The 144179-nt window shown below is 47.8% G+C and overlaps 2 protein-coding genes across 2 annotated transcripts; one reads left to right on the forward strand and one right to left on the reverse strand.

Moving 5' to 3' along the window:
* Positions 1 to 10045: 10045 nt before the first annotated feature.
* Kel (kelch protein) lies at positions 10046 to 40769 on the reverse strand. The gene is made up of 10 exons (XM_077677282.1): positions 40535 to 40769; positions 40309 to 40437; positions 38527 to 38752; positions 35051 to 35226; positions 31459 to 31555; positions 29264 to 29530; positions 27156 to 27371; positions 21878 to 22079; positions 14483 to 14752; positions 10046 to 11676 (listed from the first exon to the last, which is right to left on the reverse strand). Exons 1-10 carry the CDS (start codon positions 40585 to 40587, stop codon positions 11504 to 11506), a joined length of 1809 nt encoding a protein of 602 aa, XP_077533408.1. The 5' UTR covers positions 40588 to 40769; the 3' UTR covers positions 10046 to 11503.
* A 235-nt stretch (positions 40770 to 41004) lies between these two features.
* On the forward strand, positions 41005 to 58080 carry LOC144145615 (glyoxylate reductase/hydroxypyruvate reductase-like). The gene is made up of 9 exons (XM_077677294.1): positions 41005 to 41302; positions 41384 to 41514; positions 41584 to 41656; positions 41727 to 41843; positions 49302 to 49396; positions 52811 to 52888; positions 53145 to 53304; positions 54237 to 54367; positions 57880 to 58080. Exons 1-9 carry the CDS (start codon positions 41118 to 41120, stop codon positions 57996 to 57998), a joined length of 1089 nt encoding a protein of 362 aa, XP_077533420.1. The 5' UTR covers positions 41005 to 41117; the 3' UTR covers positions 57999 to 58080.
* Positions 58081 to 144179: the final 86099 nt, after the last annotated feature.

The raw sequence follows: 144179 nt of genomic DNA on the forward strand, positions 1-144179 counted from the left end.
CCCCCCCATCTTCACACTTCGCCAGATTATTGCCAAATATTATTAGAAATTCGCTGAATTTTTTCTCTTTGCATTCAAAGCCCCCCTCCTCCTCCCACCTGATTTGCCGTCCAGCCCTCCGCTGTGTATATCTACGCGTACACTTCTCTATATGAATTGTCCGTGGTCGTGTTATTTCACCTTTTTGACAACACCTTTATTTTCACTTTTATTTACAATACTTTATAAAAACCGCAGCGCGTCCTTGCGCTTGTTGTCGACAGTGGTGCACTGCTGCGTTCCGTTACTTATATGCCAGGCCCCTGCCTGAACGCGGGAAGGGGCGGAAGCGAAATGTAATGAGCAAAACTAGTTGAGCGAACGTGCTGTAAATATCCCAGCTGCACATTGCTATCGGTATGCGTGTGCTAAGACTTGAATATGCTAGCTATTCACGTACAACGCGCAGCAGTACGGTGGTGTGAATGAGAGGCACCGTGCCCGTATGCCCGTAATCGTTGCGGCCGTTCAACGAGACGGTCAAAGAATGAGAAAGATGCACTGATCACCTAAAACGCCTAAGCGATCAACATGATACGAATTACTGAGGAGGCTGAAGCGTGCGTGGACGCCACAAAAACCTGGGTTCGCCGGCGCCCTAGCCCTCTAGGGAAGAGCTTTAGGGCGAGTCAAGAGCAACGCGTTGCCAGTCATTTTATGTTCGCTATATATCAAAATTTTAATAAAAGTTGGTAATCTTAAAAGCGGGAACTATATGTGATAGTTTGTCCGCCCTTATGCAGGTCCTTAAACTAGCTGGTCTATTATTACTAATATATCTTCGAGCGAATGAATGCAAATCAAGTGAGAAAGACAGCGGAACTGTTTTAACTGTTTTAACGGTGTAACAAGCCGTAAGTGCGCCATCAGGAAAACATACCAAGAAAATGCCGAGCGCTCGTGAGCACGCACCTCGCGGACCACCGAGGCCCCGCGGCGGCTCGCGCAGTGGCTTTATATATATATATATATAAAAAAAAAAAAACAAAAAAAAAAAAAAACCCTGCAGCGCTCTTGTGAAGCTAGATCTACGGCGCATGTAAAAAAAAATACTCCGTCGCTAATGCTAAAGTTGAAAAGACACCCTGCGCGGGAGAGGACTAGTCACCACGGCCGCCGCATTGTCGAAAAGTTATTATGGACAAATTATAATTGGATACGTGGCTACGAGTGTGGCAAAATTCCTTCCCGAGACGACTTGCCACCACTGCCTCCAGTCGATGATGAAGAGCTGCATGGTAGAAGTCTACAAGGTGAGGATGACTTTGCATCCACAACTCGCCGGGAAGAAGACGACGACCTCTTCTATGCATGCGACGACGATTACTAGAACCGCAACTATGCAAATAAACTATGATACTGAAACACCTATGTGACCGAATGCTCACCCACAACAGCTTCGCCATTCAAGTCTTGCGCGTGAGTGCAAGCTTCCCTGAATTATTCTTTTCGAACAAAGGCATGCTGGTCTCAGCTCATAAGGCTGAAGCACAATACAACATCTTCATTTACAAGTACAACCTACAGGAGCCAAGCTTATGGCTTGGCTCCTGCTTTCTGCGAGTGGTTTGCAACCTACCTCAAACAGAGAACAAACTTTGTTCAGTACGCTGGTGCTAAGTCTCGCAGCTTCACTGTACCGTCCGGGGTTCCCCAGGGCTCTATTCTCGGTCCTTTATTGTTTAACTTATTTGTGAATGATGTGCAGTTAATTATAAAGCAGTCATCTCTATTGCAGTTTGCAGACGACATGAAACTCTATCGCGCAGTGGGATCACAGGCGGACTGCGCCCAGCTTCAACGCGACGTACAAGCAATCTCCCTCTGGTGCAAAACTAACTACTTAGATTTGAATCCATTGAAGACCGTTACAATTACATACACTCGAAAAACCTCTCCTTTAACCTTCCCATACCACCTCGACTCTCTGACGATAAGAAGAGTAAGCGAAACACGTAACTTGGGCGTTCTGATGGATTCGAAACTACGATTCACACCGCATGTTAACTACCTCGCACGCTCATCTCTTCGGACTTTGGGCGCTATCTCTCGTGCAATAAGGGACCTCTCAGGAGGTTCGTGTTTCCTTGCTCTGTACAAAGCCCTTGTACTCCTAAAGCTGGAGTTTGCATCGGCAGTCTGGAACTGCATGAGTGCGTCGTCGTCTTTGCGCTTGGAAAGGGTTCAGAAAAGGTTCACGCGCATCTTCTCTCGCCGCTACACCCTACACGAGAAATACGCTTACAAGGATGTCATCAAGCGGCTGAAGCTCGAAGAACTGCAATCTAGACGCACTAACCGCGATTTAGTGTTTTTGTTCAAGTGTATCCACTCTAGATTCGACAGCCCGAAATTAGTGAGCTCTGTTCGGCTTAGGGCACCAATTCGAGCTCTCCGCCCCCACCTTTGCTTTGATGTGACCACCTCAGAGATGCTGTCTCCAGTGTGCCGTGTGCAACGTGTGTACAATGATGACTTTCGTGCATCTTTGGACGTCTTTTCCGGCAATGTTAACTCTTTTAAACGCGCCCTGAAAAATGCATGCATTTGAAGCCGCTGTTGCCCATTCAGTATGGTATAGAAGTTATCTCGTGTTCGTGGTTTCCGTTCCCTTCCCATTTTCTACACTTGCACCGTTTGCCGTACACATACTCCCGTGTACCTATGTATGTGTGTCCGCACGTGTGTGTGCATGCATGCACGTGCGCATTTGCCTGCACTTGTTCACCTCCACATGCACCCGCGTGGGCATGCGTGTATGTATGTTTTGTTTGCACTCGCGAGCGTATGTGCCGTGCATACATATAAATTTTGCTTTATATGTACTTATTTCCAGTATCCATGTTCCCCAGTAAGTTACGACGGTGGAATGTACTGAACTTGCGTGTACGCCAATGTACTTTGTAGTATACCTTGTCACAAGCCCTGTCTCAGCGCGTGCTAATGTACCTGACTGTAATCTTAATTCCTTAAATGTATAAATTGAGTGTGTGTGTGTGTGTGTGTGTGCGTGTGTGTGTGTGTGCGTGCGTGCATGCGTGCGTGCCAACGTGTGTGTGAGTGCGTGTGCGTGCCTGCGAGCACGCGCGTGTGCGGTGGTACTATGTACTTTGTGACCCCTGCACTTCATAACCAGTCTCCATGTTTTACCGTTTGTTTATCTGTGTGTCGCCCTGTCCTTTTTGTGTGCACCACCCAAGAAGGCCCAGTGCTGTTGGTGGGCACCACCCAATACACAATAAACAATAAACACAGTGGCTGGACACGATGCAGGAGCAACTAGGAGCACCGGCTTATTTTGCCATGAGGATCTTTTTTTCTGCGTTCTTCTTGCGACTCATTGATGCGTAGATATGCGCAGCCTATAGCTAAAACACAAAACTTCAGAATGTCGCGCTGCAAGCTCATCAGCTAGTGCTGGCTCTACCCAATTCCGAAAGAAAACTGCGATTTAGCTAGCAGCACAACGTCGGCTATGCTGTTACTGCACAGCTTTTATTTGCTGAAAAGAGTGGAAACAAAGCTGGTGCCATATCCGGCAACAAAGGGTGAAAATGTAACTAGCATAATGAACGAATTTCTGTGCAATTTCTTTCCCCGCTGCTACAGCATTTTTTCGCACCACTAACAACGGCGGCTGCCCGTCTTTCGTCCACTAATATCCCTTCTTGCACCCGGGAGCAAAACAATGACGCTGACGTCGACGACCCGGCAGTGCATGTCTCTTGAAAAATACACTTTTCAGCTCCAAACCACGATGTCGAGCCGACGCACCGCATGCAGTCAAAGCAGTCGAGGAGGTCGGCAGTACAGCCCACGCTACCGCAGCACCGCCGCATACATCCGAAACCGGTCTACACTAGCCGCTTCACGCCTGTGCATGGTGCGCGCCGGCTGCTGAAGCCCCTTCCCCTATTCTAGTACACTGCATCAATTACAGTGGGGATCAATTACAGTGCCACCTGACGGGGGCGCCCCGCGCCAGAGCGGGCCCACGTGATATTTCTGGGGACACGCGCTGCCGTTGGAGGCGGCGGCGTGCGCAGGATGGGTAACGCAAGTGACGCCCATTGATTAACGCTGTTCGCGAGCGAGGTATGTACCTCTGGAAGCCGAGTTGAGCAGACGACATCGCGTTGGGCAATGGATGATCACCGCAGTCACGCGATATCTCGCTTGTTCGCAAAATAGGCTCGAAAAGGAGCTACACTCAGTAACTTGGTGGTGCTTCTTCCCAAGCGTACATAGATCCCGCAGCCTAGTTTTTTTTGATGGGCGCTTTCCTAAGCGGCGCGTATGACGTTTTACAGTGCACTGTTCACCCACATTATCAGGTTTTTTTCGCCGCATAAGCAACTTGTTGCGTTTCAGCGAGCGGTTAGAAACGCTCGCTGGAGCTACCCGCATCATGTGGGTGGTCTCTGCAGCTGCGACAGCGCGCCTGTGGCTCGCAAGGAGCTTTTTGCGTGCAGAAAACGCCCCATGCGGTTCACACTGATGCCCGCATAGACGATTGAGCTCTACAAACAGAAACAGTGCGCCAACCCTGTATGCGCGCCACGTTTTCGTTTGCAGGAACTGCTTTTAACCGCGAATTTCAATGTAACAAAGTAAATTACGAGTTTTAGCGACTTCGTTACATTGAGGTTTAACGTACTAGTAAAAGAATTTCATTGCTATTTGCCACACTATGTGAATAATCAGTGTAACCCCAAAAAGACGGAACATCTATGTGTAGCTTAAGATGTGGCGGCAGGGTGCGAGCTTATGTGAGAATGCGAAGAGTTTGCGACAAAATGGCCATTTGCGACAAAAATGGCCATTTCGTGAGCATTGTGGCAGCTTCGGTGCTTGGCCAAATGATGCCATTCGTCGCATGGCAAATACAGCTGGCGGTGGTGACCGTGCCATGGGAGATTTGAAAATGAGTTTGCCAATTTGCATAAGTAGAAGCTGTTTCCTGGGTATCGTTTTTAATAAGGGCGCATTTCAGTTTAGTTTGTTTCTGCTAATAACCCAGGCCTTCCATTGGTTTTTGAGAGTCTGGTGTAAAGTTTGGCACCTTTTCGTAGTTGGGAGACGCAATGTTGGTGGGAGAGGCACTTCGGTGTGATGGTGTCGGTTCAGGGCACAGCTGCAACTGTGCCTGCCATGCACCGTGCAACTACAGGCGGGGTGGGGGAGAAGGGGAACTTCACAGTGCAGGCACGCTTACTTGCTGAAATGATGTATTTTTTCTTGTGTCTCTGTCATTGTTGTCGGCTGGCCTACCAGCATGCCTCATACTTCCCACACTCCAGTTGATACTGCGGCCGACCCCTGCTTCAGGCGTGCTTGCTTCTGGCGGGCGACATTGTTTCCAGATAGGTACAAGCCCAGCACTTCCTGTACGCTCCCAGTGCTATCTACTGGTTTGCTAGAAACATTCATTGCATTATATTGAACAACTGCTAAAGGAATTCCACTTTTGGCCTCCATAGCCTAGGGGTAGAATAGCAGCTGTTTAATGGAGCCACACGGACAAAACACCAGTTTGGCTCACTTGAAAGATTGCCTCGTTAGAATCATGCTGACACCACTTTTAACGTAAACTTTGCTCAAATAAGCTATATAATTAGGAAAAAATAGAATGGCCATGTGACCCACTAGCTCATTTCCTGCAACAGAAACTATGTCACGTGCCCAGCTGTGCGATTGGCTGAGGCCGGCAAAAGCAAACTCAAATTAGGCAGGGCTTATAAGTTTGCCGAACGCGCTATTTGCACTTAAATTTAGGGCAAATTCTTTTTATAGCAGTAAGAATTGTCGGGTGAACAAGCAAAGTTACGAACAAACACAAACAGAAGCGGTTGGTGCGGCACTTTGCTCGCTGACACCGCCTAATGCAGCCGTCAGACGCATTGGACTTGTCTTACACAACACTGACCAAATGACATAAGCGGCATGGTCACTTACATGACCATGTTTGTCGAGTCATAGCTTATGTTTTAGGAAATTATTAGTATGAATCCTAATAAATATGGCAGGTATAGAAGTCCGGCCAGAAGCAAAGTGCTAACACTGGCACTTCAGCGGTATTGCAGCGCCATCTGTGAACGTAGGCAATAAGCAAGATAACCAAACCACGGCCTCCGCGATCGGCTGCCGGCGGCGCGCCGTTGCTCCGGCCGTCCCAATCGCCCGGAGAAAGCGTAATTCCGAAGATGCCGTTTCGCCGTTTTCCGACGCACCGCGGCGCGCGGAGCCGATGGTTGAAACGAAAGCCGGGTATGCTGCAACGCTTCTCGAAATGGCGTTTCGTCAACTTTCGCGCTTCGTATGGCAATAAAAAGAAAGCATAGCTGATGTTATGGATGCAAAGCGACTCATAGAACCTGATGATAATGAATTTATTTTACCAACGATTGCACCTATGCGACTTCTTTAACTTGTGCTGCATGACGCCTTCAACACACGGACAATATTCCCTACTACCAATGGAACATTTCTGCGTTCGGTTCGCTAAAAGGTGATTATTTTTCAGGTATTTCTTATCCAGGCTTACGTACTTTATATAATCTGCATGGTCAATGCAGTTCAGTAGAGCGCGGGGCGCGATAGCATCATACGCACGACGGATGTCTGCGCTGTTATCCGGCCTTCGAATTATACCCCTGTCACACGGGCACTTTCAATCGCGATTGAAGTGAATCGCGATCGAGTTTTCGAGCGCGCTCGACGTACTGCCGCTGCTACACGGCACGTTTCAATCGCGATTGAGAAGTTGCACGGGTTGCGCTCGTGTTCGCCAGATGGCGCTAACCCTGTACTTGCGGTTGGCGTCTGGTACCTTCGCGTGGTCGTAGGTATACGTAACTATGTAAATATTACCTCACGCTTATTTGGGTCTAGTTATTTGACACAATTTGTGGCGTTAGTTGAAGTTGTCACATTCTGTGCCATTACTGAGCGGGGACGAGAGTATCGCCGCTTTCGTTCGATCGCGCTTGGAAGCCTCGATCGCGCTTGAGAAACCAGGGGCGGTATTCTCGTAACTGTCCCTTTTGAAAACGTCCCTTTTGCGTCCCTTTCATCGTGACCTACTTCCGGTTAAGAAGTGGACGTTGGCAGCATGGAGGAAGGTTGGCAGTAGGTTTGCCGCGCTTGCGTTACGTCACTTCCGGTTGTTTGCTTTTAGCCAATCAGGGCTAGCCAAAAGGGACACTTTTGAAAGGGACGCAAAAGGGACAAAACTCGAGAATACCGCCCCAGGATTGAGTTCGAGCGGGATCGAGCTCGATCGCGATTGAAACTGCCGTGTAGCAGGTGCCCGATCCGGATTGAGCTCGATCCGGATCGACTCAATCGCGATTGAAAGTGCCCGTGTGACAGGGGTATTAATGCCTGTTGGGTGGAAGCACCCGCCGTATTTTTAGGATTAACACGTTTAAGGAGTATTACGTTGAGCGATAGCCTCAAAGATATGGCAATATGTTCTACACATGTGCATTAAGCAAGTTACAGTTTCAATTTCAGTCGCAACAAATAAAACAACTCTAAGTCAGATGCACCCCGATTTCGGTGTATTTTAAACGTATTTCGGTGACCACAGGCAAGCCTAATTTTCCCTGTTTTGGACCCAAGAATAAAGACATTTAAATTTTCAATTACTTATATCGAAGCCCATCCATGTGTAAAGCAATGATGACAGGTTTCATGTTTGCTTTGGACATGTACACAGTGCAGCTGTTTTCAGAGGCCCGTTCTTCCACACGAAAATATGCGAGACTTGTCCGTATGAAAAAAAAAAGGTGGCGACAACAGTGTTTGCAAAATCATTTTGGTGTGACAGCGCACAACCTGCATAAAACTCCTCGTAAGATTTTCTGCGTTGAGGCGGGGGGGTGGGGGTGGGGGTGGGGGGGGGGGGGCAACCGATTGTTTGTAATTCTGCTTTCTTTAGATAGTGACAATGTGTCTTTCGTTTAGAGAAAACTGCATAAAGAAGGAATAACACCATCGTAAACGGCGGCTAATTGTTAGCTGAGTTGCACGCCGCAAAAAGCGAAGATAAATTCTTGTAAATTAAAAAAGGCATGTGTGTAAGATTATACTCAACTGGCTGCATAACAGGTGTTCCTTGGACGACGTATCAAGCAAAAATATACAAATGTTCAACTTCTAAAAATAACTGGCAAAATCAAACACGGCGCCAATATAAAAATGCAACCACTGCGCTCGATAGAAGTCGATAACCCACCCTATGCGGAAATAAAAATATAACTGCTGTTCCAACTAGCAAGCACCCAAATTTTCTGTAGCCAAGAAGTTTTCGCACCCAAATATCCGCGCACCTGAATGTCCGCACGGAAATTTCCTGCACCGATCAAGCGCAGCAATCACAGCGCGATTAACTTTTCAGTGCTGTTCCTCGAAGCTTCTGAGACAAGGGAACTTTATGACCCGGTAGTTCGGCTTGTCAGCTCAACAAAAATAAAGCTGCAACACAGTTACACGAATTCCGGCCGTGAAAACACGCAGCAACTCAGGCCCCACAAAGCCGGCCAGGGGAGTCGGTGCAAGCTGCCGAACCATCGGCTAACACCGCCACCTCGCGGCGCGTTGCGGAGTTAGCCAAATTACATGTTTTTGCTGGGGGACGCGCCGAATGGGACGGCCGGAGCAACGGCGCGCCGCCGGCAGGCGATCGCGGAGGCCGTGACCAAACGGCCGTCTGCGAGATGGTAGCAGCCCTGGTCAGCATGCTATCTTTAGTTTTAAGGCCCTGCTCTGGATACGTCACTGTCGACGTCACGAAAACACAATTTAGCCGGAGAATTGACATTTTGGCTTAAAATGTTTAATTTCTCAGTGAATAAAGCATCGTTTGCTGCCAGACAAGCGCTGAGGGCACTATAAAACACTAAATCTTTCAAATAAAACAAACTCGTATTTTGTCTGCATGGCCCCTTTAAGAGAATGTCCTGGCTTCAAGCCCCAGCTATGCACAATTTTTTTCTAGGGCCCGTGAATTTTTTGTACTACAAAATGTTTTTTTTAGTTCAATTCTACGCATGCTTTTTGTAAATAAGGGTGACTGCGGACAGCAGTGACAGTGACAACTCTGACGACATGGTTGAGCAGCCTACTCAGGAAGGGCCTTTGCAGGAGGCCCAATGCATGATACAGTCTCTCAGGGACTTCGTTTCCGCCGCCCAATGCATGATAGTCTCTCAGGGACTTTGTTTCCGCCAAGGGCCTTTCACTCGAAAAAGATGTGTGCCAGCTTTGCGTGAAGCAAACAAAGCTTGCCGACTATGGCATCTTTTCTGCCAATAAGTAGTAGAACGACCTTGCTTGTATGTGAATAAAAGGTTTTGCTCTCTGTTTCATTTTTTTTTGCAACCCCTGCTTATAAAAATTACCGGTGATAACGATGCGGAGTTTCCTTGGCACTTGAATGACTTGGTATCTTCTAGGTTGGATTAATGATTGATTGATTGATTGTAGGGTTTAACGCGCCGACGCAACGCAGGCGATGAGGCGCGCCGTAGTGGAGGGCTCCGGATTAATTTTGGCCACCTGGGGATCTTTAACGTGCGCCGAAATCTCGTACACACGGGCGTTTTTGCTTTTCGCCTCCATCAGAAAAGCGGCCGCCGCGGCCGGGAATCGAACCCGCGAGGTTGGATTAATGGCGGGGCACTATAAATCAACACATTCAATTAACGTTTTGGACTGCACCGGAAGTCCCGTGCTTGCACCTACCTCAGAATCGAACATCGCTTCTGGAGGCTGCGCCACTGTTTCCAGTTGGCAGTGATGACGACCTTCTGCAGACACTTGGGGAGCACTGGTAACAGTGGATGGCTAGCGCCCACGGAAAATTGCTGAATGAGCCTAGTAACGCTCTCACATTAATGATTACAGCACAATGTAAACTGTCAGTAGCACCGTGCTCTGTATTTCAGATATTTTCTTATATCTCAACAGTGCAGCTGAGTTCCAGAAATGTCACATGCAGATCTGACCAGCAACCAACTTTATATCAAACCATATACATATATAGATATGTATGTATATATAAATTTATATATATACATGTAACTTGCTATACACGAAAGCACAGGGCAAACGTTCAAAAATCCATTGACAGAGACAGACAAGGTCCTCCAGGAAAAAGCGATGCCAACTGCAAATAAACTCTGCTGCCTCCATGCATACTCTGGCGACACCATCCTGTATGACTGTTTCATACGTCATAATTACAAACAGCTGTTTGCCATATATCTGGCTATTACAGCTCTTGAAAAGAAAAATGCAGGAAAACAAATGGAAAAGTTCTGTGACATGAACTGCTGATGGGGCAAAAGCAACCCAACCTTGCTGTGCTTTATTTTTCTGAGGCCTGTATGCACAGTGGAAGCCAAGGGGGGAAAATAAAAATTTTGCAACACATTTATACCAACGCGCATGGCGATATGCACTAAAAATGCATGTCCAGCTGCTTTCAAAGCTTCAGCCCCCTCCACCTTTGCTTTTCTAAAGATACGTCAATTTTAGAGTGCCTTGACACCTGCATTATCACACTTGCCTGAGGAATGCCTGATCTGCCTCCAGAATTGGCCTGCCTCCAAAACCTGAAATTTAGCACGATAAATCACAACAGGTTTGGATTCAGTGATTACATGCAAAGAGCCACACAGAGAAGAAGGCGCACACAGGACACTCGCTAGCAAGTCCTCATCTGTTTGTTTGCCACTAGTCGTGGGTCGTAGTAAACACCAACTTTGAGCCTTAAAGTGCAGCAAGTTCAGTATAGAAACCACCCCATTTTCACATCACCACTGGTATCCAGATTCAGGCTATGCCCAAGACTTAAATGACAGTATAATAGAAAGCTCATCCCTTCAATTTGTTCTCTAAAGTATTCACTGGGAAAGAACAAAACAAAAACAAATGCTGCTGCCCGACCCAGCAGGTTCAGTTGTCCCACCATTTCACGTGGTACAAACCACCTTGTGGAAAATACGTGCAGCCATAGGCCGCCACAATCTGCAAGCACTGCTGCCTGGGAATGTACGAACACACACTGCACGATTTTAAAAGGGAGCACCTGACTTGAGTTCACCCTTTTCAAAAAAGGGGACACACACACACACACACACACACACACACACACACACACACAAAATAAAAAGCATACTGAAAGACAGTCCACAGTTGGCAGGTAACAGCACTGGCTAGTTTGCAGACAGGTGTACTGATGTTCTGTGCTAGGATCGTGCCCCCATGGGAGGCTCTGTACGGGAGGCTTCGTCACTGGCTGCAAGCCAAGCAGCAAGCCAAGCAGCATGCTCCCCGTCTTTTTCAAGCAGGCATACCTTTTTTTACGCCCCGCATAACATCGCACTACCACAAAGCTGCACACCCTTTTGGTTAGAGCTGTAAGCTTTGGAAGGGGGAGACATCATTTGGGGCTGCCCTAAAGGGGCCTGTCAATGATTGTGACCCCCGCGTAGCTCCGGCCAATGGTCATGAAGGTGCTGAGGATGTTCCACGCTTTGGTCTTGGGGTTGTAGACTTCAACGGAGGAAAGGTTAGATGATCCGTCATCGCCACCGACAACGTACAGCAGGCCATCCATTGCCACCACACCTTGAGAGGGTAAAAGGCACAAATGGTAACGGATTCGATATTTGTAACACAGCCCTTGTGGCTTTTTTTCTTGCACATGCCCTTTTGCGATAGATGCGACTTAGCTTTCACTTAGCCATATGTTCAGTAATACAAAATTGCCTGTCATCTGCGCTTGTGCGCACTACATGTCAACAAGTTTCGCTAACTAAAACGAGAGATTAATATGTAGACTGACCAAGCAGCATTTTATTTGGGTCCATGGTACCGTGTTGCAGCACATCAAATTGCAGACGAATGAATTTTTGCTATAACTGCGTAATCCAAAACTTCAAAGAAACATGCTCTGTGTTTCCTCTTTCCCCAACTCCGTGTGGACCCACCCAGTTGGTAGCACGACACTACCCCCTTATCGGGGGCGTCACAGTAGTGGCAGCAGTGGGATCCCCTTAATTGAAATCACGGAGTTCAACGCGTGAGACTTCACCCTCACGCCAGAGGAGAAACGAGGCATCATGGCTACAGACGCCCAAGCGAGCGTGTTAGGGGCAAGTGTCATGGCACTGGGGGGAATGGTCCTCTCTTTCACAGGAGATGGCAGGGGTAGCGCGCAGAAGGATTTCCTGCATGTGTTGGAATAGTAGGTCGCTTAGGCGGATGGACGGATGCACAACTTGTGGCGATTGCGCGCTGCAAGACGGTTGGAGCCGCTTACGACTTTGCGTGGCTTGAAGAAGCCGTCGCTCCCGCAACAAAATTCTGGCTTCAAAGCACTGGTGACCAAGCGGTTCGACACGAAGCCAGAGTACATGAAGTTACAAAAATTTTTTGTCTTCCGGGCAAAACGCGAAGGAGGACGTGCAGTCCTTTGCAAACCGGCAAACTGGCTCCGCACGCTGGGCACCGCCACTGTGGCTAAGTATGAGTCTTCGGAGTCCACCTCTAAAAGGGAAGCTCGCAAAGAGCTATTGATCGAGCAGCTGCGCACCCAGTTTTTGAATGGGATACGTGACCCCATGCGAAGGATTACTCTATTGCGCGACCCAGCGACCTTTGACAAAGCCGTCGAAGCGGCCGTGAGGGAGGAAAGAAACGAGTGCGCTGTAAACAGCAGTCAGACACCAATTCGGAGTGTTCAGGAGACCGATTAGGAAACGGTGGGACTACGCTCGTGGTTAGAAAAGATAGAACACCTTTCGGAAGCTACAATTGAGCTACAGAACAAGCAAACGCAGCTAAACGCTGACCGTTGAGACAGCGGGTGGTGGTGCGCGGAATGCTATACTTGCAGCGAGTACAGCCACATAGCTAGAGATTGCGGGCAGCGTGCACCGCCCCAGAACCGGCTGCACCGCGTGTCTTTCCACTTCCATGCTTTGAAATCCTCGCAAAAAAAAAGAAGCGAAAAAATAACAATAAAACTGATTTTATCACACGCAACCAAAAAAAATTTCAATGTTACGACGGGAAACAAAAGAGCGTCGTCCAGAGTACAAAAATTTATTTTTTTGTGCTGCGATGGGCAGCACACCGAGAAAACAGAATATTGCCACGTAGCCAAGAACGGCAACAAAGGACAAGCAGGGGAAGCCGCACTACTGACACCAAAGCGGGAATGGCGCAGAACCAGAGAAACTAAGTGCGCCCCCTCCTTCCCTCCAAGGGGCCAATGAAGGAAGCGAAGGGGGCATTGCAAGGTTAACGATAAATGTCTGCGGCGAAACGAGCCCAATTATACTGAGCCGCGTCGCTGGCGCCCGTCTTGAGTGCCTTGTGGACACGGGGTTGAAAGCTTGAAAGTGCACTGGATCAGACCATCCCCGGGTGGCAAGACAAATTCGGAGCAGGAAGCTAAATGGTGCGCCTCGTCGGCACCACCGGCGACGCCCTTGAGACGGTACCATGTTGCGAGATACCTGTAACTTCACCGCAACCTTCTTTGTCTGCACTGAAAAGGCTATGCTAGCACTGGCAGGTTTGATAGGACAAGACATTCTCGCTGAGGAGAAGGTAGATTTGTTGTTCAGTGAAGGTGCTTTGAAAACAGACGGTGTCAAAGTGCCCATCACCAACTGGAAACGAGGGGAGCTTGGGCGGCCGAATCAGCGAATAGATGATTACAATGCAGTGCCTGCCCACCTTGTCAGAGAGACAGTGCTGCCGGCACGAAGCAAATGAGTCCTGGAGGGCAAGGTGGCCAGCGAACTTGCCAAGGGGCAAATTGGGAGTTGTTCAGAGCAGTGTTTTCGAGTTGACTGGAGCCACAAGCGCGCATAGCTTAGTCACCGTGGCGACAAATGGCCAAGTGCCTGTTCACATCACTACGCTACAGGAGATCAGAATTCCCCAAAACAAACTGATCGGCGCCTTAATATTGGCTGTGATGGTGGAAGAGCCTTCTGATGAGGCTGTATGTAGGCATATACAGTGAGCCGATGCGCACGACTTGTTTAACATCTCACACATTCCCCAACCCCAGAATTCCGAAATCCGAGAGCTGATACATGAGTTTGGTGCGGCTTTCTCTACCTCTAGCACTGACATCGGCCGCTGCGAGGCCGTAAAGCACAAGATTTCCACCGGCGACGCCAGCACTGTCTACCGTAGGGCATACCGAATACCGCATTCAAAAAGAAAAGAGATGGATCGCCAGGTAAACGAGATGAAATATCCTAATGCCTTCGGACAAAAAAGAAACATTGGGGACCAAACAACTGAGAACAAACTTCATTGCAAACAGCAGAATGGTGCCAGGAGCCCATCCAGTTTGCCACAACTGGTCCCTGGCACCCGTTTTCAGCATATGTGCAGCAAGGGTCGCACTCACCTGCATTGCGCCTGGCCAGGGCCATGTCCGGCACATGGGACCACGAGTTTGACTCGGGGTGGTAGCACTCCACGCTCTTGCGCACCAGAGGCCCGTCGTGGCCCCCGACTGCGTACAGCACTCCGTCCAGGACCCCGACCCCGGCACCGCTGCGGCGTGCCGACATGTCCGCCACCAGGGACCACTCCTCGTCCTTGGGGTCGTAGCGCTCCACCGAGCTCAGGCACTGGCGCGACGCCCCGTCGTAGCCACCCACAGCGTACAGGAGGCCTGCGCCACACACACGGAGCAAGAGTGCATATAGAAGGCGAAAGAGCCTGTTGCGGCGGGCGCGGGCGAGCAACCAGATAATGTAACAATGAAAGCGAACAAGGACTACAAAGCTTTGTAGCTGTGATGGAGAAGGAGAGGGTAGTGGCACCCGATGGACGAAATGATAGCAGCTGCCCACAATTCATTCCGGGGCTGTGCAGTGAAATGGCAATCGTGGCCGACGCGCAGTTTGTTCTCCCACGACAGATGCCACTAGCTTAACCTAGACCAAGTGCTTGTGACGTCAGCTGGCCATCTTAAGGAGTGATGTTTCCCCTCTTGTCTTGTTCTTACTTCGTGGCCACATAGAAGAAGAGGCAGGGGAGAGAGAGAGAGAGGGGATGCCTTGCAAGCCCACAGAGTTGCAGCCTGTCTCGCTTGAGCTGTGTGTACATCAACTTTCTATTCCTGCAGTATCCTCTGTTTGTGGTGACACCCTCATTTGTCCTCATTAGTAAGTCTAGAGTTGTTACAGTGGCTCTGCAGACAACCAACACCACATTACAGCTATTTATTTAGGTTGCTACTTTTGCTTGATCAGTTTGATTGACTCTGAAATGTCTTGATGTCATTTCTAAAATGCCAAATAAATTCAGCTATGGCCCTACAGCATCTATAACAAGGGAAGTCAAATGAATTTTAGCACTACCTGGCCACTTTCATAACCAATAAGCCAAGTGTGTCTGGTACACATACTGTACAAATGTGATGACGGCAGGACAAAGCAGACCACTGACTACAGCAGAATATAGTAGAAGATATCCTACAGTGCAGTACCAATGGACCTTCGCAGCAGTGAGTCAATGTTTAGTTCAGTTTCACTTTTGTCAGCAAAGACCGTACCTTGCAGTTGTGTGAACCGTAGTTAGAAGGAAAACCAAAGTCAGACAAGTCAATATTCAAACAGGAAACTTTGCTTACGGCTTGTGAGACAAGCAGTAGTGAAAGAGTGAGAACCAACTTCAAGACTGACACTTGAGGTTTGAGAGCAAAGGTATTGTGGAGTGTAGAAGTATCCACCATATTGCCAAGTATGCAGGTAGACTTTGAACAAAAAGCTGCTATCATTGCAACAAAATATATTAGCAAGTTTTTAGCATCAAAAGCAAAAAAGAAAGCAAATTGCACGCAATAAACCATAAAACAAATTTGAACCATTTATTGAAAAACGTGAAGTAATTCGTAGCAATAGCAATGCCTACAGATATATACTGAATGCAACTTTAACAATCATAAGCCTGCTGTGGTTACTTTAGGATAGTGCACTAATATACTCACATCATTGCATGTAATCAGCTCAGTTTTAATGATTCAAACTACTCATTTTATCATTTGTAGTCTTTAGTCCAACACAGTGGCACATCAAGTGTACAGCACCAGTTAAGGGGATGTACAGCACAGCATAAGACGAAGGACAGTAAGGACGCACAAGGACGGGGCGCTAACTTGTAACTACTAGTTCATTGAAGGTGGTGATTGGAAGCATTGGAAGCCAGGCATGCTTCCAATGTTCAATGTAAACCATGCACATCGCCAAAAGAGATTGTGTATTTGGAAGCCCATGGCTAGAGAAGGGGATGACAACGTGTAGTGGTGTATCAAATTTGCTTTTCCTTGCTTTTATTTGTGTCCCTTGGTTTGCTTGCTTTTATATACCTCGATGTTATAAATAAGTGCTTTCTTCAATAAACTAGTAGCTGAAAGTTAGCGCCTTGTCCTTGCGCATCCTTACTATCCTTCGGCTTATGTTGCGCTGTACATCCCCTTAGCTATACTCGACCAACTAGCCCAACATCAAACCTTATTGTACAGCACCAGCTAGGTGCCCCATAGATGGAATTTTGTGTCTACACATTAGATTTCAACCTGCAATACAGTGCACCTTCAATGTACATCATAGTCCAGCACGTCTGTGAAAAACACAGCAAGCCTTGCTCGGAAGGCACTGAGCGGGAAGGAAAAAAAAAAGAAAGGTTTGCTCTTTGCTGATTTCTCTACACTTTGCATTACACATTTACATGACAGTATGCCTTCAATCTAAAGCTGAGGTGGAACACGTGCTCACGGAAATTGGGAGAGGGAAAGCCTCAGGCAATGGCAGAATAGCCAGGGATCTACAAAAGGCTGGTGTTGGTGACGTACTAGGAAAGCTAGTGAAATTATTGTCAAAGTGCCACAGCACATTAATTCTTTCGTTACCACACCTATTCAAACCAATCACGGGTGATGGGTGCCTTATATTACCGATTTTGACATGTTGTAGTCGTTTCTCGTACACCTAATGCTAGGCACTGCACTTTTCGCATCAATTTAAATTTTCCCGCTACGGTGACATTGAGATTTCTAAAGGCTGTTTTTGCGAGATGAGATGTGTGTTTTTGGGAAAGGGGGCGTGGCTGCTGCATTTGCCAAAAAAGCATGCCGCTTGTCGTTATGCTGCATTACCATAATTTGTTTTTATCAAAAGGCTCCTAGCAAGTCAAATACCAAATTATGTTGTCACCTTTGTAATCCGACAGCGTGGAGAGGCGATAATTACCTGAAAATGACTCCAGCTATTCACTAGTGATATTTGGTTTGGAGAAATCGTAGCTTTATTCTGCAAAGCTTATTTATGAAGGTCCCCCACGGGTCTAACAAGTGGATATGGCATTTTCTGCCAGTTTCCAGTAGTTTCGGTTTCGTTCTTGCATTGCGAAATTCATATTTGGCGCTACTATGCAGTTAACCAACTTCAAGCCGATTTGCCATGGCAGCTCCGTCACCCGCTACTGTTCCTCGAAAAATGCATGCCGCTCGTGATTCCACATCACCCAACCTTTACTTCTATGATAACAGCTTCAGCTGAAAGTTGAAAGATAACACCAAGTCGTTTGATATCAGTTCAGACAAGAAGTGTGCTTCTAATCGGCCTTGAACATCGCCAGCTGTTCAGCGGCCAGTTTCGTTTCCATACGAGGGTATTTCCGGAGGTCTAGTGTCGCTTCTTAGTCGAACTGCCAACAGGCTTGATATTGTTTCTTTTCGAAAATTTTAGGTGGCACTGCAATGTAGGAGGCTCACTGTGCTGAACTCTCTTCATAGCACAACAGCTGCTTGGTGAAAGCTAGCTGGGCATGATTCTAGCGCATCACACCTTATTCCTGCAAGCAGGGCTACCATAGTGAGTCAGAAGACGATGATAAACCGCAAATTAAAATTCTGACAGATAAGTGGAGATCAGAATGTCAACAGGCATCCACCACCGAGTTTGGTTTTCAACTCCAAGCGGATTTCTTCACATGCCTAGAATGTTGTGCTAGCTGTAATCATGACAAGGTGTTTTTACATCACGTGGGGACTGACTGGTGCCTTTAATAATGTCAAACCAGCAGATTTCTTCCAGAGAACCATTCAAAATTGCAGACAAATTGTACATTCTAAATTTATTCTACTACTGGTGGTCTTTTATACACAACTTCCGTTTTTTAATTTTCCTCTACGCCTGGACAAAAATTTTTAATTTGATAATTTTTTTTGCAATCATTATTCACGAAAACATTATTAACACTGGTGGCATTGGAAAGGGTGTTGAATCATCTGCATTTTATGTCCCTGCAATATGTGCCTAACCAATATGTTGAGCACAGAAAAAAATGTTTCCTTAGACCCCTAAAAATCAGTCAATTGCCTGCGGTAACGAAAAAGTTAAAGGTACCACTAGCCTGAAAAAATGCCAACCTAATTCTAATTCACAAGAATAGTAATCTCAAGGAGCTTACTTCTTAAAAATTAGAGATGCATCAGTCAATCTCTGTTGGAAGGTATTAGTTAGCCACATTAATAACACCCTAGATTTCGAATAACTTAGAAACAGTCGGCATTCAGTAAAGGTTACTCAACAATGGATGACAATCATGCCATCTAACCGGGCAATGGAGAAATCTATGGGTGTAATAAACCCCTTCACATGTTAATTAGACACTGCACAAAAGCATTTCATTCAATAGACACTGCCACAGTGATGGGAACATAGAGAGAGCAGGGAGTGGAGGAGGTGTACATAGGTCTCTTAGAGGATATGTAGTACAGCTAATGTACGGGAATGACAGCTATACATAGAAAGAGTGGCGAGTTCCCAATAGTATTAGGAAGGATATCAGAGAATAGGACACCATATCACCGAAATCATTTACAGTGGTGTACAGTGTTTACAGGATTGCAAACTCAAGAGGAAGACATCAAAGTTCAAATTAATAGAAAGAAGTGGAATTGGGCTGGTCATGTAATGCAAAAAACTGACAACCAGTGGACTGCCAGGGTAACAGAATCGAGGGAAGACGGGTAACACGATGAAGGGATGAGATTAGAAAATTTGGAGGTGAGGACTGATTTGAACAGGGCAGGAAAGGTGCAGTTGGCTGTCTATGGGAAAGGCCTTCATCCTGCGGTAGACATAAATGGACTGATGATGGTGATGATAATTAATGACATCTAGTGAGTTTTGTGTAATGCATTTTTCCCTCTAATTGGAACCACATTACTACTTGATACAAGAAAGTTCATTTTACGAGCGAACATGAACACTCAGTACGTACAACACCTGAGAAAGATGCACACAGCACTCCAAACTACCCACTAATTTCTTGCACTTTGCGTCTATGGAGGAAACCAGTCATGTCAAAACGATTTGGCAAAATGACATTCTGTTGCTTAAAGGGCCCCTGAGATGGGGTTTTTGGGGGGGGTCGATGGTATCGGAGCGCAACGGCTATTTCTTGAACTAATCGTGACGTGTTAGTGCGCTCTTGATTTAATCAATTTTTTACGAGCGTAAAAACATCAGAAAGCTACAAAAAACATCTTTTGAGTGTGTGTGCGTTTACACAGTCGCACATATTTGTTTTATACCGGAGTGTAAAGCACTAACACACCGGGCCAAACCGGGCTTGACGCTCCTCCGTTCTCGGCGGAAGGATACAGTGAGCGCAGGAGCAACGACGCTTGCAGTGCAGCGTGATCGCTCAGTGCTCCGTGTCTGGTGTAAGAGTATATCATCAGTTTTCTTTGCATTTGCTTTCTTGGACGCTGTACCCGAAAGGACTCTTTGCACCATCTGTGTTTCGAGCGTAGCCTCAACGTTGTTTCAGTTATGAGGTGGTAACGAACGGCGCACCAAGGGAGCACCGCGCCGCCGACGAAGGCGGAGCTCCGCACGCAGCGCTTGGACGACGCCGGGCACTGCTCGTGATCACGCGGCGCACGCTCAAGTGCGCTCACGCAGACTGAATAAATCAGTTCAAGCCCAAACGCTGTCGCAGCTGATTCTCTGCGCCGGTCGCGACAAGGGGAAGAGCATGCGCATCCCGTAACGACAACTCCTGCCAAAGAGTTTCATTTCATTGCTTCCCATCAAGTCATGATCGCAGGAAAGTGTGGTTTGCTGCACCGGCCTTCTGAATGAGCCTGTTGCCTAGTGTCCTTAGTGCGCTTTACCGTTTACCGTGTTAAATGAAGCAAGAGTAGCCGTTTGCCGCTGAAAACGAAAGGATTGCACTCTGCGGTTTCTGCATTCCGGCTTACCGGCTCTGCCAAGTAGCGACATCTGGCGAATTTGTCTCAAAGCAAATGACACAAAAGTTTGTTGCCCAGAACTGTTCGCTTACGCTTGAAATAGCTTGAATCTTGGACGTTGTAGATTGAACTCTCACAATACAATAATTTTCTTTCTTTTAAAAGAGCCGTATACTTCTGCTGTAGAGCTTAAAAAATAGAAAACATGACGTTGATGCCGCCATCTAGTGGGAACAATTAGGACCAAGTATTGTATTAACCAGAATTCACGCCTCTGCGAAATATTTCGATATAAAATGAGTAAGATATATTGTAATGATTCCGCAGTTACTTATATTACCTTGCCCAACACGATTTTAAAAGCATAAAAGAGCTATGCTAGTTCATAAAGGCATCTGAACCATTGGAAGCGTGGGAGGCTGGAGTAGGGGCGGAGATTTTGCTCGCTCATTCTGAAAAAAATTGTCATTTATCGTGCTCCTGGTCATCATTTAGCAAGAATGTAGTAAACAACAGCAACTAAGATTGCTTGCATGAAGTGCCGAGCGCAGCGCATTTGCTGTGCCGTAAAGTTCCGGAAGAACGCCCACCCAAATTTAAGTACAGTGATATCAAGTGAAAGATACGAGATGGGCGAACTTTCGGGTCAGGTGCGAAAAACTACGAAAAGGTGGCCGCACCGCCAACCAAAACTGCGGAGATGTCAAGGAAAAATTCGAGACGGGCGAACTTCCGGGTCAAGCGCGGGAAGGACGAATAAGTGACCGCATCTACACATGAAGAGATGATTCGGGTTTGTTTTGTTCACTCATCGGTGCTAAAGCCATCGATTTTACGGGGTGGGCGCGTCTTTCAGTAAATTGAATATTTCACCCGTAAAAGGAGGTGGGCGATGTTTCGGGGGAGGGCGTTCTCTGGAAACTTTTTGGTAATCTAATCGAGACGCGAGCGTACATTTCGCAGGCGCAGGGAGCTCGCTGTTACAGTCGCTAGAAATTCTAACCGCTGTATCGTTCTGTAGCGACGGTAAAAATAAGTTACCGTTCACGGAAACTCTCGCGCATGCAAGGTTGACTTCCGCAATCACCAGTACCTCCTGCTCAAAGTCCGTAAGGACTGAAAAGGTAGCTTTAAAAAAAAGGGCGTCGTCGTCTCATGTGCGACCCACTCTCTGAAGTAACCATGGTAACGACGACGCTGTAAACCAACGACCGCCCCCGTCAAAAATCGCGGACATTTCAACGGCCAACCATGAAATGAGTGCTTCGCCTCGGACGAGGTCGGACTATGTCGTCATCGCAAGCCGCCGAGCCAACAAATAGTTCTGTCTCGTCGGGGTAATAACTTTTGTTAGCGTGAGCGAATATGCTTACTATTTTTGGACTTGTTTCTACAAGAACTATAGAGTAGTTTTCTGACACAAACAAAAACACTTTGAAATCTATCTCAGGGCCCCTTTAAGTAAGTTTAAATCTGTACCTCAATCAAGCCCTGGTAGTGAGGCATAAAAGCTCGAAAATATAGACAAACCGTTGAGAACGCCTACTCCAACGCTGCTCCGACGGGTGCTCATGGACGCGATGGCGGTCCATTCTTCGGTACGTGGGTCGTATCGCTCAGCGCTGTTCAGCCCCGTGGAGCCGTCAAAGCCACCAACAGCGTAGATCTGGTTATTGAGCACTGCTACACCCAGTGTACTTCTCCGCGCTTCCATACTGGCTGCCTGGCTCCACTGCAAGCGTACAACCACAGAGTCAACAATGACACCTAAGCAGGCAACTTCAGAGAAGATCATTTCAGGTAGGCCGGGTGTCTAGTCACTGCTGGGAATGATCATATACAAGCTACAACCGTTAGTATAGTTCTGTTATCCACACTGTACAACAGCTCATGCTCTTTATACACAGCCAGCTATTGCATACAGGTGAAACACGCTACTGCGCAGATGTTGAATAACTTCAAGCAAACACACCGGCAGAAGTCACGGTAGCATTCTACTTCCCAAGCTGGCCATTTCTTGCTCTCTTTGACACAGACACAGAAAATTCTGCATGCTCAAGGGTTACACAGTTGTCGCCAGGCTCCCTGTAAAACAGCTGTTGTGTTTGTAAAGGACACCCTGCCAACCAGAGTTACTTGATATAGGAGTTGCGAAACTCCCCGTAGGCCCCATGCATCAAAAAGTGGCCCTATGATTGGTCCACTGTTTTGGATTTTTTCCGTACAGTGGCGCCATCTGTTGGTGACAAAATAAACTATACAACGGCGTTCGCCGCTCGACGACCTGGGCGAAGAAAGGTATTTGGGTGCTTATGTAAATTTGTTGTGCCGAAGAAGCCCAACATGCTCAACCACACAAGTGTTTTATACGCATTCAAACGAAGAGTATAGTAAAAAAATTCGGCCGTGCGGTCAGCGAGATGTGTTCCGCCTGCGCATTGTCGTCTGCTGTGCGTTATCTGCAGTCTTTAGGAGGCAAAAAAAAAAAAAAAAAAGAGTAAAAGTTCACTGCGATGGCTTTACGCAAGCTTAAAAGGATTATTTAGAGCCACTTGATCAGCTTCTGGATTAGTTTTGGTATATAGTGTGATGAGGCCGAGCGACAACTGCAAATTTAGTACTTCAGATCGGACCTGTGTTGTGCCGGAGTGCCCGCACAAGTGCCAATCGATCAAGGCAGTTGCACAGACGCAGAAACAATCGCAACAAAAAACCGCAGTTAAGGAAGCAATGAATAACTTAGGAAAGTACAAAAATAAAAAATTATGCACCTTTAAAACAAAATTTAACAAAAAAATTGTCAGTTTAAATAATTCGTTTGTTTTTTTAATAGTGCATGCGGTGGCCGCTGCGCCACCGTACACACGATCCAAAGCAGGGGAGGGAGATCCAGGTGCAGGCCGTTTTTTGAGGCGGAGTTTCGCAGATGTGTAGTAGAAGCATAGGGTGTGTACACTGGCCCCTCGGCCGCACAGCAGCGTTACCTGTACAGTGGCGCCGGCTCCATGTGTACGGTTGGACGTGCAGCTCTGCTCCCCTAGGGGAGCGACCGTATTTACTCATTTACTCGTGTAATGCTCGCACCCCTAACGTGAGCTGCCAAAACTTGGATTTTTTTTTTTTGCTCGCATTATCGTAGCACCACCAAAATTGCAACGGTGCAAGTCATCTGCTCGTGAAACCCGCATGATGCACGCGCTCGCACCACTCCGTTTGGCAAAGCGCACGGTGTATCCAGGTGCGCCAGGCGTATGGAAGCCTAGCGCCATCTCTCAAGCGCCACTCACACTGTCGTTGGGCCGGTTTCGCGTGCGCCCTACTACGCGGCGTTTGCACAGCGTCCGGCCGCCCCTTCAATGGAGGAGCAGCAGTCAAGAGCTCGCTTTCTGCAATTTTGAGGTTTTTCATCGCTCTGTTTTGTGTTGGTTTGGTTTTGGTGCCGCTTTGTCATGGGGTGGTACGTCAGTTAATTTATACAGCCGCCTTCAAGCTGAAAGCTATCGAATACACTATAGAGTGTGGAAACTGCACCGCAAGAATGCCCTTCGTCGTCTACGAGTTCAGCATGCGCTACTGGAGACGGCCACACGAGAAACTGAAGGCGACCAACAAGAAGCGCAAAGTTAAAGGAGCTGCACACTGAGCTGGCTGTCATTATTAGTGGCTTAACTTCCGTGCTCCAGCCTTGGGACGCGTCTTTGAACAAGTCGTTCAAAGATAACGTTCGAAGGCTGTATGCAGAGTGAATTGCAAGCACGCTCCGACGCTGCCTGGCAAGATAAGGAGACTGTCGGTGGAAATGCTGTGCAGCTGGATATCGGAATCGTGGGGAACGATCGCCGCAGACGTCATCGTCAAGAGCTTCAAGAAGACGGGCACATCGAATGCCCTGGATGCGATTGAAGACCACTCGGTGTGGGACGGAGACGAGGCCTGCGAAGGCGACGTGAAATCTGGAGGTGACGACGAGGCAACGGCCAGTGATGTTAGCAGCACTGACTCGGACTAGGACTAGCTAGCTGCGCACTCCAATGGTCCCTGGTCTTCTCCTCAAATAACGCACAACGATCATTTTCTTAAATTTGCAACCCTAATTCTTTTTTCTCCACAAGACATAAGAAAACCCAGACTTTCCTAGCTTCATACAATATGTCACCCAGATGAAGGTTTATGGCCAAGAAGGCATTAATACCATAGCATGGGCAAAGTCGTTTGCTGACCATGCATGTTCATTATCACAAACCTACCGCATAAAACGGAACATAGGTAGAGATTTTTTACCGCAAAATTTGACGAAAAGTCACCCTTCGACCTATACAGCAGTGACTGGCATTTATTCTAGTCGTCATTTGGCAACCAGGCAGCGCAACCAGGCAGCGCAACCAGGCAGCTTATTGAGCCCATCCAAACTGCAAAAGCATCATCACACCACCACCATCAATCGTTTCATGAGCGCTGCTCTGTGCACCTGTGCTGCTGTACAAAGTGGCGCCTTTTGTACGGGAGTGTCGCGTGACGTCTGTAGGAATGGATACCCCAAGATGCTTGCTGGCCACCTGCACAGACTGGCTCTCAGTATGATTTGCACATGAGTGTCGCATGCTTTGCGCTTGCTTTACGATGACATGGCCTCGTCAGTGTTCAAGAAGTGCTGCATAAGTAATTCCCTGAACTGCACCGAGGATGACTTGCTGAGTGAGCGACAGCCAGTGAGAAGCAGTCGTTCGGCGACATTTCAGACAACCATTACGAGTAATCTGAGACGAAACAAGTTATAGCCCCAATAAAACAATGTTGTGTACCGATTTTTTTTTTTGTTGCATTTTTCAGCTACAAGGTAAGGGAGTTGAACTATATTCCGGCTCGACCTAAATCCCTGCCACGACGACATGCCTGCGAGACCTTATAAACTAGGCCAATTTTTCGCACATTGCATGGCCTCACATGATGAGTTATGAACATTTGTGAAACTGCCACTACTCAATTATCTTAGTGTTTACTTAATTTTCTTTGGTACTTATTAATGATGCCATGACAACAATCATAGTTCGTCCCATTAGCTATACCCTGAATACCCTAACCCTCGTGGTTGATGTTACCACACGGAAGTTGCCTGTTTAAACATGTCAGTGAAGCAGGTTAGCTTCACTGGTTGTTATATATGAGGGTGCTTGCTTGGGCGAGTTGGTATAACACAGTGCTTCTGAAAGGCGTGAACTACAGATTAGCAGTCCAGTGCGTTAGTGCCCAGTCCACGTCCCTCTCGTCAAAAGAACTCGACTATCTGACCGCTTGTGACCAAGATGAGAAGTGTATGTCTGGGCATGTCACATCACTTCTTCTTTCAGGTTTTCTTACTTTGTTCCTCTTGATAACAACGACAATGCCAGTGTTTACAGGTTGTGAATCTCAAAATAAAAATTTAGTTGTAATGCTGCGTCAGCCACTAGCATGTCATAATCGTCACCTGTTGCTACTCCTGAAATACTGGCTTGCTGAAATATTTGCGTCCCACTGAGGGTAAAAGTGAGGCAACATTTGGTAAATCGGTACTCGCTTGTTGAGCTTTCGGGCTTCGAAGGGGTTAGTGGGACTGTTCCTCAGTTCCAATCCTCCTCCCCAATATTAACGCAACAGGGGTCGGCAAGGACTTGATGGAGGGATGAGCAACAAAAATTTGGTGGGAAAGGGTGGACTCAGTCAGCACTCGATAGACATGGCTGGAGATCTCTGGTAGAGGCCATCCTGCAGTGGACACAACCAGGCTGATGATGATGATGATGATGACTACAATGACGGTGACTCAATGACACGAGAAGTTGCCCCTGCTTCACCAGAGCAGCCGGATGCTCCTCCGTGCTGCACAAAGAGTGCGCTACTGCGAGTATTTTGAACGTGACACGAGTCGTTTCTGTGATTTTGCAGATTGAATCTGCTTATAAATTACTGCATCAACGACAAACAATGTAAGAAAAAACAGACGATGTCACGCATTAAGAGCAAGCTCCTTTCAAAACATTTGACGTCCGGGTGCGTTGCTTTGGCGGAGCGCTGCACTATATGAGCTATTTCTGTTGTTAACTTGTACCCGAGTATAGTAGCTCTTAGTGTTGTTGTTTTCTTTCTCCTGTCCGTCAGTAGTTTGCGCTTTCTAGCAGCAGTAGGTTGTTATACGTCATAGAAAATATCGACAAAGGCTAGTAAATGAACCTTTTTTGTTCCTTTTACGAGCTAGTTATTGAAGCATAATAGGGAAATTGTAAATGCAAGTTTTCATATTGCAAATCGCAAAATATTAATTTAAATGGCAACGAAGAAGTTGCCCATTATTTAGCGTAGAGTTTGTTACTGCTCTCAGCCACTGGAGGCACAATCTTGTCAGTTTTAGCTTCAACGAATCCACCACTTCTGTACAAGACCAATGCCTCACCTTTGCAGGAGTGGATAAGGTGAAAGACACCGAAACTCGGACTGCTTACATTTCAGTTTTCATCCCTATACCACCACAAAATATGCACAAGAGCCTTAATTGAATGCATTTCGGGCGACCGTGGAAAAAATGTGCACAAGTGAAACTTGGCCAAGTTAGTAACACACGAGAACAATTCAGGCTGAGAATGCCGGAAAAATGCAACTGAAATGTTTGCCGAATGCTTGTTTAACATAGTTATTTGTTTTGCTGGTTGCTTGACAGAATGTGCTGAACAGCACCAAGAATTTCGATCCCAATACCCACGAGCGGAAACTCCTTCGACACCGCTGCTGGTGCAAGTAGAGCAGTACAGCCGTAGTGTATTGAAAAACTCACCTGGTCCCTTGCAGGGTCGTAGATGTCGACGGTGCGCACCCGCAGGGAACCGTTGAAGCCGCCCACGGTGAAGACGCGCCCATCCAGGAGGGCCAGGCCAGCACGGCACCGGCGGCTGGGCAGCTCGGCCAGCTGCAGCCAGCGCTCGCGCTGCAGGTCCAGGCACTCCACGCTGCGGATCGCCTTTGGGGCCTGCCCCCCAACCACCAGCAGCATCTGCACACCACCACACACACACACGTGCTCAACTCACAGGCCCACGCTCCGCTGCCGGCAAATGGCAGGACCGTTCTGCACCAGGCATCTCAGCAGAGCAGGGCTCCTGGCCTTAGAATACGATCTATGCAGGGCTCCTGGCAAGAGTGTCTCTGTCCATGCACAACAGCAATCCCACCGTCTTCACCGCCATCCCAACCTGCTACTGACGAGAGGAACGCACGAGCACGAGAGGAACGCAAGAGAGGGACACATAATCCCGCATCTCCCCACAGACAGTGGTGAAAACCGCAGAGAGGAACAGTACTTCGATCTCTCTTCTAAATAGCACCGAGTCAAATGGTCATTTCACGTTAGTCTCTATTTCCACATTTGCGGTTGATTCGTTAATTTATTCTTCCACATTTGGAAATTATTGAGTTACTCTGAGCAGATGAGAAAATCCTGCATTTCGGCAGTGACAGCAGGCTTTCATGCCTTGCCTGTTTTCCACTTTTCTGTTAATACGATAGTTTCCTGTCATTCCCTGCAGACCCCAAGATTATTAGACAGAAACTACCTGTTGATGCCGGTGATAGAGACAGCGGGCTGCAGGCAGGGTACCACTGCCAACGATGAAAGAGGGAAGGAGCATCTGATAATCACGCTCATTCGGTCCCGAATTTTTTTGCATCCCCGACATGCAGTGCAATAAACCAAATACATGAAGAAATCTGTATTCATGCCTGCACATAAAAAATATTGTCCCCACAGAGGATTTCGTCCAGTTGAAATCTCAATTAGCATTTTTTATTCAAGTTAGGTTTTTTGCGGGAATTTTTTGTGGACATCAGCCGGGTGCGCATTTTCATGGTAAAAATAGCGAAGCTCCAAGTGGCTATAGCTATGTTAGTATGCCACACCTCTTTGTAAAAATTCAGGGTAAGAGCAAGCTTTTCAAATTTTTTTTTTCTGGCAGAAACCATAACGTGTTTCCTTTTTTTAATATCAGGTGGAAATCTGGCTTGAAAATATGTCAAAGGAATTACAGCAACCTGATGCCTCATCTACGAAATAATACTAATGCTTGAGTTCAATGATGTAAACGTGCACAAAATGCAGTATCAGGTGCAGTAACGCAGGCTAAAATGCTGTTAGCCTGTTTCCCGGAAAGACAGCTTTTCCCAGAAAAGAGCTAGAATGGGGCAGCAGACACAAACTGATACTCCAGCAGGCAGACAGAAAATGTTTACTGGTTAGAAAAAGAAGGGAGTGCCCGAGCCTTTACAGGGGCCGGGGAACCAGTTCTCAGAGCATTATTGTGGGTATGGAAAGAGGGAAAACCACGGTTGCATAAGTAAGCCACCCCTTGCAGAGCACAGAAGGGATAAATGTGAACTTGGTTCACTCTGCCTTACAAGTACAAGTTTTGTTGCGTGACTAAACACACTGAAAATTAAATGCCTATGGTAGTCATACCAGTAACAAAAAAAGTTGGCTTCTCAACGCATCTTTTTGTGTTTAATTGTTACGCGGTGTCCAAAATGTCAATCATCTGCACGAATTCAGTATGGAATAAAGGCAAGAACCCGTAAAAAAGTATGCGCAGAAAAACCAGAAGAAAAACGAAAAATATTTCGTGGGGAATTTCACCAGTTCCCAATCCCTCATTATCCCATATTAGTGCCCATAGTAGCAAGTTTTTTTTACTGCCCGCATTAGTACAATGGGAACCTCTATGATGAACACTGCACGCTGCTAAAACGGGCCACCTACAAAAGGCACTACTGCAGCAGCCTGATCGAGCAGGCTGAGCGCACCACAAAACGATGCTGAGGCGGCCTACAGGGGCCAGCCTTGCCCAATGTGCAATCTCGTTTCACGGCCGGGCCGACCCCGGACAGACCCCATACCTTGGGGCGCCCCACAGGGGTGCGGGGCTTGGTGCGTGGCGTGGCGTAGAGGGCCTTCTGGTCGGCGCGCAGCAGGTGGTACTTCATGGCCTCGATGAGGAAGTCCTTGCAGGGCAGGTTTCCCTTGAGCAGGGGCTCCTCCTCCACGCGCTGCACCAGGTACTCCTGGGAGAGCAGGGGCAGCCGCACGTGCTCCATCAGCGAGCCCAGCTGCGACTCCCGGTTGCCCAGGTCCTGGTTCACCCAGTTCATCACCGCCTCGAACACCTGCGACGGATACGGGGGGAAAGGGCGTCTGGTGAACTGAGGAGCCGTCCTGGCCCCTCTGTCCTTTCCTTCGAGAGACCACAGAGACAGCAGCACGCAACTTCACTTCATTCGAGATAAGCAGAAAAAGCAAAACGAGGCATGGCAACATGTACCCCGGCCACTTTCCTGCCGCCTCCCCAGTGACGCCACATATATTAAATCGGAAGGGTGCGCACACGCTCAAACCATTTGATTACTGAAGCCAATAATCAAATATTTGATTTGGCATCAAATTGACAAACATTAGTACGAAACATTGAATATTTTTGAAGTATTTTGAAGTTCGAAAGCGCAATTATGTCGATTGTTATTTTATTGAACTTGGATGCACGAAATTAACCCCTTGTTGGTGTTGGAAATGAGAAATTCCCCCAAGAAAAAACATCCAAAATATAGCCCCAGATATATCGAACCTTGAGCGCTTCCAAGCGACAGGCGCAAACATGCACCGGTTTTCTCCACAAGCAGCTAAACAGCTTGAGGTAGGTGCTCTTGGAGTGCACCTTATAACTTTAGCACTCGACCAACTTCACCAAGGTGCTTCTGTCAACACTTCCTAAATAACAAAGCCTGTCTGCATACCAAGATAAAAGGTGTTCAACAGGATCAGTTTTTTAGTGAAAACAAGGCATCCGATGGCAGTGACGCATGCATTGCTGGCTCGTCAACCCAAATAAAGAAGCTTTCCATATTTGTCATCATTTTCTAATGAAGATGGTTCAGACACTGAAGTTTATCTTGTGTCTAGAAGAGAAGACGACTGCGATGACGCTGAATTGAGCTGTTTTTCTGGTGATGGTAAGGGCATCTCTGAAGCGAACATTGCGAGTGCTTGACAGCCGCCCGGCGCCATTCTCTGCATCGGAATTTACAACACAATCCGGAAGCTTCTGAAGTTAAATAGCCAAAGTTTCGTGAGCCCACACAAGTAAAAAATAATGAGCGGGAAGGCAACTGTTTTCTTGATGTCGTTTGTATTCTTATTGCAGGGGCAGTTGATTTCCAATGTATTGTACAGATACAAACTGTATTGTGCTGATTTGACCTAGTATGTAGTGTAAGTATTTTTTGAAGATTGAGAAGTTGGCTTTTAGTACAATATATGAATTGAGACCAGAAATAAAAAAACACACACATTTGGTGAGGAACTTCTCAAAAATAAAACACTTTAGGGGTTAAAAAATTTGTCCTCAAAAATTTGTCTAAACAAAGCATAGTGCACGCTGTACCAACAGCAGTACGCATCGGTACTTCTATGTTTACGTGTTCTTTCGTAACTTGCACTCTTTGTCCCACCATTCTTACTGATATAAAAAGAATGTGCCCTAAATTTAAGCGCAAATAGCTCGTTCGGCAAGCTTCTACGTTCTGCCTAATTTGCGTTTGCTTTTTCCGGCCTCCGCCAATCGCAGAGCTGGCTGGTATGACATCATAGGTTCTGTTGCGGGAAATGAGCTAGTGGGTTGCATGGCCATTCCCTTTTTTCCTAATTATACAGCTTATTTGAGCGAAGTTTACGTTAAAAGTGGTGTCAGCATGATTCTAACGAGGCAATCTTTTGAATGAACCAAACTTGCATTTTGTCTTCATGGCTCCTTTAACTTCTCTCTCTCTCTTCTCTGCTATTTACATATGCTTTCTTAATGTGATGCTGGGCTTTAGCAGTTCATTCAGCAGCTATCAGCCACTTCACTGTGCTTTATTGGCACTTCAATACATTGAAGCACTTAGCATTGGACATAAGGTTGAGGGAGCCCAGTAATAGGGGCTCATATACATGCGTAATGGCAATGATGCAAGGCGCTTGTGAAAGCAAGGAAGTCCAGGTGCCATAGCTTCAAACATTAGTACTGACAGTAGCAAAGCCTGTGCATGGCAACACATACCTGTTCCTCTGATGGAACCGACAACCGGTCACTGGAAATAAGATGTGCCACCTGATTTGCAGGGAGTGCGAGAAATTCTTCATTTTCAGTCACCTCTCTGGAAGACATAAAACAAAACAAGGCATGATGATGAGCACGGAAGGTCTGCTCATTCAGAGAGTTTGCATGTGGAAAGTCTGCTCTTACAGCTTCAGATGCTCTGAAGGCCTTTTTTCCTCCTTTCAATTTCAATTCCATGCTTACCACTAAAAACTACTGCGCCAAAACAGTAAAATAACAAACAAGACTCTCATTCTTGTAATCACACAGATAAGAGTCTAGCTAGAACACTTACATTGTTACTTTTGTGCCAGCTACATGTGCAAGGTCTCTGCTTTTCACTAAAGCAAGTTTACAATGATAGCCTCTGTATCTCAGAGTCTACAGACGGTATTCACATATAAAAGTTTAGTGGGTGATTTCTTCTCTTGGCAACACTAAAAACCGCCATGACAGTGCCCGCCATGTCTGCACATGCGTCCGCATCTCGCAGGAAAAGAGGGGGAGGGGGGGTATTTGTCGTCTGCGCAGTTACCACCCGATTCTCGGCCGTGTCGTCAAAAGATATGAATAATTGCACTGACATTGTGTGGTGACGCTCTACTTGCCCCAGAGAGCTCCGCATCACCACTGGAGATTGGAGCTGCGGTTGCGAAAGGAAGCGGCACGACACCAAATGCCTACGCTGCAGCGCAGTTGCCTGTGAACACGATATCAATACGTGTGCCGAACCTTGCCCACGGCAGAGTTGTTCAGAACAAAAGCCAAATAATGCTTCCGAAGAAATTGTGAATTTTCACCCGCATGCTGACTGAGATACGCGGCAGCGTTGCAGTGTGCGAATCATTAGCTGGGAGACCAGCGACATCTATCGGCAAGCGGCCGAAAGGAAAGGCGCCCCTGACAGATGAGCAATGTGTGGTCTATACCAAAACATGGCAGCTGGCAATCAGTTGACCTGTTCCGACAATTTCACTCGTGTCTTGCGACAGGTAGGCTGTAGGACGCTGCGCAAAAGGTTAGTTAACATCGAGGTAAGGCTTTTGAACTCGTTGGGACGGCCTCATGTGTGTGCCGCTATGCCGGAGTCTGCGCGTCTCCGTTGCTAAGGCAACACATGGTTGGCGACATGAGCGCCACACCAGTGAATACAACCTATTACGAGAATTTTCCACTATGAAGATCTCTATATCATGACAGAAGGGCATAGTTACCACTCTCAGTTGCAGAAATTTTTTTGAAAAAGGAATTCAGAAAGTAAAGAAAAGAAGTCATAGTATTAAGAAAAAACAAATTCCTTAATATGGATTAAACTTTTCCCACAAAGGTAAGAAGAAAAAGTTGACTGCCGAGCTAGATACACTACAGTGGCATCCTGGTATAATGAAGCTGTGGAAACTCCACTGATACATGAATTTGATTAAATTACTTCTGCTTAAGAGAAATTAAGACGAACATAAAAGAATGCGTTAAACTGAGAGTCATTAAATCAAGGTCTGGCTACACCAACAGTTCCTTTGGTTGCGTGAGGCGATCAGTAATGTCATCTATCAACGCACGTGCAATTGGTAAAGACACGTTCTTGATTTATGTAATGTGAAGTGATGCGAAACTTTTTCCAAATTCTGCCACAAAACACGACCATAACACACGTCTTTTACGCAAAATGTTTTTAATAATTTGGGCATGCAACTTTTTGTGCAGTTTAAAATAGGCATATGCAGGAGAAATACAAACAAAGCCGTAACTGAAGTTCATTTGACCTATTTGGTTCCACTGAAAAATCAGCCCGCTAACATCCACTGCAAGATGAGCCTCCCCCCTCCCCTCTCCCACTAAACACTTCCTATTGCTCCTATCCTGCATCACCTAAATGTGTTCAAAGCCTCGTACACAAATTTCATCACTTCATCCCTTCTCTAAGGCAAAAGGTGATACATGTGAAACTTACGACGAGTGAGGAGAAACAGAGAATATAACCAGCCAAGCTCTGTGCAGAAATCTATGCATGGTGAACGCAGTACACAAGCAGTGGGGTGGCAGAGCAATGACTTGACTGGCTGTATACCAAGGCAGACGAAAAATTTGCGCAGCACACTACTGAAGGCAAAAGCAGGTTGTGAAGCCAAGTTGAAGGGCAAAGCGAGGAAAGAAGTGGCAGTCGCATTAATGAGGCCCCGCATGCTCTCATGCTATCAGGCTCATGCCGCGCGCTATCACTAGACATCCCCTGTGCTGTCTGGAGCACGCCACTTGAGTGTTGTAGACAAGCGTTGCCCACTGTACAACCATTTCATGTGGCAAAAGCTTCCCTGACCAAGAAAACAAGGAGCAGTGACACGAAATTTCAGAGCTGGGATAACTATATAAAAGGCTTCCTTTGTATATGGAGGTATCTCCCAGCAAGTTTCCATGGCAACCGTCTTGTATAACATATTAATGCATAGCATTCTTTGCAGAGTACCCCACAGACAGGACCGTGTAACGCCCTGCATTTCCACAAAAATGTGGATATCACGGAAGTTCCACCTGTAATCATTATGGTAGCGCAGCTGGAGATAACTGGTCGCACGAAATTTTGAAAAACTGAAAAAATAACAAAAATATAAGAAAATTATGGAAAAGGGTGAAACATGTAACGCCCTGCATCTACACAATATTGCTTGTTTCGCAAAAGTACCAAACGTAATCGTTATAATAGCACAGACGGAGATAATTGGTCGGACAGGATTTAGAAAAACCCCAAAATTTGGCTGTACTGACTCACACTCAAGACAAGCAGCATAAGAATGCTATGCATTACTAGACAATTCTCTGAATCCCTGCAGAATTTTTTAAAAATCCATTTTAATCTTTGCGTGCACGGGAAAGCTCAGAACAGATATACCCTTTCCCAGACGGCATCAGCATGATGGCATCTGCTCCTTCTGGCCCTAAACTACCAACGTGAGAGCTCCCATGATGGGGCCAATGCGCTGGGTGTGGTTGGTGTGCGCTGTTCCACCATGTGTATTACGTCATGGTTTTGGGACTGATGTCATGCTGCCCGGCGCGCGGAGATGGTAGAGACCACGGTCAACCTGGGCGTGTACCTGTCCACACTGGCAGTGGTGTGACGAGAACGGTGACATCACGAGCACCCTCCTGTCATGGCGGCCGCCTAGGTGTTCGTTTAGTGGAAACTGAAGCTGACATGCTGCTATCAACCGTCTAATGTGCCATTCTACGATTAGTGGGCTGGTAGGCACCCATAGCGGTGGAAAAAAAACTTAACATGAAAATTTCGTGTCAGTGCTCCTTTAAAAAGCAGTGCTCCAGTTTGCAGACATGTACACATCATTTAATGGGGAAACATGCTGCACTATAGCAGTTTACATTTTGTCTGCTGAATACTGCTCACGAAAAACAGAAAAGGAGAAAAAAAAAAGAGTGAAAAAAAAAAAAAAAAAAAAGAGAAAGCATTCAAACAGGAGCGACGGACTGGCTACAGTGGTGTTGGAAACCTCCGCACGTTTCTGGGGCACTAAAACAACGGACATGCACTAAGACTCACACAAAGTGCTGCTCAATGTAGGTATCACAGTGCGCCAGCAGGTCGAGGCAGCCGTGCAGGTCCGCAAAGGCACGGATGCCGAGACAGTTGGATGGGTGCAGCTGGGCTTGGAGAAACTCGCAGCACGCCTCCTGGACGTCGCTCAACTGCAGCAGATTGGCTGCGGGCAGCAGGGTCTGCGCGGGCGACATAAGGCCAGCACTGTTGGAGTCCCGCTGCTTCCCAGTCACCTCACATACCCATGTTCTCGCCCAAATCTTATAGGGCAAAAAGAAACACACACAGTCTCACAAAACTTCATTTAATTAAAAGACCAACCTGAGTTCAGCACATCTTCCACACCACAGCAGTGTGTGAAACAAGACCTCCGAAAATTGAAGAAACTTCCACAGAATTACAGGCTAGCAAAAGAAAACCAAAGGGGGCAGGGGGGAGCAACTGATTGGAAGCAGTCTCTGCATAATAGCAAATCAAGTTGCTTTTGGTTGGTCAACTGTTATCAACTGTGGTCCCTGCTTGTAGATTATCTTCTGTTTATCTGATAATTTGACAAAACAAAAAGGAATCATTTCTTTAGTCAACCAAGCTAGTTTCCAGTTGCAACTATTCAGTTTTTTTTTTTTTTTTAGTTTATTCAGCATTCTTTTTGGCAAACTAAGAAATTTTCAGCCTTTATTAAATGGCTTTTGCAACGCAATCTTCACATGACTCTTCTTCTCAGAACACCTACAATAAGGGACGAAATAAGGAAATTTGGGGGTAACGAATGGACTCGAGCAACACAGTACAGGAGTGGTTGGAGGTCAAGGGGGGAGGGGGGGCCTTTGTCATGCAGTAGACCTAATAGGCTGTTGATTGACGAAGATGAAGGCCCTCTTCATTCAAGAATCCACTTCACCTCACCCCCAACCTTTAACCCACTTCCCCCAACAGGCTCACCCTATCCTTAATAAAGACTTTTTTCTCTCTTCTATTGTTAAACTTGCATGGTTGGAAATTTTTTTTTTCTAAACCATAGTAATAAGATTGAATTTGACACTACATGCAGCCATCTTTCCAGGATATCATCTATGTGACAGCAACAATTATCTTCGTATTCATGATTTTCACTTAATTAAGGGTGATACCTCGTCAGACTGTAGCCTCTTGCCCTCCACCTTATGTGTAAATGTACTTTCACCCCTTGAAAAAAAAAAAATACAAATAGAAATGAAATAAAGATGGTGTCATTTTTAGGAAGAATAGCACTCTTTACCCTAGTGGTAACGTGTGAATAACAAAATTTCAGCAGGAATGGAACAGTTCAATATACAACACTTGACACAGATAAACTACAAAACATTTCTTTACCACTGGGACATTAAGGTACTATACATCACAGTGTTTAAAAAGAAGATTTTGGGAAGTCTTCCTCTTCTGTCCTGTTTAGTTGAGCTGACAGCTTACACCACAAGGCACTGGCAGAAGGTGAGAAAGCAGAAACAATACGGTGGACACACACAAAGCCAGACTAGAACGTTTACACTGCAGCTCTGCCACAGCACAGTAACATTGATGCTGGTTCAAGTGAGCACTTTCAATCCCTATACCATAGCAAAAGCAAGCTTACTACCAAGCCAGATGAGAGGCCTAGCTTGGGTAAACCTTTAAAAACGAATAAAGTCAGCAAAGAAAGAAAAATTCTCAAATCAGCAATAAAACAAAACAAAAATTTTTTTCGAGGAAATGAATGCCTTCTGTGCATCTTTTGTCAATATTTTTGGGTTTCTAGCTGTACGGCCAACCTTCACATAGTGGAAGAAGCAAAAGCAACAACAGGTAGCATATATGTCACATTCCGAAAGTCATATACACAGCTGCAGCAACACCTGGTTTCACCAAATAGCGATAATCAACAGCGGCTTCGTGCTTGCTTAGCAGGAGCCCCATTCTATCCAAATCGTGGAGGGAAACAATAGAGAGGGCACTGCTTTTAAATGAGCAAATAACGTAGCCTCAGTAAAGAAACTGATCATTAATCAACCATGAATTAATCAATCATAGATGACAATTATATAGGTGACCTTGTCATGGTCTGCATGACAGAACTGTGAGCTTCACCAGAAATGTAGGCTGTTCTCGAATAAGTTTCATGTCCTAGTCTGTTTTTACTGCCATGCCTCATGTAGCAGCATAAATGTTAAACAGGAATAAAAAGCAACATAATAGCAACCTATGCATAGGGTTGTTCATTTTCGGGTTTTATATTTTTTCAAAACCGGGGGTGGTAAAAATCAGGTGCTATTTTTCAAACTGATAGTCAAAAAGAAATCGTTTTTCTTTTTGTAAAAGTACCCCGAAAATCTGTTGTTTTTTTTCGGGTTAAATATACAGATGTGCTGTGTAATACACTCAGTTTAAAATCAGAAGGTGCCACAAGCTTTTCCAATGTGTCAAAATTGGTGTTTATTTCAGGTTGGTAATCGGGAGGCATCAGGGTTTTCTAGGAAATACTCTCTGAAATTTGGCGTTTGTTTGAAAATGAATCAGTAATGATGACAGTAAAGAGCATTTCTGAGAAATGAAACGTTTTAATAACAAAAAGCTGGTCATCGATCTTTTACACATCCTTGTTTACATATATCTGCAATCGCACCGTGTCTGTCTCCACTCAAGACCTGTCCGATCGTTGAACGTATTTCAGCCACGAGAAAGTTCTCTCAACATCACAGCTGCTGTTAGCTATAGCACAAGAATGTCAGTGCAGCATTTGCAAGCCTGGGGTAGCGAGCGGCAGAGTCATGCCAATACTCAATAAGTTTGAAAGCTGTGTTTGTGGGGCTTGCTTCCACCAAGTACTGATTGAGAACGGCAGACTGTCATCCCATAATTGTGCCGACCGATACCTTGAGAGAGTCCATTCGGGAAGAAATCGGGTGTAACTCGATTCTCCTGAAACATGTTCGGGGCGTAAAAATCAGGGAAAATTGGGTTTTACTCGAAAGTTAACAACCTTACCTATGCACAATCACCATCGTGCATTGTGAAGAAACTTTCAATGTGTCTGGCACACATTCAACATGGTAAGGAAAGTACGGCGCGTGAAGGTAAGGAAAATGCGCAAGAGTGGTTTGAACACAGTAGTCCAATATGCCACAGTGGCCTGAACACAGTAGCAAGCGAAGGCGCCTTGTAGCCAACGACTGCAGATTGGTTGTGTGTAGAGCAGCTGTTCCTACAAGGCTGGAAGCAACAGCTACGTAGTGCATTCCCAAAACAACTCCCCTGGATTTCTCCAGGTTAACTCTCCATAAATGATGCAACGAGCAGCGCACATACCACAGAGAAGACGCCCAATAACCAGGCATTTGGATACAAATGCTCAGCACTTTTCTAAACGTCATCAGGTATTCCAAGGGGAACCTTCCATCATTTTACTCACACCTTAACTAGCTCCAACCGCCTCAAACAATGTCTCACGTGCCCAAGGCACCAACCTGAACGTTGTCCTCGGTGACCTGTATTTCAGCCGAGTAGACGTAGTCGATGAGCAGAGACAGAGCAGTCCCATCCAGGCCTTGCAGGGTGATCTTGTTGGCTCGGCTCTCGGTGAATCCCGTGAACATGGCGTAGAAGTAGGGGCTGCACGATGCCAGCACTGTCTTGTGGGCCAACACCTCGGTGGCACCGGCCACGAGTGTCACATCGCAAAGCAAGTTCTGCCTGAAAAGTGCAGCGCAAGCAAATGAGAACTGGACTGTTCTGTTTGATGGCCAAACTTTTTAACACCTTTTATTTTGCTCGAGAGCAGGTCCAACTAGATTGGGTTTCGTCACCTGTGGGTTATACCACACATCCTAGCAACAAATGGAAAGCTGGAAATGGAAATGGCAACAAATGGAAAACTGGGACATCTTTAAGAAAACACAAGAATATGCATTCCAACTAAAATAGGCAGACGGCAGTATAAATGCACAGAGTGCTAGCTGGCAGGCAGAAGTAAGTCACAGCAACTGATGGCAACAGTAAAACTGATGACAAAGCAGGTAGTTACAGTTGAACCTCGTTAGTGTCAACTCACTTAATTCGAACTTTTGGTTTATTCGAACTGACACTGCGGTTCCGGCAAAGTTGTGTGTATTTAAATAGCTTTCGTTAATTCAAACTTCTTTTAATTTGAACAAATTTTTGGGCCCCTTCGAGTTCAAATTAACGAGGTTCGACTGGCATGCAGCTCAACAGTCATTATTTTTTGGAAGCTCGTAAACATACCACCCATGAGGATGAAAATGACAAGGTCTGGTGCTAAATACAAGCCAAACTACTCGCAGTACACACGAGTAGAGGACAAAACCTTCAGCTACTATCCACATAAAGAGCCCAACCACACATTCATTTGACATGTGCACAGTGTAGCCTGTTTTCAGACTGTCCAAGGCACCCAAGCAATGGCTGAAAGAAGAGGAACCAGAAGAAAGGCTGGAAACTTTAATGTCCGAAATAAGGTCACTTTTGCAGACTCCTTGCCATCTTGTTTATTTATACTGTGCTTTATGGTCACGGTGCTACTGCTTGCCACTGTAACAATGCCCCCATGTTTTTGTTGTCCCTAGCTCATTGGTGCTGTTTTTTTATCCACAACTATGTTTTGCAATGCCTAGACTAGACAACAATGATTTGATGAAGCATTTATAACAGCATAATGCTTGGCAGACGACAGAATAGAACTCTCTGCTTCAAGTCTCATTTAAATGTATTATACTGGTCAGCCAGCAGAAGAAATATTTCTTCTGCTGGCCTATTTAATCCTATATCTCGAGTCTGTTAAAGGAATGAGTCAATGGATTTCAATGCTTGACTTTCTAATACGTACCATTTTTCTTAATTAGATCGCCAGCTTGATCACATATGCAAACTAAGTGCAAAAAAAAAATTATGTTGCTGGTGCCTCATTTAATGCCAGTCGCACCAATGAGCTAGCCAGTTTTTGGTTAAACATCAGCTGTCTTCACGCACCACGCTGCAGCTCTGTTTATGTTTGTACTGTTATAACAATGATTTAATACGACGGCAGCTTGCACTACGCTGTCCGAATACGGGGAAAAATTAATACACTGAGCCTGCAATCAAGGTACAAAAAGCGGCGTCTCAACACGCAGCCACATACAGATGCAATTCATTCATAAGAACTCGGCTAGTCGATCCGATCCCCACTGATAGGCATGCATTAGCCTTGTACGGGTGTACAATGAAAATGCTTGAAATCGGCGCTCACTTACTTCCTCAATATATTCATCGTTTCGAACGCCTTCTGCGTGTGATGTTGGTTTCTGTACGGTGGCCGCTCTGTCAAGCTGTGCTGAGACCTCCCCAGGTCAATCTTCTGAAGCTTGAACTCCAGCATGGTGCTGCGAAATAAAATGAAATTGCACATACACTTTTTTCGACTGCATCCAGCGGCAGAACGATCGCCTGCAGTTGACAGCGTGAAAACCAGCGTTGTACCTTTCGGAGGCCAGTTCAGACGACATCGCCTGGTAAAAGGATGACTTGTTCATGATGAAAAGACTTAATGCTTTAGCACAACACTTTTATAGTTCATATTCGATCGACAACAAGAATTTTGCGCACAGACAAGCGCGACAGACCGACGAAAACAACGTTTGTTTTGATCAGCGTCACTGGTTTAGCGTCAACCAGTGTCAGCTTCCGGAAGTTCCCAGCTCCCGACAGTAACGCGGTAACATGTACCGCTGACCCTTATTGAATGCGCGCTTGCGCGTTAGCGACGTTCTCACAAAATTAATAACTATTTATGCTTACCAACTCTGTCAAAAAACGTTAATTTAGTGATTTAATTTTAATACTTGACTATTTTCGCGAAACATTTAGAACAGTGTCTTTTACCTTGAGGTTTATTTTTTATCGCGTAGTGCGACATAGCGAAAATAGTCTGGTGGCTGGTAGGATTTATCGAAATGAAATCATATCAGAAATCAGGCGCTGGCGACGCTGGCCGCTGGTACATTCACGAAGCTGTGGTGCTATGGGTTGTTATCACATTTCCTTGAGGCGTATTTGACGTCAAATGTTGCACCCGTGCCTGTCGTTGATAACCGTACGGCGTACCCTTTTGTCCTTTAGCTCAGTTAATATTTCTAAACATCTCCTGCAACGATCAAGCATATCAATAATGGGCCCTGCACAGAGACCGAGCGTGCTCGTCACACGGCCAGACGTTGCCAAAGAAGCTCTAGATCTTCTGGCCGAAAAGTAATACGCTAGTTTTGATTTGCTCTTTTCTTTAAATTATTGGTTGTCCAGAAGTTAATGTATTTTCTGATATTCTTTCAGATGCGATGTTGATGTTTGGAGCGAGGATAAGCCGATTCCGCGACCGGCTCTTCTGCAAAAAATTGCCGGCAAAGACGCCTTGTTTTGCTTGGTAACCGAGAAGGTCGATCGTGAATTGTTGGACGCCGCTGGTAAGTCCTTTTCGATTTGCGTACTTCGTCGTGTTGATTTCGCTTGTTAAAATGTGTCATTCCATACAGGCTCGAACTTGAAAGTTGTCGGCACCATGTCAGTTGGATATGACCATGTTGATGTTTCAGAGTGCCGGAAAAGGTAAATTTTAGATGCCTGGCACTGCTGTAGTGTTGCGTACAGAAAATAATAATTCCTTGTTTGGTTGCAGACGAATAGCAATTGGCAATACGCCTCATGTGCTAACAGACGCAACAGCTGAGCTGGGAATCGCTCTTCTCCTGGCGACTTGTCGGCGACTGTTTGAAGCTCACGAGGCAATAGGCAGGTAAAAATCTCTCTCTGTATGTGTGTATTAGATATATATACACGATTGAATAGCCACAGCGAAAAGCATAAGGTTTATGCTAATACCCGTGCCACACGTACCCGAAAAATGACCTTAAAGGGACCCTGCAACAACACTCATTGAGCAGTGCAAGTAAACCTGCGTGACGTGTAGATTACACTTCCAGGAATGCCTGAGCCAAATATTACACTTGTACGTGAAGTGGTAAGCATGCAAATAGCACTGAAAGATGTGGAAAAATCAACCGCGCTCTCTTCAATTTCCCTCATTATGCACCACTGGCACCGCTGTACTTGTGTCACTTCAACGAGGGCTGTCCTATTGGCTGTTTCTGGTCAACTTCACGGCTTATTTCTGGCATTTCCTGTGATGATCGGCTGTCGTCGGCGCTGTGCATCAACCTCTTCTTTGTCTGAACATTTCAAACAATTTTGGCGTTTCTTTTGTGTTTTGCGTGAGTGCGGAGTTTGAGTGACGAACTAAATACTTCCCTTCAACCAGACCACTCAACAACAAACGTTTATTGCTTCAAAAACGCCCTACCAGCCTGAGCGCACGCTGGCGAGTGGTTTTTTTGTTGCACCAAACTGGAAATAGACCCCTCCACGCTGCAGAGAAAACGAGAAAACTCCCCAACCTGTGATATGTCGAAGGCTGCTGAAGAGAACGCCACAAGATACCCCCCTCTTTGGGAGGGAGCACGCAGCTTTTGTCACGTAGTCTGCGGTCGAGTTGAGAGGGAGGAGGTTGGTGGGACAATAGACTATTCCAAAATACATTACGAGTAGTCGGTGGTAAGTGCTGCAGGGTCCCTTTAAGTGCATAATGTTTTACGTTTTATTGCCATTAATTCACTGCTACATGCAAAAATCTAATGCCGTTTGCTCTAATGCCATTTTTGGTTTAAGGAGTCCCCATACAACTCATTCGCCTTCACGATCGCATTCGATCTGCCTACTCTCGAACGCAATGGGCACAAATGAAACCAACAAAACTCTTGGCACCAGTGTTGATGTGGAAACAGACGAAGCAAGCTGATTTTTTATGCCTTCTTGGGGACAACGTTTTTTTTGACAAAAAGCGTTTTTCTCCACGTTAAAACCAAATAATGAGTGCATTTATTTTTTCGGGCATAATCGCCATCATGCCTAACACTTTTAATGCCTGTGCATTCTGGCATGTAGTACAGCCCGCCTAAATAATGTCATTTGGTTTCTTAAGGCGTTAAACCCTTAATGCCATTTTTCATGCATGTGTGGCATGGGAATAACATTTGTGCTGGGGACTAGCACCTACGGTTGAAACGCTAGAATATATCTTGTGGTGCTTTTTTGCTGTGACTGTTCAATCTTACAGTTAACCTTGTAGCCAGGAATCTTTCTTCTGAACAATACAGGGTGTCACATTGGTAAATGGAACACATTAAATTTTTTTCCTGCACGAACCGCTGCTCCGTTCGTGCTCAGACTTCACATGAAGGTTGCATTTTGTGGTCTCTTTTGTTTGATACCAGGAACAACAAGGGTGCTTATCTGTTTATTCCAAAAATAAATAAAAACAATTTTCGCCTATAGAAAAATGGCGGCCAATTCGGACGTGCGAAGTGATCTTGGAACGACGGAACCACCTGGGATATGCAAAAGGAAAGGCAGGATTATATCAGTCATTAGATCATTCACAGCAGGTGAAAAGGCAGCCTGTTCACCAGCAGGGAATGATGTCATGGTGCCAAGTCACAAGCACAGACACGCATGCGCTAAGTAATAAAAGTAACTCTAGAACAAAGCAACAAACATGAACAAAGAATCTGGAGCCGTGTTTCGGAAAGCGGGGTAACATGGCAAAAGCAGACGATGGACGATCTGAAACCAGTTGTCTGGTATTGACATCGATGAACCGCGGGAATACTTTATTATTTATTTATTTATTTTCAATACTGCCAGTCTCGGGCGAGACCATAGCAGGTGGGCGTTCATACAATTTCAGCAGGAACAACAGCGATGGGCCTAACATTGGCCAACAAGCAAAAACAACAATAAACTGTACAATAAAAGGGTACCACACACTTTCACTTTACGTGCAGAACCGCTGAGTTGTGCAGCATCGTCAATGTTGAGGTTACCCTCAGGGAGCCCTTGCGGGGTGTTACATAAGGGGAAGGTAAAAACAATGGTATAGACACAACAATGGTGTAGACACAAGAATACAGACAACAATACGGATGTACAGACATGTAAACAATGTAAAGACATAGACATACAAAGTCTTTGCGCACTGTAGACCACCGAAGTTTAGTTACGAAAAGCATCAAATTCCCTCCACCCCGACATCCAGTTCACGCTTCAAAGCGAACGCGACAGCTCCCTTCCCCCCCCCCCTCCCCCCCTTCCTTCTTATTTGATGTCCAAGTGACGAGTAGAAGCAGGAGCTCTCCGCTCACAGGAAGACGACGCACACCGGTCGTCACCCTCAGTTTAGTTCGGCTTCCCCCCTCGACCGAAAGGCCTCAGGTGTGTCCTCCCTATTCCCAGAGCGGCGACTGTTTGTTTCCCGTATTATGGCCGCAAAGAGAGCAGAATCGGGTAATTTCGGACCCAACAACAAGAAAGAAGAAAAAGAGAACCACTCTAAAGGTTTATCTTTTCCGTGTCCGCCGCCGTAAGCAAGAGAGGGCGGCTAACTGCGAGAGGGCATCGACCGCCGGAGCCCTGGAACGCCGAAGCCGGTGCCCGGCGTGCCATGAGCAATGATTCGTACGAGCTCTTTTGTAGCTATTTGTGGCCATCACAAACTACCAACGAAAGAGGTTTTTTGATCTTCTGCTGCCTGCTTTGGCTCCTTCCTATCGTGAATCGCCATCATGCTGCGTTTCCTTTTGCACATCCCAGGTGGCGCCGTTCAAGATCAGCTTGCATATCCAAATTAGCCACCATTTTACCATGGGCGATAAATTGTTATTTATTTATTTTCAGAATAGACAGGTAAGCATCCTCATTGTTCCCAGTGTCCCGGTGTCAAACAGACAACAAGTGAGAAGGGAGCAGTAGTTCGGTCTGGAAAAAAAATTTAGAGTGTTTCATTTTTCGATGTAACACCCTGTATATGTACATTAATGCACACACACTGAAAGGAAGGCTAGCAGTCAAGAGCACCAAGGGAGGCAAAGGGGAATAAGTCGTTTGTCATTCATTCTTCTTGAAACAGATATAGTGTTTGAAAGATAGAAGGAAAGCAGAGAAAAATGTGCCCTTTGGGTGGGACCTGGACCCACGACCTTCGCAGTACATGTGCAGTGCCGTACCAACTAAGCTACCGTGAAGCCTCCCCGGTAGCCTAGTTGGAAGCTGGCATCGCTTGATGCTGCGGACGCCGTGGCTGCAGAGACCCGCTACATGCCGGGGTATCAGCGCATGATTTGCTTGGATGGGATTGGTTTGGAATAGCAGGTGGTGCCACATTGTGGAGAGACAAAGTTACTGCCTAAGCCACATGCGTTATCATGATTGGTCTGTGTTGTGTGTTTTGTGTATTCTATACAATTGCCTAATGCAGTGGTTCTCAAATGGGGTTCCGCGGACCCCAGGGGGTCCGCGAGAGCATTTTAGGGGTCCGCGAAGCTTCCCTCAAAACTTTTCCCCCGCCATTTTTTTCTCGATTTTGCACACATTTCCTTGCAATACAAAAAGCTGACTCCGCCGCATTACTTGTACGTTTAGCTTCTCCGCGTAGCACATATTTTAACATCTGATTTGTGCACAACACGCCAGCTATGAGAAGACAAAAAAAAAAGCAGACCCACAAAAGGCAGCATATGGGTGTCCTGAAGACTTATAGATTCCAGTACAACTTGTTTAACATTATGGACCCGATCAACATACGCTCCATCGTGGGGTCCCCCATCCCTACCGCAAGCCCGAAAGGGGTCCCCGGGGGAGTCATGGCTGAGAACCACTGGCCTAATGAAAAGTTGCCGAATATTATGTTTTAGCGAGAACCAGCTGGGCATGTTTGCTTCATGCCCGGTAATATTTCACCGTTTTGTGTGTGTGTGTGTGTGTGTTGTGTTGTGTGTGTGTGTGTGTGTGTGTGTGTGTGTGTGTGTGTGTGTGTGTGTGTGTGTGTGTGTGTGCGTGCGCGCTAGCTTATTATTTCAAATTGCATTGTAACCTCCGCACTGTACTGACGTTAGCATTTGATTTATTTTGTTCGTAGCATAATTATTATGGGTCATTCCACGCGAAACGTCCCAGCCCAAAAATCGACCATCGCCAATTTCATTGAAAAAATTTGTGCTAGGTGCCGATGAAGTGTAGAAGGTCGGCACGGAGTATTTCCCTTGAAAAAAATTTTTCGGTCGCGGGAGCGCTCCTTGAAATTTCTGCAAACACGCGAAATGTGGTTGGAGATAATAAATTTTAAATAAATAGTGAAACTATGTGTAATGACAAATATTAACTTGGATCATTCCCCTTGCATTGTTTTTTGATGTGGGACTGTGTCTGAAGCTGTGTAAGTATTTTTGGCGTTGTATTGGCTAAGTAAAAACACAAAAAATGGCACGTTTTTAGGAATTTTTCGCAAAGGCACCATGAAAGTGTCACCCAAACTATTTCCATCGTGCATTGATGTGGCCTTTGAGTGTCGCGCAAAAATAATTTAAGCCGATTACAGAGCGTACTTTTCAAGCAAATTGCTTACAAAGATGTAAGAAAATGAGTTTTTGCCGAACTTCACACCTAAAAAAAGCCCCAAGGCCCTCGAGGTAAAATTACATGATATGGCTCATTATACGCACCAGCACCTTGCCTTTTAATTTAGAAAATTTGATTCGGGTAAATTTTGTTTGAGGCGAGAAAAAAATTTTTAAAGTTCATTATCAGCTGCACTTGTGTCCACTATGCAACTGCGCCCCCAACTCGGAACGCATTCGTGCCGCCACCCCTTCTTGTGGCAGGCATGTGCACACGTGGCTCGATACTGAATGAACATTGGTTGTGTCGCTTGACAACACAAAAAATACACCGTAAACAACATACTCCACTCTGCCACTTTTGTGGCGGGAGCTACACTACACTATCTCGGCAAGTCTTCGCGGGATGACCAGTTTTGACATTGAGCGCTAGAGGTCAACCCCCTTCCGCAAGTGCCCGGCACGGAGCAGCGGCCTTAGGGTAGGGACAGATAGACGGCAGGGGAGAGACAGGGGAGGAGGGAACGGGAATCTGCAAGCAAGCCGCCGCCGCCGCAGTGATAAGCGCGCAGCACGAATGGAGGCCAGGAGACCACGTGCGGCGCAGAGCCGTGTGCGATGAAGGAAGATGAATATCCAGCGGTGGTCACTCATAAACTGGTGAGGCTTAAACGACGCCGTGAGGTGGAAAAGAGGAAACAGCTGCTGTTGCGTACAGCTTCGCTACTTTCAAGTCTTGCGTGTTAGTGTGAGCTTCCGTCATTTTTATTTTTGGGTATTCGTACAGTCAACACAGCAAGTGAGTGTTTTGTAGTGGCAGTTATCAGCGAGCTGGACCTAATCTGTCTGATGCTGAGAAAGAACGATCGCAGAGTAAGTTTGCCTGCGCAACACACTTCACATAGCCCCAGAAAATTCAACGCACAATATTTTTCACTGCAAACATACCATTTCTTTCCACTTGTTTCTTTTGCCTACGGTTTTTTTTGTTGTTCACAGATATTCAACGCTTCACCAGGTGAATAATCACCGTCAACGAAGTCTGCCTTGTTCTTCTTTTTTTACCTTAATTTCTTTCTAGCTTGATTAGGATGCAATGGTAAAAAAAAGTGTTGAAAGAGTAGGTGGTCTGAAATTGTCGCGCTCCTTTGACTGGGATTGCATTGGCGAATGTTGAACCAAGTTGTGCTCTTGTGTCTTGTATTTTAGAACTTGGAACCATTACTCCTTTTATATTGTTTTAGCCCAGGCATACAGGTTCTTTCGGGTCTCAATCTGATCTTGAGAAGGTGTCTGGAGAAATGCTCTTTCCGTCCGACGTTTAAGTGCGCCGCCAACGCCGTGACATCCACTTTTGCCGTGTAAAGTGGCAAAGAAATTCTATTATGCCGACAGTTTATGGCCATCCTTTTGTAGAAGAGACTCACGAAGTTACTTTTTTTTTTCTTGTATTGCGAAGAAGCTCCGTCAAAGAAATAATAAATTTCTTCTTTTAGTTGAGGCTGATTTTGTTTCTGTATTCCGAGCACTGCGCTCTTAAATATGTAAACTGCAATGATGGGAAGTGACTGGGCAAAGACTTTAAAATAAAAAAGTGACAGAGTGGAGTATGTTGTTTACGGTGTATTTTTTGTGTTGTCAAGCGACAAAACCAATGTTCATTCAGTACCGAGCCACGTGTGCACATGCCTGCCACAAAAAGGGGTGGCGGCACGAATGCGTTCCGAGTTGGGGGCGCAGTTGCATAGTGGACACAAGTGCAGCTGATTGTGAACTTTAAAATTTTTTTTCTCGCCTCAAACAAAATTTACCCGAATCAAATTTTCTAAATTAAAAGGCAAGGTGCTGGTGCGTATAATGAGCCATCTCATCTAATTTTACCTCGAGGGCCTTGGGGCTTTTTTTAGGTGTGAAGTTCGGCAAAAACTCATTTTCTTGCATCTTTGTAAGCAATTTGCTTGAAAAGTACGCTCTGTAATCGGCTTAAATTATTTTTGCTCGACACTCAAGGGCCACATTAATGCACGATAGAAATATTTTGGGTGAAACTTTCAAGGTGCCTTTGCAAAAAATTCCTAAAAACGTGCCATTTTTTGTGTTTTACTTAGCCAATACAACGCCAAAAATATTTACACAGCTTCAGACACAGTCCCACATCAAAGAACAATGCAAGGGGAATGATTCAAGTCAATATTTGGCATTACACATAGTTTCGCTATTTATTTAAAATTTATTATCTCCAACCACATTTTGCGTGTTTGCAGAAATTTCAAGGAGCGCTCCCGCGACCGAAAAATTTTTTTCAAGGGAAATACTCCGTGCCGACCTTCTACACTTCATCAGCACCTAGCACAAATTTTTTCAATGAAATTGGCGATGGTCGATTTTTGGGCTGGGACGTTTCGCGTGGAATGACCCTTATCAATTAGTATCAATATAATGGCTCAAAACAATACACGCCTTTTTCTCTAGCAGTGTCTTGAAATTTCAAGCAGTCTGACTGTGTTACCTTAATATCTCGTGTTTGAGATAAAACAACTCGGCTGCTAAACTTTATTCATAGTGCCAATGTTGAGCTTACTCAAGCCTCTGAAGCAGCCGAGAAATTGTGCAGGCTGAGGAAGCCTCTTATTGTTGCATTTAGCTGATGCACTTGCCTCGTCCCACAAAACATTTCTGGCCACTATGTCCACCTGTCGTGGCATTAACAGGTTGCTCAGTGTGCTTTCACCTCTTTGCTGTTCCAGTGGAGAGTGGGCCAGGTGTGCATGGAGCCCAACTTGGATGTGTGGCTCGGAGATCAGGGGATCCACGGTCGGAATTGTTGGCATGGGCAACATAGGCAAGTGCCACCAGCCTTGCGTCACTGTCAAGCACTTCAAAGTGTTGCGCTCTTTTGCGTGGCAAAAAAATGAGCCAGCAAAATGGCAGACGTTCACCTCTTTCGTATCACAAGCAAACTTGGCCTATCAGCGCAGGAAACTGTGCTTGCAGCTATGAGCAAAATTTGCATTTAAAGTTGAGCAGTAATGTGTAATGTAAAATTCTGAACAGGTGCCCCCTCCTCCTCCTCCTCCTCCTCCTTCCTCCCTCCCTAAATTTCCGCGCCGTTTCGGCAAAGCGCCCCCACTTCTTTGTTCCGCACCCTGATATCCACTGCGCGCAGGCAACACTGGTGTGCCATGGCCAGTCTGTAATCCAATCCAACCCAATCCTGGTTAGCAGGCTGATAGCATGGAGGAAACTTTTTTTTTTCCTCCACGCCTGATAGCCCGATCTCTGCGCGCCATTTCTTGTTTTTCTTTTGGCTGTGTCGGTCTACTGCGCATTCTTACACGTGGATTCCTATACAACTTTTTTTGGGGCTGACTCGGAGGAGTCTTTAGGTGGTTTTGAGAGCTATAACTAACATTCTTTGGCAAAATTTTGGGTTCCATTTTTTTCTTGGCGGGGGGGGATCTTTGTCACCGCCATCTTGAATTTTGGTGCCGTTCTGGGATAGCGCGCTCTCTCCACATTGCCGGTGATATCAACTTGCCTACAGGGGTGGTGCTTGCTCGGTATTTTACAGTAGGGGTGCACTAAGCATTAAAAATCTTTTTAAGGGACCATTCTAAATGTTTTTTTAGTCTGGCTTGCCTTAGAAACAAGCAAGTGGTTGACATCTATTTGGCACTGTACACCGTGATGGGAAAAAAAAATTAATAAAGTGGGAATATAGAGCATAGTAAAACAAGGTATTAAATTTAGGCACTGACAGAGGGCAAGCTTGCGTTTATGAGCATGACGTTGCAGGCTCAATTGTTTGCCATTGCAGCTGCTTTTTTGGTGAAGGTAAAAAACAGCCATGTATTGCGATTTCCTCAGATGGTCTAAAATAGTGTGTAGCTCTCCACTACGTTCTGCCTGTCACTTCAGAGCCCTCCATGGTGGCAAGGCGAAGCTTCCTCGTAGCCCAGGTGTAGCCTTGGCCTGTAACACCCTATCTGAACTTCAAAAAATTACCACCAAAGAGGGACCTAATGGTAAAAGACTGGTGCCGTGTCGATTGCACTGTTTTAAAGTTGACACGTATGTTGTACCAACTCGCACAAGCTCCCTCTTTAGTGTAATTTGAACTTTCTCAACAATGGGCAGGTGTGATTAGTGCTCATATAGGTAGCTTTAAAAGGGTTGAAAGTTGGGCGAGTTGGTAACGATGCATCTCAAAAAACAAACTGCGCGCAAATTAACGGGGACAGGGACACATGTGCTGTGCTTGTGCTGTCTTCATGTGTTCCTGTCCCCATTAATGTGCACGCAGTTCTTTTTTTTTTTTTTTTTTTTTTTGAGATGCATTATATAGCTTTACTTACAGACCATGTCCAAATGGCTGCTCCTGTTTGGATCATTGTTGCTTCTTATTTTCAAGTATAAGCTGGTGCATGTATGTACTGTCAGCGGTAAAAGTGCGAATTCGATAGGTGTTACTACTGAAATTGATATTACTGCAACCCGACGATGGCACATCAGTAGTGTGTTTGCAGGTGAGCCTTTAAATCACGAAATGTCATGCGCTAGCAAATGTGAGATTACAGTCCATCAGATAATGAGAAAATTGCAGTGGCAAAGAGAGGGGAAGCAAAAAAGTTTCCATCACTTGGCCCACTCTAAACGTTTCATCTCTTGACCTGTGTGGCCCAGGGTGCTGTGGGGAGATAGAAGCTTCTCCTCGAGGCAGGTGAGTTAGTTCACGTGGCCGGCTGGGGGTCCACTAGGCACAGGCTTGATTGCAAATAGTTGACAGGCAAACAGTGACATGCTGTGTGGGTGCCTTCTACTTTGCTTAATAAAATTTTTAAACCTTCGAGCGTGATGACCACACTTCATCGTACGTACGAATTCTCCCTGCCAGGGCTTCGCCCTTCTACTGTTAATCGCACTCTGACCACAGCTTTCTTGTGAGAGCCAAAACATTATATTTTTGCGACGATCTTGCAGAGTTCATATGGGTTTTAATTGAACTTTGGCCATTTTTAGCATCAGTAGGTCTATTTTGGTAAAAAAGTTTGAGAAAGGTATACAACTTGCCTGCGTAGCTGTAATGTTGCATTCTAGTGAATGGAGTGGCAGTTGAATCTTGGACTTGAAGTTGGAAGCATAGAAGCTAGGCTTTTCAGTTTTGATTATATTGTGAAATATTTCGGGTTGGATGGTTTCTTGCTTTAATGAGTCACCCTTTGAGGGGGGTTACAGTATATTCATACATACGTAAAGTTTACTGAAACCGTGCAGTTTCTTGATAAATCAGATACTGCATAAATCAAAACTACTCAAGCTGTATTTGTTACTGCTAGAGGACTAAAATTTGCAAATTGAAAAATTGGCATACAAGGTTTGAATTGATTTTTTTTTTTTTTCTGTATTCAAAGCTTCGGAGGGAAGCGTTTTAATTTTGCTACACTTCACCCACAGTCATCATCGTCAGGGAAGGTTGGCTTTTCTGCAGGGTCTATTCGCGTTACAGATGCCATCAGTGAGAACACTAAAGCTTCGCTTCAAAAATGATGCCAATGAGTGTAGCAACTATCTCTTTAGGTGCCTAGCATTGTTGTCAGGAAAGGACTAGCTAACTTTGGATAGACAGACTTCTAGCCAAGGGGAACTGCTTAATTAAGGTATACCCCAAGTATTATAACATACCATACAACATGCTAAAGTTAGTTTTTGTCATCGTCATTATTGTGTGCAAGTGCCAAGTGCTTTCCGGTTTTTAAATTGGTTAATTCATTAATTCGTTTTCTAGAAGCCTTTGAAAATTTCTTGAATACAAGTTGCTGATTGCAGTACTGAATTCCACTCGTGCATGTCTTAAACAAACGAAATGATAGGGACTACTTCAATAAAACACCTTGTCACGCTACAACCATGAGTTTTAAGCTACCCCAGTTGGCAATATAGATGTGTTATTAAGTAGTGGTCAATTGGAGGAAGGCCCAAATCAGATGAATCCTGTTTCGTGAAAAATATCAAGCGGTTCGTCTATATTTAGCCCTTGCATAATTGTTAAAAAAAAAAAAAAACTCACCACTTTTTTTGCAGTCATCTGCAAGACTTGTAGGTGTTTGGGAATGATACTTGTGCTGGCATGTCCAGCAGTTTAGATTCCGAACAAACGATAAATGCAGCTTTCGTCTGAACTGCACGGTGCTCTTCTGTTGAATGAAGATGTCGTATAGTCGTGTCTTACGATGCCCCCATTTTTTTCCCCTGCCAGGACTTGGGATCCTCGAGAGACTAAAGGCGTTTAAGGTGTCAAGGTTCCTTTATCATTCAAGAACTCACAAGCCTCCAGGTAAGTGTCAAGCGCACCAAATTTGTAGTTTGCTAGGCTAGGGTTGGTGATTACAGACCTGAGCTCTCGTTGTGGTAAATGCTTTAAGCTGACCAGGTGACAACTCGGCGGCCTTTCCTGTGCCCCATGTAAGAGAGTGCAATTGAGAGCTCACTTGATAGACAATTCGCTCGAAGGCCTTTGAAACGTACGTGTGGTACAGGTATCGTTCAGAAAAGGGTGTCATCTTCATTGTTCTGTTTTTTTATTCTCACAGCCGAGGTGTTAGGTGCTCAGTTTACAAGACTGGATGACCTGCTGAAACAGTCTGATTTTGTGATAGTCTGCTGTGCCCTGAACCCTGAAACAAAAGGAATGTTTAACAGAGAAGCCTTCAACCTGATGAAAAAAACAGCCACATTTATCAACATCAGCAGGTACGTTGGACTTTGCTTTATAAAAACTGTGTTTAAAACCTTGTAGCTGGAGTATTGTGGAAGGGGCATAAAAGCAAATCGTAGATGAAATGAGTGCCATGATTTATTAATGTAACTGGTACGTGCAGTTGTTCTTACTATATCAGTTGTTTTGTTGAAATTTGCATTGGTGAGTTCAGTGACTGCTACAACTTGTAGCAGTCACTGAACTCTGGTCGGGATTTTTTTAGGCTGTGAAGAAAACTAGGGTGGGCTGTCTTGTTGAATGACTTGCTACAAATGTGGCTGGTGTTGAATAGCATAGCCAAGAGCAGACACAGGCATAGGGAACACACAGCACTTGAGCGATTTTGAAGTACAAACCACACAATTGCATGAATGCTTGTGGAGTCTTCATCTTGAGGAGGGGGCAGGTGGGGGATTACATCCTGAGGGTCATAGTTTTCATCTTCTGCAAAGTATATTCCTAATTTTCTTTGACAGCCCAAACAAATAGCCCCTGATACTGGGACTGTCTACAACTTTGTGTTTAAAGATTCTGGCTTCACTCGTTTAAAAAATTGATTAGTTCATCTTAGCTAATCAGAAATGTAAAAATATTGTGAGACAGCCCGTGCCTGAAAAATTTAGCTTTTCAAAATTTAATCCGGGCTTGAAGTTATGCGGCGCATTCTGCGTGAGTGTGCATATGTCTATGCTTAGATACATGCACCGACTGTGTACTAACCAATACCTTCTAAACTTTGTTTACGTTGGGAACTGTTCTAGTTGCACTTGAGCATTTATTTCATGTGGCTCTGTCTGTGCCTCAGTTCCGTGCTCCATTGTAGAAACTATCAGTCTAGTCGGATCTCGCACTTCCGCTAGTAGTGTGTATGTTGTGCCATGCAGCTGCTGATAGTGCAAACTTGTTTTCCTCCCCCTTGCTACAGGGGCCCCGTAGTGGATCAGGAAGCGCTCTGTGAGGCTCTGACAAGTGGAAAGATCAGGTCTGCTGGATTAGACGTCATGACGCCAGAACCACTTCCTGAAGACCACCTGCTCAGGAAGGTGCCAAACTGCGGTGAGTGTGTTGGCAAATATGCCCACACATTAGCTTCCATCCTGTTTCTCTGGAAAAGCACATTAACATAGCTGCATCTGTTAAAGGGGCTCTGAAGCACACGCCGTTGATGCTTGGAGCAAATGTGGGCCCACCCAGGGCCCACCCAATTCGGGTAATCTCTTCCTGCAAACATTTTGTTAGTGCGATCAGCATTAACAGAGTGGTTGCTTCACAAAAGAACGCTTCTTCCATGTTTTTGTAATGCCGTAGAAGTTACAAAAATGCTGGCTGGAGATGAAGGCTGGCCTTACCTTGCACACAGTTTTGTAAAGCTGCCAGTTAGCACCTTTGTATTGCAGATGTTTCACTCAAGTTCCTCAGGATGGTGGTGCTATCTGTTGGGCAGGCACGAAAGATTTCTGTTTTGATTTTGACATGGCAGCACCAAGGTTCGACTCTGTTACAAAAGCTTGCACAGGGACTGTGCCTCGACCTTGTCAGTCTTGCATTTATTTTTAGCATCATCATCCAGTCCGTACTAGTCGGGGTATGACGTCACCCGCTGACACCACTCAGCGGGTGTGGGAAACACCTTAGGCGTTGCATTCCTGCCTATGTTTTTCATTAATTATTGAGACTAATTAAGCACAGCTTGCATTAATCTTGCTGTTGTTGTCATTCTGTCATGACAATATCTTGATTGGAGCAGATATCTTCACGGTTCAAGGCCAACTGCAGTGAAAATTTCAACCTTTTAAAAACCCTACCTTCGTGTATTCTGCCTCAAGATACGAAATATTACAGCTGAAATATGCCCATGCACACTTCAAGCAGCCAGCAGAAATCAGCGATTTTGAAGCGGAAATTGCGGCCAGTGGGAGTGATGTTGCAGCCGGCAAGTGAGCGGCCAGCAGCTTAGGAGAAAGCCTGCGTGCAAACTCCTTGCACATGAACAGCAGCCCTGGGAGAAGTGCACTCAGTGGAGCTCGATCGTTTGTGTAGCTGGCCGGCCGACCAAGCATCCAGCTGGTTGAAATGTCACTTCCACTTCATGCATGTACGAATTGCATGCAGGTGCAGCATCATCTGCTAACAAAGCATTTCACAAGGCCACCAATCTTTTCCCAGTCGATTTGGTGGCGCGTACTGCACGTTCAAAATAAACTCAGCCAAGGTGAAATTTGAGTGCAGTTGGCCTTCAGGGAAGTGTAGGGTTGTGTGTGAGCATCTCACTACAAAAGTGTATGAAAGGAATACTGATTTGAACCTTTTTTTTTTTTATAATGGGCAGCATTTGCTCCTGAAACAAGCTGAAAAAATAACCATAAAAAAATGAGACTGCCTATTCAGAGGCGGGTTATCCATGGTTCAAAGGGTTCAAATGAACCGGGCCCCTCGAGCTTAGCCCCCCCCTCTCCCCCCCCTCCTTCTCCCGAGGGCTGGAAAGCATTGGGAGACTTAGTGGTTTTGTGCGAAAGATTTTAAGCCTCATGCTTATTTCCCCTGATTGAAATAGAGGTTATCTATTCGATAGTGAACCCTTTGAAAAGGGTGTTTGTTGCATAATGTGCATAATCCTGAAATCAGCTCACAGTTCTTCAATCTGAAGTAAAAATGTTGCACTCGGCCAAAACCATGCATCGTGTACAGCGACGGAGGTGACCCAGCCGATGGGACACAGAGAGCAGCCGGACTGGGATTTTTTGAGGGGTCAATGCTTAATTAAGATCTCTTCAACAAACCGTCCCAGCAAAAGGCAAGAAATTGCTTGTAGAAACATACATACCGTTCTTTCTTTTATTAAAAGATGAATAAAAAGAGAAAACATGTAATATGTATACACGCCCCATTTCAAGGTTAAATTTCAGCAAAACGCATAACCTATTTTCTACAGTGTGTTGAAGTAGAAAATTTTTGTTGAAAGGTAAATTTGTTCCATAATTTAATAGCAGAAAACGTGTGTGTGTGATGTGACTGAGTTTTCTGCTCTTATAAAAGTGCATACTGCCTGCGAAAGTGTAAATGTAGGTCGAAAGTGTAAATGTACGTATTACCTGTTTAAAAGGGAACTCTGTTCATGAATGAAAATACATGTAGGTATGATTGTTTTTTTGAGTGTGTTGTTAAAAACATTTTTGGGAAAGTTCGGTACCAATCTTGTTTTCTATAGGCGCCACCTTTTCTAAAAGATTTAGCTCCCGCGTGATGAAAATATTTCAAAAATGAACATTTAAATTATTTGTTGGGCTGAGTTGGCTTGTACAATATACATAGTATCACTGTTTGTATGGAAACGCTGCTTTAAGAGAGCTTAAATTTCTTCTGCTGGATGAAATCACAGAATAGCCAGATGATTGGTAGTGTATTTACTTAAGGGATGTGCGAACAGTTTCGGAAAAAGGCCCAGCTGTCCACTTCAGCAGGGTTCACACCCAGGCATCCAAAGCGTGCGCTGCTGAATTAGGGAAGCAGATCAGGAAGCCATTGTTCACGAAAGCGCTTCCTGGTTTCTGAGGGAATGTTGTCTATTGAAACAAGGGTAAACTGCGCTAAAGGTTAAGATGATGGAGGAAACACATACGAAACCTGCCCTGGTATTCTGAAACCTTCCTCCACTCGAGCCTCCAGTGAAGGAGGTCCTTGAAATTGATTTCCCCATGCATAAGCATTGCGGAATCCTCCTCTCAGCCGAGTGGAGGGAGCAAATGGAGTGGAGGAGGGTCTCATAATACGGCCCTTAGATTGCACTTCTAAGGGTCGTATGTATTTTTTTCTTTTGTCGTAACTTCTCGCACAGTTTACCCTACCTTCAGTATGAATCAACTAGCCCTACAAATATTATTGCCGTCTATGTCTCTTCGTCCCCTGGTATAGTTCAATTCCGATTACAATCGATCCATGTCCTCTCCAAGAAAATATAGACGTTCAGGTAATGTTCATAAAGACTCTGGAGATTCTTCGAGTAAATACGGCATGTGATGGGCTGTTTGTAGCGAATTGTAAAAAGCGTCAAGTCTAAAAAATGACACGAGGGTAAGCCAGGAGGAAGGGGAAAGGGGTCCCCCTAGTTTTTTTGAACCGGGCCCTCAGAACTGTTAATCCGGCCCTGTGCCTAATACTAGGAAACTTAACATATGCTGTGTCAGATGGCAAGGCCTTTTTAATTTTGCTAGTGTTAACAATGTGAGAACTTCGGTTTTGTCTTTAGTAGAGTCGAACACTAATGCCCTACAATAGAACAGAATAGGTTAATCATAGGCTGACCAGGCAGACTACGCCTTCCCTAAGTACTACAAAGCAAACGCTGCATAACCTTTTGGCTCCTGTGTGTGGCCAAATGTAGCTCTATCAGCACTTTCCTAAGTCATCATGGTTGTAGTGCATATTTTTTAGGCTCCATTTTACGTCACTGCAGTGGCAAAAGCAATGTAGAGTGTTAAACACATCTGGGGCCATTTCATATTTTACATGTGCAGTGTTCTACAAACATGGGCCTGGTAATAACGATGCTTTTCTGTCTCTGATTGCAGTGCTCCTGCCGCACATTGGTAGTGCAGCAACTGAGACGAGAACTGCAATGGCCGTGCTGACGGCACAGAATATCTTGGCCGCCCTTGAAGGCATCCCTATGCCTGCAACAGTGGACTAGCCTCCAACAGAGTTATACAATCGCAGTTATGTTTACACTGGTCACATAAATGAACAAGAAATAGTGTAATGTTTTAATCGCAGTTTGTTCTGGCTTGTCTTTTTCTGTTGCTAAACAGTAGCTAAGAGAAAATTTGGGCATTTGCAGATGCTGCGGAGCGCTCGCTCTTTCAGCACACACAGGATGCACTTTTACAGTCAGAGGAAATCTTCCCTTAAAGAGACACTGCAACACTCTTTCAGCAGTGCAAGTAAACCTGCGCGACGCTTTTAAATACACAGCCAGGAGTAACTGAGCCAAATATTACACGGGCACGTGAAGCGGTTAGCACGCAAATCGCTGTGAAAGACACTGAAAAACCAACCGTGCTCTCTTCAGTTCTCCATATTATGCACCCCTGGCATGGCCTAAACAACATCATTGAGGCCATGGCTGTCCTATTGGCTGTCACTGGTCAACTTCGGGGCTTATTTCTTGCCTTTCCTGTGATGATCCGCCAGCACCAGCACTGCGTACCAACCTCTTCTATGCCTGAACCTGTGCGCACAGTTTTGGCGTTTCTTGTGTGTTTTGAGTGCTTGCAGGATTCGAGTGACGAACTCAATACTCCCCTTTCAACGAGACTGCTCGACAACAAACGTTTATTGCTCCAAAAACGTCCTACCAGCCTGAGCGCACGCTTGCGAGCAGGCAGCCATGCCTGCTTTTTGGTGGCACCAGACCGGAAATAGACCCCTCCACGTTGCAGAGAAAAAGAAAAAACTCGCCGGCCTGTGATATATTGAAGGCCACCGAAGAGAACGCTGCGAGCTTCCCCTCTCTCTGGGAAAGAGCGCGCAGCTTTCGTCGCGTTGTCTGCAGTCAAGTTGAGAGGGAACAATTATGCGCGATTCGAGTGTAGTTTCGGTAATAGTGAACGGATTTTCATAATTCTTGCGGGAGGAGAATAGACTTTACCCCAAAATACATTACGAGTAGTCGATGGTAAGTGCTGCAGGGCCCCTTTAAGTGTGTTTGCTAAATGACTTTACTGTTGTGGCTCGTGGGGATGGGGTCTAGGTGTTTGAGCAAATTGCAAGTATTATTCATCATAGTGGTTTTTAAAGACATATGCAAAGAATTAAAATGTATGTATACAGTGGGCCCAATGAGACTTACAAAAGAGCGCAGGCTACAAAAAGATGAATACATAAAAGAGATAAAGAGCAAGAGGGACCATCATATACCAGAAGGGGCGGGGGGGGGGGTGGCAGAGTCTAGTAAGTGAGGCAATCTTATACCAAGTGTCAGGAAAAACGGCTTGTGGAACAAATTTCAAATACAATCATGAAAATCAAGCTTCTTTGAAAGTACATCCAAGGCAATTCTGATGCGGCATGAATGTGGCTCATTGTTGAGTAGCCTTCTTGTGAATCCATCTTCTCTCTGTTATTCGAATCCTAGTGTGTTGCTTATGCAGTCATTAAGTGCTTTTCAGAAAAGCGTGAAAGAAGGTGGCTTTGGAGAAGGATTGAGGTTCATTTCTGCACGGAAGTGGTTGTTTTCTTTCTATGGGTGGCCACCTTAAGATGGATAGTTCTAGACCTGGGAAGCACCTCTGGCCAAGCGGAAAAAAAGAAATTTTCTTTCTGTCACGAATCAACAAGACATTTGTGACATATTTTCCCGGGAGAATTTTCCAGGCCGTTGTTCATCTGCACCTGAAGTAACTATGATAACAAGTAACATTCCTGTCTTTACAGTCACAGCCGAGTGACTAAGCCGTTTGACTCTCACGTACTAACTGCCGGTGCCTGCCGGTGCCAGTGATTTCTTTTCTTTATATTGTTGTACCAAGTTTTGTGAAACGCTGGAATCAACAAATTTTTAAACAGCTTTGCTGTTAAAACACTTTGTCGAAAAGCTTCAAGATGAAAGCAGAAAAAAAGTAAAAAGCCTTGCACTGTCATAAGCGGCAGCAAACACAGAAATAAAGCTACTCAGCTCGACCAGTGCGAACAAAAGTGTTCAGCTGGTTAAAACCATGCATACCGCGTCGGGTTGGGCGAGTTGCCTGAAAAGGTGCCGTGGCCAAGAATATTCAGCTGTGAATGTTATGTGCGATATGACAGTTGCCCAAAAGAAAGTTTTAATCAAAATTTTTTCTCTGCTGACTGGCTATCCTTGTAGAAACTGTCAGTAGCCTCATCCTTGCATCTGGATTTTGGCACATAGGCTTGTACCACCGTGATCGCAACGACTGTGACCCTTTATCAAATGCTGTAGAATTCCTCCAAATCCCCTGCTATCTTTTTGTCAGTAACGGATCCAACCTAAAACTCTACCATTTCTCGATGCCCTCTAAAGCACCAAACATGCCCGCATTTCAGTTGTTGTTCTAACCATCCTTAATTTCATCATTTCCTATGTAATATATCGGAGAACCTCGATGCAAAACTGTAGGCTGCCCTCTCTCGCCACAGTTTGCCAAGTTTTAATTACGGAGGCTGGTTGTCCGAACCAACATATTTCCTCGTATGCTCTGCTCTATCGCTTTCATGGTCACCGCGGTGGTCGGGTGCAGGGAACTGGGGCTGTAAGTTGTGGGATTGGTAATTAGAAAGGCTGCGGCTGAGTACAACACCGACATTTTGCTGCCGACATTACAATTGGAATTGGTTAAGACAATTTTTGTAGCAATGTGTGCCCTCTTGCTTGGCCGCTGCAAGTAGAATTGAGAACCTAAATGTCACGTAAATGACCCCTTCATAACAAGAAATTAAGGAACGAACCCCAGCGAGTTACAGCATTTTACTGAGACATGGGAGCGGCAGGGAGCTCCCTTCCTGTTGCACAATTTCCTCAGCAGCTGCACCACTGGCTTGCATGCACAGTCTTGCTTGCCCGCTCGCCAGCATTGCCGAGAAACGTTCTACATCTAGGGGAATACATATACAGTTAAACCTGGATGTAACGAACCTCTATTTAACGAAGTTCTGGACGTAATTCTTTACGAAGTTTTTTAATTCCCCATTGCCAGCCCCATTTAAACTCGTGTTTGCAACCTCTATGTTATGAAGGCACTGTGACAGTTAATCTTGATGCAACGAATTCGCTACGCTGATGAGTCATTGCTTTTTGCACTTTTTCTGAAAAATTGGCTGGAGGAATGCACTAATTTAGCGAATTTCAAGTGCGCCAGAAACTACCGTGTGTTTCCACGTGTGAGTGCAGTGTCGGTTAGGTGCTAGGCCTGCCTGTCGGTGTGTAGTTGCACGTCTCCACTGCTATCTGCGGTGTCGGTTTGTCGGTGATGAGTTCTGCTGCCAGAAAGCAAAAAGTTTTGTCTTTTTAAGACAAGCTCGCAATTTTAAATGCCGTCTCCACCGACCAGAAAGAAGAACGTCACCGCCTAGTACAGCATCCCAGCTAGTACTCTCTTACCAATTTTGAGTGCAGAAAAGAGCATCAAGTTCGCGAAAAGGCACCCTGTCAGTATAAGTTTGGTCCTTGAAACGCGTTAAGGCACCAATAAGGATTGATTGCAGGGTTTAACGCGCCGACGCAACGCAGGCGATGAGGCGCGCCGTAGTGGAGGGCTCCCTGATTAATTTTGTCCACCTGGGGATCTTTAACGTGCGCCGAAATCTCGTACACACGGGCGTTTTTGCTTTTCGCCTCCATCAGAAAAGCGGCCGCCGTGGCCGGGAAACGAACCCGCATCCTTGTGCTCAGCAGCACAACGCCTTAGCCACTGAGCCACTGCGGTGGGTCACCAAAAAGTATCAAAAGGCAAAAGGGATAAGTTAAATTTGTGAATACGGGGGTAAGTGACCTTGCCGCTTTGGACTGCCTAAGCTTGTGCAAAAGCAGAAGGCGCAAATCACAAAATTTTTTTGCGTGATATAAATCCTTGAAGGCGCAGTTCACCTTCACCGATGTCTAGCATTTTGGTTTCTTCCTGTTTCATTCCTGGGAGCCTTAACTCAAAACCTCCATGTAACGAAAAATTGCGGACTTTTGTCACCAACTTCGTTATATTCAGGTTTAACTAACTCGATAAAGGGATGAAATAAGGTTTGGGGCAGAACATATGTATTCGAATAACGTACCATAGGGTCGTTTGGAAGTCTATTGGAAATTTTGTCCTCTAATGTAAATGACCTGATGGGGGCAATGCTCCACCATACATAAAGGTCCTGTTAGTGTTGTAACTTCTCATGGATGCTTCGGCTTGGTTGCTGTGGTAACAGGTATGTCGCATTTGTAAAAATGGTTTCTTTCCCATAGCTACAGCACTGGCACCTGTGCATGCCAAAAACAAATCTTGGGATCTGTGAGAACATATTTGCGGCGCGTCGCCCATTTTGCCACGTTTTACACAACACGCAATTGCTGTGGTCCCTAAACTGCTCCTCTTGTGGTGCATTTCTCGCCACCACCGACTCCTACTGGGACTTCCACCCTTCGTACTTCCCCGTTCCCTATCCCACAGCGCCTCGTAGGTTGCTTGGCTGGCTCCCCCACGCGCAACAGACTTTTGGGGTTCCCAGGAGGCTCTCCGCCTTCATGAGCAGAGGATTTTCAAGGGCATTCTGACCTACTGCAGAGAGAGTGATGCCTCACCCCTGGTCTTTTAGCTGACCGAGCAATAAATGTTTTGCTCTCTCTCAATGCCCTGTAACTTTGGCACATTAAATACAAACTCGAAGAAGTCGGTACAAAAAATAGAAATTTCCCGCCTTTAAACGCTTGCTTCGCTCAAGTGACGTGGAAAAACGATAGTGTTTCAACCGCACCTGCCGCGTAACATGCATTCCCCTTCCTCCTCCTTCCCCTCCCACTTCATGTCTTTCCGTCTTTCACTGTCCCCCTGCCCTTCGCTTCTTATTTGTACTTAGCTCTTTTTCTTCACAATTGCTTCATTTTTTCCTACATTCCCCATCTTATGTGTTCCTCACAATCCTTTCATTCCCTCATCCTCTCCCATCAACCTTCTCCCTATCACACTTTCCCGCATATCCTCCCTCTTCACCTCCTCGAATTCCTGGCCTGAGCCGTTCCCATGATTTTTTGGACTTAATATGCTTATAAACGACTCCAGTGACGACAAACAAACTGCGTGAGACAAGGCAGACGATATCACGCATTCATAGCAAACCCCTTTCAAAACGCGCGCGCACTGACGTCACGGGTCCGGCGCTTTGGCGGAGTGATACACTGCATGAGGTGGTGCCGTTCTTGAGTTGTAACCGAGTATAGTTGCCACTACACTTTCGAACAAGAGGACGCGGCAGGTAAATATCACTGGATGGTTAAATTCCTAGCCCTCCGCTACGGCGCCTGTCAGTGTAATTCAAGTGACACCAACAACCAACACAAACAAACCAAACTTTTCGCGGTTACCTATCCTAAGACTACCACCTTGAAATAAAAGGATGCTCACAGTATCAACAGAGCTGTACTATTTTATTTATCCAGATTACAGCCACTTCCCAGGAGGCGAGGTTGGCGGGGGCACATTGTACAGGTGAGCCCTACTGGGGGCCCTAAGCCAGCGCAGCGCACAGTCAGTGTCAACAATGCAAAGGTCGACCTTGCGGTTGCACATGTAGAGGCACTTTTTGCCCAGTACGGCTCGCACAGAATTTGCAGGACTCGAGACGGCCACGAAGGCACTGCCCTTGAGGTTGCGATCCGCGTCGCCCATCATGTAGACGCTGCGTGGCTTGAGATCCGGGTAGCAGTTGAAGGACGCCATGATGTCCCGCTTCGTAGCGAAGTCCGGAAGGTTGTGCACGGCCAGCATGGTGAGACTCGCCTGCTCAGCTTTCCCGCCTCCTGGGGGCACCATCATGCTCGGGGGTGACCAGGGCATGGCGGAAGGGACGAACGTCGATGGCAGCCCCGGCGGCGGGGTGGCCGCTGCAGATGGCACCAACATCGGCATGTCGTAAGGGACGAGCGTCGATAACACCCAAGGCGGTGAGGTGGCCGCCGCAGCTGACCCTGACGTCGGCATGTGGGAAACGGCGAGCGTCGACGACACCCCCGGCGGTGAGGTGGCCGCCACAGCTGGCTCTGACGTCGGCATGTCGGAAGTGTGAAGTGTCGACGACACCCCTTCCAGTGAGGCGGCCTCTTCGGCTGGCTCCAACGCCTGCATGCCGTAAGGGTCGAGCGTTGGCGACGACACGCCCAGAGGCGAGGTGGCCGCCACAGCTGGCTCCGACGTCAGCATGTCGGAAGGGGCGAGTGTCGACGACATCTCTTCCGGTGAGGCGGCCTCTTCGGCTGGCTCCGACGTCGGCATGTCGGAAGGGTCGAACGTTGGCGACGGCACACCCGGCGGCGAGGGGGCCGCTACAGCTGTCTCCGACGTCGGCATGTCAGAAGGGTTTGGAGTCGACGACGACACCCCCCGCGGCAAGGTGGCCGTTGCAGTCGACTCCGACGTCGGCATGTCGGAAGGAGCGAGCGTCGACGACACCCCTTCCGGTGAGGCGGCCTCTTCGGCTGGCTCCGACGTCGACACGGGAGGTTGGTCGGGGTTTTGGGCGTCTCCTGGTTCTGGCAGTAATTCCTCGGCACTCGGTGGAGAGGGTGGGGGCCCCGGCAGGGACCTCGCGAGCATGATCTTCATCTCGAGCACGCTACACACAAATGCCTCTATGCGGCTCGGCTTGTGTCCCACCACCATGAAGCGGTTGTTGGAGTGAAGGGCCGCCCAAAGAGTAGCCTCCTCGCTGTCCATCTGAATGAAGGCCTCACACGACGGCCGTCCCTCGGAGGTGTAGATGATGTGCAACCCATCTTTGATGACGGACTCCGCGTGTTGGGCCAAGAACTCGATAATGATCTCGGGCTGGACGTCGTTCGGGAGGCCTCGGAGATTGAGGCATTCTTTGCTTGCATACAGCTGAGGCAACGCTTGATATTGCAATGCCTGAATCATCGTCGCCAAAGGTGGCTGTGGCGTGACTGGGATCAAATCCTTGACGGAGGACTCCTGCGGCGCGTCTAACTTCTTAGGCTCCATGACAACGTCTCGGTCTATCCTCACTGCTCGGCTAAGCTTCCAGATTTGTTGGCAGAGTCGACGCTGTTGCTTCTAGGACTCGTCTGAAACCGTGCAGGCATGCACCTCGACTTCGGTTTTGGAACCGCACGTGCATTACGTCGCTGGCAAGGGTCCGCACTGTGGCAATCGCTTATTGGTTTGGCGTGTCTCGGACGCCGCGGGAGCACGAGCGCCCCGAAGAAAAAAAAAGAACAACAAAAAAAAGAAAGGCGAAAAGCAGAAGAAAGAAGTAGATTGAAGTTAGCGATGTCTGCGTTGTGAGCGCTGTTCTCCACGTGCGTTCGTATTCAGGGCGTCTCGAAGTGTCTTGAGACGCTGAGGTCAGAGCAGTCCTTCCAGCAATGCGCCAGCCGCCTGAATTTGAAAGGTTATTTGTCGGCTTGTAATCATTGTATTTTTACACAAGATTTCGTACTGAGCCGCCGTGGTGGCTCAGTGGCTAAGGCGTTGTGCTGCTGAGCACGAGGACGCGGGTTCGTTTCCCGGCTGCGGCGGCTGCTTTTCTGTTGGAGGTGAAAAGCAAAAACGCCCGTGTGTATGAGATTTCGGCGCATGATAAAGATTCCCAAGTTATCAAAATTAATCCGGAGCCATCCACTACGGCTCGCCTCAGCGCCTGCGTTGCGTCGGCGCGTTAAACCGTACAATCAATCAATCAACCAAGATTTCGTACTTCGTACTCAATTCATAGGATATTGTTTCTGGGGTGGGGGCCGAAAGAGAAAGAGAGGGAGAACATGAAGGAAAAAAAAAGTAAGTTGATGGAAAAAAAGAACGGACGTGTAGAGGTGACCAATGCATCACAAAGTTTTTTTGGTTTTAATCCTTCAGTGATGCCCCGTTTTGGGCACTTTTTTACTGTTTTTTTTTTGGGGGGGGGGGTACTGCAACTGGGGTGGGTTGGAGTGGTAAAAGCAGATTTAGAAGGCTCCTAAACTTTGTGCATATCTTGCCATAGAAAACTTTTTTCGGTAGTGGTGATTTGGCGATCCGCCCCTTTGTTCCCCCTCCCCGCATGCGGACGCTGCAGTGATTGTGCTGCTTGACATATCACTCCAGGTTCAGGAGAAAGCCAAGACCTCGTCACTCCAGAAGACGGTCGTAAAGTTTCTGTGTGAAAGCTGTGTCCCATGCATTCGTGTTTCTCAATCCTGCCGTGTGGATACTGAACTCGCGAATCATATCGACCTGATGCCTTGAAGTAGTGCCGACTTCAAAATTATTTGCCCCTCTGTTTGGTTCCCCATGGATTTGAACAAAAGGTTGAGTTTACAAAAGTAATGGCTTAAAGACGTCAGCAGAGGTCCTGTGGAACGTGAGCAAGCCCACGTGCGTAAATAATACCTTGAGTACCCAGAGTGTTAATCTTGTCTACCAACTGCTCGTTCAATGCAAAGGCGCGTGTGAGGGCCGCGTCGGCGTCTGCAGATGTGCACTTTCAGTTCGCAATCCTGGTAACTGCGCCTGGATGGAGTGGGTAAGACGGCAAAAAAGGCCTGCGCGGAAGCAACGTCAGCCCAACCCCAGCGCTCCTACTCACGTGTGTGGCCGTGCCGTCGCGGAACCACGCCCCTCCCCTCCCCTTCCACCCTCGCTCATCGATGAGGCCGAGGGAAGTGGTGAAAATGCGTAAAAATGTTAGTTTTGGCTGGGAAACTGCCAAAAAGCATATGAGCAAGCTTCGGCTTCTGTGTCGGTGAGCTTCCAGGCTGCGCGCCCTGCTATGGTAACGGTAGGCAGGACTGTATGATTACATTAGATGTAATTGTCGTAATGGTCAGCAGGGCTATATTATCACGTTAAGTATAACACGACACTGCGGAAGAGAGAGAGAGAGATGAAACCTTTATTGAAAATAAAAGACAGGTGCCCATGTGCACTGGCGTTGATTGTAACTGTTGACGCAGCAATCTCCCTTCGATGGTAGCCCATTGTGCAAAAGAGGGCCGCTCTGGCAGCGGTGAGCAGTGCGACACCGTGAGAGGTCCTCTCCTCCGGTTATGGCGAACGTATTTGCGGTTCGGTTGCATACGCACCCGACATTTGCACCCGTGGATAAACGTAACGGATTACTGAAGCGCGGTGCGCCGGCTTGAATGTTCGTTCAGGCCCCTATTGTCGTACAGCTTTCGATCAGGTTCATATGCACAGGTTGCTCGTTCGTGTGGAGAAACTGTCTCGCGCTGTTTATTTATTTGGTTCGGGCACTCTTCGTGTTATGACGCACGACGAGCTTTAGAACAGCTATAGGCGCTTTGGTAGCAGCAACGCACTTAGCATTCTCAAATCCTAATTGGCTTTTTTTATTAAATTTGTTTACGTTGGTCATATCACAGTGGCGAACGGGAACCGAAAAAATAAATAAGTAATGGTAAGTAATAGTTATCGGTTCACGACAACACAGCACGATTCGTTCACAGTGGGTGCCAATGCCATTTGCGAATTTTCTCTTTCAAGTAAGCCTGAGAACATCAAACGTGCCATATTTCTTGGCAAGTGTGCTTCCTGGGGCAAATATCTAAAAAGGCTGTGCAAGTGGCTGTCGCAGGTCCGCGACACGGCGTTATTGCTGCCGTCGGAGCGGCGACGGGGCTGCCACGTGCCCCAGGCCATCGCTCGGATTGCGTCATTCCCGGGGCAGCAGGAGACGAAGATTGCCAAAAAAGACGACGCGGTAGCGAAGTGCAGCCCGGCAGCAGAGGCAGCCAAAGAAACTAAAGAAGCCATGAAGAAAGGCTGGCGCGTCACTGGGCGCCTGCAAGTCACAAGGAGCAACTACCTCGTTCAGCAGAACCACCTCCATGGCAGCTACCTCAGGCTACGGACAACCGGCCTCTAGGGTGCATAAAAAGCATTCACCATCAAGTGAACCGGGCCAACCCACCGCTCCCGCTTGACGCGCATGCATCGCAGGGGTAGCCGACGGCATCCTCCACACAAGCCTTGTCTGCCCCACTATGTCATCCATCAACCAGACATGCACGTATTTCACGGAGGGGCTACTTCCTTCTGTGTTGGCGGAGATGGTTGCCATTCGTGATGGCCTGAGCGCTTTAGCTTCTGAGCTCTCCGCTGACCCACCACCGTGCTTGGTATTATACACCGATTCCACCCAGGCTGCTCGAGAGCTCCGGCGCGTTAACAGTACACTGGGAGTTACATGTGAGGTTCACAAGATACTGCAACCATTCCCGTGCCCTGTTCGCGTCCTCTGGACACGCCGGAGTACGACCACGCATGCTCTCGCCGACTCGGCCGCTCATCCGCAGCAAGTGGTGTACCCGCTCCCGTATCTGCAGCTGTCACTGGAGGACACCCTACTAATCAAAAAAGATATTCTTCGGCGCTCCACGCGTGCCCTTCTTCCTCCGCGTGGATCTGACCTTCCTGGCGGCTTAACCCGCCGCGAAGAGGTCGTGCTTCGGAGAATCCGCCTGGGCGTCGCACTGACGCCTGCTGTGCGAGCAACGTGGACTTCAAGTCTTGCGGATCCCTCCCCGACCTGCCCCTACTGCCCTGCCCCTATTGCTGAGGCGACATTGGAACACTTCCTAGGGACGTGTCCAGGGCTCCAACCAGCCCGAGCTCGACATATGGGGGCCACAGGACATCGCCCAGGCCGACCTCGTGATATTCATCGGTGGTCGCACGGCCCCCTTTACGAGAAACTCTTGGAATTCATTTCGGAAACTGGACTGTATAGTTTCCTGTAGTGCCCGCAGCACTGTGTGTGTGTGTGTTTTCCTTTCCTTATGTGTCGTACTTCTGTCATGTTTTGTCCATTGTTTCCTTGTTACTTATGCCCTGTGGCAAAACGACGCAATAAATAAAAAAAAGTGCAGTGATCACGTGCCCAGTCAGGCGCTGGTCACGTGAAACACCAGGAGCGCAGTTCGGCCGGAGAAACAAATCACAAGGAAAAACGTGAGTCAAACCTAGAGGTGTCCACGGGCTCGGGCTTACCCGAAAGCCCGGGCCCGGCCCGCCCCACGCGGGCCGGGCTCGGGCCACCCGACTTACTTTTCACGCGGGCCCGGGCCGGACTCGGGCCGAAATGTAAATGCTTCGGACGGGCCGGGCCGTCCTGACGGCTCGGGCTTGCCCGGCACAGTGAAGCAAAGGTTTTCTATGATATCACAGAAACTACATGTTACTGACGCGTTAAAAGCACGGGTAAAGTTTCTTTTTACATTCCACGGGACTTATCGTTAGGCCCTGAGGCACGTGTGGGCGTATGGCAAGCCGGTAAGTAAGAGAGATCTGCAACTGCATGTCTTGGGATGAACTGAGCAACACATGCGGCTTAGCGACACACCGCCTAGGGAAGTAGAACGAATGACAATTCAGCGTGACTAGTTTGCACCTCTAAGTTCGCGCGAAGTTCGGGCGAAAACAAATTTTCAAGATGGAACACTTTGAACTGCAAACACTGCTAGAGAAACCTGCGTCTCCATCTGTTTTCTGCAGCAGTGCCCTATTCAGAGTTGCGTTTCCTTCTCTGAGCCAACAAAAGTGAAGCTGTCAAAGACAGGGGTGGCAATTCACTTTAGTTGTGCACTTTGTTTCGGCGGGAGAAAATCGTGGCGAGCGTAGCTGGTGGTAGGAGGTGGCCTGTGCCCTCGGGCGTCGTGGCCGGCAGACGAAGACGAAAGGAAAAGCGCAACAGGGGAGTAGGGTGGCATAAATGCGCCAACAGCCGCCTAAACAGCTACACTTAATATGATTGAAACTTTATAGATAAGCGATATGAGTCGGTATAGAACGTAATGAAGCGGCAACGATAAAATGTGCATAAATGCACACGTGTACTTTGCGTCTCGATAAAAAGAAGGGATCGAGTCCGACAGCCCTATATACTCTTGATAAAAGGAAATGTATACGGACGAAACAACAAAGCAAGTACACACCCTGTTTAAACAAACACGAACCGGCGGGTCCCCTGGCATACAGGTTCCATTTCTGGATAGCAATCTGGCGATTGCTATCCAGAAATTTCAAATGCCCAAGGTGCCATTCTATTTTTAATTGCTTGTTTTAATTCATTTATGGCACATTATGAAATTCTACACAAAATGCCGGTTGGTTTTGTTCCCTTTAGGTAAGCTCCAGATCTTTTTTTTTTTTTACTTTTCAGTGGTTTGGGCAATTTCGGTTTCGGCTACTTGTCTTGAATATTTTTCAATATTACCATGAATTTGTCCGTGGTTGGGGGGTTTTCGGTTCATCTTTTTTTAGGTTGGGCGGTTCGGTCACCTTTATGTCGGTTTCAATTCTTTCGTATGTAGCTGAGCGAAGGACAGCTGCGGTAGGGATATGTGCATGATTTTAATGTTTAATTGGGGTTGTTTTGCCCGTTTAATGTTGGTTTTGCCTGTTATCATTTCCCTTAAGATGCATTTTACTGCTTTACGTAGTTTTCGCTTCCAAACGTGCCCCAATTGCAGGCGCGGGCCCCTACGGTATTTGGGTTGGAAACACGCAGCCGGGCCGGGCTGGGCCCGGGCCATAAGGTTAAGGTCTCGGGCCGGGCCTACTGCGATAAGCACCGGGCCCGGGCTGGGCTCGGGCCCAAATTTTCGGCCCGTGCACAGCTCTAGTCAAACCGCGATCATGCGAGCAGCCAGCCGTGATCATCGCCAGCCGCGGCCCGAGACGCGACACCACGTGCCACTCCAGTTGTGTCCCCGGCGGTATACCTTGATATCAAGGCGCCGACATCTGCGAACGCGTGTGCCTTTGGATCTCCAATCGGAAGGCACACCTAGCGTCAGTGCGCCGTCACCTCCAAGGCCGGATAAGTTACAAGGGCTTTTGCAACGCAGTTGAGTTCGTTTATGTTTGTCATAGTGTGCAAATAAAGCACATTTATTCATGTGGCTTTACGCACCATTGGAAATAGCGGGAATATTTGTATGCTTCCCCTCATTTAACGTATTTTTCGTAACGTAGCCGGCGTGCACGCCATAGTTTCTGTTTCTGCCTGTAGCGTGTTTTTGTTTGGTTAGGTGGGAAATAAAAATTGTTCGGTTAGCGTTTGAGACTCCGACTCACTAACTGTCTAAGCTGCTAACGGCGAAAGCCGTGCATCAGAGGTCGACAACCTCTGTCGCGGGTTAATCGGTGGAGGACGCCGCTCCTATCCACGGGTCCTGTGTCACCCCGTTCTATGTCAAGGACTGGAAACGTCAAGGCGGACACTGCGGCATCGATCGTCGATGATCTGCACGGGCCAGTGATATCTGTAATGTTCTCCGGGCGAAATGCTTGTGCTCTTGCGTCCAAAGCTGCCTGGAGTTTTCAGCGATCTACGTGGGCTGTTGCGCCGCAAAATTGCGCGCCGCTTCACTCCGTAGACCCGCATGGGAACTTTAGGATGCCTCATGGACTGTCCAAGCATGACGAAGCGGTTCTTCACCGCATGCGGCTACATGTCGCCTACACAAGTTATTTTCGCCTCAAGATGAAACAGGCCGCTTCACCCCTCTGCACCGTTTGTGGCGTGCGCGAGGACTTGAACCACGTATTATGTGAATGTGCGCGGTATAGAGCAGCTAGGACGTCTCTTTTAGTGTCCTTGGGCTATCCGCTGTCTAGAGGACCAACTCTTGGGCCCTTGGTCCAACGAGCATCTCGACGAGTTTAAACGAGCATCTCGAGCGACAAAAGCTCTATTGACTTTCCTGCGAAGCACAGGACTTGACCAGACTCTTTCATGACTCTGTCAGGACGTCATTCATGAGCGCATCATCGCCATCATAGCAATCACCATAACTTCATCAATTTCATTTTTTTTCATACATCTGGCGTAACAAGCTAGGTGCCTTTGCCTGGCTAACCTCACCAGTATCATTAAAGACTATTCTCTCTATCTCTCTCCTATGTCAGTCCTATGTCAGTCCTATGTCACCCTAAAAGGTGACAGCGGTTTTAAGTTATTCCGGGCAAAGATCGCACACGAATAATTGCTGCTCTTTTCCGCTTTCTTCACCCATTGAATGAGCACACACGAAAAAAACGCAGATTATGCATCCCTTCCTTTGTCCATATCATTGCAGACACAGCGAGCGCCCTGGTGCCTGGTGTAACCGTCAGTTCTTTCAAACGCGCATAAATCGGACAAGTTACGTTTTTGAAGGACCGAAGTAATGATAATAGATATAGCCCAGAAAACTGTTAAGGCGCGCTCACACTAGGCCGACACGAGTCGCGTATGAGTCGCCAAGTCGTCGGTCGACTTCCGAGTTGGCAGACCGCGTTGTCACACTACGCCGACGGCGACACAAACACTTCGGCCGATTGGAAGTCCCCTGTTACGAATCGGCCCGCCGCCGTACTTTCCCGCATCATTCCTCGGCTGTGCGGCGAAGCCACTGCGTGCGCCTTTCAGGCAGCTCCCCCCCCCCTTTCCTTGACAGTCATTCATGTTTTCATGCCGGGACAAGCCTGGGTCTCCGTTTCAAAACTTCGGCGGCTGCTGGCGAGGCTCGTCTAAACGCTCTTCAAGGACACAGAGGGCCCGCGATCGCAGCGGAGTCCTCTCTCCTCTCTCTCGGAATCAGCGTGCGCCGCTGCTGCTGACTGCTTACGAACTCTGGAAAGAGCGTAGTGTGTGTTTGTAACGTTCGTGGCGTGTTGCCGCTTGTTGGCGTTTTGACCGTTACCGCTTTTGGGTATAAATAGAGCTGCCCAAGAGCTGTAACCCATTCCTGTTTGAGCAGTGAATCCATGCTGTCACTCTGCTCGAGTCCTGTGCTGTTACCTCGCCCGTCGGGGCATTGTTTCTTTGGCTTCGGCTCACCTCTCGCTATGAAGTAAACAGTTACGTTACCCTACGGCTTCTGGACTTCTTCACGGCTGCAACAGCGGCTGGCCGCTCGTCACACCACGCTACCACACGTATGCCGGAGGCGACAGAGCTCGGCTCGGCTCGGCCCACCCGGTCGCAACACCCCGTAGTGTGAATGGCTCGCCTACCGAAGGCGCCAACAAAACCGTTCGGCCGAATGGTCGTCGGATATCGATCAAGAAGCGAAAACTGCGCCCCGACTACATTAGTGCCGTAATGAATGCGGATCTATAAATATATTGTTAGTTTCTAGAGCGTAATAAACTTAGATAGGTCTATGAAGCCCATAAAACTCAACACTAGCGCTAATGCGGTCCGTATTTTTTCTTACGACGCTTGCGCTTCGGCGACTAATTCGTTTCCCCGGAGCTACAAGCTTCATATGTATGTACGACCAGCACACTTGTAGAAAATATAAGGTCAGTTAAGTGAAAAAGAAGGTTACGAAAGGTAATTTAGGTAATAACGAATCAGTATCGGCCGTAGTTTAGCGTAACGCGTAAAACCAAATTACAGCAAGCATTATTCCCGCAGTGCGAAATCGCAGTCGCAGCCGGGCACGCATTTGCGATCGCTTTTTCTGCCCGTAGCAGCGGAGTTGCTGGTTATCAGCTATAGTGGGGGCTTCAGGGAACCTTACTGCACAAGCGTTACTCAAAAAATGTTTAGTCTACAAGCCACCGCACTTCCCAGCGGCGATGTCTATAACTTCCTGACCAAAACCATCAGCAGAACATGCCGATCTTACCAAAAAAAGAGCAACAGGGGATTCACATCACCCCTGCCGGTTCCGATACCATTGACGCCCCAGAAAAAGAAAACTCCACCCCTGCAATTCATGGAACACGGCCTACGCCCAAGATCGTGTGCACTGCACTGCGCCACCTCACTGCCACCTTCTCTCACATTTGTCGAAATTCCCCCAACTCACTAAACTAACCGGATCCTCTCTTGGAGTTTGGCTTTCTTGGATTACGGGTGGGAGAGGATCCTCTGAATGTTTGTGATGGTTATTGCTGGGACCTTCTTTTAAGGAGGGCCGCAGTGTGCGCAGCTTGGAAAGGAAAGGAGGTTGTCTAGTCCCGGATGAAAAGTGTTGAATGACAGCAACAGGTGTTGGTGAGGGATCGCGGCGTTCGGTGACGGTAGCCTGTTGCTGTTGGATGTTTTGAAGACTTTCCTCCAGGATGGAGGAGAGGGAGATTTGCTGAGCAGTTGCCGAGGGGTTGGTGGTTCTTGGTGGAAGGAGGATAGTCATGAGCAGTGGAAGTTTGCGGAGAGATGTTGTACCGGCTCACCTGATCAGGGCAGGTCGTGGCGCAGGTGGTTGTCTTGTTATGGCGAGAGTCTTGGCAGGCGGTCTCCGTTGTTGTAGTTGGGGGGGGGGGGATAATTCGTTTCGGTGTGTTTTTGGGCAGGACCGTTTCGGGCCTTCGTTGCTCGCAATACCATGTGGTTTCCGCCAGCATAATTTGCACGAGGTTGACAGTCGTGCTGGAGAAGGGGGGGGGGGGCGTAATGTGGCAGCGGTGGGCACTTAAGTCCGAATGGGGGAAGATGTCTTGAAGATGACCGACGTGCCTGTCCATTTTCATATATTTTTTCAAGGCCCTTGCCATGATTCGGTCATTGTGTGCATTGCGACGCACGAGTTCATTACAACAGCTGGTAATTCTTCTAATAGATCTCGAGCTCCCATTTTTTATTCGATCAGTACCAGATTATCCATGTTGTATAGCCTTTACGGAACAACTAAGTCCACTGTGAGCGCTCCGGGTTATGCTACAACCGTTCGTATTTCGCTGGCGCATTCGATTTTGCGCCTTAGTGTAGGATTTTTTTTTATCGTGTGTGGACTTGATTGCCACTCCAGATTTACCAGTGGAATTCACCATTCGACTGCTATCCGCACCCACAGAAAAATCACGTGGCGCTTATAAAGTTAAAAAAAAAAACGGTGGCGAACTCGGTGTGCACACGTCCTCATGAAAACCTCCACGTGCGAAGAACCGCGGGGTCATTCGGCAAAATAAACTAAACGAAACACTCTGTAATGTGCGCTAGCTAATTTCTTTTGGGATCACTAATTCGGGGCGAAAGTGTGGATGTCGACCTATTAATTCCAACAGTGCTTATATCGACGCGACTGAGAAGAGCGCAATTAAAACAAAAGGCCGAGCGAGTCGCACCGACGCTCGCAGCTGTGTCTGCCAATATGGAGATTTCGGTCGCCGCCGGCGGCGCTCCTCGTGGATGACGTCAAGGGGACACTCCACCGGACGCCGCCACATTAGTAGCCACATCAGACCGCGAACACTGGAGCCGAGATGGCACTCAGCCAAGCGTTCTTCGGATGGCTTCTCCTCCAACTGGCAGGCAAGCAGCGTATCACTGCCGAACGAGGTTGACGTACACCTTCGTTGCTTTCGACCGTCCACCCCTTAACGTACCGCGATCCCTTTAGTGTAGAATCAGGTGGCTACTTCGTGCTCTAGCCGAAAGGACAGACAGACACGGTGAAAATCGAGGAAATCATGCTCACAGATCATCATCATCATCATCATCATCATCATCATCATCATCCTATCTACGCCCACTGCAGGGCAAAGGCCTCTCCCATTATTCTCCAATTACCTCGGTCCTATGCCAACTGTGACCAGTTTATCCCCGCAAACTTCTTAATCTCATCTGCCCATCTAACTTTCTGCCGCCCCTGAAACGCTTGCCTTCTCTAGGGATCCACTCTGTTACCCTCAATGACCAGCGGTATCTTGCCTTCGCATTACATGTCCTGCCCACGTCCATTTCTTCTTCTTAATCTCTACTAATATGTCCTTAACACGTGTTTGTTTCCTGACCCACTCCGCTCTCTTCTTTTCCCTTAATGTTACACCTATCATTTTACGCTCCATTGACCGCTGAGTCGTTCTCAATTTAAGTTGAACCCTCATAGTGAGCCTCCAAGTTTCTGCCCCGTAGGTGAGTACCGGTAAGATGCAGCTGTCATACACTTTCTTCTTCAGCGACAATGGTAGGCTGCTATTCATTATCTGAGAATGCCTGCCATATGCACCCCACCCCATTCTGATCCTTCTAATTATCTCTGCCTCATGGTTGGGATCTGGTGTCACAACTTGGCCTAAGTAGATATATTCGCTTACCACTTCCACTGCCTCGCCACCTATCTCAAACCGCTGTGCTGTCCCGAGGTTATTGATCATTACTTTAGTTTTCTGCATATTAATTTTGAGGCCCATGGTTCTACTCTGTTCGTCCAGTGCGGAAAGCATGCTTTGCAATTCGTCCCCCGAGTTACTTAGCAAGGCAATGTCATTAGCAAATCTGAGGTTACTGAGGTATTCTCCATTAACCCTTACTCCCACCTGTTCCCAATCCAACGTTCTGAATACTTCTTGTAAACATGCTGTGAATAGCATTGGAGAGATTGTGTCTCCTTGCCTGACACCCTTCCTTTTAGGTATTTTACTGCTCTCCTTATGGAGGATGATGGTAGCTGTGGACTCATTGTAGATATCCTCTAGTATTCTTACATAATGCTCATCTACCCCCTGGTTCCGTAATGCCTGAATGACTTCATATTATGCGATAACCCTGGCGTCGTGCAGGATGTGGAAGTACTCGGTAGGGTAAGGTGTAGTGACCACCGTATGGTACGATCTCGAATTAGGCGCGATTTGAGGAGGGACCGCAACAAGCTAGTACGAAAGAAGCCGATAAATGAGCTAACAGTAAGACGTAAAATAGAAGAATTCAGGATAGCGCTGCAGAACCGATATTCAGCTCTTAACGAGGAAGCCGAGCTTACGACACAGGAAGCCAGCGACATTATCACGGAGTGTGCAGTAGAAGTCGGGGGCACTATGGCTAGACAGGATACTGGCAAACTTTCACAGGAGACGAAAGATCTAATTAGGAAACGGCAAACCATGACAATCTCTACCGCAGCTGATAGAATAGGCAGCTGATAGAATAGAACTAGCGGAGCTTTCGAAGTTAATCAATAAGCGTACATACGCTTATTGACATACTCGACATATCGACGTACTCGACATATCGACAGCTGACATACGGAAGTATAATATGGAGAGGATCGAATACGCTGTAAAGAACGGAGGTAGCCTGAAAGCTGTGAAGAGGCGTCTTGGCGTGGGGAAAAATCAGATGTATGCACTTAAAGATCAGCAAGCCAATGTCATCACAAATAGGGATAAAATAGTCACAGTGGCCGAGGAGTTCTACAGGGATCTGTACAGTAGCCGGGACATCCAGGATAATGCCGAACGAGACAGTAGCTCAGAGGAGATAGACATCCCACCAGTAACGACCGAAGAAGTAAGGAAGGCCTTGAAAGAAATGAAAGCGGGCAAAGCACCTGGTGAGGATCAGATAACAGCAGACCTCTTGAAGGATGGCGGAGAAATTGTACTTGAAAAACTGGCAAACCTGTATACGCAATGCCTAATGACCGCAATAGTACCGGAATCTTGGAAGAACGCGAACATCATCATAATCCATAAGAAAGGCGACATGAAGCACTTGAAAAATTACAGGCCGATCAGCTTACTGTCAGTCGTCTACAAGGTACTTACCAAGATAATCGCTAACAGAATTTCTGCAACCTTAGATTTCAGTCAACCTAAAGAACAAGCAGGGTTCCGTAAAGGTTATTCAACATTGGACCATATTCACACGATCAATCAGGTGATAGAGAAGTACGCTGAGTATACTGAACCCCTATATATAGCCTTCATAGATTATGAGAAAGCATTTGACTCGGTCGAAACCCTAGCAGTGCTCACAGATACTAAAACATTTCAAAAAGAAGAGCGAATTCGTCACTCTTTCGCAGAGAGTTAATTTACGAACTTCTCTTATTCACCGCGGAGGTTCAGTGGCTAAGCCGTTTGATTCGAGGGTTCGACTCGCAGCCATGCGACTTTTTTAGGTGGAGGCGAAAAGCGAAAACAGGGATGAGCAATGGATATAGGCGTGCGTTCAAGATCGCGGTTGTAGGGAAATTGGCCCGAAGCTCCCCCTCTACGGGTGACTCAGAGAAGAGGGGTAGACTAGGTATTAAAACCTGCATTCGCCATCCTAACTCAATGCTTCCAACGCCGATTAATGTAGCAGTCGTGAAGTAGTGGCAATGAGCTGACATGCTCCCGAGACTCGCACATCAGCATTTTCGCTGAGTGTGACCTTTTCGGCCCGTGATTAAGGCACATAAACACCAACCTTTCATAAAAAAACGGGGTCAGAACTGTTCTAATTTTTTTCCCATTTCCGTTCAAAATACAAGCGTTCCCAGTCCCTGAATCAGCTAGAAACTGCCAATATTCTCGGCTCATAAGAGTGCAAACATATTTTTTTAAGAGTGAAACTCTTTAGCAAATCGTAATACCGTATTTACTGGCGTAATGATTGCACTCGCGTAATGATCGCACTTCTTCAGTATGTCGTCCAAGTTCGATTGTTTTTTATTTCCCGCGCAATTTGCACGCACCCTGAACTAGCCGCAGCAATATTTCGTATGTGTGCAAAGTCTAGCTGACGATGGTCATGCGTGCCTCTTTTTCGTTCTTTTTCGAAGGGGACGTGGATACGTTATTGCGGCAGACTTGCCGATATTAGCGATACCGGCAAGCATGCGTTCAGTATTGAAAAGGAAGAAACTCTCACTAAATGCAGCTAATATACTCACAAGACAGAAAAAAACGCGCCCAGATTGCTGAGTCGGCTGCCATGCCTGTTTTGATGTTTTGCACTGTAACAGTGGCAGCCGCTTATTGGTCTAACTGTTGTCACCTCGCAGCAAACTCGTACGGGCGCGTTCGATAATTCATGAAAACACGGCATTTCGCGTCACTTCGCAAAGCGGCTGGCGGCGGTGTGCGAAGTTTTTACTATGTTTCTATTTATTATTGGTATTATGTTCATGAGAACTGTCGTAAAAACTTTTACCCACAACTTGCTTTAGTTTTCTTTGCTCAAAAATGTTTTGGAAAAAATTTTCCCCGCGTAATGAACGTGCCCCTAAATTTACATCATATTTATTTAAAAAAAGGTGCGATCATTACGCGAGTAAATACGCTATTTCGTGTCCGCAGTTAAAGATACCAAGAAATTGGCGAGCGAGCGCACGTGAGCGCGGGCCTCACGCCGACCGCCCGGCAGTTAACAAAATCAAGAAAATGCCTAGCGCTCGTGTGCGTGCCCACTTAGAAGAATTGGCCAAAATTAGCTAAAAAAAAAAAAAAAACTGCAGCGTTCACCGTAATCATGGCAACACTTGCTGGGAACGCGAAAGACACGTCATAGCATACGCCCCTCCAAGGTGATGTCCAATAATTATCACTTCCAAAATAGTGAAGGTAGCGAACACCTATAGCAACAATGATGCAGTAAAGGTCGTTGCTGCAGTAAAGAAGAAAATCGACTGCAATCGTGGACTTACAGTCAAACCCGTTTATAGCGAACTGCAATATGCACCGCGATTAGTTCGATATATCCAATAGTTCGATATAGCCGAAACCGCCTATAACGAGCCTATTGTTACGAGTTCGCAATCCGCGGGAGCCCCTCGCCCCCTCCCAACTCCGCCATCCGCGTATGCAGAAACGAACACAGTACAGTAGCCATAACCATTCCAAAATAATCCATTTATTGCAAGTAATAAAGCTACTTTCCGCCTTAACTGCCCACTTTGCAAAAAAAAAAAAAAAACACGGTGATTTTTGTTTTCACTTTCGTTTTGCCGGCTTCAACTAGCATAGCATTCTCTACACGAAAAATTGTTTGCACCAGTTTGAATCCGCGTCCTCAAAAATCTAAGAAGCATTGGCGGAGCACATCGACTGTCGAAAGCGCTTTATTATAAGCGTCGGACGGATTTCACTCCCGACATCATCGGGAACGTTGGCGAGCTCTTCCCACCGTTCACCGATGCTGCTGTCTTGGTCCGGACACGCTGACTGGGCGGGTTCCGTCGCGAGTCCCGCGCACCGGAAACAGTTACAGAAAGTATTGGGCGTCACGTCGCTTCATGCGAGGCGCAATGTCTGAGTCGCGGCTCTTGCTCCGTGGTCGCGGCCAATCCACATCTCAATCGCCGCTCGAGATCATGCATTTCGGCGGCCATTTCAGGCGCCCAGAGTTCGATATATCGGATGTGAACTTCGTTATAAGCAATATGTTTCCCATGTATTTCCGTAACAGACTTATTTTTGTTCGATATATAGCATAATTCGCTCTATCCGGGTTCGTTATAGCCGGGTTTGACTGTAAACCGTCGTGATGGTCGTGAAGGTTGCGTGCAGCTCCGCTACGTTCAAGTCTTACGCGTTAGTGTTAGCTTCCTTCATTTTTATGGTCTGCATAATATACCTTGCACCAGATCTAGATTGGGGAATGAACTTTGTTCTCAGTGGGCTGTTGCATAGATGTGGAGGCTTGCCCTGAAAGGGTGCTACGCAGCAAGAACACTGACGCTGCGGTGAAGGCATCACGACAGAGCCACCACTGAGGGAAGCTGTCATGGCGTCAGCTGATAATTATAGTCATATAGTACAGCTTAGCTGTTATAGAGCGTTTACAGCGCAGCGCCCTGGGCGTGACCGTTTTGGACAACGTGACGCCATTCGCCATTGGTAGGTTTTAACGTGTTTCTAGCCGTGGCCTACGCTGGTGCCCCTGCGATGGGCGAGCACCGGTGCGGCTTGATTGGCGAATTTAACCATTTTTTTTCGATTGTTGTTATGAATGGAAACTTAACGTCCAACTGGGTAGCGTGTGCCAACATTTGGAAATTATTTAGTTATGAAATATCGTGCATTAAGGATGTTTGAGCGCATGTTTTGATCGGCGTCTGCCGCCTAGATTCCTGTTCCCGCGTTTCGTCTAACATTGAAGCTGTCCAAAGGCTTTAGTGGTCGTGCGCACGCGCACAAGTAGCGTGGGCGCAACACTTGTGCGTGCGTGCCCGCGCCAGCTGGGAACGGCGAGTGAGAACCACGTCACCCACTGGAACCGGTTCCGGCACTGCCTTGCCGAGCAGGACCTGAGGGAAGGAGCCGAACTGTTCCGGGGCCTGATTTGCTGCTCCAGGAAAGCCACGCAGAGCTGCACAGTAGCCGAGGGGGCCACCACGCCGGACCTGCAGCTGCTGCAGCTGCGGGAGGTGCGCAACCGTGCGGAGAAGGCCCAGCGCTCGGGGGAGCGGGCGGACTAGACGGCGTACCGGCGAGTGGACGCGGCTTGCCGCCGTCACGCCAACCGCTTGAGCCGGCGCTGGGGCCGAGCTATGCATCAGCTCGGAGGCCGAGCCACGCTGCCGCCGCCTCTGGGGCATCTTCAACGCCATACTGAAGCCCCTGAGAAACCACAACCCGCTGGTTGCCATGGCCATCCGCAAGCAGGCCAGCTTTGCGGAGTTGGCCGACCTCTTCGCTGCACACTTCCTGCCGCCACACCAGACGGAAACAGGGCCCGCTGCTGCTCTTGCTGGGACGGGGAAGGTACATCACCCCCTCAACAACGCCCCAATCACGGATGCTGAGCTTTGCAGTGCCCTCCGCAGCTGCAAGCGTAAGGCGGCGCCAGAAGAGGACGGCCTCACCTACCAGAGGATGCGCAATCTGGATGAGGTGGGGTTCGGCCGGCTCCTGGCTGCCTACAACGTCATATGGAACACAGGCCGGCTGCCACCTGAGTGGCTGCTAGCCATCTTGCGGCCCATCCCAAAGCCAGGCAAAGCCCTGTGGCAGTCACGGCGTACCAGCCCGTGAACCTCACATCCTGCGGCTGCAACCTGCTTGAACGGGTGGCACTGCGGAGGATGGAGGCCATCGCAGCGGAGGAAGAGGCCATCCCCGAGCAGCTAACGGGCTTCCGGAGGCACCGGGCAGCCACCGACTCCATCGCCGACGTCGTGGCGGCTCTTGAACGCGCCAGGGCCTCCAAGGGCGTCTTCGACAACCTGCAGCGTCGTGCCATCTCCCTGGCCATGGAGGAGGCTGGCATTGCGTGCAAGCTGCGGGGCTTCGTCGAGGCGTTCTTGACGGGCCCCCCGGCCGGTGGACGTGGGCAACCCACAGGGCTCCGTCATCAGCCCCTTCCTCTTCAACCTGGTGATGGCAGCCCTGCCAGGCTGCCTGCCCAGAGGAGGGGGCCACCGAGTGTACATTTCGGTGTACGCCGACGACATCGCACTGTGGGTGTTGGGGCCCAAGGGTCAGGGCCGAGCCATTGTACGGCAACTGCAGGCGGCCATGGATGCAGTCCGCGCCAAGCTGGCGGGCGTCGGCCTACAGCTGTCGGCGACAAAGGCAGACGCCATGCTGGTGCATCCGGACGCCGCCGCCCATGGATGGACCCGGCGCCTGACCATCGATGGCGAGGAGCTCCAGTGGAGGACTAGGGTGCGCTACCTGGGGCTCACCCTGGGCCACCGGCTAAACTTCCGGCAGGCAGCCAAGGAGCTCCGAGCCAGGGCGCAACTGGCCACCACGGCACTGCACAAGGTGGTGGCCCGGGACAGTGGCTGCTCACAGCGGACGGCTCTCCGGCTGTACAGTGCCTCGGTAATGGGTCTCCTTATGTGCGTGCTCCCGTTGGTGAGCCTGCGGAAACCCACCTGGCGGCAGCTGGAAAGAGACCACCGCAAGGGGGTCCGCGCTTGCCTCGGCCTGCCCCAGAGCTCGCCGTGCGAGAAGACGCTGACCGCGGCGGGGGCGTGGACCCTTGAGATGACGGCTGACCTGCAGGCGCTTGGCCAAATTAACCGGCTGCGGCGCGCCGCTGCTGCAGCGGCTGAGGGGCCACCACCACTCGCGCATGGGGCGCGTGCTGGTGCCCTACGAGGAGGTGGTGGCCCCCGTGGACGCGGGACCTGGTGGCCCCGCTCCTGTTCTGGCAGCTGACGTGCGGCGGGACATTCCGGGGCTGCGCAGCAAGCGGCGGACGCCCCACTGCGGGCAACTGCAGCTGGCACGGGGCGTCGTCTGGGGAGACCTAGACAGCCACGCCCTTGTTTACACGGACGGCTCGGTGCGGCAGCAGCAGGCAGTTCTACACAGATGCCTCCAAATCAAAATCTGCAGTATCATGTGCTGTGCATGGAACGAACTTCTCCGTTTCAGAAACGCTAAACCCTAACACCAGCATTTTCACAGGATTAGCTCACCCAGGATTTTTGTCGGGGGGGGGGGGGGGGGTGAAATTTTGACAACAAATATAAAATATAAAAATATATAAATGTAAAAATATAAAAGAACAAATATAAAGACAAATATAAGTAATACAAATCAATAAAAATAAATAACCATAAAGAATAAAATATATAAAACTATAACCAGTAGCGAGTTTTTATTATTTTTACGCAAAAACATTAAGCATTAAATCAGCCGCCATAACCTATACAATTCGCCTGCAGGAAGAATATAATAATGGGTGCACCTTCACACAAAAAAAGAAGATACGCGAAGCCTTTTGCTATTGCCCGAAGCCCCGGACCCAGGTTTGGAAGTGGAATTGGAAGGAAGGGATGACGGGAGATCAGGTTGGGGAGGAAATAGAATTAAAGCATTCCTGAATGCCTTCTTCACTGATGAAGTAAAGCCAAGAGTAAAGCACGTGCAGTCTCCTCGTGTCGTTTATTTTTACAAAAATGCAGAGAGAAAAAACTTCGCAGTACAGTTGACTATTATGTAATGACGAATATTGTCCCTTCTCTGCCGCTACCGTAGCATGGTGATCGGCAGGGAAACAGTCGATAATTTTCAGTATTTTTAAGTTAACTGGTTCAATATACTAATAACATTGGCAGATCATTAACACATACAAATTTCAAACAATACACTTATTACATGAAACGAGAAAATAGTCAAGAGAGTGTAAGTAGCAACAAAATTTAGCCAATAACTGCCGCTACGGCAGCATGTTTTAATTTACTGATCTAATTTACGGATGACCTTGTTTGATCTTGAACGCATACAAAATTGAAACAATACAATTATTACATTAAATGAGAAAACCAGTAAAGAGGGCAAGAGTACTTAACGGGGCATGGCTGACTGGATCGCGGTCTCCTGGTGAAAGGGCCGGACGGCGGGCAGCAGCGTTTCTCGAATGATTTCCTGGTGCAGGGCCCCCTTGCAGCCGGCGGATCGGGTTTATAGTTACTTCAAGTGGACCCGTGGAAAAAAAGCAAATTCTGGCCCCACTTTCTGCAGCCAATCCGGGAGACGCTTATGAACACCAATCAGCCATGTTCCCGCCAAAGAGAAAAGGACCAATGACACGCAGACACGAAGTTCGCACTTGGAAAACGCTCACTTGCAGAATTATTGACGGAAAGATTGTAGTTCAGACAAAACACACCAAAGTAAGCAGTGGAAAAGACAGCAAGGCCGTTTGAACTAGACCGAGTGCCCGGAGCCCAAAACCGGCCAGTGCCCACGCCGGGGGGTGTGGAACGCCGCTACCGCGCTGTAACCCAAGCTGGGCTGATGGCTCCCCGTAACAGCCGCTTCTTCCGGTCGGTCGGCGCGCAAAGACACACTCCGCATGCATTTCTTAGAAAACCTGGGCCTTGGCGGCCGAATAAGTAACTGAAAGAAGAAAAAAGCAAATTGAACGGGGGTTTCGCGACAAGAGCAAGAGTACTAAACGGAACATAGCTGATGGTGAGGGTGTGGACCAACGATGGGCGGCAGCGTTTCTTTAAGTAAGACCCCGGCGCCGGCAGCTGCTCCCCGTGAACCCGGCGGACAGGGCTTTGATTTGTTTCGACCGGGTCATTGAAAAGAAAAGCGCATTCTGGGCACATTTTCCGCCATCAATCAACCATGGTCCCGCCAACAACAAAGGAACCCAACACTAATAGACACAAAGTTTGAACCCGAACACGCGCGCCCCGGCAAAAGAATTATTGACGTAGACGAAATAGTTGAGACAAAACAGGGAAGCAAAGAGTGGAAAGAACGGGAACGGCCGTTGGAAGTTGAGAGAGGGCTCGGAGCCCGGAGCGAACACCGCAGGGAGTGCGGAATATTCTACAACGGGGATACCCGATCCCCTGCGACACTCGGCCAGGACGATCTCCTCACCCCGTAATAGCCGCGTCCTACGGTCAGTCGGCGCGCAAACACATGCTGCAGGCGTTTCTTAGTAAAACGGGGGCCTTGACGCCCGAAGTAGTTCTAAACAACACGGTAAGACAGCAAACGCAACGAGGGCTGCGCAACAACTATTCGCTGCTATACCAGATACTAAAAAAAGGTTGTTCGCCTGTCTACCAACTGCAAAATACGGTTTACACGGCGAAGCCAGTTTCAAGGAGCAAAGAAAGGGCCCAAACTTAAAATATGTCTGAATGTGAAAGTTTACTAAAATTAGATCTATCTGCAAGTGAACGAAATCTGTTCGTATAGGTTGGCACAATTTGCACTGAACAGTCACATTAACACATATTTCTGAAAGCCTATTCAACACAACATCATTGTTATCCGTGATCAGTGGTTTTCGTAACTGCGCACGAAGCGCTGCTGCCTTCCTCGCTATAATGTTACAAACTCAGGCGATATATATAAAGGAAAACCGAACCTTTTTTTATTCAACGGCAGAGGGAGGGCTCGCACAGTGCTTAGTATTGAAGGAAAAACAGTTGTTTAAGCTTTCAAATGAAATAAAATAACTTCGATCTGATCTTGTTAGATTTGATTTGAGGCCAGAAGGCAAGCTCGACAATACTGAGTCCCAACCTATTGGAAATTTCAGCGTCCTTTTTTTCTAGAAGACGACGAATGATTCAAATCTCGTGATGGAAGTTGCGTACAGAAGTTCAGAAAGTGGTATAATCTGTCCCTACAAAAATTGTGCTACTATTTGCGGTTTAGCGTGGGCTATGATAGGGGGGAGGGAGGGTGCTACGGAATCATTTAAAACCCCCAGGGATTCTTAAGAGTTCAGAAATTTCCTGACCACGGACACTTTTTGTGTCACTAAAATTTTTTCTCATTATTTTTCTCAAACTACTTCAAGTTATATATGCAAGTTGGTCCGCACAGTCTTAAAAGCACAATCCTAAAAGCTCGTGCTCTAGTTTTCTTTTATTTTTTAATGCCGGTAATACAATATTCTTTTTCGAGATTTAACTGCGAGTGTCCAATAATAAAAGCTTCCGAGACTACACACTTCGCTCGGTGAACTTCGGTTTCGATTCGGCGGAAGAGGCGTGCGGAGGGGGTTTGGGTAGACGGACGGCTAATGTGAAACCTCGGGAGGGGCGAAGCACGCAGTGTATAAATGTATTCTTGGCGCCTTGGCGTTTTTGCCAACGGAGATGAAACCTTTGGTTAGGGTGGTACAGGTATACAGCTTTGCTGCAAGTCTTGTCTTTGAAGCACGAAGCTCTCTAGTGCGAGGCGTAAACGAGTGTCCCGGTGTTTTTTTTTTTTTTTTTTTTTTTTAGTACGCGTTACGTTCTAGCGCGAGGCGTAAGCGAGTTTACCGGTGTTTTAGTACCGTTTTAGTACCGTGACTACATAAGATGAATGACTATTACGACGACGATGATGACGACAGGAGGCGCCAACAGCCTCAGCCCCTTAGGGGCTTCGCCCCTAAAACGGCATAAGAGCAGCCAACTACTGAGCTCAAACTGCGCTGCATTTTCTCCGCAGTGTGATTTCGGTAAAAAGCCTTCTACCGTTAAGTTCCCAGAGAACGCCCTCCCCCGAAACATCGCCCACACCCTTTAAAAGTGAAATATTCAATTTACTAAAATGCCTGAAAAATCGCGCACCCCCTAAAATCGCGCCAGCTTCGACGCCTTCGAAAGAAAGCCCAAGGAGCTACCCCACGAAAACGCCCCTCGGCCGCGAACAGCGCCGATGTCTCGATGTCGAACAAAAGAGGCACAACACGTCCAGTTTGACTGGCAACAAACGGAGGAAGAAGTAGTAGATGGGAAGAATAGAGGAGGAAGAGGTAGTAAATGTGAAGGAAAAAAGTGGGCGGAGATACCGTCTTGGCATCGTTTAAGTGGTCCGGCATTAGACAAGCCATGGCTGTTCTGAAGACGAGTTCAACGCCTGGCCTCTGGGAGCAGGAACCGGCGAGGGGTCTGGAAGCTTCGGCCAGCATGGTGTGCGAAGCGACGCAGCTCGTGTTCGACTTTGATAGCGACGCATTGTTCGATGTCTTTAGCGGAGATAATAAAGGTGAATCTACTCATGTATCGATGCGGTGCCTTATTTGTCCTTTAAGCACTTGCGCTGAACCTTCGCCCATCTCGTAATTTTTACTTACCTCCGCAGCTTTGGTTGGCGGTGCGGCCACTATTTTGAAGTTGTTCGCACCTGACCCTAAAGTTCGCCCAACCCGTATTTTTCACTTGATAGCTCTGAAATTTGTGTGGGCGTTCTTTCGGAACTTTACGGTAAGGGATTAGACATTTTAGTCGCTGCATTTCAGAGGAATAAGCCAACAGCTTAAAGAGGCCCTAAATATATAGGATTTCATAGGTTGCCATCAAAGGCGCGAAAAGTTAACCCGTTTACAAGTTAAGCACAAACAGAAGTTTCTTCTGCAGTTTTATCGTTCTCTTTGAAGGGTATCGTATACTTGGTGAGTTTTTACGAAAGTCGAAAGAGACCTGTTTTTGTTTCGAATTCACACATCTAAACGAAAAGTATTAGAAGTAACTGTTTTTGTATCTTTGCGCGGTGTCATACCTTCTGTATGTGTTTATAAATTTGAATGACATTGCTGATCGCCTACAAGCTTGTTGGTGTCGCATATTTAGATAAGGGCCTGCGTTAAAGGGATCAGCTATCTATTGTCTACAGTGGCGTAGACTTCTTATTTTTCCGGGGGGGGGGGGGCAGACCTGGAGTGCGCCTCGAAGCGGCAAAGGGAGGGGGGGAGGAAGCGGTTGGCCGGTCCAAATGAGATGACACGTCATCACCCCGCTACAAAGAGGCTACCACTAATCATCATCATCATCATCATAAAGGGCACCTGCAGCAGTGATGGCCTTTTACATTGTGTCGGCTAGCTACGAGGTATCCCCAAATAAGACGTTCCGCAAATCTATGAACCGTGAATTTCAGCGGTTTGACGCGTCCAGTAGAAATGTCTTTAAATACGTGTTTTACTGGTCACATTTATTCAAAAATATTGCATGACTGAACCATCAGCACAAAAAAACGAGTCGATTTGTTTTTCTTTTAATGGGCAGTTCGGGGGTAAAAAGAAAGGGACACGAGAAAGGGGCACGACAGGGGCGCTAAGCGCTGCTATGTTCATTTCCGTCAAGAGCCCCCGAAACGTGTCTGACTTTGACCACTCATTTTTGTATCCGTGTGTGTGTTGTGCCAGAGCGTTCGACACAAATTCGCTGCACCTGGCGACGTGCCGATGGCGGGGTTGATTCGCGCCTAGGCCAAACCTTCCGCGTCAGACGTGCCGCGACTTGGCGGGTAAGGCGCCGCCGAGTCAGCTCTCCCTTTCCCATCGCGACGGCTGGACCAAATCGTGCCTGGGACGAACTAATCCCCGCAGACACGCAGCAAGTAGCGCCTGGAGACGCCGCCGCAGACTCGTCTTTCCTTTCCTTGTCGTGGCGGCTCGGCTGACGCAATCGCTTCGCCTCCATTCTCCAGATTCATAATGCGGCCAGTGATAGCTCCGACTGGAGGCATTGGAACTGCACGCGGCTGCAACGGAACCCTGGGGGTATAAAACCAGCCCGGAAGCAGCGGCGGTGCGGCGGCATCTCATCGAAGGCCCTGAGTTGAGAAGTGCTATCGCCCTTGTCTTAGCCATGTAACGCTTTGGCTACCTTTGTATATATTGTATCTAAATACTGCTTCAAATAACCGTCAGCTCGGCTACTTCGTCGCTATGGTCTGCGCCGCGTCGATAGCGGACTGGACAGGGCAACGTCGCAACAGAAGTGACTGAGCTGGGATGGCCCAGTCCCAACAGTGTATGTGTATATGTTTTGGAGGCTTGGAGCGGGTATCGCTCGCAGTCGACGGCCGCAGTGCACCCAGTTGCTGCCGGTGGTTGACAGCTGTTACAGCACTGTCCAACTGCTCTGGCTTGCTTTGTGACCTCAAAAACAAAGTTTGCAGACAGGCTTTTCGGAGGCGTGATAGCTTGCACTGACGTCACTGTATTCTGGTGTTGGTGCGTTGGTTGCACAGTGGAAATCTGCAGCTCTTGGTTCGAGAATCGCTGATGAAGCTGAGAGCTATCGATAAAAAAGTGCGGTGGCGTCGTTATGGGCAAGCAACATGTTTTACGAGACATTCCAAGACGCGAGCTAAAGGTAAAAACCCAACGTCTGGCGTTGGCGTTCATCATATAAAACGGCCCTTTTACGAGGCCTTCCCCAGTGCGAGCTTAAACTCGGCACAAGTTGCTAGCGAGGAGTGGTCGCCCCGCCAGTAAACAGCAGATGAAGGTAGGGGAAGAACAACCACTGAAATTCACCTTCGTCGTCAGCTTCATCATTACACGGTGGCATAAACGAGAAGCAGCGCATCGGGTTGCCTTTCGAAAGCAAAACGCTCCTCCAGCAGCAAGATGCCAGCGCTGTTGGACAAAATATGCGAGGCGAAACAAGGCGTCACACGCGTTCGACTGGCCATTATGATGTCCGATTAACAACCCGCAACCTGCACGGTGGGGCTATATGCTCACTTGTAAATGGACAGCACGAGGACATAGTCCTACCAAACCTGAGGAAAAAGTTTCAAAACGGGAGCCCAATAAAACGATGTGGTTGACACAAACCATGCAGTCAATTTGACGCGAATCACGTAAACTAACTGCGACTGTTTAAATGAGCGGTTCCGTTCACGAAACGACTCCAGAGCATGACATGCATCTATGGAAACTGCTTAAGACCGGAAAAGAGCGACTTCGGTGCGCGTAGTGCATGCATTGTGAACAGTCCCACCGCTTCCCCTAAAACAATTTGAATGAAGCAAGCCGAGCGAAGCATGTACGCGTTCCCAGGCCGCGCATTTGTAAACAAAAATTACTGCTCCAATCAACAGGTGCCGTAGAAACAGAGCATCTGTGGCCGCGCTTCCCACCGGGACCTAACCCCCTCGTTTTTTCCTTTTCACCGCGACCCCTTAGCGAGCGACCGCCGAAAAACGCTAACAGCGCCAAACAAGGACAGGCAAAGGAGGGAGGTGCAGTTTTCTCCTTGCCTGATTTTACCATCCTTGAGAGTTAAGCAGCACAGCGCCACCGCTAAATGTATGAAACTCGTACACATGCGTCCAGACTTGAGTTTGTGATAGAACTTGTTTGCACTGCTGTACTCACGAGTGGATGTACTCACGAGTGCAAGCGCTCGAAAATACAGTATTCATGAGTATTGTACCACACTCACCAGTACTCATACTCATGAGTACTTATGCTCGTGAGTATTGTACCCATGAGCACTCATACTCATGAGTAGTGTACTCATGAGTTCTGTACTCACGAGTAGTGGACTTACCCCTCAATCGTCATCATACTCACTTTTTTAATCTGGGTGTGTACTCACTCATCATCGTACTCACTCGTGAGTTTATTATTTATTTAGTAATACTGCTAACTCCAATGAAAGGGGTTGTAGCAGAGTGGTTAATACAAAGATACATTTGTACACCTTTGGATGACAAAACATCAAAACAACATCACTGTACTTCTGTGCAAACAATACAGCGATTCCTCGAGCTCGGCCTCGAGATTGAACTAAAGTGCATTTATCACACAACGCGAGGAACATGGATGAGAAGCAAGATATAAGTTTTTTTTTTCAGGAATGTATGTACGCACAGACATCTACTAACCACTAGGACAAAATTGAAGCAGTGATACACTTTGACAGCAGCAATTTCAACTTTCAAGATGATCTGGAATCTGTCAATGTCATTTTCTGTAACTACATGTGCGTTTAGGTCATTCAAGTCTATTATGGTCCGAGAAATGAAGGAGTACTTAAATACATTGTTTCGGTTCTTAAATGGTACTAAACTGAACGCATGTCGTTCCCTTGTTGCGTACCCTGAGGAAAACTCAACATAGTCCGATGTTCTGCTGTGGAGCCTCCTTTTCACCAGTTTAAACATGAAAAGCAATCGACAAATACGATTTCGCACTGAAATTTGTTGTAAGCTTGTTCTGGCAACTAACTGAGAAACCGATGTTATTCCATAGCTGTTGAAGATGAACCTCACTGCCTTATTTTGTACCCTTTCTACTTTGCGAAGATTAACAGCAGTGTAAGGATCCCAGATGATATTTGCATAGTCCAGAATTGGAAGAATAAGGGTTTTATATGCCAGGAGCTTAGTGTCACTTGAAGCATTACGTAATGATCGTTTTAAATAATAAAGTGTCGACATTGCTTTGCTGGATATGGTATCAATATGTTTGTCCCAATGGAGGTCACCGGATATGATAAGACCGAGGTATTTGAAATCTTTGACCCGTGTTTATGTATTACCATCGGCGGTGTAGTTAAAAAGAAGAGGGTGTTTTTTGTTAGTGACAGACATAATAGCACACTTATTATAATTTACGCACATCTGCCAGGTATTGCACCATTGCATTATTTTACCTAGGTCAGTGTTTAGTTTTAGTTGGTCGCTGGGGGACTTAATTTCGGAGTATATAACACAGTCATCTGCGTACAGTCTTATATTGACGTCACATTGGTCTACAACATCATTTATAAAGATCAGGAATAGTAACGGGCCCAGTACTGAACCTTGTGGTACGCCAGAGCACACATTCAAAACTTCTGAAGTAGTTTCTTTGTATATTACATATTGCTTACGACCCGTGACAAAAGAACTAACCCAATTACAGAGCTGGCAATATTTTAGAAGGTCCGTGAGTTTAATGAGTAACTTTGGATGGGAGATCTTATCGAAGGCCTTCGCTACAAATGAGTAGAGTACAAATGAGTACAAATAGTACAATAGAGTACAAATGAGTACAAATGAGTGTACTCACGAGTGAGTGCCCCGACCTATGCTCCCAACAAAATGTCGCTTTGCTGGCGTGCTGCTGAAGCCAAGCTATGGTGGCTAGAAGGGCCACCCTTCTAGCCACCATATCCAAGCGCAGCGCTACATTGTCAACAATCCGCACACTGAGAACGTCTAACTCACCGTGAAGAAAAGCGACACGGCCCTGCGTTTCCCCCTTCCCATCGGGAGGACGGAACTGTCTTTCAAGATCCCAACCCCTATTGTAAACAATAGTTGCCAGACAGGACGGCCAACAGTCCGATGTCGACGGGCGCAGAGCCGAGCCAAGCCCTTAAAAAAATCCTCACTGGGGGCCGGAGGGGGCTCTGCCCCCCCGTAAAGCCGTCCGGGGGGGGGGGGGGGCACGAGCCCCACTGCCCCCCCGTAGTTGGCGCTTCTGCACAATGACCAATTTCAGGATTAGTAAACGCAATTTGTTTTTTTTTTTTTGTTTTTTTTTTGCAGGGCAGTGAGTTTGATGCTGACTAACCTTTAGGTTCAGTGTTCTGTTTCGAAATAACCAGTTCTGCAAAAACCCAGGCCGGATGTTGTATATAATAGCAGCGGCCACAAAAAGCGCGTCGTTCGCGCTCTATTAGGAATATTTTTTTCTTCAAACGTGCGCACGTTCCGTGTAAAAGGAGTTAATTCTCGGGCTAGTACTTGGTGTGGTCATCATTGAGAAAAATTCGAGAAAGACAGCTTAGAAATATGAGCACATGTTCTCCTGGAATGAGCAAGTCGCTGCTGCAGCTGTTTATACAGGCATAGTGGCAACTGCGCAGCTTCAGACTGGCATGAAGAGCCGTACGCTTGTAATTATGGTTCAACATAAGAGGCTCAAACCAGCTGGTTCAGTTTCTCTCCTAAAGGGCGAAGAATCCGGTTTAAAAAATCTGCACCTGCATGCCGGCTTATGCGGGCATTCAGCAGCGACAGCAGAACAAGCTGAAAAAGGAGGGGCGTCGGTTGGGCAACACCGCGGTTACCCCACGGCCAAAAGCGAGCAAGCGGGTTTTTGGAGGTTGCTTATGTAGTAAGCTGTAGCAAACTATGTACAGTTTTGTTATTGATTTATAAATATTTTTGTGCACACGTTGAGCGCAACAGCTCGTCTTCTCCCTCCTCTTCTTCCTCATCTCTCGTCTCCTCGCGGATCCTCTGGGTCGCCAGGGGGTCATCGGCGGTTGCGGCGTTGTCCCCGGCCGCGTTGTTCCACCAACCGGAGTTCCAACCGCGGTCCGCAGTGGCCACCCCGTTGGGGGGTGCCAGGGGGTTATCGGCGGCTGCGGTGTTGTCCCCGCCCGCGTTCTTCCACCGACCAGAGTTTCAGCCGGCGTCCGCAGTGGCCCTCCCGTTGGGGGTGAGAGGGTGTTATCGGCGGTGCGGCGTTGATGTTGTCCCCCGCCGCGTTGTTCCTCGTGGTCGCTGAGGGGTCATCGGCGGCTGTGGCAGTGTTGTCCCCGGGCCCGTTGTTCCACCACCGCAGTTTCAGCCGGCGTCCGCAGCGGCCACCCGTTGGGGGTGCCAGAAGTCATCGGCGGCTGCGGCGTGGTTGTTCCCCGCCACGTTGTTCCTCTTGGCCGCTGGATGGTCATTGGCGGCTGCGGCGTTGTCCCCGGACCCGTTGTTTCACCGACCAGAGTTCCAGCTGGCGTCCGCAGTGGCCACCCTGTTGGAGGGTGCCAGGGGGTCATTGGCGGCTGCGGCATTGTTGTCCCCGGCCCCGTTGTTCCACCGACCAGAGTTCCAGCCGGTCCGCAGTGGCCACCCCGTTGGGGGGTGCCAGAGGGTCATCGGTGGCGGCGGCGTTGTTGTTGTCCCCCACCTCGTTGTTCCTCCTGGTCGCTGAGGGGTCATTGGCGGCGGTGGCGTTGTCCCCGGCCCCGTTGTTTCACCCACTGGAGTTCCAGTCGGCGTCCGTAGGGACCACCCCGTTGGGGGGTGCGATGCGGGTAGACTCCGAAGCCGCAGGTGCACTTCACAGTTCGCTGGCCCTGCACCACACAGAGACAACTTATCCTCAACATGTTGACACTCGAATCATTATTCTTCCACCCACCAGAGGTCGAGGTGGCATCCGTGCCGGCCACCCCGTTGGGGGGTGTCCACCAGCCAGACTCCGCCGCTCATACAGGTGCACTCGACGCCCCACCGGATCTGCACACACGAACACACCCACCAGATCCTCAACAAGCCCCGCATTGCTCTTGCAAGCGCGCACAAATGAGCATAAGAAGCAAAGAGCAGCAGAATGTTCTATATACTGACCAATAACGTACACTGCTACAATAAATTCCTACTTTTTTTAAAGTGTAGGATTGCATGCACGCCCATGGCTTCGGACAGGAGGCATCGATGGGTACAACTTCGTTAGCTTCAACATTCGGATGACAGCAGCTGTGAAGCTGAATGTACACAACTTGCAGTGTAAACAGCAAAAAGCGAAACACCTGCTGGAAATCAGACTTGAAAAATTTCTGCAATAATTGCGGCGACAGTGTTTTTCTGGACCACCTGCGAGGGGAAACTTCCAAGAAGTACATAGCTTGGTCGGGAATTCCTCGGACCTACGTTATATGCCCAGCTTCTGCTCAGACCCGCCAAAACGTTGCCGTGTCGCGTACAAGGCCCGACTAAGCTGATAAGCAAGCTCACTCGTTTCACGTTCCATTTAGTTAACCTCTCACTCTTAACAAAAAGCTCGTAAAAGGGTAGTAACGGCTATATTTACTAACTCCTTAGGAACTTTACTACCACGCAGAATGGTACGTAGGTACTGCCACTAAGTGTGGAACCGTTAAGTCTAGACCGTACACTTAGTAACTGCTGCTTGTTTGATACTAACATTCACTGATACTAAAAAATTCTATGAAATATTGAACATAATAACTACAGCGTATTGAACGTAATAACTACAGCACTTTTCCCACTCCAAATCACGATTAAAAAATTTTTGCAAATCCGCATGCTGACTTGTATATGCTCACATTGAAATGCATAATTCTAAAATTATCACTAAAATATTTGATTTTTGCGACAAGCCCACCAACTCTATCAAATGACTTTCCGCTGCTGGATATAAAAGCAAAAAGAACAGATGTATTTCTGAAGTAACTAATTGATACTTGCTTTTCTCGTGCATTCCGTTGGTTTTCGTGCTCAATTTAAGTGTGGTACGTGCGTGTTGAATGTGTCTATGTTGCACTGCACGCTCAGCCGATCCACACTGTCACGCGTCGCTTTTTACTAGGTTATGCATGGCCAGTTAGTAAAATCCACTAAGTACCTATTTTATACTGGGACATGTAACTGGTTAGTGTTCTGTTAGTAAGTGCCACGACCTTTTTTTTAAGAGTGCTAGCTGGACTGCCACCTTTTACAGCTCAGGTGAGAAACTTATATACTAGTGGGTTCGATTTGAGGGCAAGTCAACGATGGTGAGATGGCCTGAACTGCATGGTTCTACACTGCGGAGCGCCTCGTAGCCTACGTATCACGTGGCCGCATACGCCCTGAATTATACGTACAATGTTTTGCACGCTGTCATTTCCCCGCGCGTTTCCTTGGAGGTGCACAATACCAAATTTAGTGTTTACAGACCGAAACTACCCCAGTGAAATTCTCTCAAAGTGCAGTTCTTAAGAACATTGGAGTAGGTTATGAAGACGGAATGGCATTGCAAATATTTTTCACCGATATCGCGTTAGTCTACTGAAGGGCGTTTCCCCCTCGTCTTTTTGATCCCGACCCGCACGATGGTTTAGTGGCTTGGGCGTTGTGCTGTCGAGCGCGAAGGCAGGGCGGCGGTCGGTTTTCTGTCGAAGGCGAAAAAGGGAAACGCCTGCATGTTGATATTTCGGCGCATGTTCGAGACCTCAGGGTTGTTTGAATCAATCATCAGTACTCAACTATTTCCCACTTCGTAGTTGACGTGCAGCCTCAATGCAGGAGACCCAATAATTTCAAAAGGAAAATAATTCAGTTGCAGAGAGCCTGTTCTTTGAGCCGGAGTGTTAGCTTAGATTTAGAGCGCAGTTCCTCTCATGACTGCGTATTTAAATTCAAATTACCTTCTTTTACCCACGGGTGATTTACTGGGATGGGAAGCCAGTTGATTAAATGCTTTAGCTCTCTGCTATTCTGTTTGCCAAAGCATTTCTTTTTATGCGTTCCTTCACCCTCGCGCTTCCTATCTGGATTGTTTTCCAAGTTCCGCTGATTAGAGGGAATAATTAAACAGGACAAACAGGACGCCCATGCCTATTATGACCGGGGGCGGCCCAGGCTCGCCCAAGCACGGTTTTGCCTGGCGCACCCAAGCCGAGCACAGAAAGGGGCCGTCGTTAAGAGCGCTCAGAATGTATACGGCCTTGCTTGCCGGTGAAGCGAAGTTGATGCGCATGCCTCCTGCCAGTGCAGGAAAATTTCCAGGTGATAGTCGTGGCTGCTGCTAGGCAATGTCATTCGCCAGCGTGCATTCATTAGGACATCGAATAGTTCCGAACTTGCCTGCCGTAGTGTCGACTGAGAGAGTTGTGACAAAATGTACAGTTGTCGGATTAGGTCCAGTGCGAGGTTATGCGGTGATAGCACTCATGACTTCCCCGGGCATGCGTGCGTATGTGCGGGTGTGCGTGCATGAGGGCTTCACCGCATAGCACGTGATTGACCCACCACTGCAGCCAACAATAAAATTGGGGGGAATGGCGATATCGAGCCTACAATTTCACCTTGTTCTGCGCTGTGGCATCACGCGCGCAATGCCAGCGCGACGTTCTGCATTGCATGCGCAGTGCCAAAGCGCAGATCGCATTTTTAAGCCAAATGGTATGTACGTTGATATCGTTGCACCAATATGCTTGGTCTGCGGAAAAATTGGTCACTAGAGTGCACTGTTGTGATGCCGAACCATGGAATTGCCTTAGGTGTCAGATGATAGTGACCATAGAGTTTCTTACAGTATACACTAGAGAGGAATCTGGCGCTAGCGTCTATGCGGCTCACATCAAGGTCGTCTGTGTCGTCATGGACCGCGATTATACATCGCGCTCGCCTTAGTTTCTTCATTGGCTTGGATTGAAACGTTTTAGTGACCGCAAATTTAAACAAAGTGCCACAAAAACGAGAAGAATAGTGTTCAATTATGTAAGTGGAAAATAAAAACAGGCTGTTTTAAAACTAAGAAGAAAAGAAGTAAAGCGTATTTTTGCCGGAACGGTTGTGCCTGCTATTCCGCAGGCCAAGGTTGTAGTTACGAACAATATTATTTGGGGGGTAACTCATTATATACTGTGATTTTAATAATTTTACCATTATTTCAAAAAATAAGTTGTTTGAAGAGTTTCGAAAGTTTTTTGAGCGTGCCTATGAAAACGTTGCTTCGTGGTGAACCGGTGCACCGCGACCGCCAGCTATAGTTTAACAGGAAAAATGAAAACGTGGCGTTAAACAGTCGTGGACGATGACAAGATAGGACGCATACAAGCGCCCGTATCTGCCGTATCTTGCCTTCGTCGAAGTACGTTTTGTTTCTTCTTTTCGTCGGCTACAAATTTCGCGGCGGCATATTACCTGCTCAGTCATACGTCCTTCGACTGCGGCATGAGCAACGTCAGGTGCGATCACGCATTGCCAGCTGTTTCAATGAACACGGCTACCACAGAAACGGGAGGATTTCGGCTTCCTTGTAGCTCGTAAACGTGTGAATGCATAGTGAAGAAAGCAAACCCCAAAAACCGCTTAAGAATCCAGTTGTCATGCCAAGCCCAAGCCAAAAAGGATGTCGTCCCATGAACCCCCACGACGACATGGCTTACGAGGCGCAGTTTCCTCTCTAGTATACTTACTAAGAAACTCTATGGATAGTGACTAAGACGGCGCTGCGTGCCCCCGAAAAAATTCGGGATAAGCGCCCCACCATTCTCACCAGCATTAAAAATGAATGGCAACGGTGATGACTAAGGACCATAATCTATCATACGTAAGTACGTGTGTTACAAGACACTTTCATCATTGAAATTGTGATTAATCTGGGCAGAAACCCTACCGGCATCCCCATCATAGTCATCGTCGTCATCACATGGGCTGGTTTTTCATGGAGGAGCGCAATGAATCAGTAGTTCAGTGCCAGCGGGATGGTGAAAACTGAATTACGGGGTGCGTGTATCGTACTGTGTGAAGAAATAAGGGCGGCCTTCGAAAACCAACGGGAACAGGCCATAGCCGGAACTCAAGCAGTCAACGAACTGCCACCCGCCGCGGTGGTTTTTTTTTAAGGAGGCGCAAAACAAAATTTCCCGAGATTTCGGCGCACGTGGCAGACCCCATGTGAGCTAAATTCATTGCGCCCCACCACAACGGGCGCATCGCAGCCCAAGTGAAATATCGGCACGTGGGGGGAGACGGGGGCCACAAAAACAACAACAACAAAAAAACGCGGTCGCATACGCACAGGAAAAAGTGTTGTAGCAGACAGCCCGACCAGGCGTCTTACAAGTGACGTCACCCATAGGTGGCGCCATGGTATGTCCTCGCGGCCAATATGACAAAGAACCATGGCAGCCGGTTGATGGAATGGCGTCCCACTAATAAGACCGCTATACTCGGGTACAAGTTAAGAACGGAAATGGCTGTAGCAAGTAGAATAGGGTGACGGAATAGCTTAGAAACAATTCAGTGTGAACTACATAGTGAGCGTACAGCGAAAATGCGCATGTACGCGGCGATGTAGTCTCATGTAATGAACGGCGGTAGAGAACTTTGTTTGCCGCGCTCTTTGTAGCTGGTACAACTGTCCGGAGTTAACGCCAACTAAATGCAGTGATAACAGCGAGCGCTAATACGTGCAAAACCACCTGTTGGAGGGGTATACAGGTGCAAGTCTTACACAAAAATTGTGATTTATTCCTCTGTCGTAGGAATCGGTAAAACACGAAAGTGAAATGCGCAGCGAAATCTGCAGCTGAGCATGATTTGCGGGTCGGCGGCTGTCTTGTGCGTGTGCTTGGCGAGCGACGTCCTGCTGGCGGGTCACTTAGGCAAAGGTGTACTGGCGTCATTTCCGTGACGGATATGACGTCAGTGAAATCTTGGTGTATCCCGGCGTGAAACACTTTCGTGTTAAAATAAAAAAACCCGAAAACGAACAACCCTAAGCATAACGTACTCTTTGGTTCTAAAGGTTGCTTCCCCGCAAGAGGACCCTGTGTGCAGGGGTGCACTCTTTACAGGCCGCTTGTTTCGTTGTACTGGCGTCACTTCCGTGACTGATATGACGTCACTCAAATGTTTGTGTATCCCGGAATAAAACACTTTCGTGTTAAAAAATTGTCCGCGTATCTGCTCCTTTCGTTGCAAATGTCTTTCGTCAACATTTGCCAAGTAAATGCCCCCCTTCGCTTTCCCGCTCACCTCTCATGCTGTTCCTGTCCCGTCGCTCTCCTCCCAAGGTAAACACGCTAGAGGTTTACTCAAGTCAATTTAAATTTACCGCGTTCTACTTCTCCAGGCCGGGTGGGTGCCTCGATGCCAGCGCTGCCTTACGGCGGAGACGCGCGTGAGTCGAGGCGCCCTACTTCAACGTTTATAGAACCACGTTGACCAACTCCACGTGCGCTCTAAGCAGAACATTGAACCTTTCTAGTGGAACATTTTGTAACTGTTTCCGTTTAATTTCTTAAGATGCCGCTAGAAGCTATAGTGGCAGAGGCTACGGCTGGCGACAGCGTGCATTTTTTATGCTGTGAATGCAGTATTTCATTTGCGCAAAAATCAAGCATCCACGAATTTATTATAAAGGAACACTGCAAATATCACATGTATTGATTTTCTGCCTCATATTTGCGCACTGTTCTGTTCTTGTTAAACAGTGTTGACAAGTATTGACAAGTATGAACATTGCCACCGGACTTGAACGTTTAGATTTGGCTGTGGGTACATAAACCTATTGTGCAGGTTGTTTCACTTGTTTCACGGGTAGCTGAATCGAGTTACAGACAGATAGACAAACAGACATACAGACGGACCAAAAGTTTTCGCGTTCAAGTAGCCCAAGAAACACTATCGTCTTTAAAAATGTCCGAAAATGGCCTCCAAAAATTACGCGAATAATTACCCGCGTTCACGCAAAAGTAAAGCGTTAGCCCGATGTGGTATAGCGTATACCCCATCAAACGACATCGCATTTATCAGGGCTACAAGACGATATTGTAATGTTCAAACCGAAGCTCTAGGAAAACGCTGAGAGTAATCAGGAAATTCCCTGTACAATTTAAGAAACAGATTGTCCCATGTTACAACGGGCTGATACATCGCCGTGCACACGGCCATTTCGTGCCGAGACTCCGTTCTGTACAGATGATTCTTCCTAAATCGTCTATGCTGGATACTGACGCGATTTTGTAATTCTTTTCCCCCGTAAGATAAGTTCAGGTGGCTGTCAGTAATAGAACTACGACCTCACGCTGAGCCCCAATACGCCGTAGCCACTTAGCATCAGGCGCCGGTAGATTCCCACTATCTTCTCTGGCATTGAGGAAGGGAAATAGTTGGAGGACTTACGTTGATGCCAAGCTGGGGAGCCGGGCCACACTGTCGGTGCACCAGGCCGGCCGAGAAGACCGGATCGGCTGTCGCAGCTGGCGTGGCAGATCGCGGCACAAAGGTGACGCCAGCGGCGAACCCGGGCTCGGCGAGCTCATCATCACGCTTGCACCGTTGGGGCACAAGCGACAATTAGGGACGAAGGAGCGCCCGAACCCTGGCAGGACGAGGACCTTGGAAAAGCGGTGCTCCGAACGTCTACGTGAGCTATGGAACTGGTCCAGGGGCGCGCGGCTCGCGCGGAGTCACGCGCTCGAGCGGATACGTTGGCGGGCCGGAAACGGCGGGTGGAAGCGGTCCATATAAAATGGCGCATACCCACTCAGGGTGATTGGCCAAGGAGATCTCGTGATATTTAATTATTGAATCCAATCACACAGCCGCATGACAACGCATGGCTGAATGGTAAGCGAAAAAAGAGTATCGCAACAGAAAGAGCAAGAAAATAAAGGGAACCTGACCAGAAATAAGTCAAACACGGCGCACGAGCCATCTTCGGAAGCAATGAGCGGATGGCGTGGCATTGGCATGTGCTGCATTAAAACAAAGGAAGAAGAAAAGAACCGAGACTGGTAGTGGTTTTGGTGAAAGACTTTTTAATCGATTCAGATTCACAATATAGTCTGCATTGTTTACTCTCGACTTTTTCGATTATGTTTTTCCTTATTTATGAGTACAAAATTCTTTCCAACCACTTTAAATTATCGTAGTACAGTAACCACCAATTAGATTAGAAACTTTTTTCTTCTTCCTCGTGCACTGATGCTTGGTCGATCCCCTGATTGGGTATGTGCCATACCTGAAGGAACAAAAACTTCAATAATTTGAGCCTAATGATGTGGGGGTGGTCCTCCCTCATTCCACGAGACCACCGAGTTCTGTTTCGGCCCTGGAGGCAAGAAGTTGCTGGGTGTCCGAGCCGGCGCTGGTCGTCAAGTTCTCCCACAGCTCAGGAAAGGGAAGGCTGCCCTGTAGCCTCCATGTGATGAGGTTGGTCGTGGCGTATAGATGACACTTGTGTACTTTGGATACACAAAGCTACATTCCCTGTCCAAGTCAGTGCAGGACGGGCGCTTCCGGTGCGATGCAAGACTTTAATTAAGTGTGGTGATAGGCTTTTCTCCGAACCTAAACCGACCTAAAATATAATTAACCATTCTTGTTAGCGAAAAGAAAGCATTTCCTTCCCCCTCAAAAAAAAGAGAATATAAAAAAATAGCGCAGCTTGCACTAGTCATGCAAGGCTGGAGAAAAAGGCGAGCTGGGGGGTCGACCTAGCTTCTCCCCACACTGGCAGCGGATCCCATAGAGGGAGCAGCTGGACCCCAGCAGTGCAAAGCCATTTTGGATGGCACTGTAGGACAAAAGACCGTTAAGGGATCTACAGTGTTTTAATATTATTCTTTTTCTCCATTTGGTAATGGAACGTACCCACTGAGGAGGATTGGCCATGGCTTGAAGTTTGTCTAATTACTAAAAAAAGTGTTCTTTAGAATTAGAAATTAATGTGTAATAGAAAAACAACACATACGCTCCGTAGGGGCGGGGGAAGACAAATGATTGTACGAATCAGGGAGCATATTAGTCTTTCGGTGGCCATGATGCATTGATGAAGGAGAATGTAGACAGACAGGCAATGAACTTTATTGAATGTCCTGAGGAGCACTGCTGCCGTTCAGGGCGGCAGCGCTGCGGGCCGCTCCCACGTGGGGACGGGGAGGCCGAGCCTCACCGCCGCGTCGTGGGCCCTCTGGACGGCCCTTAGCTGGTGCATTAGATCAGGGCTCTCCAAGTCGGAGCGCCATTCTTCCTCGGTTATGCGTTGAGGGCCCCGAAGTGAGGGACACCGCCAGAGCATATGATCTAGATTGCTACGTTCGCCACAATCCGGGCAGTCCGGTTCAAAAGTGTCCGTGTAGCAGCTGAGAGTGGATAGACTAGGATAAGACCTGGTCTGCAACATTCTGAGTGTGGCTGCCTGCGGCCTGGAGAGTTTCTCGTGCGGAAGAGGAAACGTTCGCCTGCCCAGCTTATAGTGCTGAATAATCTCGTTGAACGTGAATAAAGTGTCTCTGAAGACCCCCCAACCAATCCCCGAGGAATCGCCTCCGTCCGACCCGGCGCGGTGTGTTATCTTGCGCGCGCGGGTGTGGGCGACCTCATTGAGATTAGTCAATGACAAGTGCGACCCTAGGTGAGCGGGAAACCAGATGATAGTGTGTGAGGAAATGACCTTATTACCTAGGATGTGAGCTACCTCGGCCGAAACGGAACCTGACGCAAAGGCCCTAACGGCTGCGCGGGAATCGGTGTAAATTCGATGCCGGCTGTCGTCAAGTAAAGCAAGAGCCACCGCGGCCTGCTCGGCTCTAGCCGGGGTGGTGTTCCTGAAGGACGCAGAATTGAGAACTTTGCCACTGTGATCTACCATAACTGCCGAGAAGTTTGCCGATCGTCCGTACTGCGCGGCGTCCACAAAGCACGCGGAGTGCGGGTCGTCGCGAACTTGTTTTAGTAGGGCCTCGCCTCTGGCCCTTCGCCTGCCTGCATTGTGCTGAGGGTGCACGTTGCGGGGAAACGGGGAGATAGTTATAGCAGCTCTCTGCTCCTTAGTAAGGCCAACCTCGCGCTCCTCCTCTAGGGATGGAGAACAGCCCAGAACCGCCAGAATTTCCCTTCCAGCGGGTGAAGACGACAACCTGGCAGTCTGAGCCGTGTGCTGCGCTTCAATGATTTCCTCTAAAGAGTTGTGCACCCCGAGCTGCATGAGTCTTTCTGTGCTGGCATTCATCGGGATACCCAGCACGCGCTTGATGCTTTTACGAATTAGTAAATTGAGCTTAGCCTTCTCGTGATTCTGCCAGCAGTGCATGGCCGCCACGTACGTGATGTGGCTCATCAAGAATGCATGGAAGAGCCTCAAGAGATTGTCCTCCTTGATACCTCCTCGACTGTTCGAGACCCGAGTAATTAACCGTATCATGCTATCAGTCTTAGCGGTGATTTTGGCGATGGTGTGCCTGTTACAACCGTTCGACTCGATGAGCATACCGAGAACCCGGATAACCTCAACTCTGGGAATGGGATGTCCCTCACTCGTGCGGAGTGCAAGGTTCACCTCTGACAGTGGGACCCAGCCCTTGGGCTTAACCCCTCTCCGACTAGGTCTGTACAATAGGAGCTCCGACTTGCTCGAGGAGAGGCGAAGCCCCGTCCCAACGAGGAAAGCCTCTGTGCGATCTAGCGCTTCCTGAAGTGCTTCCTCTACCCTACCATCGCAGCCTCCGACGCACCATACGGTAATGTCGTCAGCGTAGAGTGTGTGGTTGATGCCCTTGACCTCCGACAGTCTCCGAGATAATTTACACATGGCAATGTTAAACAGGAGCGGGGATACCACCGACCCCTGTGGCGTCCCCCTCGTGCCCAGCTCGACAGGCTCTGAACTGAGGTACCCAATCTTTAGCGTGGCCTTTCTATGTCTAAGAAACGAGCTGATAAACGCGTGAAAGTTCTGACCAAGGCCCAACTCTGAGATGGAATCGAGTATGTGGGCGTGCGAGACGGTGTCGAAGGCTTTCTCTAGATCTAAGCCGAGGATGGCTCTAACGTCCCTTGTGTCCCTATCGATGATCTGATACTTGATCAGCTTCATGGCGTCCTGAGTCAAAAGGGACGGTCGAAAGCCGATCATGTTATACGGAAAGAGACCACGGTCTTCGATGTGCTTGGAGATGCGGTTGTTAATAAGATGTTCCGCCACTTTGCCTATGCACGATGTGAGCGAGATCGGTCTGAGATTAGTCATGTCTGGAGCGCGCCCCGGCTTCGGGATCAGGACGACCGACGCCAGCTTCCACGACTCCGGAACCGCGCCCCGTTCTCAGATGCGATTTATCTCCTCCGTAAGGAATGTGACCGACTCGTCATCCAAGTTTCGAAGAAGTCTGTTTGAAATTCCGTCCGGACCCGGAGCAGAACGTCCGTTGAGGGCCGCGAGGGCCTCCCTTACCTCGGGGACGGTAAAGGGCTCATCCAGAGCGGCCATTGGAGGGCCTCTGTAAGGCAGGTAGTCCGCATCATCCGAAGTGTCTATAGGTAGATATCTGTTGGCTAGCGACTCTAGTATTTCCGAATCGGAATTGGCCTGGCGGGCTGTGTGTAGTATCTTATCAGTAGCGCGCCTCTGATTAGACCGGGAATTGGATTCACTTAGCAACTGCTTGAGCAGGTTCCATTTTCCACCTGATCTCATCTGCCCGTCAACCGAATTACACACCTCGTCCCATTGCTGCTTGGAGAGCGTCTGACAGTGTAGCTCTATTGTGCGATTTAGTTCCGCAATCTTTTTTCGGAGTTTGCGGTTGATCCGCTGGCCCTTCCATCTATCGACGAGGGCTCTTTTCGCCTCCAAAAGGTTTGCCAATCGGCTGTCCATCCTATCCACATTTAGGTCGGTGACAACGGACTTGGTGGCGGACGCTACATCCTCCTTAAGCTGCGCTACCCAACTATCTAGGGACGTAGGGGTTTCGGTTTCCCTCTCTTCCCTGATTTTACGAAAAAGATCCCAATCCGTCATCCTAAACTCCTTCGGTGGCCTCTTGCGTACCACTAACGACGTGGCCAGCACACAGTGATCACTGCCCAAGTTCTCATTGAGGTTGCACCACACAGTGGGCCCAACGTTCGCCACGAACGCAAGGTCCGGCGCGGTGTCCCTGGCGCACGAGTTTCCCGTCCTAGTTGGAAAGGATGGGTCCGTAATCAGGGTGAGACCGTAGTCGGACGTCGCCCGCCAGAGATCCGCCCCCTTGGCCGTGACGCGGTGATATCCCCACGCTTGATGAGGAGCGTTGAAGTCTCCAGCAACTACAAGCGGAGATCCTGCCGCGTTTCTAACCGCCTTGGAAATGAGAGAAGTAAAACGCTGCCTCATGTCTCGAGGAGAGCTGTAAATGTTAAGTATGAAAAGGCTATCCCTCAGCTGGCCACTCGGAATGATCTCGATTAGCGAGTGCTCCGTATTACTGTGATCCATGAAGAGATTGTGAACGGTGAAAGTGAACTTTTTCGAGACGAGAGTACTAATGCCTCTCTTGCCGTCTCCGTATACCGTATAAGATTCAAATCCAGAAAGTGAGACCGACTGAGCCAATGTCTCTTGGAGTAAAATGACGTGCGGTTTGTTAGGATGGGATCTGACGAACTGCTGTAGGACTGCCTTTTTACGTTGGGAGCCGCAACAGTTCCACTGCCAAATGACTATCTCGCTATCGTGTCCCGCCATGGTTGGGATCCTCGATTACCCTGTCGTGCGAAATGCTGCGCGCAGGCCGCCGTGACCGTGATCGTGACCGGCCGCCGTGCAGGGCCGCCTGACTCTAGAGCTACCTGTCGATGGAGATCCGTCTGGCGCGAAGGAACGAGGCAGGTTAGCCGTTATCCTCACATTAGATTCGACTGAATCGACTCTCGCGTTCAGGGCCGAGACCGCTTCGCTGAGGGCTTCGAGCGTGGTCCTCAATTCGGACTGGAATTCTCTTAACTCGGCTCTAAGCTCGTCGAAACCCTCGTCTCGTATGGGTTTAGACCTCTTTTTGGAGGGTTTCCCGATAACGGGCGCCTCGGGTTCCATTGGAGTTGCCACCTCCTCGGTTTCGGGTGGTGTAGGCCGTTGAGCCGGTAGGGCTTTTCCTGCCCTTTTCATCTCTGCTATTTCAGCCTTCAGCTGCTCGAAAGCGTTCCTCAGCGAAGCGTTCTCGCGTTCTAGCTGTACAATCCTAGCCGCGCTATGCTCTGGCGGTGTTGACGAAAGCCTCATTACCCTTGGTGTAAGTCCCTTGACTCGATCGACCCATGTGGTCTGTTCAGCTTCGGGTGGCTCCTGGATGCGCACGGCTGGTGGCCCCTTGGAGCGGGAACGTCTTTTGGATCGCGAACGTTCCGTGGAACGGGAGTGTCGGGTTTTGGAGCAAGAACGTGGCGCCTCGAAGCGTCCCCTCGAGGGTGACCTGCTCCGGTCACGTTTTCTGTCTGGCGACACAGGTGACTTGGCTCGCTGGCGCTCCCTTCTTCTTCTGCGAACGACGTATGGCAGTTGAAACCGCTGCTTACACTGCTTGTCCGCCGTGGGATGAGGGCCCCCACACAGGGCGCATTTTGGCGTACAAACGTGGTCCTCGGGCGGGGATGCAATGCCACACCCTCTGCAGATAGTCTTTTCGGGCGTCGGACAAACGTCGGCCCGGTGCCCCAACCTGCCGCAGGCGTAGCAAACGTCCGTTTGTCTGCGGTAGAGCGTGCAGCGAAGCATGCTTTGTCCACACATGACGTAATTTGGTACCTTCAGGCCATCAAAAAGGACGACGACTGTAGTGGTGTTTTTGATACGCTTGACCTCCAGGGCCCTGGGATTCTTAGGCTGCACAATCATGTCTTTGAGCTGTCCTGCGTCGAAGTCGAGGTCGACGCCCCTGACGACCCCCTTGCACGTGTTGTCCGGCGCCGCCAAGTAGGAGCTGACCTCGTAGTTTGCCACTCCAACCGTGACTGACTCCACTCTTGAGTATGCCCGTGCGTTCTTCTGCGTCGGCGTACTCACGACAAAAATGTTTTGCATGGCGTTGGAACAGACGATATCGTCGGCGATCTCGGCAGGAGCGAGCTGCGCCGCTAACGCGAGAGCTTGGGCCACCTTGATTTGACTCACGTTCTTGACGTTTAGGCCTCCCCTGGGCCTAACAATAATTCTGTAGTGCTCCCTCGGCAGGTGGGGGAGCCTCGACGCTGCGACGATACGCTTCTTGACTTCGGCAGGAGTGCGGGCCCCGCCGGTGCCGCCACCACGTTGTGCCGAACTTGTCTTCCCGACCGGCGCGGGCGACCCTTGCATCTTGCGCTTTGAAAACGCCGTATTCCACCCGGACTCCAGGCACTCTTCGGGGGTGATATCCTCCCCCGCCATGGTCACTTGAATGGGCATCTTGAGAATAACACACACTAGCGCGGGGAGACGCACCCCCGCCGCGCCTTCGACGCAGAAGTAGTCCTAGCCGGTTAGGCCTGGCGGCCTAGCGGCATGGTCCGGTCGAAAAGTCTTGAAAAATCCACTAAGGAACCACTCACCGACGAATATTTAGTATCGGCGTGATCCTCGTGACCTTCCGCATGAGATATCACAGAAATCAGCAACTGGCAGTGCAATTTTCGGACCGAAATCATTCAAAGAAGCAGGAGCCGATGTTTGCTCGTTCGTACTAGTCGGCGCCCCCTGGCGGTGACCGAAGGAGAATGTAAATTCGTTTTTTTTTCTTTGCTGAGGCTGCTAGCACCGAATGAGAGAAGAACGGAAGTTTTTAGTTTAAGTCGAAGGCGTTCGAATGGGACACTGAGGTAATTTTTTCTTTGCGTTGTGAAACGGCAACATTCAAACAGTGTTCTAATTATTCGGGTTGATTACAAAACAAGTATGCGTCTGTTAATGCTAATCCTGACCCACTCAAATATAAGTTTAATTTTAGGAGGCGGCACTCATGGCTGTGAGGGCGACTTCACACTTGCGGCAAATACGAAACGATGAATTTCATTCGAATATACTCTGGTTTATTGAGGATACCGTTGGACGTATAGTGAACTCGTCGCCTTTATATCGTAATATCGCCACCCCTTTCGTCGTCGTCGTCGTTGTCGTCCGACGGCACGGCCGCGTATAGAGGGCAAAACCTTTTGTAGCGCGTCCTCGCCTCGGTAGACTCCCACTTTTTCGTCAGCTGGCCCGGTGGTCGACAGCGCCTTGGTCTGCAGTGACACGCAAGCCTGTTCCGTTCTGCTTCGACTCCTCGCTGTGTCTTCTGAGGCTGTTACGTCTGCACATCCGTGAGTGGGTGTTTTGGCCAGGGCTAAAGTTCTTAAAGTTGGGCCAAATTGTTGCAAACCTGTAGCGGTTTGGGATATTAGGGCTATGGCCCTAGGTTCCCCGGGGACCAGCATGGCGTCTTGGTCCGCCAGCTTGGCTGCAAGCAGCTTACCCTTAGAGGCATTCAAGCGGCACGGCGTAGAGAGCATTCCGGTAGCACTTGTCCCCGCCGGTGACGGGGTGATTCGAGCGAAAAATTCAAAACTCCTTCAAGAGCAGTTGAAACTAGTGAGCCAACATTACATGGCCATCTCGGAAGTAAGGCAATACGGCAGGGCAGGCCTTTTGTGCCGATCTAAAGACCTAGATTGTGTCACGGACCTGCTGCGGTGCACATCGTTTGCCTCGGTTCCCGTGAACGCCTTCATTCCGGCGCACCTCGCTTGCGTGAAAGGCATTGTTCGGGACGTTGATCCCACCCAGTCTCCCGAAGAAGTACTAGATGAGTTCAAAATGGCAGGTGTGACGGCAGTCTACCGCTGTAGCAGAGTGGAGAATGGACGGCGGATCCCAACCGCGTCTCTTATCGTGACTTTTGCAGGACTAAAATGTCCCTCTGAGGTGATGGCATGGCCGCTGGTGCATAGGGTAGACCCTTTGGAGCCTAGGCCACTGCAGTGCCGGAAGTGTTGGAGATTTGGCTACACATTTCGGGGATGCAAGTCCAGTCTTAGGTGCAAAAAGTGTGGAGACAGTCATGATGCGCAATCCTGTCGATCAGACATCGAACTCTGCTGTCTCTGTAAGGGAGCCCACGAAGCGACGTATTCCAACTGCCCGGCCCGGTCTCATGAATGTTCCCTCTTAGAGGTAATGGGAAAAAACCGCTGCTCTAGGTTTGAGGCTTCGGCTCTGTTGAAAAGTCGTACCCAGGGTTATGCGGCAGCAATTCACAAAACAAGTTCCGCTGCTGATGCCGCGTTTCCAGCGACCATTACTCCAGTAATTGAAAAGTCCATCACGCAGGTAATGCAGCAAGCGGTCGCTCCGCTTACTGAGACTCTTGTCACGCTGACGCATGTCACAAACGTTTTGGCGGCAAAGTTAGGATGCTCACTACCGAATGTTCCCATTAACCACCAGGCCACATGTTCTACTTCTGAACCTCAGCTTGTAACACACTCTGAAACAGATGATGCCCAGGCTATTGCAGGCTGCTCCTCACGGCATACAGCAGAATCAGTTCCAGGCTGGGGTAGCGATGAGTCAGTCGGTCCAAAGGGAGTTCAGGTTGTTAGTAATGACGAGGTTGGAAAAGCCGCCCCGGCTGTAGACTTCGACGACTCCTACGTCATGGAAGTGAATGACGCTTCCACAAATAAAATTCTCCCCACAAAACAGAAGAGGCGTATCTCCCCTATAGATGAAGCTAAGGCTGCACGTGGAAAACCAGCAAGCAAAAAGGCGTCCCCTACGTCTTCAACTAATGGCACTGATATACTGGGGGCCATCGTTGCGTCCACAGTACACGAGGCAGTATAGCATCTCTGAAGGTTGTACAGTGGAACTGCCGCTCCGTTAATTCTTCTTTTGTTGATCTCAAGTGTCTAGTTGCAAATTACTGTCCTGATGTTGTCCTCCTTCAAGAGTCATGGCTTTCTAAGGACAATTTTTTTGCTTTGGGAAATTATCGGACCTTTAGATTAGACCTAAATAGTAGAGGGGGTGGGTTACTAACCTTAGTTTCTTCAAAACTTTGTCATAGAGCATTTTCGTCGTTGGAACTGATGTCACCCAGTGGCGAAGTTCTCGCGGTAGACTTGCTTCTTCCTGGGAGTCCTCCGATCTCCATCGTCAATGTTTATTTTCCGGTAGGCTTCCGTAGAGTAGAGAAACTGGACAGGTTTATAGCTAGTAAATCGAGAGTTATTGTTGCCGGTGACTTCAATGCTCACCACGTTTCTTGGGGCTTCACAACGGACTCTCGTGGTTTAGAGCTCTGGCACTGGCTTCAGGAGAATGACCTTTCCTGTCATAATTCCCGGGCGGTTACATTTTTGCGTGGTGGATCTCAATCGGCCTTGGACTTGGCCTTCTCCTCAGGCAATGTACAAGTCGCGTCCTGGGGTACATTACCCTGCGGTTCAAGCAGTGATCATTTCCCTATTGAGTTTACGGTAGGTGTCCCTCTAACTAGAATTGAGGTCAGAAAGCAAAAATTTATTAACGCTCGAGTTTATCAGGGGGCACTGCGGGATTGCTTTACATCAATGCAGACCACTGAGTCCATTGTAGATGCTCAGCGAACGATGGAGTCTTTGCAGGCAGCAGCAAAAAACGCTGAGTTCACAGTCAATTGTAAAGCAGCTCTGAGGACTCTTCTGCACAATCACTGTCATGTAAATTGGATAAGCTATAAGTACATGGCAGCAGTGTTCAAACGTACAGTTGCTAAAGCTAAAATGGATTACATTATAAATCTCAATGACTCTCTTTCGAATTCTAAAAATAAAGCAGCGCTCTATAAGTTCATGGCAAGCAATCGGGCGGTTTCTATCAAGAAGTTACAGTCACCAGAGGTCTTGACTTCTGCTGAAGAAGTCCGGATTCTTGAGCGCTCTGCTAGAGGTCTTGCGGTTCGCTTTTCTTCTCGTTGTAATAACTTCCGTCTTATCGGTCCTCCAGAAACGGATGATTTTATGCCAGTCTCATCTTGTGATCTGACGGAGGCCTTGTCCATCACACGTTCTGCGGCGCCGGGGCTTGATGGCGTGACTGTTGGTGCTATTAAATTTTTGGCTGAGGAATTCCAACCGGTTCTATTGAATGTGATAAATTCATCCCTCACGTTTTGTTGGATTCCACTCAACTGGAAAGTGTCCAAGATAATTTGGTCCAAAAAAAGCCAGGTCAGGGTTTCGATTTAGACAACTTAAGGCCGATTGCTCTGACCTCCAACATGATAAAATTAATAGAGCGAATATTTTTTAAACGGATGACTTCTTTCATGCAGGACAGGCAAGTACTCAGTCCTGCTCAGATTGGCTTTAGGCGGGGTTGTTCTATTTGGAACGCTCATGTGGACTTAGAGGTGAGGATCCGCTTAGCACAAAAAGGGAAACTGGTGTCGGCACTAGTGACCTTAGATGCAGCTAAAGCTTATGACAGTGTCGAGCATGGTATCTTACTTGACAAACTAGCGCGTATAAACTTGCCTACATACCTTTTTGCTTGGATTAGGGAGTTTTTGGCTGATCGGGAATTCTTTTGTACAAACGGAAGGCTATCTTCAGGAAGATTTCCACAAACTAGAGGAGTGCCTCAAGGATCGGTTTTATCGCCTTTACTTTTTAACATCCTTATAAGTGACATTCCTATATTCCCAGATGTAACAACCTACGTTTATGCGGATGATATAGCGTTTTTTGCGGCCGCAGTCGACATTCATTCGCTATATGACCGTTTTCAGGCCTATTTATCTATCTTGGAGACATGGCTTGACAGCATTTATTTAACGTTAAATGTCTGGAAGAGTGCTTTACTTGTATTCCCGGTTGCAGGAACAATTTCAATTTCTCTCGCTTACAAAAATCAAGTCATTCCGCAGGTGGATTCGCTGAAATATCTTGGTGTTACATACACGTCTGTTCCTGATTGGAAGGCACATACTAACGCATCGGTCACAAAAGCGGAGAGAGCATTTGGTCGCATGAAAAGACTATGTAGGAAACGAGCAGAAATGCGCCGGGACACACTTTTGCGGTTGTACCGAGCCTACGTCCGGCCAGTCATGGAGTTTGGGTGCGTCTTGTTTTGCAGTTGTCCTATCTACAAACTGCGTCCGTTATACCTGTTGGAGAGGCGCATTCTTCGATTTTGTCTTGGCCTTCCCCGGTTCGTTTCGAACCGAGTTCTGTACTTAGAGGCTCGCGTTCCTGAACTTAGGGTCCGTTTTCTCTTGCTGACAGTGCAAACTTACCTCCGCAAGTACGGAGCCCCCTCTGGGGCTGCCAAGCCTATATTTATTTGTGAGCCGAGTATATTTTTTACATCTCCGTGGCCTAAACGTATCTCCCCCCAAGAGCTATTCGTTCAATCATGCCTGGATTGTATTTCTGTTAAGTTATATGAGGTCATTCCGGTATCCACAATCGAGCGAGAAACTGAGTTTTACTTTCAAAACTCCTTCTCTTCCGCTGCAAAACTTCTACCACGCTCGCTATTAGCCGCTATTTTAAATGAATATTTATCCAAGTATCCTGCTTCTTCTGTGATTTATACTGATGCATCTCAAAATGGTGAGAAAGCTGGAATTGGTATTTTTTCACAATCTTTAGACTGGAGTTATTCGCTGCGAATTTTATGGCCGAATTTTTAGCAATAGCTCTCGCTCAGTACCGCAGCATGTATCAAAAATCATCATATTATCTGATTCGATGGCAGTTATATCGGCGTTAACTTCTTCTTCGGACTCTCCATTGTACCGCACACTATTATTTTGTGTTCCCAGGCACGTGAAGGAGGTACGCTTGTCTTGGGTCCCTGGCCATACGGACATCAGGGGCAACGAGCAAGCGGACCATTTAGCTAATCTCGCCGTCACAGCTCCCATTCAATTCGGAATTCCTAATCTGGCTCTATTTGCATCTGTGAGACTAAGACGATATTGGCATTTAGACGCCACCCGTTCCGATTCACTTTTATCATTTGAAGAGTTCCAACATTTAAAGTTCGGATGGAATGTTCATTTTTGTGGCTCTCGGCAATGCGAGGTGACCTTCACCGAGCTGCGCTGCAGGGTTCCAAGGCTTAATTTCTATCTGTTCAGATCAGAACTTTCACCTACAGAACTATGTGTGCGGTGCCAGGTCCCCGAAACAATCGAACATTTTTTTCTCGACTGTCGCCGTTTCTCAACAGCTAGACAACTGTTTTTGAAGGAGCCGATTGAGCAGTTGGGGTTGACTTTATCAATAACACTTATATTATCTATTGGCGCATCAAAGCTAGGGTTTGCAAGAAGGTATATATATAATTGCATTAAAAATTTTCTTTCTGCCTCAGGTCGTTTGAATTGCTAAACGGTGCTAACTAATGACTAATTCGGGTTTCATTCACAACTAAGTTTCCTTTTACAGACTCTTTCCGGAAATAAGTATTTTGAAGTCCCCACGTATTTAACCGGTTTAGCCCTGGCCAATCCCCCCTTGTGGGTACGTGCCAAAATATTTGAGGACATCATCATCATCATCATCATCACGTGTGGATTGTGGTGGTGGTGGTGGCAACACGCATTTATTTTATGTACAAAGGATACAAAGATGTCATGTTACGCTTTAGCGAATTTTGGTGTCTAGGGGAGAGGGGTTAGGTAATGGGAATGAGGAAAAAATTTCATACATTCAATGGGGTGCTAAACGAAAGGAAATGGTGGAGATGTATCGAGAAAGTTTCGTAGAGCGGTGAGCATACGCCGTTCTTCGCTCTGATTGAGAAGACTTGGATAAAGCCAATCATTAAGGCTGGGTGGGCTTGCAAATCCTACGTTTTTGAAGGCTTGTTGTCGACAATCGGCAAAGCGAGGGCACACATCCCTGCACACATCCCACAGGATGTGTGCAGGGTCGTTATTAGCTGAGCACCGTGAACACTCGGGATCATCTAGAGTGCCGTATCTTGTAGCACAAAAGTGTGGTGCTCTTGCCGAACCAGTTCTGATCCTGTGAATGATAGTGTGCCATTTCCTGGGCCAATGCTGAGTAATGTCTGGACGCTTCACACCTAGAGCCGGTCGTAGCTGCGACTTCCTTTCCAACTTGCGTCGGGTCCGGAATTCCGAGCTCGAATTAGGTGAAGGTTCCTCCGCTGTGCTCTCAAAGTTCTCAGGTGTCTGCTCGTCCTGAGATGCAGATGATGGCGCTATGACTGAAGGAAGCTAAGGAGAATGTCCATGCTCATAAGAGAAGGGGTGAGCCCGGGTGATGCAGCTTTACCCAGTTGATGAGTCACCTGCGGCTTGTTACGCAAGTGCGTGGGTCTTGCCATTGCCTGAGGTTCCTGCGTGTGCCGGTATCCAGAAAAAGGTCACCAGACGTCCGCGGGTCCGCAGTGCTGACTTGTTGCCGGATATTCAAGATGACCTCGGAGGTTTCATCTGGTTGTTTTAAACGGCTAGGACATTGATCACGTCTGTAAGAATCACCGATACTTTGAAGCGTTCTTGCGTTTCCAGCCATTGAACAGCTCGCTGAATGGCTATCAATTCGGCCATCTGAGGTGTCGTGTTGTCGAAAAGGTGCCGCATTCTGAACACACGAAGGCAGCAGCCGCCCCCCAGTGACTGGGTCAACTCAGCCCTCGGGTAAAATCCTGAGAGCCCCGTTGTAATTCTCGTCTAGTCGCTAAAGTGGCCCTGAAAGGCGCTTTGAGTGCACTAAATGAACTAGCGCAATCATTAGGTTGGGTGGGTAAACGGCAGCTGTGTCACGTATAACATTTTTACGTGCAGCGGAAAACTCACACTTTCGTTGCAAAGTTTGTTGCCGCGTTCCACCCTTTCCTGCATGTTTTTGGGCTCCACCAGCTTCTTCAGTGTACGTCATCGATTCCCCTATGCGCGTCACGAGGCAAAAATATTGCAATGAAACGGCCTTTTCTTTCACTTCCGGCGAAAAGAAGCGTCGTCTCCTCAGCGTCGACGGATCGCGCCGGCGGCTTTGGTTAATTAGCGCTTCCTGCTGCACGCTTAACAGTATCGTGTTCGTCTGTATTTATCTTTTTTACTCTATTACCATGGTCGGCAAGGCCGACATGACGACGCCACGACGGCGACGTCGACTTCCGAGCTCGCAGAGCGCCTTGTCACACGACTCCGACCGCGACACGAACACGTCGGCCGATCGAAAGTCCGCATGATGCAATGTTACAATACTTTGTTGGCGTGGTGTGACTGCTCGCTGATCGAAGACGCCGACAATACCGATCAGCCGAACGGTCGTCGGGCAGCGATCGAGAAGCGAAAACTGTGTGTGCCCGACAACATTCGTGCTGTAATGAATGCGGCTCGGTTCTGTTAGTTCTTAGAGTGTAATAAACATAGTAAGGTCCACGAAGTTTATACAACTCAACACAAGCGCTAATGTAAATCGTATTTCAGCGTAAGATGCTTCGGCCATTCGCAGTGGCAACAATTCGTTTCCAGGAGTTGCAAACTGCATATTGGTGTGCGACCAGCAACGCTTGTAAAAAATATAAGCTCAGTTAAAGGGGCCCTGAAAGGCGTTTTGAGCACACTAAAGTAGTAGTAGTAGTAGTAGTAACTTTATTTGAGCTCGAGGCGTTTTCAGACGCCAGACGGAGCGGTTCCCAGGTCGCGGGAACCGTATTGGACCAGCAGCTCCTGGCCCCTGGCCGTCAGCGCGAGCTGGGTCGGCAGGGCGGGGCTGGACCGCAAGGTCAGCAAGGTCTCCCATCGCTCGTGGAGTGGGGTAGGGGGGTGGAGGGAGGGTGGGGAGGTATAGGGGCCTTGAGTTCAGTGCACTCCGCCAGTATGTGTGCGAGCGTGCCGCTGTTTGTTTTACAGAATGGGCAGCGGTCCCCGTCGTGTTCAGGGTAAAATGTATGCAACAGGACGGGGTGGGCTAGTGACAGTGGTATTAGGGAGTTTTAGAATAGGGGGCCCCAACGGTCTGGGGCCCCAAGCGTCTTGGGGCGTCGTACTGCGCATGCGCAGAACCCAAGCCGTCCTTGGGGTTTTGGGTTTGCGTTTAGCGCGCACGCTATTTTGCTGAAATAGCGGGCGCCCCAAAGCTGGAGTTTGCGTTCTTGCGTCGCTCTCGCAGCCAGCGAGACTACGCGTGACCATGGCTGAAGCGAAACCTGCGGCTCGTTCCTCGACTCACCCCATCAACTAGACGATCGCTGAGCTGAATTTGTAGATTCCCCGCGTCGTTCGCTAGAAATGGATAAAGCAGGTAATCGTGAAGCGTTTTCTGCCTTCAGAAACAGTCCGCGCACACGCCGGCCGCGCCTGCCAGCTCGGCACACTCAGCGGCTCGAACCGGCGCAGACAACAGTAGCAACCGCTTGTCACTGCTCTTCTGCATCAATCTGATCGCTAAAAAGGAGCTCCACATGCAAGAAAGTAGGTGTTAGTGTGATGAAAAATTGTGCTAGGGATTGTTGTCAGGGCTTATTTTAAAAGTGGCGATCAGTATCTGCCGCGATGCTAAGCCTACGCTGACCGGACGCGGACGTTCGGCGATCCGACCGATCGCCGCGCCGCGCGGCGCGCCGCGCGGCCGAGAGATGGCGCTATCTGCGCGGAAGCATCGAAACAGGCTACGCTGATGTCGTGGTCACCGATCGTTCGAACGGCAGTTATAGCTGAAATAAAGTTCCACATGCGAGAAAGGGGATGCTAGTGTGGTGGAAAGTTGTATTACGGACTGTCATTCGCAGTTGCACAGATTGCGGCGATCAAATATCCGCCACGGTGCTAAGCCTAAACTTCCCATCACCCGAGCAACGCAAGCCGGTTGTGGGCTGCTGGGGGCGCCCCTCTTCTAAAACTCGCCGCGCGCGAGCGCCTTGCGTTTGGGTTCCCCTAAATTCTTGGGGGCCCCAAATGCCGGCTTCCCCTCCTTAGCGGTATCGTACTGCCATCTAGGAGTGCTGACGGGAAGCTCGGCAATAAGAGACGTTCCGCGGTTAGCTGCAGCCAATGCTTTACTGGTCACGAAACTGCTCCGTAACTGAATGGGAGAGCTTCATATGCTGCGTTTGGCCGCCGCGCGGTGGCGCCACCATCTCACTGAGGTCACTCCTCGGGCGGCGTTGCGCTGGCTCGAATGGCGGAGACGTGGCGAGTTGTGTTTGTTTTGTGCGGGAAAGAAAAGTAACGTGCATCTCGCGCAATTGTGATGCGACTGAAGTAGTGCAACAACGATGCCGAACACGTGATGTGTCCCGGGATGTCGTTCCGGGCACAAGGTTACAACAGAAAAACTTTCCTTGTTCTGTTTACCGAGCGACGGGGAGCAGCGCGAGGAATGGAAGAGCGCCATTCTAAGGCAAGAAACGGGAGTTTAAGCTTCGACTCTAAGTGTGTGAGAGCATGTGAGAATGCAATGTGTGTGCGAATGAAAAAAAAAGCAATTTGCCGTTTTGAGATCATTCTGGACCTATAATTGTACAAGGCTAACTTGAAGCCGGAGTTTTGTCAGATCAGTCCCGTACGTAGTATTGGTGCTTCATTACCTGTTTGCAAATTTGTATAACCTTGGGCTCAGGCTCGCATGTAAAAAAAGCTTTGGGATCTCTTCATGCTTTTACTTTTGACATTTCCTCGAACTGTCCCTTAGGGTTCATTTTGTTTGTTTTGTAACCGTGCGTGGCCGCTTCCGGTTTTCTTATCTGGTGTTTCAACCGAAGTGCCCGTTTGCTCTCTTTGTTGTATGTCCCGTCGGTCAATATTGTTTGATATGGAAAGAGTATCATCTTGTCACTAACTTGATTTTTTGTTTCTTCGACATTGTTCTTGATATTATTTCCATGGATGTGAAATTAATAACGTTCCAAGAATAATGCATGCATAGCAAACGCCGCGCAACTCACTTTATCGACGTTCATCTGTGCACGTCACGCTGCGGACTGCTTCTTCGACGTTTGTGTTTCATTCTAGTCTTTTGTAGAGCAGGAGGTCGCTTTAATAAACTTCGTTCAGAAAAACTTTGCGTCGTTCTTGGCTACGTGGCAATATTCTGCTTCCTGTGTGTGCTGCACATCATAGCGCAAAAAAAAAAAAAAATTTTGTACGCTGGAACACGCTTTTTTGTCTTCCTTGGTAATATTGAATTTTTTTTTGTTGCGTGTGATAAAAATCAGTTTTATTCTTCTTTTCGCGCTTCATTTTTTGCAAGGATTGCAAATCGGGGTAGCGGAAAGACGCACGGTGCAACATATATCTCCTCGTGTTTTGATCCTTTGCAGCGTTTTTAAATGTTTTCAAGTATGTCCCAAGTCATTCAAACGAAAATATTATTGGGCTATCTCCTTGAGCTTTGTGTGCATTCCAGAGCAATCAACGGATTAATTAATAGTGTAGTCTGAGCGACGCTTACTTGGTTCCTTTCAATATTTTATTGTATTAGAGAGTTTCAGCAGTCTGTCCGTTCCGTCGCGTACGTAGCTAGCGTGTTTACAGGGACCCGTCTGTGCACTTGGGCATTCGTCACGGTAGGGGGATTAGTTACGCCGGCCTGCCTTCGCCATGTCCGCGCCTCTTCGCCCTTCTTCCTCCCCCTTCCACGCGCGTAGGCGCACACCGGTTCCGGTAAACCCGGTAACAACGTAACGAACGGAACGGACGGACTGCTAAAACTCTCTATTACAGAGTTTTAGCAGTCCGTCCGTTCCGTCCCGAACGTAGTTAGCGTGTTGACCGGGGCCCGTCTGGGCACTCGGGCATTCGTCACGGTAGGGGGATTAGTTCCGCTGGCCTGCCTTCGTCATGTCCGCGCCTCCTCGCCCTTCCGCGCGCGCAGGCGCACACGGGTCTCGGTCAACCCGGTAGCAACGTACGTGACGGAACGGACGGACTGCTAAAACTCTCTATTATCGATAGGCCTGCAGCTGTCCGTGACTATGGAGCTACCGTATGTATGGTAGTTACAATTTTTGCTTTAAGAAAAGAAGCAATATGCATTTAAAAATCCGTAAACATGACGGCACAGCGCTTGTGCCGGAGGACGCAGAAGCAGTTGCCGTTCGCGACCGAAGTCTACGGTAATTTGGAAAAATAAAACCCCATTGAAGGCAGGCGACATAGACAATGACTGGATGGTTCATCGCTAACTACTACGAAAAAAAAAACACGCTTAATCAGCACGCAGACACCAAAAGTAGCGAGCGTTTGCACGCCAAGAGCTGGCAAACATGCCGCGCGCGCGGCGGCTGGATGCCCTTCGTGCGGCGGTGGCGCCAGTAGTGGCGCCCGCGGTCCCTATATGAAATGAGCGCCGAAGTTTCGTGACCAGTAAAGCATTGAATGCAGCTTTCAACTCATTGACGTTCGTCTGTGTTACATGTCCTGGATCCGTCTTTATCGACGTCACGACACACGATTTTGCTGGAAAATTAAACTTTCGGCTTAAATTACTTAATTTCTCAGTGAATAAACCATCGTTTGCTGCCGGACAAGGGCTGGAGGAACTAAGCACCAAATATTTCGAATAAAACCTCTATTTTGTCTTGATGGCCCCTTAAATAAATCAATAACGCTTGTATGTTTTGGTTACATTTGCGTGGAAATAATTCACGCTGCGTGCCTTCGTTTTTTTACGCCGCGTAATTTAGGTTTTCACGACGCACCACAAAATATCTTTACGTTAGTTCTACATCTCGGTTTTTCATTTGTTAAAATGATCGAGTCCGCAACAAATATACGTCTGACCACAGCATGCCCGCCTCCTCTCAATGGGCAGTGTTCCAGCGAATTGCACTAAAATCGATAATATTAAGAAGAAGGATAGACGAAAGTAACAGAGAAAGCTCGGGTTCAGACTTGTGCCCTTATTGGCTGGTACCTCCTTTCCGACATTCAGAAGAGTACCGTGTTGGGAAAACAAACGCATTGGGCTTGGGCGTTCGAATGTGCGTGTTTGTAGTTGTCGGAATGTGAAATGATCTTTGTTGCGGCTGGAGTAGAGGTTCGTGGAATTGTCCATAACATTGGGTGATGGCTTGACAGGTGAGAACTGATGTGGAAGTTGCAGTGACGTCAGGGGCCCGGTGGGTCAGTTGCAGCCCGTTGCGGAGGAATGAGCAGGTGTCCACCCGATGACAACTCAGGATGACATGTAGCGTTAAGTACCCAGTGTGTCGGGGGCCTACACCCCTCCAAGAAACTCCCGTACGCTTCTTGAGAATCTGATTATGACTACGCTCCAGGATTGAACGAGGCATATGGAAATAGCAAATTATTCGGCGTTCGGCGTCCCGCGGATCGTCAGGATAGACGAGAATATGTGGTGATATTGCTTGTGGAAGTTGCCGAGTGCTGCAGCCATGTTTTAGTGGTCTGCGTAGCAGGCAGAAATTCGTGCAGTTTTGCTTTTTCAAGTGCGTGAAGACGAAAAAAATGCCTTCTTTTATGAACTTTTTATTACCCGGCAGGCAAAAATTCAGCGCGGTGCCTCACTAGGCGCCACCGAACTAAACGACTTCTTCCACGAGTTCCTCCGCCTGTGCAGTGCTGGAGTCTTCAGGTTCCTTGAGGTGGGGTGGGCGTTCGTAATCCTCTGTCATAGCGGCGGCCTCGTCTTCTTCACTAGTAAAAAAATAGGGAGAAAGGGGTAGAGAAAAGCCAATATAAACTCGTATGTAAATGCGTTTGATATCACGTTCAGGGAACAGGCAGAGACAAGATACGTAAGGCTGTTTTGGTGCAGGATTTATAAGGTAGGCAAACGTCGGGGTAACCTAGTCAAATCATCGCACTTTAATTTACATAAAATATGGATAACAGGAGTACGCTTGGTCAGGGGACGACAGCGCAGATGGCACACGGACAAAAAGGAAGAGAACTAGACACACCTCAGCACTCGTGTGCGTCTAGTTCTTTTTCTTTCTGTCCATGTGCCAGCTGCGCTGTCGGCCCCTGATCATGTTCAACCAACATGCCCAAATAGCCACTTGAGTAGTGTGCCTATCATTTGCCGCAGTGGTTCAGTGGCTATAGCATTCCCGTATGCGATACCAGGCCATGACGTGGCTCTTTTATTGGTGAAGGAGAAACACAAAAACACCTGTGTGAGCTGACGGTGTACGGTAAATGACGAGTACGGAATTGGCTCGTAACCCTCTTTCTCTATGCTGCACTTCAAAATAATATTTTTTAAATTGCAATGAGGATGCACTGTGGCGTATAAAACAGCACATGGGAGATGACTGGAGCTAGGGGAGTGAAACCGCGAAACAGTGTTACGTAGTAGTCATTGGTCAAGTGCGGCCGACGCTTCTGTCTCCAATAAATTTTCCGCTCATGCGGGAAGCGCGCAGCTGGTTCAGTCTTTTTACGTTCTGTTGGGTAGGTCCTCCTTGACGGGATCTGAACGGTCACAACCGCATCAAGACGCCCTAACCGTAGAAGATACTGTGACGCTTGCTTTAGCCTACATGTTAGAGTTTTTTTTTATATAGTTATCCCCCCTTTCAGGCACCGTTTTTTAAACTATAGGGACAGCGGTTCTCATTTGGTATAAAAACCGATCTAAGTTGTATTGTAAAACGAAGCCTCAAACCTCGATGTTGAAAGCCCACGTTGCGGGTTTAGGAAAATTGGTGGTTGAAAAAAAAGTTGAAGCTGCTTGAGCCAGAGAGCGTTATCCAGAAATCGCGAACCAGAAAGAGAAGTAGCTTTGCAGGAGGATGGTCGGAGAAGGGCTCTGGAAAGGGCGACGCAGTTCACATCGGGAAATGGCGATGGCTAGCGTGTGGATCCCTGTCCAAGGGGAGGGTCATGTAGTGGCCGCAAATTCAAACAGGAAGTTGGACAGCAGATCAAAAAAAGGTTCACCTGGGCTTTCGCCTTCACTATAAGAAACCCCCAATTTTCTTTTAAAACTAATAACACTGCCACCCTGAGATCTGTACTCATGATTGGCTGCGAATATGCCCAGGATTTACTTCGTGCTAACCGATGCCGATAAGTATGAACCGTGCTGCTATGGCTAGCAGTCCTTAAAGTACTAGCAGTTAGGAAAACCATCGGGAAAAAAAAGTTGGCTCGAAAAGCCGGCCGCTGCTTGCCAAGATGTGCTTCCCCATATGAGTAGAGTAGAAAAAAAAAAACTATTATAAATTACAGCCTTACTTCGCGGTCGCTTTTTTTTTTCGGGACAGCTGGTAACTGCCTAAAAGATGATTTTTACTGCGAAGCAGTATATGACTCGGCGGTAGCGCCCTTATCAGGCATTACTAGAGCAACTTGCCCGCTTTGAACGCAGATATGAGCCCATAAATCTTTTTCAGCATCAAGGGCTTTCCGCGCGACATTTTCGCCCATGTATTTAACGCGTAAGCACGCGTCCATCACCGGTTGCCGGGTTATGCGCGCACTATTTGGGGTAGAAGCAGGGGGCGTGCATGCACAGCTAGTCTTGATGCCGCTATCGATGACGTGCACGTTTTTTTGTCGGGAGATTCAAACGTGGAAGTCTCACGGCTTAATGCTACCTGTCAGCTGTCCTCAATGGTCGAGTAGTTTGGGTTTGGGTCGGTGTGTTACACAGACAGCGAGATGCCTACGACGCGGGACGAAAACGAACAGCCGCATGTTTGTCTACTAGAATAAAGCTCGAGTCCTTCCAGGTTTTAACACCCTATGGACAGACGCGTGTCGTTCGCTCGGAGGAAGAACAACGAGAATCGAAAGAGCGTCTGCCAGAACAGAAGCGCGAATGGGTGCGAAAACTACAGCGCTGCCGCCGCCGTTTACACCTCAAGTTTCAGCTCGCCGAGTAGCTGGGAATCTCTCCCGAATGAACGGGAACGTTGAAGCGAGCTAATATTTCTTGTTGAGCTTGAAGAGCTTTCAGAGCGACAATTTTGGCGGTGCCTTTCACTAACAAGCACGCGCACATAACTGGTTGACGGTTTCTTGGGCACGAGTAGGAAGGGGAGGGAAGGGGGGGGGGGCGTGCACGTGCGGATATGGGTTTCATGCCCTCACTGATGACGTGTCAGTTGTGCTAGCGGGAGGTTTATACGTGTACGTCCACCGCCCCAATGTGAACTCTCCGATGTCCTCAGTGGTCGAGTGGTTTGGGTGGGTGAGTTACGGAGAAAGTAAGATTTGTTTGTTGTTATGTTACGCAGACAACAAGCTTTTTCGTCCACTAGAACAAATCTCGAGTCCTTCAAAGGTTTATTGGGCTACGTGCTAATTTCTCGATCGCTAATTACAAACAAATGTGTTTTGTTTCGTGCATTTCGTGTACTGCGTTTAGCTTCACAGGCCATCCTTCTTCACATAGTGGAAGGGCACTAATTTTTTTCCCTATCGCTCTTTTCTCGCTTTCGCTCGTGCGCTGCTTGCTAGCAGAAAAATGTAGTAAATCCTTCCACAAGGTATGTACATCGAATGACGCTTTAGGCTGACCGAACAGACCATGTTGCGCGTTCTAATATGGAGTCAAGAGGACCAACTGACTTTGGAGACCGCACTGACAACTGGGCTCAAGTGGAACATGCGTACATAATCGGAAACATGAGACGCACGACATCACCATGATCATTTGTAGCGAAGCCGAAAAGCTGCCCTCAGCGTTTGCCATTCGTATTGTAAGGGCTATGCACTTGTATGTTAGGACACACCCCTAAGAAGGGGGGGGGGGGGGGGGTTCAGTACGTGGTAGGGGTACGCCCATTTGTTTATCCTGTCAGTTTACAGAGGATCGCGAAGGCGTAAGCCGCATGGAAATAAGCGTATTGTGGAGGGGGGCGGTAAAAAAAGAGGAGTTCACGAAATTATTAACAGCGGTTTAAAAACGGCCTCTTAACTTTCGTTTCCTGTCAACCATGTTTTAAAACGCCGAGCGGTTACCGGTCACTAAACTGCGAATTTCAGCATAGCATTTGGCTCTTCGCTGAGCTTGTCTTCGTTGCGTTTTCACTCCAATGTGTACGATACAAAGTGTACTTAAATATTATCGTCACCGCAGTCATTTGGCGTCGGCTGATAGCGCGGGCTTCATCAGGGATCGTGCTCTCTCTCTCTCTCTCTCTCTCTCTCTCTCTCTCTCTCTCTCTCTCTCTCTCTCTCTCTCTCTCTCTCTCTCTCTCTCTCTCTCTCTCTCTCTCTCTCTCTCCACGTCCTGTACAATGTGTGGAATACAGTGTATACCAGGTGCCTTGGGGCAACATGCTAGGTAAACGCCTGGGCGCCAGATTTAAGGACATTTCGTGCAAATTTGTCGCGCAAGTGTTCTTTCTTCGAATATTCGTGCAACACACACAGCTGAAAGCATACGAGCGTTGAGGCTTACTCTGCATCAATGGAGGAACCGACGGGAAGGTTTTCCGTCACCGCTTCGGAATGGGTCCGTGTAGCTCCGACGAAGCGGCTACCCACGCTTGACAAGCCTAAAATAGGTTGGATAACGGGTATGAGAATTCTGAACACACACACACACGCACGCACGCACGCACGCACGCACGCACACGCACACGCACACGCACACGCACGCACACACGCGCACGCATGCACGCACAAAATGATGTGTTTAACAGGTTCATTATCACTGCCCGCCACGATCGTATTATACCTGACCGCCAACCAAGCGTGGAGCTTCGAAAGGACAAGCCGTACGCTTGGTTGTACCTAAAACTACACTCCAGTCGTGTAGCTTGATAGTCAAAGCACGTGCTAATGTGGCTCAGGTATGTCGACTTGACAGGCCGAACAATTTCAATTCTCAGGGGTAGGAATATAATTGTAAATCACGTAAAATTTCATATATTCGATATCAATCAAGTAGACTTCTACCACAAAACGTGTTTTTATAACGTGAGCATTAGTTTTCTGGGGAGGCGCCAAATAAAACAATGGACGATGGAAGAGCACCCGTCAAAACAGCGCAGGTAAAACGAAAACGGTACAAGTCAAAGAAGCGCATGAGATTGAACAATTCAACCAAGAGCACGTATCATAATAGAACATCAGGGAAACGGTACAACGTTTTGAGCAACATTTCCGTTTATGGGGATGATAGGTTCAATTTTGTAAAACATGTGTGGCTGATATTTGGAAAGCCTGGTGTGTATTATCAGTCGCTTTTTTTGCCGGCACACGATGGTACTTTTTGATTATTTAGAATATCGCTACAAAGAGCAATTGAACACCAATTTTCCGTGAGAAAGACACCGTGTGCATTCGGTATACCAACTAGCTTACATTTTCAGATTGAAACGCTCTGGATCGAGCGAAGCTTCAAGTGAGCGGAACAGCATGCTAGCAGGGCTACTTTCTCTCGTACGGTAGCACCGACACGTGTGTGACAATCCGGTTTTTCGAATGTAGTCCAGAAGCTCTATAGCATTAGCATCGTTAACCAATATTTAAAATGTGAAGTCCGCGTGCAGCTGCGCGGTCTTAAACGCTTCGAAGATACTTGGGATGCAACTTTCAATATCGGTGGCGCCAACAAACCAACATATCATCAACCTACCGGAAGCAGTTCGACACTAGCAGTTTTCAATACATTTTCCGAAGTGCCGTCACCTTGTGCCAGAAATATGTAAGATAGCACAGTCTCAATGCTTGAGCTTATGCCAATGTAACTGGACTGGGCGTACACATCCCGGTCGTGGTTGATGAGTATATACACTGGAGGCATTTGGAGGCATTTTACCAGGGCCATTGTAAGCCGTCTTTGGTAAATGAACGCCACTTGCATTCCTCTGGAGTGCCATACATCCAGTTCTTTTCAAGTAGGATTCACTACTATGCGCGGATCATTTGCTAGGAAGGCGTTTTACCAGGGGAAATGGCCTCTAGCGCTGTCTGTAGGGGCACCACTGAAAAATTCCCTAGCGGCCTGTATAGAAAGCAGCCGCGGAACGCTCCGGCCGGCTGCCGCTGTCGCTGCTGCTTTTGCGGCACGTTCACGACTGAAATTTGCTGTTTGTATGCGTTAGAAATACATACTAATGTGGTGCAGTCACGGTGTTGCAAATGTGGTATATTTACGGGAGTGTAAATGTTTCTGACGCGATCTTAGTGCGGTATATTCGGTCTGCATGAGAGCCAGGTGCGTGTCACAGACCACCGTCGTGAAGCCGGCATATGCATGGAGCTGATTGCCATTCCACTACCCTGAAATTTACTAACGGTTTCTCCGTAAGCATCGTTTCCACAGATGGTCATGCTACGCAGGGTGTCGAACCGAAATTTTTTCGGGTTCGGTTCGGGTTCGGGTTCAAGGCTTTCGGGTTCGGTTCGGGTTCAGTTCCGGCGCACCATTCCGTTCCGGTTCGAACCGGTTCGAACCGGTTCAAACGGGTTCGAACGGGTTCGGCGAAAAAAAGGCAGGCGTGTTTTTTTCTGTTAATTTTTTTGTGTTCGGTTTTCGTTTCCTTATCAGGTTTCTTGGTCAAAAACGAAGCCATAATGTAGTTTTTTTTGTGCAAATGTTTTGTTTTTCAACTTTTCAACTTTGTTCGAAATCTTGAATGCTTGCAGAAAGTAGTCAACCAATACATCCAGTACTTAGATCAGGGAGTCGGAAAGTCCCTCAGACAAAAAGTACTGCTCTGTCCCCATCAGATAACTTACAAACTTGCTTGAAATATTTTTCTATCTTCCCCAGTCTTAGCGTTCTTCTACCGTTGGAATGACGTCATTACAGCGATGTAGCGGCTATTTTCCGGCTTTCCTGAAGTTGCGACATTAAAATGAAACCACAAAAGCGAAGCAGAAACGGAAGGCGTATCTGCTGGGATGAGCAAATCCCGCACTGATCCTCTGTGCTGGCAATAGCTATAATTTTTGCAGTGCTTCCAGATGCGAAGATAAGAGTGAGAGCGTTGATCTAAAGTGTTGAAGAGTTCTTCTAACTGTAAAATGTACTGCAAAATGTTTTCTATAGTAGGTCCACGATTACAACATTAACTGAAGCGAAATGAAAAATTCGCTCGGACACATAAGACTCCGTATTTGTATGAATTTGAAAGCCCTGCTTTTTATGGCCGCAAGTTTATTTTTATTGATTTAGTTTCTTTCATTTTTATAATTTAATTTAATTTATTCTTGGATCATAACACTGCAGTTTTATACCCCGCAGTTGTTTTCTTGAGGAAGAAAATGACGGACGATTACGACACTCGCTAATGCGAAATTTGAGTGCAGCGCGAACTGTAGTCTTCTCGGCGACGGCGCATAGATGCTGTGCCTCAGGAAGTGATCGCGTCATCAGTTAATGCACGACGGCGCGCGGCATACTCAGTCGTTATCTCGTAAGGGGTCGCCACTGTGAAGCACGTCTCGCACGGTCACGGAATTAAGCCCTCCCCCTTACACTTTCGCCATACTTGCAACCTCCGTTTTCCTGCTATACTCCGTGACAACTTGAGAACGGCACCGGAAGTTGCCGCTGTGCCTTATCACCGTAGCCGGATGTTTCTCCGTGCGGCGCAAGTAGGGCGTTACTGGAAATATTTTGAACACGGCGTGAGCCGTTCCCGTGATTTTTTGGATTTAATATGCTTATAAACGACTCCAGTGACGACAAACAAACTGCGTGATACAAGGCAGACGATATCACGCATTCATAGCAAACCCCTTTCAAAACGCGCGCGCACTGACGTCACGGGTCCGGCGCTTTGGCGGAGTGATACACTACATGAGGTGGTGCCGTTCTTGAGTTGTAACCGAGTATAGCTCTATCTTCGGTGGCGTCTTCGTTCACTCGGTTACAACGAGTCCAACGCTGAGGGACTACGCGAAACCACAGGAGCGGGTAGGGCTGCGTTCTAACGCATGGCTCTACGTAGACGCTGTGCAGCCATGTGATCCACTCCCTTCGCCGACAAGTGACAGGCCGCACATCGTCTCCAAATAATGCGTTCTCGCCACAGTCTTCTGTGAAGGCAAACAGGTAGCCTCCTGACCAGTGGGCAGCACACGGGTGCCTCCGACGCCTCCCCCTCGGTGCATCTTCGCCAGAATCTTCTGGTAATGGGCAACCTCCCAACAGACTGCCTATTGCCCCGTCCTACTAAGCAGACGACCCGTCCGCCCACAATCGTTTTAATGCGTACCATTCTTTGCCCACAGCAAGGACCGTGCAACCCCCTTCATTTCCCCAAAAATACCGATCTCGGGGGAGTTCCACCTGCAATCGCTATAATACCGTAAATGGAGATAACTGGTCGCACAAAATTTCTGAGAAACTAAAAAATAAAAAAAGTAATCACCGAAACTGGCAAACCGTGTGGCACCCTGCATTTCCACAATAATGAGGATTTCGGGAAATTTCTACCTGTAATCGTTATGTAGGGTAAATGGATATAATTAGTCGAACAAAATTTATAAATGTAAAAAATAAAAAAAAATGTCAAATAATTGCGGAAACTGGCGAACGGTGTAACACCCGGCATTTCCACAATAAGGCAGATTTCGCGAGTTACAAGTGTAATCGTTATAATAGCGCAAATGAAAATAATTGGTCGAACGAAATTTTGAAAAACTATAAAATAAGAAAAATATTAAGCAATTAAGGAAGATGGGAAACCGTATAACTGCCTGCATTTCCACAATAATGGAGATTACGCGAATATTCCATTTGTAATTATAGCAGCGTCAATTGAGATAATTGGACTGACAGGATTTATAAAAACCAAAAAAATTGGCTGTAGAAACTCACACTGAGGACAAGCGGCATAGGAATGCTACGCATTAGTAAATAATTGTTTGAATTTCTGCAGAAATTTTTTAGTATCCTGGAGTGTCACCATGGACAGCATTTTGCGTCTCCGCCGCCTCCCCCCTCCGCCCGGGCGTCTCGTGGCGGGCCGCCCCTCGTCCCCAAATCACGCATCGTCACAGGAATCGCCTGCCTGGCAGGCAGCCAGGCAGACAGGTAGTTTACTGGCAAGCGGGCAGTCTTTTTGGCGGGCAGGAGAGCCTGAGCGCCCAACATCTTTTTTGGTTCCACCAAATGTCTAGGCACGCACGCGCGCATGCACCCCTGTTTTCGCACAATGAGGCAAATAATTTTGCATTTAAATAAATTGATTGGTCTGCTACGCTTTTCATGTACCCTTGTTTCAACGGCGCTTTAGCTTTTACACGAAATCATTAGCACTGCTAGAAGTCGAAAACAGTCCCGCGTCGGCGTCAACCTCCGACTGTCAAGCGTGGCTGGTGGCGTTTAAAGCGATTTCCTTCTGCTCATCTTTCATGTGCTAACGTACCAGTTAGAAAGAAAGAACGGCTTTAATTACTCATTGGACGCCGTGTACCGGACGGCATTGGATAGGGAACCACCGGAGATAGGAACTTGCTAAATGGCACTTCAGCGACAGGTGAGAGCGGTTGGGCTCTACGAAAGATAATAGCTGAGTGAAGTCACAAGCAGCAGTAATTATCCCTCGTAGAGAGAGGGAAAATGAACTTTAAATAAATCGAGGAAAAGTTTCAGAGAGGCGTCCTCATTCAAGGGGTAGAGTCGACAGTCGTTTCCATCAAGAGAAACTGATCTTCCAGGCCGGAGATGGCCAAGGCTTTCTCCCAAATCTCTATGGAAACGTGTAGGTTGGGTGGATCGAGGGTGGACTTAGTAGAGGGCGAGCCGCCTACTGTGTGTATGAGGTTCCCAGGCTCCCCACAGAAGCGAAGAAATGGAGAGAATTGTGTCCCGTCAAAGAGGTGAAGACTGGTGATGGGTGGGAAGGTGTTAATCCGCAGTGCACGGAATAATCTTTTAGTGATTTGTGCGGGAAGGAATACGTTCTACGGGAGAGCCTATAGTGCTAATTAATTTCCTGGTATGTATACAGGATGCATGCGTTCGGGCTCGGCTTCATCAGCGCTGGCTAAGCGGGTCAAATGTCCAGCCACGAGGTTGGTGATCTTGTCTGCCGGCGATGCCAATATGAGCTGGTGCCCATACAATCCTGGCTGGTCTCGTTGGTGGTCTCTGCTTGTTCATTCGAAGTGTTGTAACATGCAATAGACTGTTGGCAAAGTTGAGCCACGCCTGATAAGAGTCTGTTATGAGACTTTTGGCGGCCCTTTGGCTAAGCGCACGTGCTATCGCCTCTTCCTCAGCTTGGAAGGGGCTGTGTTCGGGGGTTGAGATGCTACACCTGTGGAAGGCTGCAGAACGGTAGCACGAAGAAAGAGAAGGTATCGGAGAATGCTATGGGGTGTCTTTCGCATCAAACCAGTTGATCGTTCCTTTTTTTTCTTTCAGTTTAGTTGCTTCCTAGTCTTACCTCATATATATACACATTTTGAGAACCTTTTGGTGAATATAAGACATGCATTAGGCAAATAGTTTTTAACTTCAGTGCGAGATGTAAATCTTATGCGAGAAATAACATAAGAGCGTAATACGTGCATAAAAAAGGCCTTTTATAGCGTTCAGGTGGTCGACACATAACTTTCCGGCTATTTTGTGCGTAACTAAATTTCCTGATTGGTCAAGAAAGAGAACGCTGCAAAATTTACAAATGCCAAGGACCCCAAATCTATCATGTTTGGTCCAACCCTCCAATCCGCCTTAACTGACCCGCTAATTCCTCTAATCCATATTAATCAACACCGCAGTCCCACTGATTCACATTAGCTCATTCACTCATCTCACTATACCACCCCAGTCTACCCGCTAATCCGTATTAATCGACTTAAATCCATGCATCGAAATGCTATCGCATTTACTTTAAAAGGGAAATTTAGAAGGCCCCATTTTTTTTTTCAATTCTCATCTTCTCCTAGGGCAGTAACCAAAGGACACACCGGCACTGTACAAGAAAAAGTGGTGGTGACGTAGAGAACTGTGAGTGCTGTTTTTATATAAGTGCCCACTCAAACTAAAATAAGTGGAAGATACGGATTTATTGTTGATGGTGTCCCTGAAGGCCTTCCGAAGCGGACACGGATGCATTCGAATTAACAACATGAAAGCTTCACACGATTTTAAACACACTGCAGATAGAAACCATAAAGAATACCCCATGATATGTTGCCACGGAATATGCGTTCTAACTTATGTTATTGTGAATGCAAAATTATAATTTGGGGAGATGGCCAATACCTAAAACAAACTAGTAGTGTATACGGACTTTACATTAAATTTAGGGTAATAATAAGATGAGAACCTTATGGGCCTTGGGAACTGCAGACTATGCAAAATATTGCGTGGTGGCGTCTGGCGAATGGTAAAAATATATTCGGATGCAAGGTAGGGTACCGGGATGGAAAACTAGAAATCACAGTTTTGAGGCCCCGGAACCGGTTCGGAACGGTTCCTTCAATTCGTTCCGGTTCGGGTTCAGTTCCAAAATGGCGGAAAAAATAAGGTTCCGGTTCAGTTCCGGTTCCGGGCAAAAATTCGGGTTCGGTTCCGGTTTTCGGTTCGGTTCCGGTTCCGGTTCGACACCCTGATGCTACGGCTATACACAATGGTGTAAATCGGTTTTGTGCGCGTATACACAATCTAGCGGAGCCCTCATACCTAACAGCACCCCAGTTACGCTTGCCAATATCATACCTCGTATATTGGTCACTACCCTGGACAAGCCAATTTGGCATACATTGCACACAAATTCCGCGAAAAAATTAAGGTGGATAATGCAAAATTGTATCCCGGTGTTAAGTTCGGGCGCCTCACCTAATTAAAATGCCCAGCAACTAGATATCGTTCGTTGGGCACAGCGTGTTTACCTGTAGGGTGTTTTTTTTTTTACGCCGGCCGCGCTGACTTCGGCGCGAGGTATAAGGTTAATAGCCTGGTATAATAGCATGGGATAAGGTTTTAAATACCTCTTTTCATCTCACGTACAGTTAAACGTATGTTGCCGCACAGCTCACGGCCATGGTTGCCATGATTTCAGAGGCTTTTGGCAGGACACGTATGTCTGATATATCTCAAAATTCCGATTTCAAAACGTCTAAGGCGCTATCAGCAAACCCGTCTAAGGTTAAAGTGCTTTAAAGGGGCCCTAAATAGGCTGCCACATGACACGATTTTGCGTGCGCAGTCACTGGAGTACTATCCAAGGAACGTCATCCCGCAAAAATTGTTTAAATGCGTTAAGTATTAGCCGAGTTATCGCTCATTAAAAGGGGCCACCCATAAGGCCTGGGGCTCTCCTCCTCTAGTAGCTCCTCCGAAGCACTGTGAAAGCCGCGACGTCATCGACCCGGCGCAAGACCACCGAGAGAAACAGGGCAATCCATCACTCTCCTTGATCTACGTGCAGTCATTGGCTGCGCCAAGCCCTGCGCGCGCTTTTTTTTTTTAGCACTCGACGCGCATGCTCCGCCCACCAGGTTCCGGTTGCATGGTGAGCGCTGTCACCGTGGTTCGCGTTCGCGGCGCCGCACTGGGCAGTGTCTCGTGCGTCATAGAGGCGCGTCAGAGCCGCAAAGAACTGCGTCAGAGCGCGCAAGTGTGGCGGCAAGGTATGGTTGGTGAGCCAGGGGAGGAAGTGAAATCTTTTTTTCGTGTTTGTGCGGCCCCTGCTTTACGCAGAGGTGTAATATTTGGTACACGTTGTCGTGAAGGGGTACTCTAGCGATTGCGCGATTGAAATGGCGACATTCGGAAGCCTATTTAGGGCCCCTTTAAGTGATGCCCTTTCATTTGGGATAGAGAATATACACTCGACAAAAATCGGTTGTTTGTACCTTTAAGCGATTTTAATCCCGTTTACGCTCTCTTTGATAAGTCATCACTTTTTCGCATTCAAAGCCCGTAAGCAAACTTCAGTGCCTCCAGGAATTCTTTATAATCCTTCCCTGTCGATTCAAAGGCTACCAGTTATCTAAATTTGCACTACTGTGACGACGGCATGTGTTACGCCAACTAGGGCTTTACCTGCCGGTATACGGCGTCGCTCGCCTTTCGGTGCTACGGACAGATTTCGCTGGTGTACTCGGTAAAGAATGCTTGCGCGTTAAGAGGAAAAAGTCTGACCGCGCTTTGTTTCATCCGAGTGGTCCCCGCCGCAAAAGCCCGGGGCAGTTTTTGCCACGTGCCGGCAGTTTTTTCCAGCCCCCAAAAGCGCCGCGCGAATCCTTGCCTTTTCCTGTGGTGATCATCGGGCGCTGCAGCGCCAGTGTCGTCGTCGCCCGAGCCATTTCTCTACCCACCAGATTTCGAGGTGGCGTCCGTGTTGACCACTCACTCGGGGCGTTCCAGCTAGCCCGAGTTCGCTGCCGCGGGTGCACTGTCTTTCTGCGCTTCGCTCCATCTGCACATACGCACGCCACGTCCTCAACAAAGAACATATGCGGCCCGCATTCCTATCAACTGACAAACCTGCTAATGGCATACGAAACGGAAGAGACGAATGGGGAGCGGCTCTTTCCGAAATTTTCGGGTTCATCGGTACGTTCCGGGACTTGAAGAGGTACGCGACTCTGCCTGTTCAGTTCCTATGCCATGGTAGTTAACTACTGCCGAAATTTCAGGTCTCAAGGTCCAGCACTTTGTTTTGTCGTTGATATCTCCTGTTAGGCCTTTTTACTTTGTGTGGGATGTAATCACACAAGTCCCACTCATAATTTCAGAGGCTTTTAGGGCGAAATCATTGAATTGGTGTTTGTGCATTTGTATATATGGGTAGCATTTGTCAACAACATCCACTTCGATATATCAATGTAGTGAACATACATTGAATTACCTGTAAAAGATGCAATTTACCCCAAATCGAAATTCCCGCCGTAGTGGCTGAAACAATTTAGCCACTGTCTCTACTTTAGTTATTTAAATTCCAAAAATTGAGCCTTAGCGAGCACCTATGCCATAATAAGAATGTACGCCCGTAATTTCACATCTCTGAAGGTTAAATACTTTTGGCGGGGAGTTGATTAATCCGTCATTCAGTTATGTCGATCTCTCTCTCTCTCTCTCTCTCTCTCTCTCTCTCTATATATATATATATATATATATATATATATATATCAGTATGTCCCTCTGTCTGTGTGTGGGCGCGGGGGTCTTTCCGAGTGCATTGTGTGCATGTCTGCGTTCAGGTGTGTATGTGCTTGTGTGTATGTCTATCCGTGTGTGCCTGTAGGCCACTGTTTCACCCGTCGCGCCTCATGTCATGTGTAGCCCACGTTACCCTGGAGTAAAATGTACCGTGTACGAACGTACCATACACAATGTGCACCACCCTTAGAAAGTATAAGTGCACGCACCCGGGCGCTTGGTTGTGGCCGCCACCCGTTTGCGCTGCGGCTGCCGGCTGCGGCGAGAGCTGTTCGGCGGCGCCCAAGTACGCTTAGTGGTACGGCTGACCGCTTTGGTGCGACGCCGCCTGGACGTAGAAGACACGGTACGCCCATGCGCCCTCATTCTGGGCTTCGGTGCCGTGGTCGCCAGTTTCCTCTTGGCAGCCTTGTGCGTCTTCGTCTTGGAACTTCGGAGCCCGTGCAACGAGGTTGTTTTGGCTGCTGCGACACGTGAAGGCAAGACAATGGTCATTTTCACTCAACACCACCCCCGTAATTGATTACTGTCCCGTAAGTGCCAGTAGTCTGCGTTGTGGCAATTATCGCATCATTCAAACGCTGCACCGAGGCAGCAAGTTGTTGTGATACCATAACAATAGTGCTCATGAACGCGACTTCCCCAGCGTGTTCCTATGTCCTTCCTTGAGCAACCCTCAGATGGTGGCCTAAGTTCGCAGAGGATGTGCACATTATAAAGATGGGTAGACCGACTTTCTACGCAGCGTATACGGCGCTAGAATGGTTGTCCAGACAACCTGCCAATCAAACTTGAAAATGGCACGGTGTAATGCCAAGGCTCCCTCGAGTGAAGGGGACAGAGCTGTACTTATAGTGAAGTTATCTGACGATAAATCAGAGCTTCGTATGGCACGAAGAGCGAATGAGAAAATTGGAGATATTTAATAGACCAAACGGAGTGAAAAGGCCTAACAATCAGTGATACAAACCACTGGACCTAGAGATGTGAAATTTCGGGAGCACATCACTATTATGGAATATATGAGGTCAATATGGCTGTAATTATTTAAAATTACACCTCCAACAATGTTTCTTTTTTTTTTCTGCGCTGTCTCCAAGGCCCGTAGAGATGTCGAACTGGAAGGTAGTACAGCCGCCTAATTTATAAATATCGCGGGAGCGTCGATCAGCAAGTTCATCATGCGCCTCATCGCGGTAGAAAGAGCGGCGAAACCAGCGAGAATAGATCGCACGGTTCGCACGCGCAGAATGGCCCCGCCAGTGCAACCGTCGTCTTCTAGGCTGTTCCCCCAATCACTACACAACCCCTTCCCGCTGGTAATCAAGCGGCTATCTTCATTCATTGCTGAGTGGTGACAGCGATTTTGCGCGTGCCTTGTTCCGGGCAATAAAGACAGGTGGATGATTACAAGGGGGAAGAGGTTGTGTCGCACTTGCGGGAACACCCTATATAGCAGATAACGGTTGCACTGGCGGGGCCATTCCGCGCACGCGAACTGTGCGATCTATTCTCGCTGGTTTCGCGGCTCTTTCTACCGTGATGAGGCGCATGATGAACTTGCTGATCGAAGCTCCCGCGATATTATTAACAAGTTCGGCGGCTGTACATACGAATGTCTAAACATTTTTACAGGGTTTCCCAATAATCAACCTCTAGTTGCCAGAAAGCCTCACACGAATTTTCTAAAAGCTGTTTTATAGGGTTTTCTTCCAACCAACCAACCTCTAATGACCCAACCCAACTCCACCTTTTTAAACTTGAGCTATAGGGCAGAGACGCTCGCTACTTAATTATGCCTTAGCGTTACTCCAATTATTTTGTTCATGGCCATTGGTCGATCTAATTTTTTTTCTCTCCCTCTCTTTATATACGTATAGAATTATACATATATAATCATATGTGTTCACGTGTGCGCATGGAGTGTGCGTGTGTGCAGGTCCCTTGTGTTGGTCACAGGCAAATATTGATAGGCTGCTACGGAACAAACATCGCCCAGTAACAGTGAATGCTGTTAGCATCGTTTGCCTCTTTTGGCCTTTTATTTTAAGCGAAGCTTATATGGCTAGGGTTCCGTTTATTTTTTACGTCTGCGAGCAAAAAGTCAGCTATCTTTGCAGTGCGAGGCGTTGGAAAAAGAACTTCCGCGGTGTGTGTGTGTGTGCTACAAGCACGTGGTAACCATCGAAGTCACGCGCCGTTCAAAACATTGATTTAGACCCCAAGCTTATACGTCTTATCACTTGGATATGCATTTTGGGTATATTAGTCATCAATAGGCCCCATTTTCACGATTAGTAGAGCCTCAGGTAAATAAAGTTTTGTCACAGGTTTGCGGCTGTGCGACCCGCGTCGGCCATGTCTAGGTTGGCACGTGCCAGAAAGAGAGGGTGTGTTCCAAGCGCTTGCGTGCCTAGTTTCCTGCGGCTCCTCGTGCACGGTCCCGTACTCAAGACAAGTTGCCGTTTTCCATTTTGAATTTCGCTCCTCTTCTGTCGTCGTAATGAGGCCACCACGTATAGTTCGAACTCAAACTTACGCTGTCATCCACCGTCACAAAGTGGAACGGCTCATGAATTTTCTCTCACTGTGTGTCTGTTTGCCTCTCTCTTCCTCTCACTTTCCGCCCCTCTTTCGGGCATTTGATTGGTCCTTTTATTTCTGCATAACTGGGTGTTTTCTACCTCTTCCCTCTATCCTCGGAGTTTTAACGAGGTTCCAACCATTAGTTGTGTATCCAAGCGACAAGTAATTATCCCGGGAGACGGCAGAATTTTCAAAATAGTTTTCTCACTAATTGTCGCTGTTGAGCCGGTCGCGCCTCAGTTGATTTGGAGCGAGATGCAACGTGCGTGCAATACCATACACCATGGGCACACTCTTAAATTAAAATGGAGAATTATAGCAGAGCGGAGAGCTGGTCCCGGTGCGGTACCCGGTAAGCAATCGCCGCCACTGCGCGAGTGCACGGGCGTCAAAAGGGGTTATTTGTGCTCATGCGCAGGTGTACCTGGTGCCGTACCGGGACCGGTTCTTCGCTCTGCTATAACTCTCTAACATGTGCACGTACCTCTGCGTTTGATTTTGGCCGCGGCTCGTGTACTCTGCGGCTTCCGGCTGGGGCGAGAGCGGTTCCGGGGACCCCAGGGTAACTTAGTACTACGGACGACCGCTTTGGTCAGACGGCGCCTGGACGGGAAAGACACGGTGCGCTCATCCGCAGCCACCCTTGGCTTCGGTGTCCTGACCGCCCGTGTCCTTTTGGCTTCTTTCTGGGCCCTCTTCGCCTTCGACCTCCGGATCCAACGCATCGTTGTTTTGGCTACTGCAACACGTGTACAGGCGTCACAGTGCTCAGTTTTCGCGCAACGCTGCACCCGTAATTGATGACCCCGCATTCCGCTGGAAACTGACAGGTCCCTCCCCGTCCCCCCATTACAATGCCGGGAGGTAAATAGTCAACCTTTTACGCTGCTGCGACCGCCGCATCCTCGCGGTGGGGCATTGCGAGGATACTTCGTTGTGCCATTGAAAGAAAAGCGTTCATAAACCAGACCTCCTCAATATGTTCCTGAAAGTTGCCTCACTAACCCCAGTTATAGAAGTCCACTACGAACAACAACTTATCACTAAAATGCGCTTAAAATTATCGCTTATTAAATGACCAACGCGGGGTGGATGTTTTGTTATAGTATGAGGGATTTGTGAAGCAGTGCGCATTATCGTGGCGCTGTCTGATTCCATTATAAGGTTAATTCAACACACACAGCACTGGCTTAAGTGACGGAAGCGCCGCGATTTTGAGCGTACTGACCCGAAATACACTCATGGCGGTCTTTTTTTAATGGGAGGTGGTATTCGTAAATGCGCTTTTGAGAGGACATTATGGTGCAAATTAAAATATTACCACGTAAGCGTCAGTTAATAACTAATACGAAGCTGTCAATCGTTCTTCGTGATTAACAGGGCGCGGCAGGGGGGGGGGGGGGGGTGGAGGGGGAGGGGAGCATAGATGGCGTCGTAGGCATTCAAAAAAATTTACTCGGAGTGACCAAGGGGAAACGCGTGCATGCAGGCTTTACACCGAACAGTTATGCGACGGTCCGCACGCGCGAGCAGAACAGAAGGAATATCCAATTCAGCTGGGGGCAACAAAGCACTTCTCGGGCATGCTGCTTGTCTCAATAGACGCCTCGCAACCACAGATGGCCTTAAATTTCCCCTCGCTGGCTTTCGTTCACAGTCACGGGAGCTCTTTTCGCACAGCGACCGCTCGCCGAAACTGGCCTAGCTGAGCTCCGCTGCAGGCATTAACATCTCAGGCCTCATTCCCAACGAGCAGCTCAGCGTTGTGAGCTTTGAACGGAGGCCACCATGTATACCAGCAGAAAGGTGATGACGAATGCTTCAGACGCGCAACGGTGGAGCGATCTGATAACGCTGTAGAACTTCGGCTGCACAATAGCCTGGCGCGTATGGTTGCAAGCTGGAATCCCACTTTATTATTTAGTTACCCGCCGCGGTGGCTCAGTGGCTAAGGCGTTGCGCTGCTGAGCACGAGGTCGCGGGTTCGATTCCCGGCCGCGGCGGTCGCTTTTCTGATGGAGGCGAAAAGCAAAAATGCCCGTGTGTACGAGATTTCGGCGCACGTTAAATATCCCCAGGTGGTCAAAATTAATCCGGAGCCCTCCACTACGGTGCACCTCATCGCCTGCGTTGCGTCAGCGCGTTAAACACTACAATCGATCAATCAATTATTTAGTTGCAAGCGAGTCGCTACTTTTCCTCAATCAATTGTTATTAGGACTTCTGAGCAACGGGAGACTGTCTTGATGATCTCCAACCCTGAGACTCAACTAAACGCAGACCAAATGGCAGAAGATGCCGCCAGGGCTCAAGGGCTTCTGACTGGGGAAGGCTCCTATCCATCTCCTTCCTTACACCATTTTGGGCACAAATGAAGTTGATCTCTCTCTCCCTCTCTCTCTCTCTTCACTAATCCAAGTCGCTGCAAGTAAATCGGCGCTGTTTAGAAGGACGTAGTCATCCCGAGTGAAATTTTTTCTAGCAAAGCGGCATGATTGGCGCCACTTATTTTGTATTTTTGCTAACGCGCCGACGCTACACAGGTGATGAGGCGCGCCGTATTGCAGGGCTCGGGATTAATTTTGACTAGGCGGGAATCTTAAAATGCGCCGAAATCTCGAACACAAGGGCGTTTTCGCTTTTCGCCTCCATCAGAACCAACTACCGAGACCTCTCATGTTATTCTCGTGAAAACGTCTAAAACCGTACATTCGTATACCTCCGCCATACCAAGAGGACACAGGAAAAGGTCATGTCAAAAGCATACAGACGTCTGCTTTTCTGTCAAGAGTTTGCATGGCGGCATTTAAAGAGACCGCGAAACACTGTTTCCAACTTTGTCCTATACCTTAAATGCTTTCAGAACGGGGTCACCGACACATCAACTACCCCGAATAGGGGGCCACAAAGTAGCAGTCACGTTTTTTCTTCGGGTTCGTGACAACCCGTGAGGGAACACTGGGACTCGTTGCAGGATGGAAGGCTGTTCAGCGGCTACGCGGGCGAGAATGAAACGCTATTCATTCTAATACGCTTGGTTTTCATACACTTCATTCACACTTCATTCTCAACACTTCATTCTCACGGGGCACAATTCATTCTCAACGCTTCCCGGCCACGTGCCGGCAGTCGGCTTTAAACGCCGAGCCAACCAGTCGGATAGACGTCTGCATCTTGACCCCCGCTGCAGCCCCAAAAGTTCCCAGCTCTCTCCATCACCCCCCTCCCCCTCCCCCCTCCCCCTCGCCAAAAAAAAGAACAATCAAAACACACATCATCTCGATGACGACCATGAGTGGTACGATGGGCGCCCGGAAATGTTTCCTAAAAATTTGGGTGCTTCGACCTTCCCCACCAGGGCCAAGGCTAGCACCTGAAGTTATGCCATTGTCCAGCACGAAAGCGCCTCAAGTACCTCGGTCCCCGTCTCCCGCCATCACTTCTACTACCCCACCCCCCTGTCGTCCTGGCACGCAAAAACTTGACAGTATATAAAAGCTAAAGATTACCTCTAAATGCCCATCAGATAACTTGGAAACTTGCGCAAAAGGTTTTCCTCTCTTTCCCGGTCTTGCTGTTCTTCGGCCGCTCGGATTACGCCATTACAACGATGTGGCGGCTGTTAAATAGCTTCCTTTCAGTTGAAGCAATGGACAAACACATTAGATAGCGTGCACTTGAAAAAAAAAAAAAAAAAAGCAGAAAAGCATGGCAGAAACGGAAGGCAGATCTGATGCGACGAGCAAATAAGGCAGTGCCGCTCCGTGCTCGAGACAACTATATCTTTCCCAATGCTCCCAGACGCAAAGGACAGAGTGAAAGCGTTTATAGGCAGTGTTGCAGAGCCTTTTTAAACTTTGAAGTCGTCAGGCAGTGTCAAAAAGAGCAGCGGTAGATGTTGGTCACGAAAAGAACAGCAACTGCTTGTGCTGGCCGGGAAAACAACAACACATACACACACACACACGCACGCACGCACACACACAACACAACACAACGCACGCACGCACACACGCATACACACTAACGCACGCACACACGCAGACAAGCACACACGCAGACACGCACACGCACATTAGGCCTTACGCCTAATTTGTTTTGCTGTCAAGGCACCTCAATTTTTCCCCATTGATGACATGCAGAATAGCTTGGAGGAGAATTATGAATGTTTATGGAAACCTCTAATTGTGTCCTTCGTCCCTGCTGTGTATAAATGGGGTGATCATTGCTGGGTCCAGATTCTAATCCTTTTGCCTCTTTATTGTGGTACGCTGCAATGCCGATACATCTTCGTTTTCCTCCAGTGGTATTCCATTCTCAGTGCACAGCCCATAAACATGCATATCCTTCTAATCTTCACCGACACCGGCAAGTGAGGGCTCCGCTAAAGACGCTGGCAATGATAATCAGGTGCGCATATTTGCGGATATGTTTCCCTGATTCGGTCTGCGTAGTGAAGGCAAATAAGGGGCGAACCTTGTTTTTCCGTGCTGGTTGATGTGACGTCTTCGGTCTCCGCGGGATTGGCCTCTTCTTTTTCGAGAAATTCAGGTATCACCTCCAATTTGTCCATCTTGCTGCCGGTGACTGCGCCCAGTGTGCGAAAACAGAACAAAAAAAGCACGGGTGGCCATGCTGTACAAAAAGCTCGTGATACGCACGGCATATTTTTCAAAGTCGTTTAAGAAAACAAAACTAGCATTTTTACGTATAGCACATTAACGAAACATATAGAAAGCATACAGCAAAACTTTTAGCATAACAGATACAGAACATATAGCATTTTTATGGCGAAAATTAGACCATCATCTTGAAAGGAATAGAAACTGGACGAACATAAAACCTTTTGCCTTTCATTTTCGGAAGCACTTACGATTAAAGAATAATGAGCAGCGAAGATACAAAGGCCCCTTGCAACACTTTAATCTACTTCTTTAGAGTTTTGAAATGTTTTTACAACGCAGTCAACAAGCGAGTGCAGTACTTATATAAGGTGACCCAAGCCAAACACATTTTTTTTTTCTCTCCTTTGTCTGGACATTGTTTGGGGGCTTGAGATAAGTCACTCAAACCAGGTCCCGGCGATTGGATGGCTGATTTTCACTTGCTTAAATAACCACGTGCATTCAAAAGAAAATCTCAGCAAAACCAAGGCATTAACTAGAAGGGGTATCTGCCACGACGAGCAAATCACACAGCGCCGCTCCGTGATGGTGATAACAGTAGTGCAACTATATATAGAAGCGCTTCCAAGCTCCAAGCTTCCAGTGTTTATCGGTATTCGTGGAGGGGTCCTTTAAACGTGTTCACACAGAAGGGTGATCCCGTTTAAGTGCATTTTCTATTGGTAAGCACGAAAAAAAAAAGATTCTGATCAAGCTCGTGCCCGTAGTACTGATGCAAACTGGAAATTGCATGTAAGCGTTGTTGTCTGGGTGTCCTAGATACACAAAAATAATTGCAAAAGAAGAACCATGAGGAAATCGTTGCGTACATATAGAAACGAAATTGCGGCCGCCCCGGTGAAGCGGCAGCTGCACACTAACGCGTCCCCGCGGTTCAGCTTCACCACAGTATACTAGATTGTCGGATAGATTTCACCAACAAGGCGATTTCGGAGAATGACACGAAGGTCATACATTATGACTCCAAATGCAATCTATGCTGCGGCACTGTGCAATGCAAGACGCCCCGCTTGGATTGCGTGATGCCGCAGCGCAAAACGATCTTTTTTCAAATCAAATCAAATCAAAGAGAAGTTTATTTTTCGCGATACATACAACGAAAAAAAGGTGGTCGGAGAAAAAAGCCGCACATTCGCAGCTTGACGAAGCTCCATCCACCCATACACAGCAGTGGTAGGTGCGAGAAAAAAAGGAGAAAAGAAGGGAAAAAAGAAAAAAAAAAGGAGGAAAAAGGAAATAAAGAAGAAGGTAGACGAAAATACAGATTGTAAAATTCGTTTAAAATTTCGATTAAAAGATTCGCTTAAAAATTTCACCCAGGATACAACACGATAAAACCGCGATGATGCATGTAAATGTACATTTCACACGTCAAAATTATATGTAACTCACTCGTGAAGCGAAGCATTCTCTTCAACGCTGGAGTAAAAAGGTATATATGTACATTATATATCTACATACACACATATGCATACACACATATGCATACACACATATGCATACACACATGCGCATACGCACACAGACATACCAGACACACATATATATGTATACATATACTGCAGATGCCGCAACTCACACGCCATACAAAGAAGCAATGTTGGAGAATGACACAGGGCGTAAAACTCACAGCACTGCATTAAATAAGCAATAACCAACCAGACAACAAACGAAACAAGGGCAGTAAGCGAGTACCGTGACAAGGTCAGGCTGCTTGCGGCACAGCAAAGTATTTTGAGGCATTATACATTCTTAGAAACATGCGATGGAAGCATAACTTGGCAAAAATAAAAAACGACATTTTGTGCTGACAAATGCCCTCACAAGAACAATGCAAAAATACCTTTACGAGGCATGTTTAGGATGTCTATGCGTCTTACATCTTTAGTGTAGCGGGTAATGCGTGTCGAATTCGTTCCGTCCCGTACGTAGTACGAGAAAATGGTATCTTCCATGGTGGTCTGTAGCGTACGGGATATATATTATTCTGTATATTGAGATGAGCATGTTCTAGAAACATGTACAGCCTTCCCTGGACGGCACTTTTGTAGGTACACAACAGTCTGAATATGTAGATATTTTGCGCTTTCATTATCGCATGTTTTTCAAAAAGTGGCGCTGTGTGCTGTAGGTATGAAACATTTTCTATAATACGAATAGCTTTTTTCTGGAGTAAATAAATTCTGTGTAGGTTAGATGAAGTAGTTTTAGCCCATACTAGTGCGCAGTAACAGAGTTGTGAATAAAAAAAGCGTGTTGTAGAGGAGCTTTTTAATCCTACATGGTAGCAATTGCCTGTTGCGGTTTAACATGCCGATTATTTTGCTGAGCCTTATCGACAAATTTCTAACGTGATCATTCCACGACATGTGCTGGGTAAAGGTAACGCCCAGTGTTTTTATGGATTTTTCTACCGCAATACTGAAGGGACCTAGAGTAATTGTGTCTGGATAGGATACATCGGTATTTTGGGTCCTATACAGTACGCATTTTGTTTTTGCTTCATTCAGAGTTAAGCTGTTTTTTCTGCACCATTCTTGGAGATGGTGGCAGAAATTACCGGCCGTTCGTGTTATTGCTTTTATATCCTTGCCACTAGTGAACACTGCACAGTCATTTGCATAGATAACAAATTTGCAAGTTTTATCTAACATGACAATATCATTAATATAAAAAAGAAAAAGGATCGGTCCAAGAATACTGCCTTGAGGGACGCCTGATTGAATAGGTCTTAATTCTGATTTGCATTTGTTTATTTCA

This window comes from Haemaphysalis longicornis, unplaced genomic scaffold (genome assembly GCF_048455015.1).
Source record: "Haemaphysalis longicornis isolate Haplotype H1 unplaced genomic scaffold, Haemaphysalis longicornis Haplotype H1 scaffold_1, whole genome shotgun sequence".
Lineage (NCBI taxonomy): Eukaryota > Metazoa > Arthropoda > Arachnida > Ixodida > Ixodidae > Haemaphysalis > Haemaphysalis longicornis.

What these genes read in the sequence shown, in the direction of transcription:
- Kel (XM_077677282.1), bottom strand. Translation starts at nt 40,587, where the DNA reads ATGAACAAGTCATCCTTTTACCAGGCGATGTCGTCTGAACTGGCCTCC. An exon ending in TCACCGAGGACAACGTTCAG is followed by an intron (nt 35,227 to 38,526) that starts GTTGGTGCCTTG and finishes TCGCCCGCGCAG; the next exon opens with ACCCTGCTGCCCGCAGCCAA. An exon ending in CCTGGCCAGGCGCAATGCAG is followed by an intron (nt 11,677 to 14,482) that starts GTGAGTGCGACC and finishes TACCCTCTCAAG; the next exon opens with GTGTGGTGGCAATGGATGGC.
- LOC144145615 (XM_077677294.1), top strand. Translation starts at nt 41,118, where the DNA reads ATGTTGCACCCGTGCCTGTCGTTGATAACCGTACGGCGTACCCTTTTG. An exon ending in AAGAACTCACAAGCCTCCAG is followed by an intron (nt 52,889 to 53,144) that starts GTAAGTGTCAAG and finishes TTATTCTCACAG; the next exon opens with CCGAGGTGTTAGGTGCTCAG. An exon ending in CAGGAAGGTGCCAAACTGCG is followed by an intron (nt 54,368 to 57,879) that starts GTGAGTGTGTTG and finishes CTCTGATTGCAG; the next exon opens with TGCTCCTGCCGCACATTGGT.